The sequence below is a fragment of the Mobula birostris genome, chromosome 2, assembly GCF_030028105.1.
Source record: "Mobula birostris isolate sMobBir1 chromosome 2, sMobBir1.hap1, whole genome shotgun sequence".
Classification (NCBI taxonomy): Eukaryota; Metazoa; Chordata; class Chondrichthyes; order Myliobatiformes; family Myliobatidae; genus Mobula; species Mobula birostris.
In genome coordinates, this window is record NC_092371.1 from 205,809,855 (window position 1) to 205,954,033 (window position 144,179).

General features: G+C 40.4%; 2 protein-coding genes across 2 annotated transcripts; both read right to left on the reverse strand.

Moving 5' to 3' along the window:
• Nucleotides 1-5,489: 5,489 nt before the first annotated feature.
• Nucleotides 5,490-73,526, reverse strand: LOC140211131 (cytosolic 5'-nucleotidase 1A-like). The gene is made up of 7 exons (XM_072280635.1): nucleotides 73,395-73,526; nucleotides 73,060-73,227; nucleotides 64,439-64,568; nucleotides 56,374-56,496; nucleotides 54,170-54,354; nucleotides 32,235-32,267; nucleotides 5,490-5,789 (listed from the first exon to the last, which is right to left on the reverse strand). The coding sequence occupies exons 1-7, from the start codon at nucleotides 73,524-73,526 to the stop codon at nucleotides 5,490-5,492; spliced, it is 1,071 nt and encodes a 356-aa protein (XP_072136736.1).
• A 7,502-nt stretch (nucleotides 73,527-81,028) lies between these two features.
• On the reverse strand, nucleotides 81,029-114,507 carry LOC140194023 (cytosolic 5'-nucleotidase 1A-like). Its single transcript, XM_072251342.1, has 6 exons — nucleotides 114,254-114,507; nucleotides 113,967-114,134; nucleotides 112,348-112,477; nucleotides 107,717-107,839; nucleotides 87,176-87,360; nucleotides 81,029-84,309 (listed from the first exon to the last, which is right to left on the reverse strand). The coding sequence occupies exons 1-6, from the start codon at nucleotides 114,392-114,394 to the stop codon at nucleotides 83,944-83,946; spliced, it is 1,113 nt and encodes a 370-aa protein (XP_072107443.1). The 5' UTR covers nucleotides 114,395-114,507; the 3' UTR covers nucleotides 81,029-83,943.
• Nucleotides 114,508-144,179: the final 29,672 nt, after the last annotated feature.

Consider the following 144,179-nt stretch of genomic DNA (forward strand, 5'->3'; position numbering starts at 1 on the left):
AGAAAATTTAAGCAACGTTTTGAATTGTATTTATCGGCGATTGATGCGGATTGAAAACAGGAACAAAATGAAAGCTGCGCTTCTACTCCACGTAATAGGTGACAACGCAATTGAGGTGTATAATCATTTTATTTTTGAAAATGGAGATAATTTAAAGTTAAAATCGATAATGGATAAATTTGAAGCATTTTGTATACCGAAACGTAATGTGACGTATGAGTGGCATAGATTTTTTACGTGTATGCAGAGAGATTGTGAAACTATTGATCAATATGTTACTAAGTTGAGACATCGGAGTAAAACATGCGAGTTTGGGGAGCTGACAGACTCTCTCATCAAAGACAGAACTGTTTCTGGAATTCTGGATGATGGTCTGAGAGAAAGACTGTTAGGAGAACAAGACTTAGACTTGGAAAAAGCTTTGATGCTCTGCAAACCTTCGGAAACCGTGACATCACAGGCTAAAGGACTTTTCATTGAGAACTGCAACATGTTAGAAAAAGTAATAAAATGATAACAAAACCGACAGAGAGCAAGACGTCATCTCAGAGAAAAAAGTGATGTGATCGCTGTGGGGGGCAGCATCGGCCAAAACAGTGTCCAGCGTATGGGAAAATGTGCAACGACTGTGGTAAGAGTAATCATTTTTCACGCTGTTGCAGAAGTAGAAAGAAAATAAAACAAGTAAATGCAGTGCTTGAAAATGAACTGGAGGAGTTTTATATAGATGTGCTTTGTGAAAACAAACAAAGTAAGAATGGCTGGACTATTCTATTGCAAGTGAACCAAAACAATATTCTATTTAAACTTGATACTGGAGCACAAGTAAATGTTCTTGTGGAATCTCAGTTTAATGCATTAAAACCAAGACCAAAGGAACATAAGGCAAATATGATTGGGTATTCAGGTGCAGACATTCCAGTTAAAGGAACATGTGTGGCAAAAGAATCACACAAAAATATTGTGCACACACTTTCATTTGTGGTGGTGCCAAAGAATGTACAGTCAATACTCGGTTTATCTGCCTGTGAGAGACTGAATTTGGTGAGAAGAGTGTGAGTCCTGGACAGTGACACAGAGTCAGAATACAGTGACTTGATGAAAGAGTATGAGGACTTGTTCAAAGGGCTTGGTTATCTTCCAGGACAGCACACGATTAAAATTGACAACACAATGCCACCCGTAGTACATCCATGTAGAAAAGTGCCTTTTGCATTACGTCATCAACTGAAAACAGAGCTTGACGGAATGGAACAGCTAGGAGTCATAAAAAAAATTGATGAACCGTCTGAATGGGTCAACTCGCTTGCCATTGTTGATAAGAAAAATGAAAAATTGAGGACTTGCTTAGATCCAAGAGACTTGAATCGAGTCATTAAAAGAGAGTGTTTCAAATTGCCTACTTGTGAACAAATTATGCCACAGTTTGATAATGCAAAGTACTTTAGTAAATTAGATGCATCCTCTGGATTCTCGCAACTTAAACTAGATGAACGTTCAAAGTTGTGTACCTTTAACACTCCTTTTGCCAGATACTGTTTTCTTTGACTTCCATTTGGAATTGCATCAGCTCCTGAAGTGTACCATAAAACCATTCACATGCTCTATGAGCACATTGAGGGCGTGGATACTTCCATGGATGATATAATTGTTTGGGGATTATCTAAACAAGAGCATGACGCCAGGCTCAGACAAGTCTTTGAGGCAACACGCAAGGCAAACCTGAAGTTGAATAAAGACAAAATTCAGCTAGGAGTGTCTGAACTTACCTTTGAGGGTGATATCATCAGCAAAGAGGGTGTGCATCCTGATCCATTGAAGGTTTCTGCTATTGAGAACATACCAAGATCGCAATGTAAAAAGGATGTTCAAAGGTTCATGGGAATGGTCAACTACATGGGAAAACTCATACCCAATCTTTTGGAACAGCTTGCTCCATTGAGGCTGCTAACAGAAAAGAGAAACAAATGGAGCTGGAATCATGAACAGGAGAAGGCATGGCAAAATCTCAAGAAAGTGCTCACTAAAGAACCTGTGTTGAAATTCTATGATGTTGAGAGACCCATCAAAATCTCATGTGATGCATCTCAAGCAGGCTTAGGGGCAGTATTACTCCAGAAACATGATCAGCAATGGCTAAAAGTGGCATATGCATCTCGTTCATTATCTGATCCAGAAACAAGGTACAGTATGCCCAGATTGAAAAAGAATTGCTCAACATTATGTCTGCTTGCGAGAGATTTCATCAGTTTGTGTCAGGGCAACCTATTGATGTTGAAACTGATCATAAGCCTCTGATTACATTATTTCACAAACCTTTAAGTGACTGTCCTTTGCGAATTCAGTGAACGATGATCAAATTGCAAGTTATGTATTGAATGTTTCATACACACCTGGAAAATTCATGTACACGGCTGACATACTTTCCAGAGCTGTGGATCCAACAACAAAAGACGTCACAGGGACGCTGCTGATGTTCAGGCTTTTGTTAATATGATCATAGAGACTATAACTGTTGCTCCCGAAAAGTTGGAACTGCTGCGTCTTGAGACAGAGGAGGATAAAATTCTCAGTCATGTAATACAAGTGGTGATGGATGGATGGCCAGATAATAAGCATGACTGTACCTCAGAGGTACATGAATATTGGAACCACAGATCAAAACTTTCTGTTGTGGATGGGATATTGTACAAAGCCAGCAGAATTGTGATTCCTAGAGGTCTCTGGAAAGAAGTGCTTGGGAAAGTTCTTGAAGGCCACCTAGGTATTGAAAAATGTAAAAGAAGGACACGGGAAGTGATGTTTTGGCCCAGGATGAATCAAGAAATTGTGGAATTGGTGTCTTCTTGTCAAATATGCCTTAAATACCAACCTAGCAACCCTAAGGAGCCACTGCATCCACATCCTAGTCCTCAGAGACCTTATCAGAAAGTAGGCATTGATCTTTTTGTAACTGACAACAAAGATTATCTTTTAATAACAGATTACTGCTCATTGTATCCTAAAGTGTGTGGTCTGAGCAGAACAACTGCAGAGAATGTAATTACATGCATGAAATCAGTTTTTTCCAGACATGGTGTACCTGATGAAGTTTTCACAGACAATGGTCCACAGTTCAATGCTGAATGCATGAGACATTTTGCTCATGAATGGGGCTTTGTTCATACAACATCTAGTCCATTTTTCCTTCAATCCAATGGATTAGTTGAGAGATCGGTAGGAATTATGAAGAAACTGATGTACAAAGCAAAAGATAGTGGAGGTGATTTTTATAAAGCTTTGTTAGCCTATTGCAGTACTCCAATTGAATGTGGATTTTCACCTGCTCCGCTCTTGATGGGACACTGTTTGAGATCCAATCTGCCAATAGATGAGAGCCTTCTGAGAACAGAGGGAGGTGAACAAGTGAAAAGATGGAAAGATGAACACAAAGCAAAGCAGAAAACATACTTTGACAGATGTTCTCAATCATTACCTGAACTGCACCAAGGAGATGAAGTAAGGATACAAGACAAAATGAACACATGGACACAGAAAGCTACAGTATTTGAAGAAGTACAACCCACATCATACATGGTCCAAACAGAAGGAGCAGTGTTAAGAAGAAATCGCAAAGACCTCAAGAAAGAGCCAACTTTAGAGTTTCAGTTAACTAATGCAGACGAGACAAAACGTGGAAATAACAACGAAACGCAAGAACTGTGTGAACCGCTTAGAAGGTCTACTCGTGTTCATAAGCACCCAGGGAGGCTGATAGAGACATGTTAAATCATGCATTTGTTACGGTCAATATTGCTAATTGTTTTTCTTTTTAAGGAAAGGAAGATGTGGTGATATGACATGATTGGAGAGAGCTCTGAGCATGCGCAGGAATGATAGAAATTTCGAGAGACATGGTATTGTAAAAACATTGTGGTTGTTGTTAAATAAAAGTTCTATTTCTTCCAGAAGAAAGTTATTTATTAGTAATCCACGGTAGGTATGAATATAAAGAACACAACACCAGCAGTCATTCAAAGCCTTGCTGACAGTGTCCTAACTTGTACCAAATCATGTTCAAGCACTACTAATAAACCACCTGAATTATACTTGCAACTGGTTTAATAATTACCTCAATGTTTCAAATTTTCATCCTGTTTTGAAACTTCATCACCCCTCTCCCCCAACCCTTCATTATAACCTTTTCCATCTTAACTTCCACCAAGGTATCTGGTCCTGCAATTTTAATCTCATCATCATTTGCAAATTTAAAAGCTCCATCATTGGCAAAAGTACCTTTTCCTACCAAGGTCTGCAGATCCAGAATTCCTTTTTAATAAATCTCCACCACTACAGTATCTCTCTCTTTCCTTTTTTTCAAAGGGTTCTTAAAATCTCCCTGTTTGACTAAACCAAACCACCTGAATTCCTTCATATGCTCTTTGGTACCAAATTTTGTTTAATAATGTTCCTTTGAAATATGTTATACATCGAAGTTCCTGTAATAGTAAATCACTGAACATATTTCTGATTCTTCAGTGTGGAATCTGCAGTTCTGAAAGATAGATTAGATGGATCAATATTGCAATATTGATTTTTCACTTTTGTCATGACTTCATTTTAAATTGATAAGTACTTTGTCTTTTTAAAAATAGAGTGGATCGTGAATCATACACTCCCACACTCCCAAGTTAGTTCATAACTTGGTACAGTCTTAATGTATTTTGATATGAAATTGGCTATATAAGTAAAATGCTTCATAATTGCTGTTAAAATTTCACATACTATTCAGATTTGTTGAAATTTATCCAACAAGCATTTTAATAATTATTTTTTGATTTTAGCAAGAAAGAGCTACGTGATGTTTGAGATTCAAACAATGCACAAACGTAAGTTGTATCTTAGGTGCCTGATAAAGTGTTTAGACCATGAATATGGGCTATTGGCTGTGCTGAACTTTTATCCTATTATTCGATATTTAAATCAGATATCCAGTTAGCTTTGGAGAATGACTTTTATGGCATATACTTTAGCAATTTTTCTTAATTGAGCTTTGAAATATGCCAGGTTTAAAGAAATTCTATACTGGGAATCAATATAATCCTATAATTTTAATGAATGTATATTATCTCAGAAGTAATAAAAAGCTTAAGGTGGCCAACACCACAACTTAAACAACACCATTTCTAATTAGGATTTAAGATTAAAAGGACCAATATTTACATACTATAGATGAGTATTTTTTGTAATCATTTTAGAACCCATCAAATCTGCAATTAATGTAACCAGCCAGCAAATGCAAATTCAACAATAAAATTCTATTTTAAAAAGGCAATGATAATACATTTTATTAGCTTTAGTTATTTTTGATCCTAATAGAGCCTGGTTAAAATTAATAATAAAACACACAGCTACAAAATCTTCCAGTATTGTAGCTTTAATTTTCCTTGTTGTATACAGTTGGCATTGTTAAAAAAGACATCAATGATTATGAAGAATTATTCCAGCCCTTAACGGATCTTGCCTTGTGTACCAACTGCTACATTTGATTGGTTGAATGCCTGTTCATCAAAGTAAAGATGTGGGCATATTTTATCTAAAAGTACCGTTGCAGATAGGTCAGATAAGATGAATGCCTCGTCAACTTCCAGCCCCCAGCTACGAATTGTCTTCAAAGCTTTTAATCCAACAGCAGAACCGCCCTTTTTTATGATCATGAATACTCGAATTGGACAATCCTTACGTTCATTTTTGGCATAGAACTTTTTCTGGAGTTTTCCGACTGCTTCCAAAAATCCTACGAGGGGGCCCTATTTGTGAAACAGGTGAATTACAATTTGGAGAAACAACGAGTGCATATTTTCCAAAATTTGATAATTCAACTTGTGCTACAATTATATTCCATTATTTCAACAACTCTTTCTCTTACTCACCAATCCCACCTCCCAGCTAAATATCCAGTCACAATTTCAGAGTTTTTCTGAACTCCAATTAGGTCTAACTTTTAATCAACCTTTACATTTCACAATAAACATATCCTTTTCCTTAGGGACAAAAATTTTGCTTCGATTCAGTCAGAGTCATTTCTGGAAGAACTTCCAGTTCTACAGAAAGTTATGGAAACTTCCTTAAAACCTGCTGCATTGTTGAAATGTTTATCTCTTTTATTTTCATTCTAACATATTTATTTCAATTCTGTAGAACCCATTCTTTTCCAATTACAGTATATTCATAAGGTTTCCAGGCATTTAGGAAAGGTTAAGGTAATATTGTTCTTTTGAAATTCTACCCCTTCAACATTGAAAGATTTCTACAAATAGAAATGTTTCACAAAATCATGTAATTAAACTTTGTGATGATATAATGAGGGTAATGTTCCATTTGCGTCTGTAGCATTTTAAGAGCAAGTCAGGTGTGGGGTTCCAAAAATACACAACAAATATGTGAAGGTCCAAAGGTACCAGATTCTACTTGTAATTTCATTCTGGAATATTGGGGAGTAGGATGGGAAAGAGAAGGCTGAAATTCCATTTGACCCAGGAAATTTGCTGAATGCCAGAGATTGTGGACCAAGAAGAAAGAAGTACACACTTGGATTCTCTTTGCCCCCAGTAATAAGACATGCAGACCACTTGAGGACCCAAAACCTACATCCCTGTCGGAATGAAAAATGATCAATACCTACATTAAAGATATAAGTGGTACAGATAAAAGTTAGCTTAAAAACTATCTAAAGCCAGTTCCATACTCTTCTTGCACCTCAAAAGTCATCTACTTATAGTTACATTAGCACAAACCTTCTCCCAGTGAGAAGGTCCACAAAATCAACACACTAATTTTTTTTTAATGTAGCATGATCCTTTTACCATGAGTTAACATATCTAAATATAAACAAACAAAACAACTTTACTTTTATCTGAATTAACTATAGTGACTGATTATATTTATACAACTTTTCAACAAACTTTTTAGTATAAATTAGGTTATGATATTTCAAATTGAGCACATTACATTCTACTGCTGTTGTTTTCAGTTTTCCAAGGTAATAAGTGGAATTGGGACATTGCCTACTGACGCGAGCAGTGTCATGACACACTAGTTTGCAGCAGTGCAGTGATTCTAATAAACCTTCAGTACCAAGATCTCTCTGCATATACTGATGTACTCCTGGGGATACTTAAGAAATGTTAAGCTGTCCGTCCTGACTTCTGAGAAACAGTCTATTTAAAAGGAATCAAAAATATCCACAGCAAGCACCAATATAAAATTATAACAATATATTGGTTTAAACAAAGTATATTATTTAGGCATTAAGACATTGACACAAGTGTCCAAGTGAGGCACCTTTGTGTTTGTCCATGCAGGCAGGTCTGGAAATGTGCTACATGCTTGTTGAACTGATTGCCTCGCCTAAATATCCTTGAGCCGTAGAAGCATAATCTTGAATCTTGTTATATTAAATTAAGTAATCCGTGATAGCTGAAGAACCCTATGAAGAATTTGTCTTCTTTAGTTGTGTGCTTTCAGTAGGACTACTTCACTTCAAACTTTATTAGACATTCAGACCAAACATGGACAAAAGCATTACATTTCAGTGACAATGAGTGCTCTTGACATCAAGGAGCAGTTAATGAAGCATACCATCATGAAGCCATGAGAAATGAAGAGAACACTCTCCACTAGCAGAAGTCCTACAAAGCAACAAAAGAATGGTTGCTGTTGTTTGAAGTAAACCATCTTTTAAGACCATTAGACTTAGGAGCAGAATTGGGCCATTTGGCATATTGAGTCTGCTCTGCCACTTGATCATAGCTGATTTAACTCTGCCATTTGACCATAGCTGATTTGATCAGCTCTCAACCTCAGTCTCTTGCTTTCTCCATGTAACATTTTATGCCCTTACTAATCAAGAATCTACCAACTTCAGCTTTAAGTATACTCAGTGACATCACCTCCACAGCCATCTGTGGTAATGAATTCCACAGATTCACCATTCTATGGCCAAAGAAATCCTTCATAGAAACATAGAAAATATACAGCACAATACAGGCCCTTCAGTCCACAAAGCTGTGTCGATCATGTCCCTACCTTAGAACTACTGAGGCTTTACCCATCACCCTCTATATTTCTAAGCTCCATGTAGCCATCCAGGAGTCTCTTCAAAGACCCTATCGTTTCCGCCTCCACCACCGCCACCGCCACCAGCAGCCCATTTCATGCACTCACCACTCTCTGCGTAAAAAACTTATCCCTGACATCTCCTCTGTACCTACCTCCAAGCACCTTAAAAATATGCCCTCTCGTGCTAACCATTTCAGCCCTGGGAAAAGGCCTCCGACTATTCACATGATCAATGCCTCTCATTATCTTGTACAACTCTATCAGGTCACATCTCATCCTCCATCATTCCAAGGAGAAAAGGCCGAGTTCAATCAACCTATCATCATAAGGCATGCTCCCCAATCCAGGCAACATCTTTGTAAATCTCCTCTGAACCATTTCTATGGTTTCCACGTCCTTCCTGTAGTGAGGCGACCAGGACTAGGCACGTACTCCAAGTGGGGTCTGACAAGGGTCCTATATAGCTGCAACATTACCTCTCAGCTCTTAAACTCAATCCCGCGATCGATGAAGGCCAGTACACTGTATGCCTTCTTAACCACAGAGTCAACCTGTGCCAAGAGACTTACCATTAATGCTATATTCTGCCATCATATTTGACCTACCAAAATGAACCACCTCACACTTATCTGGGTTGAACTCCATCTGCCACTTCTCAGCCCAAGCCCTTGCATCCTATCGATGTCCCATTGTAACCTCTAACAGCCTTCCACACTATCCACAACACCCCCAACCATTGTGTCATCAACAAGTTTACTAACACAACCATCCACTTCCTCATCCAGGCCATTTATAAAAATCACGAAGAGTACAGGTCCCGAACAGATCCCTGAGGCACACCACTGGTCACCGGCCTCCATGCAGAATATGACACGTCTACAACCACTCTTTGCCTTCTATAGGCAAGCCATTTCTGGATCCACAAAGCAATGTTCCCTTGGATCCCATGTCTCCTTACTTTCTCAATAAGCCTTGCATGGGGTACTTTATCAAATGCCTTGCTAAAATCCATATGCACTACATCTACTGATCTACCTTCATCAATGTGTTTAGTCACATCCTCAAAAAATTCAATTAGGCTCGTGAGGCACGACCTGCCTTTCACAACACCATGCTGAATATTCCTTATCATATTATGCCTCTCCAAATGTTCATAGACCCTGCCTCTCAGGACCTTCCCCGTCAATCTACTAACCACTGAAGTAAGACTCACTGGTCTACAATTTCCTGGGCTACCCCTACTCCCTTTCTTGAATAAGGGAACAACATCTGCAGCCCTCCAATCCTTCGGAACCTCCCCCATCATCATTGATGATGCAAAAATCACAGCCAGAGGCTCAGTAATCTCCTCCCTTGCTTCCCACAGTAGCCTGGGGTACATCACGTCTAGTCCCCGTGACTTATCCAACTTGATGCTTTCCAAAAGCTCCAGCACATCCTCTTCCTTAATATCTACATGCTCAAGCTTTTCAGTCCGCTGTAAGTCATCCTTACAATCGCCAAGATCCTTTTCCGTAGTGAATACTGAAGCAAAGTATTCATTAATTACCTCTGCTATTTCATAGTCATAGTCATAGTCATAGTCATACTTGACTATGTATACTTTCCTCTGGTTCCATACACATTTTTCTACTGTTACACTTGATTGGTCCTATTTTCTCACGTCTTATCGCCTTGCTCTTCATGTACTTGTAGAACGCCTTGGGGTTTTCCTTAATCCTGTCCGCCAATGCCTTCTCATGGCCCCTTCTGGCTCTCCTAATTTCATTCTTAAGCTCCTTCCTGCCAGCCTTATAATCTTCTAGAATCCTATCATGACCTAGTTTTTTGAACCTTTTGTAAGCTCTTCTTTTCTTCCTGACTAGAATTACAACAGTCTTTGCACACCACAGATCGTGCACCCTACCATCCTTTCCCTGTCTCATTGGAATGTACCTACTCAGAACCCCATGCAAATATCCCCTGAACATTTGCTACATTTCTTCCGCATGTTTCCCTGAGAACATCTGTTTCCAATTTATGCTTCCGAGTTCCTGCCGGATAGCCTCATATTTCCCCTTAATCCGATTAAACATTTCCCTAACTTGTCTGTTCCTATCCCTCTCCAATGCTATGGTAAAGGAGATAGAAATGTCATCTCTATTCTAAAGAGACATCTTTGTATTCAGAGGCAGCGCTCTCTAGTCCTAGACTCTCAATATTCGAAAGGTTTCAATGAAATCCCTCCTCATTTTTCTAAACACCTATTAGTGTTTAGAAAGACTAGCCCAGAGCCATCAAGCACTCCTCATATGTTAACCCTTTCATTCATGGGATAATCCTCATGAATCTCTTCTGGATACTTTCCAATGCCAGCACATCATTTCTTAGATAAAGGGTCCATAACTGCTTACAATACTCCAAATGTGGTCTGATCAATGCCTTATAAAGCTTCGTCCAAGGCACCATTGTAGATGTTCCCCCCGGTCAATGGTGTAAGTCAAACTTTCTTTAGCTGCTTCATCAGTGACTTCCATTCCATGTAACTAGAAGTGGTAATGCTCACTAATGATTTGTTACTACTTGTAACTTACCAGAAAATGAAGCTGACTATGCTTCCATCTAGCTAGATTTGGACAATATTCAGGTATACACTGCTATGTGAGAAATAACATACATGTCACACAGATGGTAGATAATGAGTTTGTAACCATCTACTCTTGACAGTCAAAAGTACTGCCTTTGTTGAGTACTGGAGGGAATAGCACTTACTATGTTATTGGTCAACTGGGTAAAACAATTAAATACTGTGGCTACTTAAATATGGGTGACTCATCTCCTGATTCACTAAACCGTTCTACCACCACAAGATGGCAAACATGATGGAATCACCTCTGCTACTTTGGAAGAATGAAGTTCCAATGCTGCTCAAGAAACTCAAAACTAACCAGGGCAATGTGGAGTGCTGACTGTTCACAGAGTCATACAATCATAGAATCACATCCAATACTCAAACATTTATCTCTTCCACAACCAGCATCCACTAACCGTGAACTGTGTATAAAGTGCATTGCATTTATTCACCCAATATACTCCAATGTCACCATCTAACAGCATATCCTGGAACTTCTCCTTCAAACCTATATATGTCACAATCTACAACCCTGAGGTTCCTCTTCTTCAGGCCAATCACAGTAAATACAAGAAGCACAACAGAATCAATGAAAGACCAAAACCAACAGGGCAAACAACAACCAATGTCCAAAATAAAACCCAATAAACTTTGCAAATACAAAAATAAAGAAAAATAATAAATACATATAAGACAAACAAAAAATAAATAAATATATTAAGCACATGAGATGAAGAGTCATGGGAAGTGAGTCCATAGGTTGTAGAAATAGTTCAGTGGTGAGACAAGTGAAGTTATTTCCTCTGGTTCAACAGCCTGATGGTTGGAGGGTGATAACTGTTCCTGAAGTTAGTAGAGTGGGTCAGCAGCCTCCTGTACCTTCTTCCTGATAACAGCAGTGAGAAGAGAGCATGGCCTAGATGATGGTGGGGTGGGGTGGGGTGGGGGGGTGCGATGATGATGGATGCTGCTTCCCTGTGACAGCACTCCATATAGATGTGCTCAATAGGTGGGGAAGGCTTTGCCAGTGATGAACTGGGCCATATCCACTACTTTTGTAGGCTTTTCCATACAAGGCATCAGTGTTCCCTCCCATACCAGGCCATCATAAATCCACTCAATATACTCTCATAGTCAGAGTCATAGTCATACTTTATTGATCCTGGGAGAAATTGGTTTTCGTTACAGTTGCACCATAAATAATATAGTAATAGAACCATAAATAGTTAAATAGTAATACGTAAATTATGCCAGTAAGTTATGAAATAAGTGCAGGACCAGCCTATCAGCTCAGGGTGTCTGACCCTCCAAGGGAGGAGTTGCCACAGGCAGGAATGACTTCCTATGACGCTCTGTGCTGCATCTCGGTGGAATGAGTCTCTGGCTAATTGTACTCCTGTGCCCACCCAGTACATTATGTAGTGGATGGGAGACATTGACCAAGATGGCATGCAACTTAGACAGCATCCTCTTTTCACACACCACCGTGAGAGAGTCCAGTTCCATCCCCACAACATCACTGGCCTTACGAATGAGTTTGTAAGTTCTGTTGGTGTCTGCTACCCTCAGCCTGCTGCCCCAGCACACAACAGCAAACATGATAGCACTGGCCACCACAGACTCGTAAAACATCCTCGGCATCGTCCGGCAGATATTAAAGGACCTCAGTCTCCTCAGGAAATAGAGATGGCTCTGACTCTTCTTGTAGACAGTCTCAGTGTTCTTTGACCAGTCCAGTTTATTGTCAATTCGTATCCCCAGGTACTTGTAATCCTCCACCATGTCCACACTGACCCCCTGGATGGAAACAGGGGTCACCAGTACCTTAGCTCTCCTCAGGTCTACCACCAGCTCCTTAGTCTTTTTCACATTAAGCTGCAGATAATTCTGCTCACACCATGTGACAAAGTTTCCTACCATAGCCCTGTACTCAGCCTCATCTCCCTTGCTGATGCATCCAACTATGGCAGAGTCATCCGAAAACTTCTGAAGATAACAAGACTCCGTGCAGTAGTTCCACAACACACCTATTGAAGTTTGTCAAAATTTTATGTGATATGCCAAATATTTGCAAACTTCTAAGAAAGTAGAGGCACTACTGTGCTTTCTTTGTAATCCAATTATTTACCAAGCAAAACTGAAATGGTTCAAGGAGGATCAACAGCATCTTATTAAGGGCAATTAGGAATAGGAAATAAGTTCAGTATTTTATGCCAACAGCATCATCCTACAGAGGAACAAATAATCAAGTTTCTTGATTATATTGTTAAGATTCTGATGTAAGATTCTTCAGTTTTTTTTGTCTATTAGTTCCATGCCACGACTGACTTGTGAGATTTAAAAGAGCAATCTTTAATTGGTAGTGAACTAACTTTACTTGACTGTTGTAGGTGTTCTAGCAGGCTACGGTTTAGGAATAGAAGCAAAGAAAACTCTAAAAGCAGAAGTAGCTTACACAGCAGTGAGATTCTGCTCAGTAAGTTCTGCAGTTACTAGAAGCACATAACATAGGTTTTCTGTTGGCTGTTCTTCATTCTAGAACATAGAACAGAACAGAACAGGAGCAGGCTATTCAGCCCACAATGTTGTGCCAAACCAGCTAAAAAACAAACCAGTAACACCCAAATTTCTAATCTCTCCCATCTTCACAATGTCCACATCCACCTTCCTTACATCCATGTGCCTATTGAAATGCCTCTTAAAAGCTTCTAATGTATTTGTCTTCACCACCATATCAGGCAGCTCATTCCAGGCATTCACCACTCTTGAGTAAAAAGCTTACCCCTCACATTCCCTTTGAACCTGCCCCCTCTCACCTTCAATGCATGCGCTCTGGTGTTCGACATTTCAAACGTGGGAAACAGATACCCCCTGTCTACTCTATCTATGCCACTCATTATCTTATAAACCTCTATCAGATCTCCCCTCAGCATGCAGCGTTCCAGAGAAAACAACCCAATTCGTCCACACTCTCATGACAGCGCATGCCCTCTAAATCAGGCAGCGTCTTGGTAAACCTCTTCTGCACCCTGTTAAAAGCCTCAACATCCTTCCTATGGGGGGGGGGGCAACTAGAACGATATGCAATACTCCAGATGTGGCCTAACCAGAGTTTTATAAATTTGCAACATAACCTCTTGTTTTTGAAATCAGTGCCTCAACTAATAAAAGCAAGCATTCCATAAGCCTTCTTGACCACCTTATCAACCTGTGTAGACACTTTCGAGGAGCTATGACCTTGGATTCCAAGATCTCTCTGCTCAGCAACATGGTTAAGGACCTTGCCCTTAACAGTGTACTGTTAACTTGCATTTGTCGTACCAAGGGGCAACTCCTCACATTTATCTGGGTTAGACTCTATCTGCCATTTCTCTGCCCAGATCAGTCACTGATCTACATTGCACTGTATTCTTTGCCAGTCTTCTACACTATCCACAACACCACCAACCTTTGTATCATCTGCAAATTTACCAACCTACCCATCTACATTTCCATCCAGGTCATTTACATGCATTACAAACAGCAGAGGTCCCAGCATAGATCCCATATGAACACCACTAATTTCAGACCCCCAGCTCGAATAAGTCCCTTCAACCATTACCCTCTTTCTTCTATGCGAAAGCCAGAATCCAAACAGCTAATTCGCCATAGACCCCATGCATCTTACTGTTCTGGATTAGCCTCCCATGAGTGACTTTGTCAAACACTTTACTAAAATTCATGTAGGCAACATCCACCGCCCTACCCTCAACAATCTCTCTCGCCACCTTTCAAAAAACTCAATTAAGTTGCTAAGGCACGACCTACCACTCACAAAGCCATGCTAACTCTCCCTAATTAGGCTATGAGTTTCCAAATACTCATACATCCTACCCCTAAGAATTTCTCTACAACTGATATGAGACTCACCAGTCTATAGTTCCCAGGATTTTCCCTTGTTCTCTTCTTAAATAGAGGTATAATATTAGCCAGTCACAAGTCTTCCAGGACTTCGCCTACGGCTAGAGAGGACACAAAGATACTGATCAAGGCCCCAACAATCTTGTCTGTTGCCTTCTTCAATAACAAGGGGTAAATCCCACCAGGCCCTGGGGACATCCACCTTAATACTCATTAGGAAGCCTAACACTTCCTCCTCTTTAACATCTAAATGCCCTAACATATTTATACACTCAGCATTGATCTCCTGGTCCTCCAGATCCTTTTCTTTGATAAATACTAAAGCAAACTACTCAACAGGTACCTCCACATCCAAGCAAATGTTCCCAACCTTGAGTGGTCCCATCCTAGTTATCCTCTTGCTCTTGATGTATATATCGAATGCCTTGGGATTCACCTTAATTCTACTTGCCAAGGACTTTTCATGTCCTTTGCTGGCTTTCCTAATTTCCTTCTTTAGTTCTTTTCTGCCTTCTTGACAATCTACATGTGCTTCATTTGATCATAATGTCTGAAGCTTTACATACTTTTCCTTTTTCTTCTTGACTATGTTCATCACATCTCTGGACACTGAAGGTTCTCTTATCGTTCCAACCCCATCCATCCTTCCTGTACTCTGTGTAATTCATCTTTTTAACACACTCCACGTGTCTGATGTGGACTTGCCAAAGAAAGGGTGTTCCCAATTAACTCTAAGATGAGAAAACATGCAGATTCTGGAATCAAAGCAACACCATAAGACCATAAGATGTTGGAGCAAGAAGCAGGCCATATGGCCCATCAAGTCTGCTCTGCTCTGCCATTTCATCATGGCCACTCCAATTTTCCTCTCAGCCCCACTCACCTGCCTTCTCCTCATATCCCTTCATACCCTAACCACTTAAGAACCTATCAACTTCTGCCTTAAATATACACAAAGATTTGGCCTCCACAGCTGCCTGTGGCAAAAACTCCAGATTCACCACTCTCTGGTTAAAAAAATTCATCCACATCTCTGTTCAAAAAGGACACCCCTCTATTCTGAGGCTGTGTCCTGTGGTCCTACACTTTCCCATCATAGGAAACACCCTCTCCACATTTACTCCATCAAGACCTTTCACCATTTGATAGGTTTCAATGAGGTCACCCCTCATTCTTCTGGATTCCAGCGAATACAGGCCCAGAGCAATCAAACACTCTTCATATGAGAGGCCATTCATTCCTGCAATCTTTTTCATGAACCTCCTTTGAACCCTCTTCAGTTTCAGCACATCCTTTCTAAGGTAAGGGCCCCAATACTCCAAGTGAAGCCTCAGCAGTGCTTTATAAAGTCTCAAAATTACATCTTTGCTTTTATATTTTAATCCTCTTGAAATGAATGCCTCAGACTCTACCTGCAAATAAACCTTTGGGAAGTCCTGCACAAGGACTCCCAAGTCCCTTTGCACCTCAGTTTTTTTTTGTATTTTCTTGACATTTAGAAGATAGGCAACCCTTACATCTCTTATACCAATATCCATACTGATATTGCATGACCATACACTTCTCAACACTGTATTCCATCTGCCATTTCACTGCCCATTCTCCTACTCTAAGTCCTTCTGTAGCCTCTCTATTTCCTCAAAACTACCTGCCCCTCCATCTACTCTCACGTTGTCTGTAAACTTTGCAATAAAGCCATCAATTTCATCATCCAAATCACTGACATATAAGATAAAAAGAATCGGTTCCAACACAGACCCCTTTTGGACACCACTAGTCACAGGCAGCCAGCCAGAAAAGGCTCCCTTTATCCCCATTCTTTGCCTCCTGCAAATCAGCCACTGCTTGAGCCATGCTAAAAACTTCCCTGTGATAACACGAGCTTCAGGTGACTTATCTACCTTCAGACCTTTCAGTTTCCCAAGATCATTCTCTCTAGTTATGGTAACTTCACACACTTCATGACCTCTGACACCTGGAATTTCCACCATACTGTTAGTGTCTTCCACAGTGAAGCCTGATGCAAAATACTTATTCAGTGTGTCTGCCACTTCCATTACCATCTCTCCAGCATAGTTTTCCAGTGGTCCAATATCCACCCTCGCCTCTCTTTTACACTTCATGTATCTGAAGAAACTTTTGGTATCCTCTTTAATATTATTGGCTAGCTTACTTTTATATTCCAACTTTACCTTCTTAATGACTTTTTCAGTGACCTTCTGTTGGTTTTTAAAAGATTATCAATCCTCTAACTACCCAATAATTTTTGCTCTATTATATGCCCTCTCATTGGCTTTTATGTTCACTTTGACTTCTCATGTTAGCCACCGTTACGTCATCTTTCCTTCAGAATACTAATTCCTCTTTGTGAAGCATATGTACTGTGCCTTCTGAATTGGTTTCAGAAAATTCAGCCATTGCTGCTCTGCTGTCATCCCTGCAAATGTTCTTTTCCAATCAATTCTGGCCAACTTCTCTCGCATGCCTCTGTAATTCCCTTTATTCTACTGAAATACTGATACAACTGACTTTAATTTCTCTTTCTCATGACTTCAGCTTCTCCTTCTCAGACATTTGGTCCTCCTTCTCAAAGTGCTGGAGGAACTCAGCAGGCCAGACAGCATCAAAAGAAAAGAGTAAATAGTTGATGTTTGGGGCCGAAACGTCAACTGTTTACTCTTTTTTAGAGATGCTGCTTGGCGCAATTGATTCTTCTTAGTTCCTGGCTAATGCCCTCATAATTTGTTCTATTCCAATTTAAAACTATCCCCAAGGACCATCCCTCTCCTTATCTATAGCTATCCTGAAAGTTAAGGAGTGGTGGTCACTGTTTCTTAACTGCTCACCCAGTGAAAGGTCAATCACCTACCAGGCTCATTATCGACCAGCAAGTCTAGTACAGCCCCTCCTTCTGTTGGACGGTCCACATATTGATTTAAGAAACCTTCCTGGATACACTTTATAAATTATGCCGCATCTAAACCTCTTACACTAAGAAGGTCCCACATTAGATTAGGGAAGTTGAAAACCCTCATGACAACAACCCTGTTATTTTAACACATTTCCTTACTCTGATTACATATCTGTACCTCAATGTCCCAGTGGCTATCGGGGGGGGGGGGGGTAGTTTGTAATACAATCCCATCAGTGTGATTGCACCCTTCCTAGTCCTGAGTTCTACCCAAATGAACTAATTGTCTGATCCTCTCCAGTATACCTCTCCCGTGTGCAGCTGCGACTCCCCCCCCCCACCTCCTCCTCTATCTTTTCTAAAACCTCGAAAACCTAGTATGTTAATCACCCATTCCTGCCCCTCTCCCAACCAATTTTCAGGAATAGCCACATCATAGTTCCATGTACTGATCCATGCTGTAAATTCATCACTCTTACCCATAATGCTCCTAGAATTAAAATAAACGCACTTCAAACTATCCGACCCATCATATCTGTTATTCTGATTTTGACTTTGAACACTTTCCCTAACATCTAACTTCTGGTCTGATCCTTCCTTTACTGACCTGGTGCTCTGATTCTCAGTCCCTTGCAAAACTAGTTTAAACTCTCACAAGTCACATTAGCAAACCTCCTGGCCAGGATATTTATTCCCCTCCAGTTCAGATTTAACACCTGCCTCTTGTACAGGTCACCCCCTCCCTAAAAAAGGTTCCAATAACCCAAGAACTTGAAACCCTGTCTGTCCCCTGCACCGTCTCCTCAGCCACTCATTCGTCCATGCTATTATCCCACTCCTACCTGTGGCACCGGGAGTAATCCAAAAATTACCACCTTGGAGATCATTCTCTTTAACCACTTTCCTAACTCTGTTTACTCACTGCATAGGACCTCTTCCGCTTTTCTGCCTATGTCATTTAGCCAATATACCCCACGACCTCTGGCTAAGATTCCATCTTGTCAATGATTGGGCTGCTCTGTCATGGTGTAGCTCATTAGGTACAAAGCATGGCAGCACTGGGTTACAGTTAGTATGCCCTATAAATTTTGTGCAATCTGTAATTCCTGTAGTTTCAATAAAACAAAAACAGCAAGTGCTCAAAATATTGATAAGTACTTCTTTGCCATGACTGTAATCTATTCTCATTTACTTGTTTGTGCCTGCAAGTTGTGTATCCAGATGTTGAGAAGTTATGTGTCTTTCACTCAAGGCACTTCACATGTGGGCACTATCAACATGCCCTGAACCTTGAAGGAATAGCTGTTATCTACAGAATCATGCTGTGTGTCACTGTAGTCTGCCTCAGTAACATAATGGGGTGATGGTGGAGTAGAAGGCACATATCCATCTGGAAGAAGGAATGCATATTCTTTTACCATTGAAGTAATGCTACTCTCTTGGTGATACATTTGAAAAAAAATCTTTGCTTTGAATTAATTTACATATGTTGCTAGACTCATTTGAAATGGCTAGTTGCTCTCACTGGCTGCTTTACAAAAATGTATTCTGAAAGCATACAGTCACAATGATACTTTCAAACAGTTTCACACAATCTAATAAAATAACATCAAAGATGGACTTTAGTTTGGGCATATGTGTATCATTAGGTATGCGCGTGTATATATTACCAGGACTGTTCTGCCTCTACAACAATACCATTATTAATCAATCTTCCTGACACCCATCTGGCAACATTTCTGTGAGCCACACTGGAAACTCTGAATGAATTCAGTGTGAGTGTGATTTCCAAATATTGTTTTATTTAGAGATACAGCACAGTAACAGTCCCTTCTGAACAAACAAGACTGCACTGCCCAATTACACCCATGTGGCCAAATAACCTACTATCCCATATGTCTTTGGAATGTGGGAGGAATTGGGAGCAACTGGAGGAAACGTACATGGTCATGGGGAGAATGTACAAACTCCTTAGAGACAGCAGCACAATTTAACCTGGATTGCTGGTGCAGTATTAGTGTTGCGCTAACTGCGATGTGCCATACTGATTTTATTTGTTTTATTAATACATGGTTTGATGTGATCTATAAAAACAATATGAAGCATGATTGCTGTTGCTGTTTCTCCCTTTTAAAGTTCAAAGTAAATTTTATAATCATATAACCCTGAGATACATCTTCTTGTGGGCATACTCAATAAATCAATAGAATGATAATCATAACAGAACTAATGAAAGACCACCCAAAATGCATTCAACCAGAGTGTAGGAGACAACAACTTGTGCAAATACAAAAAGTAGAAATAATAATAAAAAATAAATAAGCAATAGATAATTAGAACTATCCTTGAAAATGAATCCATTGGTTGTGGGAACATTTCAATGATGGGGCAAGTATCTTTGGAATAATGGAATTTTTATCTGTATTCCACTTGAAAAATTACTGATAATTTAAGAAATAAATATGATACATTTTTGAATGTTTGGCATCCTTATTTACAAAAGATAGGATTGTATATATAGGTGCTCCGATTATAAAGATGTTAGTCCTTTGGGGAAAGAAACAAATACGTATATTAAATTTATCTCAAATCCCATGGAGCATGTGGAGACCTTCCAATATCCAGGCAGCCTTTCTTCCTTTTTTTCTTTTTCTTTCTTTTCTTTTAGGTAGGGGTATGTATCGGGGGAAGGGTTAAGGGGGAGGGGGGAGGGTAGATTTTATTATTCCATGTAATCAAGTTTGAAAATTGAATTAAAAATTATTTTAAAAAATGATGGGGCAAGTGAAGTTTAGTGAAATTATCCCCTCTGGTTCAAGATCCTGATGGTTGAGGGTAATAATTGTTGCTGAACCTGCTGGTCTGAGTCCTTGGGCTCTTGTACACATCACCCCTTTGCAGCAGCAAGAAGAGAGCTCGTCCTGGGTGGTGCAGGCTCCTAATACTGGATGCTGTTCTCCAGCAATGTTTCAAGTGGATGTGCTCAATGCTGGGGAGACCTTCACCCATGATGGACTGGGCTGTATCCACTACTTTTGTAGGATTTTGCATTCAAGGACATTGGTGTTTCCATACCAGGCTGTGTTGCAGCCAATCAAAATACTCTGCACTGCACATCTAAAGAGGTTTGTCTAAGTTTGAGATGTCATGCTGAATCACCACAAACTCCTAAGGAAGTAGGGGCGGTGCTATGCATTCTTTATATTGCACTTATGTGCTGGGCCAGGACATGTCCTCTGAAATAATGATACCTAGGAATTTAAAGATGCTAATCCTCTTCATCTCTGATCCTGCAATGAGGACTGGCTCATGGACCTGAGGTTTTCTTCTCCTGAAGTCTATAATCAGCTCCTTGGTCTTGAGCAAGAGGTTGTTGTTATGAAACCACTCAGCCAGATTTTCAGTCTCACTCCAGTTTGCTGATTCATCACCGTCTTTGATTCAGCATACAATAGTGGTGTCGTCAGCAAACTTGAATATGGCATTGGAGCTGTACTTTAGCCTCACAGTAATAACTGTAAAGCGCATAGAACCAGGGTCTAAGCACACACCCCTGTGATGCACCTGTGCTGATGGAGATTGTGGAGGAGATGTTGTTGCCAATCGGAACTGACTAGCATCAGCAAGTGAGGAATTCCAGGATGCTATTGCACAAGGAGGTATTGATGCCAGGGTCTTAGAGTGTATTGATTAGTTTTGAGGGGATGATGGTATTGAATACCGAGCTATAGTCAATAACGAGCATCCTGATGTATGCACCCTCACTGTCCAGATGTTCCAGGGTTGAGTGAAGAGGTGGCATCTGCTGTGCACCTGTTGCTTCAGTAGGCAAATTGGAGCAGATGTTAGTTACTTCTCAGGCAGGAGTTGATATATTTCATTACTAACCTCTTAAAACACTTCATCTCTGTGAATATAAGTGCTCCTGGGTGATAGTCATTGAGACAGGTCACTACGCTTTTCTTGGGCACTGGTATAAATGAAGCCTGCTTTAAAAAGTTGGGTACCACACACTGCCAAATTGAGAGGTTAAAGATCTCAGTGAACACACTAGCCAGTTGATCAGCACAGGTTTTTAGTACTTGGCCAGCTATCATATCTGGGCCGGATGCATTTCATAGGTTCACCCTCCTGAAGGATGCTCGGTTGTCTGCTTCAGAAATCAAGATCGCAGGATCATCGGGGGAGGTGGGAGTTTGTGATGATTCCTCCATGTTTTCATGGACAACGCAAGCACAGAAGGAAATAATCTGGCATCAAAAAGGAGCAGTTGTAACTTCTGTCAGGCCAGGCTTCATGGGAAGGTTCTGCCGAGTCCTGTCAAACCTGCATCCTACTTTACATATTGGAAATCTGGTACACCAGAAAACAGGGGCTAAGGTCATATTTTATATCTGTATATAGTCTAATTGTGAACTAAAAGTACAGAATGAAACTGTCTTGGGGAAAAAAAAAGATATACTTATGCAACAGTGTATCACCAGAACATATCTAAATTTTTTTACAAATTATTTTCAAGCTCAGCCACTATAATCAGAAAAACAGCATAGATCCTTCAAAAAAGCTGAATGACTAGTTAATCAAGTTGTTCAGTAATGAAGGAATATGAATCGTACAATGAGGAACAATAATATGCTTGATTTTACCGATTTACAAGCTCAAAATATATTGAAGCACATCAGTTTAACCACACACAATCAACCAAGGAGTCAAGGAGATGGTCATGAACTGACAATTTTAGTGTCCTAGGTAATTATGTGATCAATTGTCCTGATTTTATCTGAATAATAGTCATAGAAAGCACAGAAACAGCTCTTTGGCTCATCTAGCGCTTGCCGAAGCATTTAAAATGCCTAATCCCATTGACCTGCACTAGGACCATAGCCGTCAATACCCCTGTCATCCATGTACCAATCTAAACTTCTCTTAAATGTTGAAATTGAGCTCACGTGCAGCTTGTTTCGCACTCTCGTGATCCTCTAAGTGAAGAGATTTCCCGTCATGTTCCCCTTAAACTTTTCACCTTTCACCCATATCCCATGACCTCTAATTGGAGTTCAATCCAACCTCAGTAAAAAAAAAGCCTGCTTACATTTATCCTGTCTATACCCCTCATAATTTTCTACAGCTCTATCAAATGTCCCCTCAATCTTCTACATTCTAAGGAATAAAGTCCTAACGTATTCAATCTTTCCTTATAATTCAGGTCCTCCAGTCCCAGCGACACCCTTGTGAATTTTCTCTGTATGCTTTCGAACTTATTTACATCTTTCCTGCAGGTAGGTGGCCAAAAACTGCATATAATACTCCACGTTAAGCCTTACCAACGTCTTATACAACTTCAACATAACCATAAGACCATAAGACATAGCAGCAAAATTAGGCCACTTGGCCCATCGAACCTGCTCCGCCATTCAATCATGGCTGATCTTTTTCTCCCCTCCTCAACCCCATTTCCCAGCCTTCTCCCCGTAATATTTGATGCCATGTCCAATCAACAACCTATCAAGCTCTGCCTTAAGTACACCCAACAACCTGGCCTCCACAGCTGCCTGTGGTAATAAATTCCACAAATTCACCACTCCTTGGCTAAAGAAATTCCTCCACATCTCTGTTTTGAATGGATGCCCCTCTATCCTGAGGCTGTGCCCTCTAGTCCTAGACTCCCCAACCATGAGAAACATTCTTTCCACATCTACTGTCTAAGTTTTTCAACATTTGAAAGGTTTCAATGAGATCTCCCCTCATCCTTCTAAATTCCTGAGAGTACAGACCCAGAGCTATCAAATGTTCCTCATATGATAACCCTTTCGTTCCCAGAATCTTTGTGAACCTCCTCTAAACCCTCTCCAATGCCAGCACATCATTTTTGATATAAGGAGCCCAAAACTGTTCATAATAGTCAAGGTGAGGCCTCACCAGTGCCTTATCAAGCCTCAGCATCACTTCCCAGCTGCAAGTTAACCTTTAGGGTGTTTGGCAGAAGAATTCCCAAGTCTTTTTGCATCTCAGATTTTTGGATTTTTTCTCCGTTAAGAAAATAGTTTGCACATTCATTTCTACTACCAAAGTGCATGACCATGCATTTTCCAACATTGTATTTTATTTGCCAGTCTCTTGCCCATTCTCCTAATCTGTCGACGTTCTTCTGTATCCTACCTGTTTCCTCAACACTACCTGCCCTTCCACCAGTCTTTATATCATCTGCAAACTTGGCAACAAAGCCATTCTGTAAACAAATATGTAGACCTTGACCCTAATTATGAGCCAAGATTGCCACATTGGCAATGAACAATGGGATTTTCTCTCCACATCACACTTTAGTTTCTGAAATGACATCGATTCAGCTGATTGAAAACTATAAAAAGGGCAAGCATTCGGAGGAAACACCACCATCAACAGTGCATTGACGATGTCTCCTCACATGGTGACAAAATGTTTCCAAGTCAATTGCCAAGATCAGAGAACAACTCAACCCAAAACAACCATTATTTAGATATCCACGGCAGAGTAAATTTTAAATTGTCCCATTAAGGCCAAAAGATTTAATAGCTGAGGAGAATTTCTTATTCTTGTGGGATAATGTCCTTCCTGACCAAGGAGGTGACTCTGCTTGGCAGTTGAGACTAGTGACTGTGATACTATACCAGGTTTTGAGGTCTCCTCTATGTTGGTTGTAGGAATTGACTTTGGGACTGCAGGAAGCGGTGTGACAGCTCTAGACACTTTCTTCTCTAACAATTGACTTTGCTCTCCTCAACTGATTGATGTGTCATCACCAGATGATATCAGATGCAAACTCCATTATGCAGGAGTGGTCCAGTTCTGTCGTTCATTTTTCTCAGTACCCACTATCGATCATGTCTGTAGTCCCTTGCCAGGGCTGCTTGACCCGGAGTGAGACACTGAACATCCTTGTTGGAAGAGCCTTCGATACAACTCCGCTGCTTGTCCTGCATACTCCCTCCGAGATAGAGTTTAAGGAGATCCAAGTGTAGTGCAAGGGATGACCCAGGAACAGCACAGTTGGTGAGATGTTGGTACTGGAGTTTGCTGCACTGCAAAGTGCAAGGAGGAAATTGGTGACCTTCTGATTCAGTGTTAATGTAGTGTCTTTTGCTGAAATTGCTCAAAGTGCCTTCTTTAGATTCTGGCCAAATCTTTCCACCAAGCCATTTTATATATAGGTGGTACCACACAGATGTAACATTTCTTAATCTGTTCATTTTCTGGAATGACTGAAACAGTTCCACAACAAACTGTGATCCATTGTCACTGACTAAATGTTCTGAAACACCAATCCTGTGAAGAGGCTTCTCAATTCTTCAACAGCGTGTGAGGCTACAGTGGAGGGTACTGGGAACACTTCTGGCCACATTGTAGTTGCATCTGCTACTGCCATGAATTCCCTGCCAGGACAATGCAGGCCATTCCCAGAAAGGGAAAGGCACTGCTGTTGGCATCTTCTGGACATTTTGGCTTTCTAAACTGTGCATGGCGAGCTGCTCAATCTGCTGGCTTATCCCAGGCCACCAGACAAAGCTTCCAGCCAACACTTTCATATTACTAGAGAATACTTGAGAACCAGGATGAAGCTCCTCCAACACTTTAGCTCTCAGTTTGGATGGTACAACAACTCCCAATCCCCACATAAGGCAACCCCTATCAAGGGAAAGTTCATTCCACCCCTGGTAAAAATGGGGGAACTGGAATTTTGGGTTGCTATTGTAGACCTGAGACAGTGTGTTTTTTTCTCTCTGGTTTCCCTTTGGATTATCTCTTCCAGAAGACCAGTCTGTGCAGATTGGTGATAACATATCCTCCTCGCTGACGGTCAACACTGGCACACCTCAGGGCTGTGTGCTTAGCCCACTGCTCTGCTCTCTGTACACGCATGACTGTGTGGCTAGGCATAGCTCAAATACCATCTACAAATTTGCTGATGATCCAACCATTTTTGGTAGAATCTCAGATGGTGATGAGAGGGTGTACAGAAGTGAGATATGCTAACTAGTGGAATGGTGCCCCAGCAACAACATGGCACTCAATGTCAGTAAGACGAAAGAGCTGATTGTAGACTTCACGAAGGAACACATACTAATCCTCATAGAGGGATCAGAAGTGGAGAGAGTGAGCAGCTTCAAGTTCCTGAATGTCAAGATCTCTGAGGATCTAACCTGGTCGTAACATATTGATGTAGTCATAAAGAAGGCAAGACAGCGGCTATACTTTATTAGGAGTTTGAAGAGATTTGGCATGTCAACAAATACGCTCAAAAACATCTATAGTTGTACCGTAGAGAGAATTCTGACAGGCTGCATCACTGTCTGGTATGGAGGGGCTACTGCACAGGACTGAACGAAGCTGCAGAAGGTTGTAAATCTAGTTAGCTCCATCTTGGGCACTAGCCTACCAAGTACCCAGGACATCTTCAGGGAGCCGTGTCTCAGAAAGGCAGCGTCCATTATTAAGGACCTCCAGCACCCAGGGCATGCCCTTTTCTCGCTGTTACCATCAGGCAGGAGATACAGAAACCAGAAGGAACACACTCAGCAATTCAAGAACAGCTTCTTCCTCTCTGCCATCCAATTCCTAAATGGACATTGAAGCTTTGGACTACCTCACTTTTTAAATATACAGTATTTCTGTTTTTGCACATTTAAAAGAAATCTATTCAAAATCTATGACTTATTTATTTATTATGTTTTATTTTTTTCTCTCTCTCTGCTAGATTATGTATTGCATTGAAATGCTGCTGTTAAGTTAACAAATTTCACGTCACATGCCGGTGATAATAAACCTGATTCAGATTCTGATTCCATAATAGGGAGATTTTCAATTTGCACTCGGGAGAGTACGTCAAGAGGAGTGCCCTCATTTGTAAATTTTTCAGGTATTTTCCCATCAGCATTTCCATGACTTGATGCCCTCTTGAATTCAATCTCGTATCCTTCAAGAAACAGAGCCCACCTTTGTATTTGTGCTACTGTTGTTAGTGGAACATCCTTCAGTGGATTGAAATTAGACACCAGCGGTTAAGCACAGCAGTGAGGGTAAAGTCCCTCCCATGTGAGTACTGGTTGAAATATTTTACATTCTAATCCAAACTCAAGGCCTCTCTTTCAATCTATGCAAACTTTTCGCTGCGGCAGTAAGGGAATGTGATGCAAAAGCTATGGGGTGTTCACTTCGGTCATTCATAACGTGACATGACTACACCTATACCATAAGGCAGGGTATCACAAGCAAGCTTCATTGCACAATGTGGATCATATGTGTGAGCACATGGTCTGAAATCACCATTTCCTCTGTCTATCGAAAGCCACCTCACACTGCTCTGTCCATTGCCATTTTTTCCTGATCTGCAGTGATGAGTTCAAGGGGTGGGGTACAGTGGGTAGGTTTGGCAGGAAGCTGTTATAGTAACTGGCCAATCCTAAAAATGATTGCAACTGTGACATTCCCTTTGGCCTTGGGGCATCCACCACCGCTTGAATTTTCTCAGTACACTGTGCAAACCTTTGGGGAGGTGTCCAATGCAACCACAGTAGACGATGCTTGGTTTAAAGAATTCACACTTGTGTTGTCATGGTCTGGGCCCATAATCTTCTAATCTTTTGAACGCTGTCTTGAGATTTTGGAAATGTTCCTTGATATTCTCACTGGTAACAGTGATGTCATCCACGTAACACTGAGTGCCTGGGCAGCTTTGCAGCACCTAGTCCATAGCCTGCTATCAGAGTGCAGGTGCAGAGGCTACTCCAAAAATAAGCCTATTATAGTGATAAAGCCTTTTGTGTGTGTTTATGTTGAGAAGTTCTTTGGACTCTTTTTCCATCTCCATCCGCAGGTAGACTTCATCTAAGTCCACCTTGCTAAAGTGTTTTCCTCCAGAATAGTTTGCAAAGATATCCTCTATCCTGGACAGAGGGAATTAATCAACTTTCAGTACTGGGTTGATCACCACAGATCCTAACAGATCCATTCTTCTTGGCTGCTGGGACAACTGGCATTGCCCATGGGTTCCACTCAACCTTGGAAAGAATTCCTTCAGCCTCAATGCTATCTACCTCACTGGCTACTTTATCATAGATGGTATATTGAACCATTTGGGCTTTATAAAACTTGGGTGTGGCATTTTCATTTAACACTATTTTACCCTTGGTATGTTTGGGTTTTCTGATGTCATACTTGAACACTGTTGTAGCATCATACAGTATCTTTCTTAATTTACTTTCAGTTGACTCTTCTACAGGGGATGAGGTATGCAAATAGTGGATGGATCTCCAGTCTAGTAGCAGAAGTCTCAGCCACTCATGACCCTGCTATTTTCAACATATACAAGCCCATTGTGGCTTGTTGGTTGTTGTATTTCACCGTTACAAATGTCATTCGCACAGGAGTCTCTTTCCTCCTGTGTAAGTTCTTAGTTTTATATTTGCAGGCTTCAGTTTGGTATTTTTGAAATGCTGTACAAATTCATTTTCTGGAGTGACCGAAACAGGCAAGCTAGTGTCCAAATCCATTTTAACTATTTTGCTGTTCACTTCTGGTGTAAGCCATATTGAATCTCTCTTGTTTGTCTTCACAATGTAAATCTCAATGTTACCTAGTCCTGTGTCACTCTCAGCAGTATCAGTTATTTCATCAACACCAAGCAGACTCATGCTCTTTTTAACAGTGCAACTTGACTTTTTATCTTTTTCTCTTCCTTTTGTAGACTGTTTATTTTGGTCTGCCTGTTTTGCCTTTAAACCTGCAATGGTCCGGTGTATATGAACCCCTGCCACAATGGTAACCCAGTCAGGCCTCTGTCTAAATGCTGCAATTTTGTTCACGCTGACTTTCATTCCTAACTGCAATTCAATTGCATCTGAATGCTGTTTCCATTGATACAGTGATTTCAACTGCTCTTTTAAATGTGAGTTGTGCTTCAGTAAGGAGCCATTTTTAAATGCTCTATTGTAAGATTCCATAAACTAAACAATCTTTCGGTGCACATTACTAGCCCATCACTGAATTGACAATAGTCAATCTCTTCAATTCAGCTATGTAAGATGAAATGGACTTCCCTTCCTTTTGATTCCACTTATGAAACATAAAGCATCCTGTAATCAAGGTGGTTTCAGTTCTAAATGTTCTAGCATTACCTCCACGATATCAGCAAAGCTCATTTTGGCTAGTTTGGTTGCAGCAGTCAAACTTCTAAGCTAACTGTCTGACTTTCCACCAATTGCACTCAGCAAAACTGGCATTCGTTTCTCGTTAGCTATTCAATTTGCTTCAAAATACTGCTCAATTCATTCAGTATATATCAAACAGTTGTCTCTTGTGCAATTGAACACATTTCTCTTTGCGATGCAGTCAGCCATTTCTGCTTTTTTTATTTATGATTATTATCACTCTGTACTTACTTTTTTGAACCTATGAATTTTGTCCATTTTCTGCCTGTTTTGTTAAAACTTGACCGTATCTCTCCTTTTTGAGAGAGACACACGCTATGCTTTTTTTTTTTAAATTCAACCATCTCTTTTCTCCTGTGAAGAGAAAAACCTACTGCACTTCAAAAGATTGGTAATAATTTTAGGTTCATTTCAAAACTTACTCATCACCACTGTCATTTTTGTAATGCTAAAATATAAAACTAATTCAAAGAAAAGCACAGAGCCTGGGAGATAAATGTGTCCTCTTCACTTTTACTTTTAGTGACCTCGCATATACGACATGGTGGCATAATGATGTACATTCATGTACTTTTACATCTAACCCATTATAGATTATTTAAACAAAGAATGCTTAATCAAATAATATATTTACAAAATTACTCAATTACTGAAATACTAAATACACAACAAAATCCACAATTGTTAAATCTGCTGCACCCCTACATTGACTTCAGAAAATATAATGAGGTTTCTGGCACTACTCTGTAAGCAACACCCAAAACCACAAAGTCAATCAGCAATTACCATGCATATAACTGGTGGTTCCTTTAAACAGCACAGATATAATGACACTTCTTTTCGCTAAAAACTGGATCCTTGTTGCAAGTTGAATATATGATGTAAGCAAGATTAGTGATGTTTTGTTTGGTGACTCAATTGCACAGGAATTGTTATAATCTGCTCACTCCTCATGAAATTGGCACGTATGAGTGCTGTGACTCTTCCCACCTTTTCCAGTAGAAGACTTCATGACAACTGGCACAGAAACCTTATAGCAAATCAGCAACCTACAAATCCAAGCAACTGGTGCTACAGAATTTAATGTTATACCCTACATTGCTGTGAGAAGTGGAAATGGAGGGCACAGGAAGACCAAGTTGAAAGATGTATTGTATGTCAATGTCAGGAGGGGTTCCATTGGAAAATGTTTAAAAATGGGCAATATACTCCATCTCCAATACTGCACTGAGACCAACCATGTGCATTGCAACCTAAAATACTTTAGTTAATATTAATGTACATAATGACACATGTGTAGAGTGTAACTTTCTTGCATTTGAGTGTTCTGCAACACTACTTAAAGGGATGATGATCTGCAACGGAAAACTTTGATTTAATTATCTCATTCATTCATAGATACGAGAGCAGAAAATTTGATAATATGAAAGTGAATGCATCAATAAAATTCCCTTCTTTCCAGCTCTTCAGAAAATAATAATGGATATTAACTAATGAAAATATATCAGATGGCAAATTTCTATCGGTTTCCAAACGGCCAGCAACTAGGAACATAACTGGGCCATTAAGGCTCCAGAGTCCAAGCAATTTGATGATCTATGTCTTAATTCCATTTACCTGCTTTTGATTCATTGATCTCTTCACTTATTCATTAATTGTTTGTAGCATTCATTTATTCCCTGTTATGGTAATTTATTCACTCCTTCATACATATTCCAATTCACTCTTTGTCTCTTGATACCCACATTCAAAAATATAAATCCACTTAAAAAGTAAAAGCAATGCAGTATCCACAAGCTTTATTATGGGGAGTGTTTTAGATTTACACACCATGATTTATACAGGAAATGATCTGTAATTTCACAATAAGTAGCCTAGGAATAATGTTAATATTGGCCATCACAGTCTGAATTCCTTCACTGGAGCAAATAACTTTTGTTTGTCTATTCTGTTAAATCTTTTTATCCATTTGGAAACAAGTCAACTATATTTTTCTTTAATAAGATGCAGTTGCTACTTGTTATGGCAGCATCTATTGGCTCCCCAGCATTTGAACTCAGAGAAAAGCAAGCTAAATTCATACAATTTACAATAGTAATTTAAGTGCTGGAATCATTGTGCTACACCAAAATTCTTCTAATGCAAGTACATAAATTTGACACGATGTTACAGATGGTAATTTAACCAAAGCTCAATACAATTTAAGCATAATTCCTTCCTATTTGTGTAAAGTTTATATTTCAAATGCCTTGAAATTGGGGCTATCATTCCACTAGCTTTTAAAAATTCATTTTACTTACATTCATCTTTTAAGATAGCTGTATAAGCATCTGGCAAAAGTTTTTGTTCTCCTTCTTGATACATACATGGTATCAAATTTTGCTTCATGAGTTTCTTTGAAGCACTCTAGCAAGTTTTATAGTGTGACATATAAATAACAGCTGAATTTGTATACAAAATAACCTTTTTTGCTTCCACAGTTCCCAGTCTTTTATCATTGAGAAACTACTCCTGAATTTTGGACCTAAAATGGATTAAACTTGCCATATTCAATCCTATTCATCACAGCAGCTGTCTTTTTTAATTATATTAAATCCTTATTAAGTTTGACTTCTTGATTTATTTATAAAAACCCCTTAAAGGACTTATGATTTCAGAATCAGTATTACAATTAATATTACTAACATATCCTATGAAAATTGTTGTTTTGCAGCAGCAGTGAATTGCAATATATAATAAAAATTATAAATTACAATAAGAAATATATATTAAATATTCAAAGTAGATAAAAATGAAAAAAAAATGGTGAGATAGTTTACATGGGTTCTTTGTCCATTCAGAAATCTGATGGTGGAGAAAAAAACATAAGACCTTCAAAACAATCTAATTGCAACATTTAACATTTTAGTTGTTTATTTAATCTACACTGTAGTCATACTCACACCTGTCTTTAAAGGTGCACCTGTTCCCTTAAAATATGTTATTTTATTATGTTTCAAAGGGCATTTACTGCTGACTTTGGTACTCCTTGCAGTTTCCTTGCAATTAATTATATCTTTTTACTCATTCAGTCTTTTTCTTTAGTTGCTCCAGACTAAACAAATTCAATTTTTCCGACATTTGGGTAAATCTCCTTTTTTCTGATGCTATCTTGTTTGATTTTATTGATTAAGATTGTTTATTTGTACAAATAGAATTTTTGACTTGGGATATGGAGTGCTTTGTATTTCATCAAATACATATTTAAACATTTCCAACTGTTGACTATAGGTTTACCCATAACAGTTCACAACAGTTTACTACTGTGAATTCATTATTCATTCCTTCAAAGTTCACTTATTGAAATTGAACTGTCATTCTCCTTGTACTAACTCAAATCAAACAGCAAAGTCAAATATGTTACACTGATTAAATGCAAAATGTTCCCTTCCAATAACATTGTTAACAGGAATTGTTCAATAGTTCTACTGCACTGTTTAATTCACTGTATAATGAAAACTGACTCAAATATGTGATGAAAAGTCTTTACCTTTGCTACTTCTGGGGCCCCACTTCTTCCTGTCTATGGAAAAATAAAAATCTCATGTTTTAACCACATTCTTTCTGCAGCACGTTTTTGCTGATATCGACATTTGCACACTTCTGTCACCAGAATACCTTTGTCAGGAAATCAATTCCTGACACAGACATTTCTTGCATTATCTTAAGTTGCCTGATCACCCAAAATGATACGCACAATAGATTCTATAGATGATGGAAATCTTGAGCAACACACACAAAATGCTGGAGGAACTCAGCATCTACACAGTTGATGTTTCAGTCCGAAATGTCCTTAATCAGGACTCACCCAATATGAATTCCTTCTGTTTACTGTTGTAATTGTATTGCAGTTTCAAAACTCCATATTGAAATACTCTGACCTGTCAACAAATCATGTAGTCTGGAATAGTTAACTTGTAATCAGTTCTCTGCAGTATCTTTTAAATTTTCAGTTTTAATTGATCTGTTTTATATCATGTCGATCCTGATGATGTTTTGCAGAAAGTTGACTTATTCAACTTCTTTATAGCTGATGCTCTCTATATTGCTGTACAGATATTTTAAAGCACCATCAATTACTAGCATGACATTTAATGCAGTGAGCAACATTAGATAGGGTTTTCTTCCTTACTCTTAAGATCATTTTACATTTGCACTGAACTGACAACTGTGCGACAAAGACACTGACAATCCCATTTTGCCAAGACCATTAACTAACATACATATTTCAGTAATGATTGAGACATAATAGAAAAATGAATGAGCAATGCAGGAGGGAAGGTCAAGGCTTTGGAGGAGATGCTTTTTGTGGATAGGTACCAAAAATGGGAAACAACAACTGTGTGGACAGAAAAGGAATGTTGCGTTCATTCTCTTCAGAGGGGAAGAGTCTAAGAATAGGTTTGGGATTGTCATCGATTATATTATGTTTAAACTGTAGGTGGGGAGAAACTGCAAGAAGATGGAACATAGAACTGTATAGCACAGTATGGGCCCTTCCATCCACAATGTTGTGTTGATCAATATAAACCTAGTCCACGATCAGTCTAACACTTCCCCCTACCCAGCCCATAACTCTCCATTTTTCTTAATGTCTATGTGCCTTTCTAAGAGTCTCTTATACGTCCCTATTGTATCAGCCTCCATTGTCAATCCCAGCAGTGCATTCCTGATACATACCACTCACTGTGTAAAAACCATACCTCTGACATCTCTCCTAAACTTTCCTGCACTCACTGACACAAAGAATATCCTCTGGTATTGAGCACTGCCACCATGGGAGAAAAGGCACTGGCTATTTACCCTATCAATGCCTCCCATAATCTTATAAACCTCTATCAAGTCACCTCTCATCTTGCTTTGGTCCAAAGCTAGTTCACTCAACATTTTCTCATAAGGCACGTTCCCTAATCCAGGCAGCACCCTGGCAAATCTACTCTGCACCCTCTCTAAAGCTTCCACGTGCTTGCTATATTGAGGTGATCAGAACTGAAAACTATACTTCAAGCTTATGCAGTATATTCAAGGGCATATTGAAAGGACAACAGCATAGCAAGGCAGGGAGGGGAAAGGAAGAGGATTTATGATCAGATTGGGTGGAAGTCATAACACAAAAAAATAGCACAGCTTTGAGATTTGTTTAGTGTCCAGTACATCTTGACTTCAATGACTTCCCTGCACTGTCTGCCTTCATTCTTCAAAAAAATATCTTGCTTCTTTCTGTGAAGATATTTAGCTCAAGCCAAAAAATTCTATCAGTTAAGAAACTTGAGAAAATGTTAAATGATAGAGATGAGAAAGTGTACAAATACTAAGTTACTCAGTACTTGAGGGTTACAGGTTGAAATCTCTTCTCTGACTTGTTTGCAAAACTCTCCAGAAAACAAGGTTAGGTACTGGTGTCAATATTCCCAGAGCACAGTATAAATTGTCATTTTAAAAGGTTGTGAGTATAGGATCAGAAGAAATTGTTAAATTGAGTGAATTAACATGACTTGGAAATGCCAATACCTAGCATCAACTGTATTGCTTTCAATAAAAATTACTTTTCTTATGTTGTGAACATGTAAGTTACTAAAGTTAATTGTATCCATGAGCAACAGAAAGCTCCATGGATGTTTTTTTAAAAAATTGTGAAATATCTGCACCAAATCATATTTTAGTAGACCACAGAGATTCTGGACAAAGGAAGAATAGGGCATAAGACAGTTTGAGGTTCCATCTGTTGGAGCGATAATGACAGAAGCCATAAACACAAGAGATCCTGAAGATGCTTGAAATCTAGAACAACAAACACAAAATGCTAGAAGCTCTCAGGAGGTCAGGCAGCATCTATATGGAGAGGAATTGATGTTTCAGGCTAAGATCCTTCATCAGAAAGATTTTGATATGAGTCTTAAAATTAAAGATTGTCTTTACTAACCAGACAGCTTAAAAATAAGACAAACAGAACAACCAGAAGGCGTTGAAAATGTGAAATAATTGGATAGATTTGCTATCTGAAGAAGTCGCCCAAGGGATCGTTATTTCACTGGCACCATCTTGACCAGTGGACAATCTCCATCAACACAAGAGCACCACAGGGATGTGTGCTTCGCCCTCTGCTCTACTTGCTTTACACCTATGACTGTGTGGCTAAGTACAGCTCCAACACTATATACAAGTTTGCTGATGATACCACTGTAGTGGGCTGTATCAAAGGTGGTGATGAATCAGCATACAGGAGGGAGATTGAAAACTTGGCTGAGTGGTGTAATAACAACAACCTCTCACTCAATGTCAATAAGGCCAAGGAACTGATTGTAGACTTAGGAGAGGGAAACTAGAGGTCCATGAACCAGTAATCATCGGAGGATCAGAGGTGGAGAGGGTCAGTAACTTTAAATTCCTGGGTGTCACTACCTCAGAGGACCTGTCCTGGACCCATCATATAAATATCATTGCAAAGAGAGTGAGGCAGCTTCTCTACTTCCTCAGGGGTCTTGGCAAACTTCTATAGATGTGTGGTGGAAAGTGAGCTGATTGGCTGCATTTCAGCCTGGTATGAGGACTACAATGCCTTTGTGCAGAAAATCATACAAAAGGTAGTGAATTTGGCCCAGTACATCACAGGTAAAGCACATCTACAAACATTTGTACATGAAACTTTGCCGAAGAAAAGCAGCATCCATCATTACTACCCAGGCCATGCTCTTTTCTCACTGCTGCCGTCAGGTAGAAGGTACAAGTGTCTCAGGACTCATACCACCAGGTTCAAGAAGAGTTACTAACCTCAACCATCAGGCTCTTAAACAACAGGGGATAACTACACTTCCTCTATTTCTGGTTTTCCCACAAATGATGTTCTCACTTTAAGAACTCCTTATCTTGTTATTTCATGCTCTCATTATTTATATTTGCAGTTTGTTGTTCATTGATCCTGTTTACAGTTACTGTTCAATAGGTTTACTAAGTAGTCCCGCAGGAAAAAAAGAATCCCAGAGTTGTATGTCGTGACATGTATGTACTCGGATAATAAGTATTACTCTGAACTTTAATTATATGTGCTATATGTGCAGTGTGCATGTGTGACTGTTAGTACTGTGTTTTATACCTTGGCCCTGGAGGAACATTGTTTTGTTTGGCTGTATGGTTGAATGACAATTAAACTTGAATTTGAATGCAATGGTGAATTTTGTCACCAGACCCTAAGACCACAAGTGCATAGGAGCAGAATTAGGTCATTTGGCCTGTCAGTTCTGCAGTGTCATTATACCACGGCTGATTTTTTTATCCATCCTAACCCCATTTTCCAGTCTAGTAATGTTTGATGCCCTTACTAAACAAAAAACTATCAACCTCCGCTTTAAATATACTGAATGAGTTGGCCTTCACAGCTGTCTGCAGCAATGAATTCTGCAGCATCACCACCCTCTGGTTAAAGGAATTCCTCCCCATCTCTGTTCTCTAGGGACGTGCCTTTATTCTGAGGCTGTTGCATCTGTCTTGGATTCCTCCACTATAGAAATCATTCTCTCCACATCCACTCTATTTAAACCTTTCAATATTTGATAGGTTTCAATGAGGTCACCCCTCATTCTTCTAAACTCTAGAGAGTACAGGCCTAGAGCCATCCACCCTCTCCAGCACATCCCTTCTAAGATAAGGGGCCAATACTTCAAGCTGGGCTGACCAATGACCTAAAAAGCATCAGGATTGCATCCTTGCTTTTATACACTAAACCTCTTGAAATGAATGCTAACAATGTGTTTGCCTTCCTTACCACCGACTCAATCTGCAAGTTAACCTTTAGGGAATCCTGTACAAGGACTCCCAAGTCCCTTTGCACATCTGAAATCTGAATTTTCTCCCCATTTAGAAAACAGTCCCACACATTTATTCCTTCTAACAAAGTGCATGACAATACACTTCCCTACACTATATTTCATCTGCCATTTCTTGGCTCATTCTCCTAAACTATCTAAATCCCTCTGCAGACTCCCTGCTTCTTCTGCACTAGCTGCCCCTCCATTTTTCTTTGTACCTGTCATCCAAATCATTAATATCTAACATGAATAGAAGCAGTCCCAACACCAACCCCTGCGGAACATCACTAGTCACTGGCAGTCAACCAGGAAAGTCCCCCTTTATTTCCACTCTTTGCCTCCTGCCAGTCAGCCAATTTTTTATCCATGCTAGTATCTTTCCAGTAATACCACTGTCTCTTATCTTGCTAAGTATTTTGATGTGCAGCACCTTATCAGAGGCCTTCTGAAAACCCAAGTAAACAATATCCATTCACTCTCCTTTGTCTATCCTCTCCATTATTTTCCAGCAGAATTCCAGCAGATTTGTTAGGCAAGATTTCCCCTTATCATGCGCCTCGAAGTACCCCGAACCCTCTTATATATAGACACAGACATCTTCCTAACAACTGAAGTCAGACTAACTGGCCTATAATTTCCTTTCTTTTACCTCCCTCCCGCCTTAAAGAGTGGAGAGACATTTGTAATTGTCCAGTCCTCGAGAAAAATTCCAGAATACTGCATGCGTCCGAGATATAACCCCTTCAGTCCTGTATTCATTATTCATTTTGGTTTTGTTCCCACTTCAACTCATCCCACTGACTACCATTTTGTCCTGTCCTCTGCCTCCCTTTTCTCACAGTCTCACTACACACTGTATACGTGTACACCCACTGCTCCATCCTCAGCTCTATCACTCCAGTTCCTATCCCTACGCCAAGTTAGTTTAAAAGCTCGAGCAAACCTGACTGCAAGGATTTTGGTCTCCCTTGAGTTCAGTTGTAACCTGTCTTTTTTTCCTTCCTCAGAAGAGATCCTAATGATCCAGAAATCTGAAACATTGCCCCCACTAATTACTCAGCCACGTATTGATCAGCCAAATAATCTTATTCTTATCCTCACTGGCACATGGCACAGGCAGCAATTCAGAGGTTACCACCCTTGAGATCCGCTTTTCAGCTTTCTACTTAACTCCCTATATTCTCTCTTCAAACTTCAACCCTTTTCTTACCTATGTCATTAGTATCAATAATAACACAACATATAGCTGTTCACTCTTCCCCTTTAAAATGCTGTGGATCCGATCTGAGACATCCCTGACCCTGGCACCTGGAAGGGTTCATATCACCCAACTGTCTCCTTACGTCCACAGAATCTCCTGTCTGATCCTCTAACTATGAAATCTCCTGTAACAACTGTACTCCTCTTCTTCCCCGTTCCCTCTGAGCCACTGAGCCAGGCTCAGTGCTAGAGACCCTGTTGCTGTGGCTTCATCCTGGTTGATCTCCCCTCCCCAAAATAGTAAACATATTATTGAGGGGAATGGCCACAGGGGTGCTCTGCATAACCACCTAGCTTCCTCCTTCCTTCAGCTTTAACATACAATTAACCCTGGACCCATTGTCACCACAATGATCCAATGAGACATGATCGCTGTGACATAGGAAGTCATCCATACTTGTGAGAATCTCACTGTGAAGTTTTAATATCAAAGATTGGTATTGTATATGATCCTGGTATGGTGAATTTTGAATGCAAAGACTATCTTTTAGTCTGCTTCAATGAATGAGTCATAGATGGCTTACAGCTCGCTCTCAGAGCCCAAGCAGACACGGGCATTGTCGTCTAAACAACAGAGCCTGGACCACCCTTGATGCTGGTTGTCATCGGCATGGCGATAATGGTTTCCTACTTGTTCTGAACTTCTCAGGTAAGGTACAGCATTTTGGAGGGAAAGACTGAAAATAGTATCGAGCCTTGCTACTTCTGACTTAAACACCTAATAAAGCATATCGTAAGCCCTATGACACGATTGCCTGAAATACACCATTGTTATAGGTAGCAAACTATAATCTCCTCAACTGCATCATGCCCCAATCTCCTGCCTCCCCCTGTGTCCCTTCATGCCCTGGCCAATCAAGAATCTATAAATTCTGTCTTAACTATACATAAAAACTTGGCTTCCACAGCTACCTGTGGCAATGAATTCCACAGATTCACCACTCTCTGGCTAAGGAAATTCCATCTTATCTCCATTCTAAATGGACGACCCTCTATTTAGAAGTTGTGTCCTGTGGTGTTAGACACTCACACCACAGGAAACATCCTCTCTACATCTACTGTATCTAGGCCTTTCACCATTCGATAGGTTTCAATGAGGTCACCCTTCATTCTTCTAAATTCCAGTGAATATACGCCCAGTGCCATCAAGCGCTATTCATATGACAAGCCATTCAACTCTGGAATCATTTTCGTGAACCTCCTTTGAACCCTCTCCAGTTTCAGCACATCCTTTCTAAGATAAGGGGTCCAAAACTGCTCTGAATACTCCAAGTGAGGCCTCACTGGTCTTTATAAAGCCTCAACATTACATCCTTGCTCTTATATTCCAGTCCTCTTGAAATGAATGCTAACATTGCATGTGCCTTTGTCAGCATATACTCAACATGCAAATTAACCTTTAGGAAATCCTGCACAAGGACTCCCAAATCCATTTGCGCCTCAGATTTTTATATTTTCTCTCCATTTAGAAAATAGTCAACCCTTTCATTTCTTCCATGAAAGTGCATGATCATACACTTCCCATTACTGTATTCCACCTGCCACTTCTTTGCTCATTCTCCTAATTCTTCTAAGTTCTTCTGAGGCCTCTTTAAAACTACCTGCCCCTCCACATATTTTCGTATCATCTGCCAACTTTGCAAGAAAGCCATCAATTCCATCATCCAAATCGTTGACATATGGTGTAAAAAGAATCAGTCCCAATGCAGACATCTGTGGAACACCAATAGTCACCAGCAGCCAACCAGAAAAGGCTCCTTTTATTCCACACCTTTTCCTCCTGCCACTCAGCCACTACTTTATCCATGCTAGAATATCTCCTAAAATACCATGGGCTTGTACTTTGTGAAGCAGCCTCATGCATGGCACCTTGTCAAAGGCCTTCTAAAAATCCAAGTACATAACATCAAACGATTCTCCTTCATCTTATCCTGCTTGTTATTTCTTCAAAGAATTCCAACAGATTTGTCAGGCAAGATTTTCCCTTGAGGAAACCATACTGACTACAACATACTGTATCATTTGCCTCCAAGTACCCCAAAACAACATCCTTAACAACCTAGTGATTCTTGAAAGATCATTATTAGTGCTGAAATAATCTCCCTAGCTCCCTCTTTCAGAATCCTTGGGTGTACACTATCTAGTCCAGGTGACTTACCTACCTTCGGACCTTTCGGTTTCCCAGGAACCTTCTCTCTAATAACGATAACTTCACACACTTCACGACCCATGACACCTGGAATTCCCACCATTACTACCTCTCCAGCATCGTTTTCCAGCGGTCCAATATCCATTCTTACCTCCCTTTTACAATTTATGTATCTGCAGAGATGTTCAGATGTTCATGGGGTGTTAGCTATCATAAGTCGAGGGATAGAGTTTAAGAGTCGCGATGTAATGATGCAGCTCTAAAAAACTCTGGTTAGGCCACATTTGGAGTACTGTGTCCAGTTCTGGTCACCTCACTATAGGAAGGATGTGGAAGCATTGGAAAGGGTACAGAGGAGATTTACCAGGATGCTGCCTGGTTTAGAAAGTATGTATTATGATCAGAGATTAAGGGAGCTAGGGCTTTACTCTTTGGAGAGAAGGAGGATGAGAGGAGACATGATAGAAGTATACAAGATAATAAGAGGAATAGTTAGAGTGGATAGCCAGCGCCTCTTCCCCAGGGCACCACTGCTCAATACAAGAGGACATGGCTTTAAGGTAAGGGGTGGGAAGTTCAAGGGGGATATTAGAGGAAGGTTTTTTACTCAGAGAGTGGTTCATGCGTGGAATGCACTGCCTAAGTCAATGGTGGAGGCAGATACACTAGTGAAGTTTAAGAGACTACTAGACAGGTATATGGAGGAATTTAAGGTGGGGGCTTATATGGGAGGCAGGGTTTGAGGGTCGGCACAACATAGTGGGCTGAAGGGCCTGTACTGTGCTGTACTATTCTATGTTCTATGTTCTATAAGACACAGTTGGTGTCCTCTTTAATATTATTAGCTAGCTTACTTTTGTATTCCATCTTTACCTTCTTGACTTTTTAGTTGCCTTCCATTGGGTATTTAAAAGCTTTCCAATCTCCTAACTTCCTACTAGTTTTTGCTCTACTATATGCCGAATCTTTGGCTTTTATGTTAGCTATGATTTCGCTCGTTAGTCATGGTTGTGTCATCTTGCCTTTAGAATACTTCTTCCTCTGTGGGATGTATCTATCCTGTTCCTTTCAAATTGCTTCCAGAAATTCCAGCCAGTGCTGCTCTGCCATCATCCCTGCCAGAGTACTTTTCTAATCCATTCTGGCCAACTCCACTCTCATGCCTCCACTCTTCCTTTACTCCACTGAAATAGTGATACGACTGACTTAAGCTTCTCCTTCTCAAATTTCAACTTTCACTGTAACATAGCATTTGTTTATCTTTTGCACTGTACTGCTGCCACAAAAACAACAAATTTCATGACATACTGAATGAGTGATAATAAATCCGATTCTGATTCATGAGCACTATTCAAACACCAGTGAATGATCATTGCTTCTCACTTCCCTGCCAACAAACAAAGCCACTGCAAACTTAGAGCAGGATTCAACTCCTCAGCCGCCAAGCCTGGCCTATCATACAAAAAGATTGTAGCTAATTTTTGAAGACTCATTATCATCAGCAACAAGTGTTGATGAATTTCTAAAAAAAAATTAAGTATTTGGATTTATTTGTCTGAAATTCTTCCAACATTTTACATTGAAACTGTTTTTTGTTTTATAAGTTTTCACTTAATAAGAGCTGTTAGTCACATGAAGTAATTCTTAAAAGGGGACGCATCCAGCAGTAACACATAGGTGACAGAAATCACCATATCTCTCACAACAATGATTTTCAAAGCGCATGTTATGCTGAATTCAAAGACATAGTCCTATCACCTGACATTGCCGCTGGTGGTGCAATAACAATTTTCTAATGTTATTTGCTAACATTAGTGCCACCTCTTGAAATTTCTTCAGTTCAGAAGTGAAAGTGACCTTCAGCGTAAGGATTGGCATTTCACACTTGGATTCAAACTCAGTGGAAGTTTCACTTGAATTGTTAAGTGCGGTTATGTGATTGTGTGTTTTCCCCACACAATCCCTCACCAATGCTGCTAGTATTCAGGTTTTTTTTTGATCAGGCAATGGCTGTTGGACTATCTTCTGAGTCCCTGTTGATAATTGCCTTCAACACTCTAAGCTGAAAAACTGTTACAAATATTTCTTTGCTGGGCTGTGCCCGCTAATCAGCCCCCAAGCAACTCCAGAGATTTGGTGATTTTTTTCTGTAACTATTCCCATTCTGTTCCAGAATCATCAACACGACACTTCTTCAGATCCTTGCACTCAATTGACACATGTACTGAGGCCCCTCCGAACAGTTAAAACCAACACCCTTCCCCCAACCGATTCACCCAACAGGTTGCAGGACCACCAGAGCAGCATGTAGCTAGAGTGTGGTAAACCTGCATAGACAGTTTACATTATAAATGTAGACATAGACATTTATAAGGAAAAAATAAAAAAGCAGAATATGTGACCTTAACACAGGACTTCAATTACTTAATCTCCTCCTCTCACTCTTCGCTTCACCTGAAGACTAAAATTGATTCCTTGTGTTTTGTTCTGACTTTGTGCAATAATATTTTAACACTTATCCATTTTCTTACTTCCTTTGAAATTAATCAGTATAAAAAACCAAGAGAGATGTTAAAAGGTCATTCTTGATTCAGTGTCGAAAATTATTGAGAAAATTAAGATTTTTACTTGTGTTGCTTGTCAAAGGAAAGCAAGTGACATGATTGTATTTTTAACATAAGCCTTTCAACAGGCTTTTAACTTTGAATGTAAAGCATTGCAAATAAACTAGGCTAATAAAGACATATATCACTTTTATAAATTAATGTAATGTTTATCCATTTGTAGCTATTCAATAAATTCAAATTGAATTAGTTTATGTAGAATAAAATACTGATTTAACAGATAACTATCATTAAAATTCATTCAATGGAAAGCTTACTCATACAGAATCAGATGCAGCCCTTCCAATGACCCCAATAACTAGTTTAGCATAGCAAAACTCAGTTTACTAATTGGTCTTCAAGGGATGTTTTTAACAAGAAAAAGCTGGTCGCTTCTCCCTGAATCCAAAGCACAGCAAACAGGCCAGACCACCCACGCACTAAAAATATCAACTATAGCAAAAAGTAACATATCTTAGAAAATCAATCTCTATTATAGCCATACAGTCAATCCAAAATTTTAAGGTGGTTTCAAACGAAAAGACTGACAAAAAGAGTTTGTTTACATCATTGGGAACAGAATTACACAATGCCTGGACCACCCACAGTTGAGAAAAGGAATTGTAAAGTGTCACTTCTATTTATGTAGTTTTCTTGTCACTGGCTATTTGCTCTACCATAATTTCTTTATTAAAGAAAAAACACATTCGCATAACATAGATGTTTTTGGCTGGGATGTCATTTATTGCCCATCACTGGTTACCTCCAACTTGATAGCTTGCCTGTTCCATGTTAGAGAGCAGTCAAGACTGAACAATACTGTGGGTCTGAAGTCACAGACGGACCAGACTGGATAAGGATGGCAGATTCCATTCTCTGCAGAATTAGTGAGGACAAGAAAGGTGAAAAGACCATCTAGAAGTTTCTTCTGAGTCCTGAAGAAGGGTCTTGGCCCAACATGTTGACTACTTATTCCTCTCCATTGATGTTGCCTGACTTGCTGAGTTCCTCTAGCATTTTGTGTGTTGCTCATGATTTCCAGCATTTGCAGAATCTCTTGTGCTTCGAAGATTCTTCCTTGATCACTTCCCCATTTTTAAGTAGGATCGAAGAGCCCAATTGATAGCCTTTTCACTAATGTAAGACATACTCTCTAGCCAAAGGTAAAATTTCACAAGCCTGCCTGGAGATTATTACTACTGTATTAACCTCCATGAATACAACTTCTAAAATAATTATTTACTTTATGTATCAACAGTAACATAATGCATCTCAAAATCACAAGACAAATACCAAACAGCTGGAAAAGGCAGTGCAATTACAGGCTATTCATCTCCTTATGTCTGCTCTGCTGTTCAATAAGGTGTAGCTGAGTTCTTTTTCATCACTGTACTACACTAATATAATGTCTTTGGATACTTTAATATTCAACGAGACTTAAATATATTCAGCAACAGAGCTTCTATGATCCAGTTTGGCAGATGAATTCTTAAGATTCACAACCCTCTAAGTGGAGAAGTTCCTCAACACCTCACCTCAGAATGGTTGATCGATTGTTTTAGAACTGTAAAGCCTCATTCTGAATATTTCAATCAGGGGAATGATCACACCCTTGTCTAACCTGTCAAGACTCAAAAACCTCAAGAATTTTTTATGCTACAACAAGATCAACTCTTACTCGTCTAAATTCAAGTGACAGTACACCTTTAAAGATTGAAAATGATCGGAAATACCAGCAGATCAGACAGCATCTGTGGAAAGTAATCCATCTGGAAAGTAGACCCCACCTGTTCAATCTCTTCTCAAAAGGATATACTACCCCATTTCTGAATCAATCTGATGAACCTCTGTTGCACTTCCCCTATCACAAAGATCTCCTTCTTTCCTTAGGTAGGGAGACTAGACCTGGAAATTCATGGTGTGGCATCACCATGGCTGTGGTAAACCATATATATGTTGTAACTGGGTTAACCGTCTGGACACGCCCCTCTGCTGACTGCCCCTGTGGCTCCTCCCACAGAGTCCTGTATAAAGGTGTTTTGCCTTGCCCCTCCCCCTCAGTCTGGGGGCAAACACTCACCATGGAGGTCATATTGTACAGCCAATAAAAGCCTTTCAGTATTTTACCCAACTTCAGTCTTTTGGAGTTATTGAAGGTATGCTTCAATGGCCACAAACAACTGTTGTAGTATTTGATGTGCCTCTATGTTAACTATCAAGGATTCATGTACATAGAACACCAAAGTTCCCTTAAATACCAATGCTTCACTCTATCACCTTTGAAATAACAGATATTTTTCTATTCTTTTCTGCACATCATAACCACTACCCAAACACAAACACGCATAAATATTATCAAGCTTGCCTGTCATAAACTGACATTTTTAACAGTTTAAAGATTTTAAAGAAGGGGAGGAATGGTTAGAGTTCAATAAAGAAGCAGGTGCTGCCACAGAAGTGGATGGGGCAGAATTTTATAATGTAAAGAAAATTATCTCTAATTATTGCCACTGTGCCTTTAAAATATTACCAAGATTTTCTGCATTACTGAGGTTTTGAGTGAATTTGTAAGAATGGGAGCAAGGGCTGGAGACTGAAATTGATAAGGAAGAGAACAGGAAGAATAGATTGAAGAAACAATCTGAATGAAAGATGGGAAATGCCAAGGACTAAAAAAGTGATACGGGCCTCACTGTCACCTAGGCAGCTTGGATAAAAAGGTGTAAAATGCCAGTAATTGGGGAGGTTTTGATGAAGGACAAATAACTTCTCTTATTATCTGTGAAAATTAAAACCAATATGTCAGGTCAACAACCTATAAATGAAATACGGGTCTTGTTCACAAACAACAAAGTGGCTAGTGGTGATGTAATTAAAGAAAGAAGGGGCATAACAAAGAATGGACATTATAATTTCTCTCTAAAGAATTGTTTTCCTGGTTAAGATATAAAAATGTACATTTTATTTTAATATACAGAAAGCATCAGTAGGGTAAATTTAAAATTGCTTCCTTTGCATGGAACTTGCAACCTGATTAACTCTTTTGCTTTAGAACACAGATATTTCAGACCATTTGGTGAGGTTCACCTTTGCAACCACAGAAACAGAAAATCTACTCTTAAATTTAAGGCTGCTTCCAACCAGTTTTTGGTGAAATAGGATGATACAGGAATGTTGGGACTGCACAGCAACCAGGCAGGAGGCCTGGCTGCCAACACAGGAGATTTCCAAATCTTCCTATCTTTGTGAGTTTATGAAGCCTACTAAAATGCCAAGCAATCATTGATATTTTGTTTATTTATTATTTTATTTAGAGACACAGCACACAACATGCTCCTTTGACCCAACAAGCCTATTTATGCCAAGACTCATCACAGGCAATTTACAATGAACAATTAACCTACCAACCCCCTCGTATTTGGAATGAGGAAGGAAACCCATGCACTTACGGGAAGGATGTACAAACTTCTTACAGATGGCAGCACAATTGAACTCCAAATTCTGAAACACTGAGCCGCAATAGCATTGTGCAACTGGTGCCAGTTTATCATTTTCACACTATTTGTGCGAACAATGTACTGTTCAAAAGTTCAAAGTTCAAAGAAAATTTATTACCAAAGTATGTATATGTCACAAAATATTACCCTGAGATCCACTTTCTTGCAGGCATTCACAATAGAATACAATAAAATCAGTGAAAACTGCACACAAAGACTGACTAGAAACCAATGTGTAAAAGCCAAAACTCTGTAAAAATAGAAAAGAAAAAGTAATAAGCAACTAGATAGATAGATAAATAAATAAACAGCTGTGAACATTGAATTGTAGAGTCCTTGAAAGTGAATCCTATAGGTATAGGTTGTGTTCAATGATCAGTTCAGAGTTGTGGTGAGTGAAGATGTCATAGTCATAGAAAAGTACAGCACAGAAATAGACTCTCCAGCCTACCTAGTCCACGTTGAACAATTAATCTGTCTAGTCCCAATGACCTGCACCCAGACCATAGACCTCCAAACCTCTCCCATCCCTTCCCATCCCTTCCCACCCATATACCTATCCAAATGTCTCTTAAATGTTGAAGTTAACCCTGCATCGACGACTTGCACTGGCAGCTTATTCCACATTCACACCACCCAAGTGAAGGAGATCCCCTTCATGTTTCCCTTAAACATTCCATCTCTCACCCTTAACCCATGACCTCTGGTTCTAGTCTCACCCAAACTCAATGGAAAAAGCCTGCTTGCATTTACTCTATCTTACACCCATAATTTTGTATACTTCTGTCAAATTTTCTAGCAACTAAAGTCCTAACCCATTCAATCTTTCCCTATAACTCAGGTCCACAAGTCTCGGCAACATCCTTGTAAATTCTCTTCGCACACTTTCAATCTTATTTACATTTTTCCTGTTCATAAGTAACACCTCACAGCTGTCTGCATTAAATCCCATCAGTCATTTTTCAGTCAATTTCAACAGGTGGCCCAGATCCATCAGCAAGCTTTTATAGTCATCCTCACTGTCCACTACACCCCCAATCTTGGTGTCATCTGCAAATCTGCTGATCCAGTTTACCACATTATCATCCAGATCATTGATATAGATGGCAAACAACAGGGGCCCAGTACCAATCTCTTTGGCGCACCAGTAGTCTCAAGTTTCCATTCAGAGGGACAACCATCTACAACCACTCTCTGGCTTATTCAATGAACCCAATCAATTTACTGCTTTATCTTAAATGGCAAGTGACTGAACCTTCTTGACCAAGGCAGGACCTTGTCAAAAGCATTGGTAAAGTCCATGCAGACAGCATCCACTACCTTGTCTTCATAAACTTTCCTAGTAACTTCTTCAAAATACTCTATAAGATTGGTTAGATTTGTCTTACTACGCACAAAACCATGTTGACTATCCCTAATCAGTCCCTGAATATCTAAATAGTCCAAATTATTATATATCCGCTCCCTTGTGATCTCCAGAAACCCTTAGGATTCTCCTTCATCTTGTCTGTTACAGCAACACCATGTCTTGTTTTAACAAATGTTTCCCAAATGTTCTCTTACATTACTTATACTCAAGTACCTCATTTGTTCCTACCTGCCTATACTTACTATGCACCTCCTTCTTTTTCATAACCAGGGCCACAGTATCTCTTGAAAATCACGAATTCCTAAACTTGTTATCCTTGCCTTTCATTCTAACAGACACATACAAATTCTGTACTCTCAAAATTCCACCTTTGAAGGCCTCCCACTTACCAAGTACACCTTTGCCAGAAAACAACCTGTCCCAATCCACACTTGCAAAATCCTTTCTTATATCATCAAAATTGGCCTTGCTCCAAGTTAGAATCTCAACCCAAAGACCAGACCTATCTTTTCCATAATTATCTTGAAATTAGTGGCATTATGATTACTGGATGCAAAGTGTTCTCCAACACAAACTTCTGTCACCTGCCCTATCTTACTCCTCAATAGAAGATCCAGTATCACAACTCTCTCTAGCTGGGACTTCTGTGTACTGATTAAGGAAACTTCCTGAACACATTTGACAAACTCTATCCCATCCAGCCCTTTTACAGTATTTGAGTCCCAGTCAATATATGGAAAGTTAAAATCATCTAGTTGTGAGAGATCACAACTTTGTTTCTTGTAAGTCTAGGATTTCTCTTCAGATTTGCTTCTCTAAATCCCGTGGACTGTTCGGCATTGGTGTTTTCTTACAGGCTATTATGCAACTAGTCAGGATGGTTGCTCTCCATTGTGCATCAATATAAGTTTTAGATGACATGCTAAATCTACGCAAACTTCTAAGAAAGTGGAGACACTACTGTGCTTTATTTGAAATGGTATTGTGTGCTGGTTCCAAGGCAGATCCTCAAATATGATAACACCCAAAAATCTTAAGTTACTGATCCTCTCCACCTCCGATCTCCTAATGAGCACTGGCTCATGGACCCACAGTTCCTTCCTCCTGCAGTCAGTAATCAGCGTTTTGGTTATGCTTATGTTGAGTGAAAGGCTGTTGTTGTGACACTACTCAGCCAGATTTTCAGTCTCTCTCCTAATTGCTGACTCAACACCACATTTGATTCGGCCAACAACAGCAATGTCGTCAGCAAACGCAAATATGGCATTGGAGCTAAATTAATGTTACAGTCATAAAAACAAAACAGAGTAAAAAACCAAAACTTTTAAAAGCTCATCATGTACACATACTGTAAATTCATTAATCACACCACACTACAATTGAACAATGGTAAACATGTAATTACACGAACAAGAGAAAGTAATGGAAATATTCAACAAATCAGGCAACATGTGGTGAAATACTGCAAAAGTTTCCAAATAAAGGTGTATTTTTCCAGTACTCTCTTCGCAGCTAACGTTTGTCCTTAGTGAATATTTCCTGTTTTTTCAGCTTTCATTTTACATCTCCAGAATATGCAGACTTTTTCTTTTGTTCATCATCACAAAACTTTGATATTAACTTCAACATTTGTTTTTTGCAAATTGGGCTTGCCCCAGCAGGACAGAATTCTCAGTAATTGATACTACCAAGCACCAGGTCCGGAACTACCACCATGAGAGCTGTGGAAGATATATGCAACCTCTTTCACAAGTGGAGATACCTGGGTCAAGTAAACTACACTACTGGATTGGGAAACTAGTAAGCAACAATCCAGAGGGCTTCCAGTATGTAAAGCTGAACAATTGGAAAGCCTGCAGTGGTTGAAATCCTTGATACACTTACCTGCCAAGCATACCAATAAGCAGAGGAAATATCATCTCCAACCTCTCAGAGGACTTTCCTAAATGGACATCTTTTCCAATCAGGGACTGGTATGCAGATCCCAAGGTACAACAGCAATGGAGCAGATTTCTGCTTTTGTCAAACAAACTATGATTAGATTTTTCTCAACTCAGTGAAATTTTGTTCTACTCTAACAAAGCTATTTCCCTTTTGTTTTTATAAGTACTGAAAGTCCTTCTTCATGAGGAAATGAAGACTATTACAGGGCCCACCACTGAAGGAATTGCCATTCAATGGAAACTGACTGATCTCCTGAAGGATTCAGAGAACTTGACTCTCAAGTTTGCAGCACTATGCCACCAGGTTTGGGAGCAGTATTTGCCCTGTAGACATTGAGCTCCTGGACCGGCTTCACTCAACACAGAGCTGCCCTGACTCCACAGCCTGTGAACTCACTTTCAAAGACTCTGGAGTCATGCTCTATGCATTATTTGAGTACTGATTTTATTATTTGCAAAATTTGTCCTCTTTTGCACATTGGACATTTGTCATTCTTCCTTGTTTGTGTTTTTTGTGGGTTCTACTGTATTTCTTTGATTTCCTGTGAGTGCCTGCAAGACATTGATTCTCAGGGTTGTGTACGGTATACATACATAGATAGTAAATTTACTTTGAAATTTGACCATTGTTTGCCTGATTTTTGGGAAGCCTGTTGCAACTCTGATAGTACAAATTAATCATGGCTTACAGAATCAATCTGTAATGAAGTCTATCACTGCTGAAGTGTGCAGTCTAATACATACATTTGGCTAAATTACATCATAGCCCAGAATCAGACACGTGACAGAACCTGTCATTTCTCGAGTTTTGTACCTCAAGGCTTGTGCATAGAGCTAGTGAACTGGAATCTTCAAAGATTTCTCTGGACTAACAGCTCATTCAAAATGTCCACCCCTTGTTGCCATCTACTGCTATCTTCCTCTCTCCAACTCCCAAATGTGATCCTTCATTTTGCTGCCATCTGACTCTCTATTTGGCCTTTATGGAGAATGTGACATACATATCAACAAAATATCCACTGTTTTCTCCAGACTACCAGAAGAGAACTTCAATTTAAAAGGTCTCAATGTCACTCTCTATTAACAATAAAACAACCTGCTGGAGAAACACAGCAGACAGCACCTGTGAAGACAGAGTGACAGTTGACAATTTAGGTAGAGATGCAGCATATGGTCTGAGAGTGTAGACGAGAGATGGTCAGCTGATTGGGAGGGGAAAGACAGGGGCTGGCAAGCAATAGGTGCACCTAGGTTAGAAGGGAGATGATGAGCAGATAAAGCTAGGTGGGGGAGGAATGGAGTTGGGTGCCAGAGACTAGTGGATGATAGGTAGAGTGCATGAATAATATAGGAAAATCGATCTTTATCAAAGCTTGTGGAAATTGTCCAAGCAGTTTTCTCTTTTATCATAAACAGGCCAAAGAAGTTTTTCAAATTAGCTGGCTGACTTGCCATCAATTCCATTACTAATCTTCTTTTAAAATCATACAGATGGAACTTTACCCTACCGCCGTTATCTACCTCTCAACAACGCTCATTACCTACCACCTCAACAACTTATTAACTACCTCCTCAACATTAATTATCTACCACCTCAACAACACCCATTATCTACCACCTCAACAACACTCTTCAGTGATTTATCCACAATGTACTGGAACTGCATTAGTCTTTAAATTCTGCCACAAAATATGTGAATAAAAATTAAGTCTTCAGCCATTTTAATTGAATATTATTTAACACAGCCTCCACTAAAACAGTACAGTTTCAAATTCAGATGTATAAAACATTCAGTTTTGAATTATAATTCAGTATATGTTATAAATGTTATAACGTATTTTATAAAAGCGGATGAGCTTAGAGCGTGGATCAGTACTTGGAGCTATGATGTTGTGGCCATTATAGAGATTTGGATGGCTCAGGGGCAGGAATGGTTATTTCAAGTGCCAGGCTTTAGATGCTTCAGAAAGGACAGGGAGGGAAGCAAAAGAGGTGGGGCGTGGCACTGTTGATCAGAGATAGTGTCACAGCTGCAGAAAAGGAGGAAGTCATGGAGGAATTGTCTACTGAGTCTCTGTGACTGGAAGTTAGGAACAGGAAGGGGTCAATAACTCTACTGGGTGGTTTTTATAGACACAATTCACAATTCTCTCTCATTTACCATAGCACTGGAGGGGGATAATTACAGACAAGTTAGGAAAGTGTTTAATTGGAATAAGGGCAAAAATGAAGCTATCAAGCAGGAACTTGGAAGCATAAATTGGGGTCAGATGTTCACAGGGAAATATATGGCAGAAATGTGGTAAATATTCAGAGGATATTTGTGTGGCATTTTGCATAAGTACGCTCCAATGAGACAGGGAAAGGGTGGTAGGGTACAGGAACTGTGGTGTACAAAGGCTGCTGAAAATCTAGTCAAGAAGAAAAGAAAAAGTTATGAAAGGTTCAAAAAACTAGGCAATAATAGAGATCCAGAAAATTGTAAAGCTAGCAGGAAGGAGCTTAAGAATGAAATTAGGAGAGCCAGAAGAGGCCATGAGAAGGCCTTGGTGAACAGGATTAAGGAAAACCCTAACGCATTCCATAGGTATGTGAAGAGCAAGAGGGTAAGATATGAGAGAATAGGACCAATCAAGTGTGACAGTGGAAAAGTGTGTATGGAACTGGAGGAAATAGCGGAGGTACTTAATGAATACTTTGCTTCAGTATTCACTACAGAAAAGGACCTTGGCAATTGTAGGGATGACTTACAGCAGATTGAAAAGCTTGAGCATATAGACATTAAGAAAGAGGATGTACTGGAGCTTTTGGAAAGCATCAAGTTGGATAAGTCACCGGGACCAGATGAGATATACCCCAGCCTACTGTGAGAAGTGAGGGAGGAGATTACTGATCCTCTGGCAATGATTTTGCATCATCAATGGGGATGGGAGACGTTCTGGAGGATTGGAGGGTTGCAGATGTTGTTTCCTTATTCAAGAAAGGGAATAGAGATAGCCCAGGAAATGATAGACCAGTGAGTCTTACTTCAGTGGTTGGTAAGTTGATGGATAAGATCCTGAGAGGCAGGATTTATGAACATTCGGAGAGGCATAATATGATTAGGAATAGTCAGCATGGCTTTGTCAAAGGCAGGTTGTGTCTGAAGAGCCTGACTGAATTTTTTTGAGGATGTGACTAAACACATTGATGAAGGTATAGTAGTAGATGTAGTGTATATGAATTTCAGCAAGGCATTTGATAAGGTACCCCATGCAAGGCTTATTGAGAAAGTAAAGAGGCATGGGATTCAAGGGAACCTTGCTTTGTGGATCCAGAATTGGCTTGCTTAAAGAAGGCAAAGAGTGGTTGTAGATGGGTCATATTCTGCATGGAGGTCGGTGACCAGTGGTGTGCCTCAGGGATCTGTTCTGGGACCCCTTCTATTTGTGATTTTTATAAGTGACCTGGATGAGGAAGTGGAGGGATGCGTTAGTAAATTTGCTGATGACACAAAGGTTAGGGGTGTTGTGGATAGTATGGAGAGCTGTCAGAGGTTACAGCAGGACATTGATAGGGTGCAGAACTGGGCTGAGAAGTGGCAGATGGAGATCAACCCAGATAAGTGTGAGGTGGTTCATTTTGGTAGATCATTCCTAATGGCAGAATATAGTATTAATGATAAGATTTCTGGCTGTGTGGAGGATCAGAGGGATCTTGGGTCTGAGTCCATAGGACACTCAAAGCTTCTGTGCAGATTGACTGTGTGGTTAAGAAGGCATACGGTACAACGGCCTTCATCAACCGTGGGATTGAGTTTAAGAGCCGAGAGGTAATATTACAGCTTTATAGGACCCTGGTCAGACCCCATTTGGAATACTGTGCTCAGTTCTGGTCACCTCACTACAGGAGGGATGTGGAAACCATAGAAAGGGTGCAGAGGAGATTTACAAAGATGTTGCCTGGATTGGGGAGCATGCCCTACGAGAATAGGTTGTGTGAACTTGGCCTTTTCTCCTTGGAGTGTCACGGATGAGTGGTGACCTGATAGAGGTAAATAAGATGATGAGAGGCATTGATCATGTGGATAGTCAGCAGCTTTTTCTCAGGGCTGAAATAGCTAACACAAGAGGGCACAGTTTTAAACTGCTTGGAAGTAGGTTCAGAGGAGATGTGAAAGTTCTTTATGCAGAGGGTGGTAAGCGCATGGAATGGGCTGCCGGCGACCGTGGTGGAGGTAGATACGATAGGGTCTATTAAGAGACTCCTGTATAGGCACATGGAGCTCAGAAAAATAGAGGGCTATGGGTAACCCTAGGTAATTTCCAAAGTAAGTACATTTTTGGTACAACATCGTGGGCTGAAGGGCCTGTATTGTGCTGTAGCTTTTCTATGTTTTAAATAAAAAGCTATACATTAATGGCATAGTAGAATATAAGAGAAATTCTTGAATAAAGATTTCCCATCATCTTGTTATATTGTTAATAAATTATTGCAGACCTAAGTTATGTCTGGCTTTGTTAGTCATGTCAGAAAACAGAAATATACTGTTATATTCCTTGGAATCCAAGAGCAGGAAGCACTGCACAATTATAAAGATTAAGTTTCTTTGTTTAGTTCTAGAACACTGTTTAGTGGTTACGTTTCTAATGGGAGCCTGTGACATTTATATATCAGAAGATCACGCACAGCCTGTAATTCCTGTCATTCTTGCTAACAATTATAAATTTAAACTTGAAAAAAATTGAATTCAATGCTAACTAATGCTAAACCTTTAACTAACACCAAATGTTAGAGCGGCTAAAAGTTTCAGGCGGTACCTGCTGCACCAGTGACATTGACTTGGGCTCATATTCACAGACTGATTCAGACTGCATATAACCCTTCGAAGGTTTCTCGTTCGCTTCTTGATTCACAAAGGAATCTCCATCAAAAGCCACTCTAAGCTGCTGCTCACAGAGCTGTGCATCTTTGTCAAGATGACACAGGGTTGCTGCTGCGATTCCTGAAATCAGAGAAACAAACTATTACAAAACATTACATATCATAGCTCTGTCCTACAAATCCTACAACGTGGGCATGCGGAACAATTTTTCTTTTAAATGACCTGAAGTTGCCTCTCCCAAACTTTACCAAGCACATGACTTGGCTGCCCTTGCTTAATTATCCAAGAATTGTGTTCCCACCTTTACTGCCCTTGCTTTTTACTAGAATATACTTTACTGAGCACTGTGAACATCCTCTTTGGAAGCTTTCCACTGTTTCTTAACTGCTCCACTATATAGCCTAGATTCCCAGTCTACATTCTGCCAGTTGGTCACCCAGTCCCTGTCTTAGGCCCTCAAACTGGTGTGACTAACTCACCACATGAGTTATCCACAATATGCCAATGCATTTTGCCAGGAGCTGCAGCTAGACACACTTCCCACACGTACTCTGGGACTCTGGCCACCTCCCTCATTTCTGATCTGGTGCAGGATGAAAATGACAGGAATCTGAGCTCACTGATCATGGCTTAAAACTTTGATGGAGACCATTGAAAGAGCAAAAATGCAATTACACGTGGAATTAGAATCAACTGGATGTACAACACCTGTGCAGGGTTTACATGCTATTACTCCCTACACGGTGAAACTTAACCTCATAAATGGCTGTGCTCTTCACTCCCCAGTGAGCTCAACGCCATTTGTGCATGTTTAGGAAGAGAGAATAAAACTACACCTCCGCACAGCCCCACAGCATCTGGTGACCCTATGATCTCTGTCTCTGAGGCCAACATCAGAACATCCTTCAAGACAGTGAACTCTCGCAAGGCGTTGGCCCCAACGATATACCTGGCAGGATACTGCAAGCCTATGCCAAACCAACAGGCTGAGGTGCTCAGGGACATCTTCAATCTCTCAGTGCTGCAGTAAGAAGATCCAAACTGCTTCAAAAGGACATCAATCATAGCACTGTCCAGGAAAAGCAAGGTGGACTGTCTCTAACATCCGTTAATGCCCCTCTTCCCCTTCACATCCCACTTCTGAACAGTCTGCGCTTCTCAAGTAAGATCTGTTTATATGCATCATGCCTCGATCAGAACAACTTACAGAGGACCTTAGAAGAATTGTAGAGCTGCATGAAGCTGGAAAAGTCTACAAAAGCATTTCTAAAGACCTGAGTGTTCATCAGTGCACAGCAAGGGAAATTGTCTACAAACAGAGGAAACTCAGTACTGTTGCTACTCTCCCTAGGAGTGAGTATTCTGCAAAGATCACACCAAGAGCACAATGCGGAATGCTGAAGGAGGTGAAAAAGAACCCAAGGGTAACAGCAAAAAATCTGCAGAAATCTCTACAACTTGCTGAAGTTTCTGTTCATGTATCCACCATAAGAAAAACACTGAACAAGAATGGTGTTCATGGAAAGACACCACAGAGGAAACCGCTACTCTCCAAAAAAAACATTGCTGCATGTCTCAGGTTTGCAAATGACTACCTGGATGGTCTACAATGCTTCTGGAACAATGTTCTGTGGACAGATGAGACAAAAGTTGAACTTTTTGGTAAAAAATGCACATTGCTATGTTTAGAGGAAGAAAGGCACTGCACACCAAAACCAAAACCTCATCACAACTGATGGAAGGAGCATCATGGATTGGGGCTGCTTTGTTGCCTCAGGGCCTGGACATTTTGCAATCGTTGAGAGAACGATGAATTTAAAATTGTATCAAGACATTGTACAGGAGAATACAAGCTGGATAATGCAACAAGAGAATGGTCCAAAAGACAAGAGTAGGTCATATTTGTGCAGAAATGGAAAGAATACTACAGGGTTCTCAAACTTTCTAGCACCACCATGTCTGCTTTTACTTTTCAAATTAAATATCTTCTGATTTCATGAACAACCTATTGTGCATAACTGCAGGCCATAGCATGAGTAAACAATTTCTATTGCCAAGAGGTAATAATGATTGTAGTTTTTTAAATGCTTTTAAATAACTTTTTCATTTCTGCTGTGGATTACATTTCTTTTCTCTTACCTTCACTGAGAGCTTTTGCTACTTTAATTGGATCTGATGAGAGGTACAGGTTGGTGTTATATGCTTTCAGATAATTAATAGGACTTGTTCCCCCTGTCAAACAAAACCTTTCAATTGACAAACCTATGAAAAAGATAAAAATAACAGTTTATATCTATAACGTAATTTTAGATTGTTTAGTTAAAAATGTTAAGATAAATACAGAAAGCAATATTGTCATTTTCCATATAAAATCTTGCATATTAAAATAAATGACACCAATTATGAATATATGAATATCACAAAGTACGCTATTAAACTGCAACATCTGAGTGAGCCATGATTCATTGTACAGTTGATGTCAATTATTTCTGTCCCCCACAATAATTGTTGAAATGCTTCCATGAGTGGGAGAGTTTCAAACAAGAGGATATTATTATGTGGTAAAGGAAAGGTCATCCAAAACTGAAACCCATGGGAATTTTTTTTCTATAGTGTGGTGACTCTCTGGAATTCTCTACCCCAGAGGGTTGTGGAGGCTGGATCATTGGAAGTATTTAAAAAGGGGGTAGATAATTATTTTAAATATTGGGAAATTTAGGACTTTGAGCCAAGGCCTGGGAAAGATCAACCTGAACATATTGAATGGCAGATAAAGGATGAGGGGTCAGCTGATCTGCTCTTGCCCTTATTGTTGTGTGTTCTTGTGTTCTCTGCTGTATAACCATTTTTCAAAATTATACTCCTTAACCAGAGCCGAAATCATCTACGTACAGTGACACACATTAGACCCACTTATCTCCTGTCACAGAACAATATTCACTCATTATCTGTAGTTTCCAGTCTGTTCATTGAGGTCAACCTATACTGTTGCATTTTCTTTCTCCACACCCACCACGTCCACAAATCTGAAGTTATCTTGTGACAAATCTTAAATCATTTTCTAAAAATCTAAATGGAATACTGTATATTTAAAGCACTTATCAACTTTTTATCAAAAAATCTACTAAATATGTGGTAATATATCAAATGTAAGGCTTGGAATTTTCAAAGTCACAGTAGTTTTCTTTGTTGAATACATACAAACTTAAAAGCTTCATTTCTTTAAACTTGAATAATAAACTTAAAGAGCACATGCACAACCATCATCAGAACATGTTTTATGTTTAATTTTGCACTACAAACTTTTCGAAATGGTAATGTGACAATCTCGAATTAGCTGAATGAAAGTTAATTACTTTGTGCATGTTTGTGTGAATATTAAGCTATCTTTCTTACTGTTTCACGGTTCTGGTTCCTTAGTTGCAAGAACAGCAATTCCACAGTTGGACCAAACAGGATCCAGAAAATTTAATGTTTTTACTATGAAGCCATCTACATCAGTTCCACAGTCATCCATTGCTGGAATCAATTTGTGCAAGCAGCTTTCTAAAACATTTATGTTTGCATATGTGGAAGTGAGCAGTGACCGAAGGTAGTTTCTGACTCAATTTCTGACCATGTGCTGCTAGGCTGCTCATAATGAGGACTTATTATGGGGAATAGGCACCCTTGCGATCTAGTAGCTTCCATCTCTCAGGAAGACAATCAAAAAGCTTCTTGGATTTTCTGATACTTGACAATTTCACAGATATATCTCATAGTTGCCACTTAATAGAATTATGACTAATTAAGTATCATAATGTTGCATTTCCATAAGAGGATAAAACGTATGAGCAGAATTAGGCCACTCAGCCCATCAAGTCTGTTCTGCTATTCCATCATGGCTGATTTATTATCCCTCTCAACCCCATTCTCCTGGCTTCTCTGCATAGTTTTTTACCTTGATTAATCAGGAACCTATCAACCTCCACTTTAAGTATACCAAATGACTTGGCTTCCACAGTCATTGTGGCAATGAATTCCACAAATTTATACCCTCCGACTAAAGAAATTCCTCTTCACCTTTGTTCTAAATAGATCTCTTTCAATTCTGAGGTTGTATCCTCTGGTCCTGGACTCATCACTATAGGATACATCCTCTCCAGATCCATTCTATCTAGGTCTTTCAAAAATTCATGGGTTTCAATGAGATGCAGCCTCAATCTTCTAAACTCTAGCGAGTACAGGCCCAGAACCATGAAACGCTCCCCATAGGTAAACTCTTTCATTCCCACGAACATTCCTGTGAACCTCCACTGAACACTCTCCAATGCCAGTGCATCTTTTCTTAGATGAGGGAACTAAAAATGCTCTCAATACTCCAAGTGAAGTCTGACCAATGACTTATAAAGCCTCAGCATTACATTGAGTCCTCTCAAAGTGAATGCTCACATTGTTTTTACTTTACTTACCACTGACTCAACCTGCAAGTTAATCTTTAGGGAATCCGGAACAAGGACTCCCAAGTCCCTTTCCACCTCCGGTTTTTGAATTTTATCCACACTTGGAAAATAATCTATGCCTTTATTTCTTCTACCAAAGTGCATGACCATGCACTTTCCTACACTGCATTCAACTTTTTGCCCATTCTCCCAATCCGTCTAAGTCCTTCTGTGGACTCCCTGCTTCTGCTGTAGTTTGTGTCCACATCATGGCTACTGTTTGGAGGCCTGTATATGACTCCCATCCTTTTGCACTTGCAGTTTCCTAACTCTACACGCAAGGATTCAACATTTTCCGATCCGACAGTATGTCACCTTTTTCTTAGGATTTGATTTAGTCTTTTACCAACAGAACCACCCCACCCCTATATGCTCACCTGCTTGTCTTTCCTGTACAATATGTGTCCTTGGATGTTGAGTTTTCAACAATGATCTCAGCATGACTCAGTGATGCCCACAATGTCATACCTGCCAATCTCTAACTGCACCACAATATCATCTACTTTATTTTGTATACTGTGTGCATTCAAAAATACCACCATCACCCCTGTATTCTTCACCCTTTTCAACTTTGCCCCCATGTTATACTTCAACTCATCCCACTGACTGCAATTCTGCTTTATTATCTGCCTGTCCTTCCTCACAGTCTCACCACACACTACATCTAATTGTATACCAACTGGCCCATTCCTCATCCCTATCACTCTGGTTCCCATCCTCCTGTCAAATTAGTTTAAACACTCCCCTACAACTCCAGCAGACCTGCCTGGTCCCCCTCGGGTTCAAGTGTAACTCATCCTTTTTGTAAATGCCATACATTTCCCAGAAGAGATCCAACAATCCAGAAATCTGAAATCCTGTCCCTTGTACCAATTCTTGAGCCAGGCATTCACCTACTAAATCATCCTATTCTTCCCCTCTCTGACATATAGTACAGGCAGCAATCCAGAGATTACTACCCTGGAGGTCTTGCTTTTCAGCTTTCTACCTAACTCCCTATATTCTCTCTTCAGGACCTCCTCCTTTTTCCTACCTATGTTGTTGGTACCAATATGTCCTACAACTTCTGGCTGCGTTCCCCCTTTGGAACATTCTGGGCCCAATATGAGACATCTCTGACTGCAGCACCTAGGAGGCAAAATACCATACAGGTTGCTTTTCCACGTCCACAGAACCCCTCACCTGCTCCTCTAACTATGGAATCCTCTATCACTACCTCACTCTTCTTCTCCCCCCCCCCCCCCACCTTCTGAACTACAGAGACATACACAGTGCCAGAGACAGGCTCCTGCCCCTTCCCCTGATAGTTCATCTCCCTAAACAGTATCCAAGTGATATATGTATTACTGATGGGAATGACCACAGAGGTATTCTGCACTGGTTGTCTATTCCCTTTCCCTCTTTTGACAGTCACCCAGGTACCTGCCTCTTTCAAGTTAGTGGTGACTACCTCCCTGTAGCTCCTATCCATCGCCTCCTTAGTCTCCCAGATAGGCCAAAGGTCATCCAGCTGCAACTCCAGTTCCTTAACACAGTCGCGAGGAATCTGCAGCTTGATGCACTTCGTCCAGATGCAGGCATCAGGGAGACTGAAATTTCCACACATGCCACTAATTCTGGAGTCATTGAAGGTAGAAGGTAAAACCCCAGCTACTACAAGTAACCAAATGGATTTACCAAAAGCTTATCATCTAAACAACCATGAAGACAGAAGGCAGCCTTCAGATGCTGGAAATTCAGGGCAACACCCAAAAATTGCTGGAGGAATTCAGCAGATCAGGCAGCATTTATGCAGGGTAATGGACAGTAAAACATCATAACATTTCAGCTCAGGTTCTTTATGGCAAGTTAAATTCATGCCATGCAGATGATAGATCAGGGCCATCTCAAATCAACTGAATTGAATCCACCTCCCTTGGTTAATTATTATAGCATTCTCAAATGCAACAGTAGCATCATCCTCCAGAAGACTGTTCACCACAAGTTTACTTGGACCATAAATATTCTGTCTGTGTGGTCAAAAGTAACGGCCCACCTGATTCCCTAAAGCCTCTTCACCATCTGTAAGGACAAAGTCAAGAGTGCAATGGAGATCTATCCACTGGCAGAGTGGGTGCTAGTCTATGATGAACACACATAAAGCTGAACATTATCCAAGACAAAGTATCAAACTTGATTCGCATTCCAGCTTCCATGTAAAGATTTAATCCTCCCCTCACCACTAAAACACTGAGTGCTATCAAGTACAGCAAAAACAAACCTTCAGCAGCCCCTCCCAAGAAAATAATTTTCATTACTTTAAATGGGAAAGGAGCACAGATTCAAGTGACTTTCACCGATGTCTATTTCCAAGCCATTACCCTCCTGATTTAAAAATATGACTGTATTTACATTCCAAACTCCTTGAACTTTTCAATAAATATTACTGCGGGACTATTTTCAACACAGAAACTATAGAGGTTCGAGAATGAAAGTCCACCACTTATTCACGGGGCAATAACTGTGAGTCTTGCCAGCAAAGTTCAATTTCCTTGAATGAATTTAAAAGATACTAAATATGGAAATGAATGTGTGCTACGCTCTTCAGTTCTAATCAAAAGATCCATGAATGGCTTAGAAAGGTTTCAAAACTAAACTTAGCAGCCAGTGTGCTTCACATCCTTTGAAAGGTAAAGAGAAAAGGCATGTAGTTGGTGCAGCAGTCAAACAGCATGGATGGGAATTGGATAAGAAACAGTTCTATTGGTTAAAGTTGTGGAAAGATTATTGGTTTGTTCTTCTTGCTTAATGCAATCACGGAAGGTAAATATCTACATAGCTTATGAAAAGCTTGCAATAGCTTTGGCAGGAGGAGAAGATGGCAGCGCGCTGCGCGTGCACAGCTCTCCGGTGAAAAATGATGTCATATCTGTTAAATAGTAGACAATTCTGATTTGATGGAGAATGGACGTCAAAGCACAGAGGAACATCTGGAGAAATTTCTGAAACGCCCGTCCGCTGCTGTCGTTACTGTGTGGTCGGGAATCTTTCGGAGGGTAGGCCTCAAAATCCCCGGCCTTGCCTGCTTCTGGCAACCGAGAAGGAGGTCGAATCGTTCAGCAGAAATGCCGCTCAGTACTCGGTGTCGGAGAGCTGATCAGAGCTTGAAGTTTTCGGATGACTCAGAGTCGGATTGTGGTCGGCATGGCAGGGAGAGTTTTTCTTCCTTCTCCCGTCTGTGTGAGATGTGGGACATTCGAGAAACTTTGAACTTTACGGTGCTCACGGACTTTCTTCATCAAGTTATGGTATTGTTACATTGTTTGTAACTATATGTATAATTATATGGTTTTTTCAGTCTTGGTTTGTCCTGTGTTTTGTGATATCACACCGGAGGAAATAATGTATCATTTCTTAATGCATGCATTACTAAATGACAATAAAAGGGGACTACATGTCTTCATAATCTAAAAAGCATCAGAAAATTTTACCTGATGGCAGTCAATTCTGATAATGGTGATCTCTCTAAGTGTGTCGCAATGAAGTTCTGAACTCATGTACATGCCATCAAATGGGCCAAACTAAAATGACATCATTCCAATTTTCACTTAACTTCTGCAATCTAATAGGGAGCTCTTACCGTGATCTTAGGTTATAAGTGTCCTATCTATTTTATGTTAGAGATAATATTTGATTGCAATTTTCCAAAAGAATTTCCATCAGCAAATGGGCAGTGAATATATTGGTATGTGATATACCAACATGTGAAATTGATCTCTAAGTTAAAAGTAATCAACACAATCAGAATCACATAACTTTTTTTTTGAAAAGAGAAATGTAGAATGGAGTACAAGTCAAAACGGCTGCTGAATTGCAATGATAAAGAAACCCTCTCTTATATTTGGCCCAATATGAATAAGCAAAAGGCAATTTAATCTTAGTTTACAAAAAAATGTAAAAACAAGTCAATGAAAGAGCATTGTCAAGCAGTACTGTATTCTAAAATAGATTAAAGCATGCAACACCAACTAACCATGCCAGCTGGGTCACTAGTCCACTCCTTTTATCAATACTGATCATCAGCATTTAGAACCTCATCTACAGTATACCCTTTGGCTTTACAGAGTATTGCCTCTGCTGTCACTATTGGACTTTACTTGTTCTCTTATTATCTCTGAATGCCTTTAGATTTACCTTAATCCTATCTGTTAGTGACTTTCATGAGCCTTCATTGCCTTCCTAATTACTTTTTAATCATGTCCCAACAGTTTATATGCTCTTGAAGGATCCACCCACCTCTTTAGATCTCTTCATCTACCACATATGTTCTTTTATCTCGTTATCCCTCTTAGTATCTCTAAACCTGCAGAATTCACTGTGCTTGTTACCCTTGGTTTTGTCTCTTACAGCAATATGTCGGCCCTGAACTCTTTCCATTTTGCCTTTGAATGCTTCCCTCTTTGCCAATGTAAACTTATCTGCAAATCAATACTCCCAGTTTACTTTTACGAAGTTCTGTCTTATTTTAATGAAATTAGCCTTCCCCCAATTTGAAAACTTCATTGCTGGCCCACCTTTATCTTTTTCCATAACCACTTTGAAATATGAAGTTATGGTTACTCTCTCCAAAATGTCTCCCGACTAATATGTCATTCACATTCCCAATGATAAGTTCCAGGAATGCTCCTTCCCTCTTTATCTATCTACAGATTGTGTCAAAAGTTTTCCTGGACACATCTCAAAAACTCCACCCTCTCTGAGCTTTACATGCTAAGGAACTCTCACTTAGTATTGAGGAAATTGAAATCTTGTTGTACTATAATGCTACTTTTATTACATCTCACTGCAATTTGCCTTTTTTTTAACTGCCCGTTACACCACTGGCGTACAGGGCACAAAGATGATGTTCACGGCTTCCTTCATCATGTCAGTAGCTTCCTCTCGGATTTCACTACTGTCAGTCACGCAAGTCCTGGGTGGATACTCAGGAATACCGATACACTCAGATGTAGATGGACTCTTCACTGCTGTTTCCATAACAATTTTGTTTTAACAGTCAGGGTTGTTAGTTCCTGAATCTCCTGAATCTAGATGACCAGTGAACCACTCTTAGTTTGTCCTCTACTCTTTGACCTGTTTGGCACGAGTGACCCTACCAAGTGCCAACACCCTATTCCAGCCAGCATAGCTCTCTGGGTCATCTGGGCCTCCAAACCATGACAAGGTTGTGGCTCTCTTGGAGGTGCAATATGCTTACAAATCTCTTAATATGTTGGTGACAGTCTAGTTTTTCTTTGCTACAATATATGCTCATTCATTACTTACTCGGTGTTGTTTTCACAGTTTAAACATCTCACTGCCTTACTCCATCATACTGCGCACTAACAGTTGAAACCGTTTGTCATTGCAAATGTCTGACATTTTTTCTAAAGCAGCCTGCCTCATGACAACAATAATAAGGTTTGCAAGGTGCCTGCCAATGACATCACCTGCCTGTCAACTGGTAAAGAGTAATTATTATATTTATATTGATAACTGGTAGATTTATTGAGATTGTTAGCAATTTGATTGCTCCCAGAATGTTATTTACAAGTTGAGTTTTCTTTGTCAGCTGCATAAGATAAGAAATAAAACAGCCTTTTCTTCAACCTGAAATTTTTATAAAAGTTCTCTGTACAGCTCATCAGCTTGGCATGTTTTGATATAAAAATTCCATATTGTCACTGTTGTCTTTCTGTACATACCATAATGATTGATGCTGTTTATCAGCCGTACTCCTACTTGTGCATGGTTATTGGTCATTAGAACCACATCAAATATTTCATCAGACCCAGGATAAAGTTCATGTAGGCGTGAATTAACTGCTTCCAGTGCCTAGGCAAAATAAAGAATTCTGGTTACACAAGTATACATTAAATATGCATATGATATGATATAATATTTTTGTTACTACATAGTAGACAAAATTTTATACCAATGTTTCTAGTTGTCAGTTCCAACATCCACATTTTCAATTGGTTTTAGTTCATCAACTGATCTTGGTCATTAAGTACTTCTTGGTCACCCCTGATAATCTGGAGGATTGTCAGAGGTTACAGCGGGACATTGATAGGATGCAGAACTGGGCTGAGAAGTGGCAGATGGAATTCAACCCAGATAAGTGTGAAGTGGTTCATTTTGGTAGGTCAAATTTGATGACAGAATATAATATTAATGGTGAGACTCTTGGCAGTGTGGAGGATCAGAGAGATCTTGGGGTCCGAGTCCATAGGACACTCAAAGCTGCTGCGCTGTTTGACAGTGCTGTTAGGAAGGCGTATGGTGTGTTGACCTTCATCAAACATGTGATTGAGTTCAAGAGCCGTGAGGTAATGTTACTGTTATATAAGAACTTAGTTAGACCCCACTAGGAGTACTATGTTCAGTTCTGGTCACCTCACTACAGGAAAGATGGAGATACTATAGATGGAGTCCAGAGGAGATTTACAAGAATGTTTCTTGGATTGAAGAGCATGTCTTATGAGAATAGGTTGGGTGAACTTGGCCTTTTCTCCTTGGAGCAACAGTAGATGAGAGGTGACCTGATCGAGGTGTTATAAAATGACGAGAGGCATTGATCATGTGGATAACAAGACACTTTTTCCGAGGGCTAAAATGGCTAACACAAGGGGGCATAGTTTTAAGGTGCTTCGAAGTGCATAGGGTGGGATGTCAGAGGTAATTTTTTCACACAGAGAGTGGTGGGTGCGTGGAATGCACTGCCAGCAACGGTGGTAGAGGCGGATACAATAAGCTCTTTTAAGATGCTCTTAGATAGGTTCATGGAGCTTAGAAAAGTAGAGGGTTATGCGGTAGGGAAATTCTAGGCAGTTTCTAGAATTAGGTTACATGGTTGGCACAGCATTGTGGGCTTGTAATATGCTGTAGATTTCTATGTTCCATGTTCCATGTACTACTTTCTTTAACTGCTTGCAGTCATCATTTTATTCATTCAATTAGCTTTTACCTATTCTAATAAAGTATGGAATAAGTAATTCAAAAACCACAGCTTCTTACCCCAAAAAAATCTTTGATCTGAGTCTTAAACTGAATTCACAAAACTTGGTCTAAACATTTCCAGTTTATTCATTTCCTAGGGAAGCTCCCACTGAGAATCACCTGAATTCAGCTTTATTTCTTCTCTGTTCCTTGAGAGCATAACAGTGTTCATAACTCTCAGCAGTGCTGAAATCTGCACCCTTACATTTTTCCAGAATGGGAGTGCCACTCATGAGTTTACACTTACTGCTAACTCCAGTAGTCCTCAAAGGGTATTGGTACAAAAACTGCAAATTGCATTGCTAATTCAATGCTCCCACAGTAGCTTTATCTTAAAATATTTATAAACGCGTACCTGCTTATTGCAAGTATAAAAGCTGGGGAAGGGGAGGTGTTGGAGTGGAGACATTCAATTTTACCAATTTCTGCTATAAAAAGGGCAGGCAATCAGTACATTTATTGGAAGACATCAGTCAAAATTGGGCCCCAGCCTTTCTCTGGAATAAAGCAGGAAAACACTGATGTCAGTTGTTTACTTGCTGCTCATTATGCCGCTGGCATTTAGAGCAGCAGTGAAGGTCCTCCATCTCTGGTGCTGCTCAGGGCTTCCTTCATCATGGCAGTAAGCTTCCTCTCGGTTTTCACTAAACCTACAAGTCATGCAAGACCCGAGCGGAGAATCAGAAATACTGTCACATTCACATGTAGAAGGATTCCTCATTGCTGTTTCCGTAATAATTTTGTTTTACCAGTCAAGGTTGTTAGCCCTGAGCTGAACCCCTGAACCTGCAGGACTGGTGGACTACTCTTAGTCTGGCCTCTACCCCTGGACCTCTTTGGCATGGGTGACCCTACCAAGAGCCAAAGCAAAAAGCCCTGACTCCAGCCAACATAGCTCTCCACACAAGCCTCCAAAATATGACAAAGTTAAGGTCCTCTTGGATGTCAATTAACTAATCTAATCAGTCCAAGATACACAATGAGTACAGTTCCAAAGTTGAGAGAATGGGGAGGGGCAGGAAAGAGCTGTTGATTTTTGGTGTACACATCAGAATCTGAATCAGAATCAGGTTTATTATCACCGACATGTGACGTGAAATTTGTTAACTGATCAGTATTTGGACAATAAACTGTTACAGTATTAGTAGCCTAGAAATGATTTTATATTTCAAATGTCTTAAGATTATTAATAATTTTGAGCAGGTTTTCTAAAATGCTTCATTTATTTAAATCTGTCCATTATGATTTTATTAGTAGCGAAACAATGAATACACTAAATAAGCAATAAGACTCATTCTTTTCCTTAAAAAGAAAGTTCATAATTACTGTTACTAACATTAATCAATGATAATTTTTGCTCAAAATTACCATAGCATGTGAGTTTTTTTTAGAAGATTATTGCCAAATTGGGCACATGCTCTCTGAAAGGTTCGCCACATCTGGCCTGTTCTCTCAAGTTTAGAAAGATGGGAGATTATCTCATGAATAGGTACAAAATTTTTATCATGTTTCAAAGGATAGATGCAGGGATGTTGCTCCCCCTGCAAGCTGAGTCTGGAAATTCTTTACCCAAAACAAATTCTGTGGAGGCTCAGTCACTAAATTCAAGACAAAAATTGACAGATTATGGGATAGTAACAAAATTGAGCAATGCAGGAAAGTGATACTTGGGTAAAGAATTAGTCATGATCTTATAGAAGGAAAGTGAGTGAGCTGGGGACTGAGCGGTCTGCTTCTGCTTTGACTTTTCATGTTCAAGACTTCTGTGAGTCTGTTCTAGTTTCCTTTTATTTCATTGATCATTAATTACTTCTGCCTTTTCTATCCAGTGTGCCTCTACCTCTTAACAATACTTGTAGTTTTATTTTTGTCTTTATACCTGACCATTAAGAGTGGAAAGGAAAGTCAAGGGAACAATATAAGAACAGACCAATAAAATACAGTTACTATATTTGGTCTGGGGAGATCATTAAATCAATGCAATTGAGGTGGTATTTTACAAATTACAACCTCTCCCTAAGTTACAGAAACGGACATACAAACAGGCGTTTGAGACTGAACTGCCTTCTCTCCCCACACCACCCCTCTAAAGGCAGAGCTTTGTGGCCATTTAGTGTCATTCCAGCATCCCGTTCAGTGGTTGGAGCAGTGCAGAGAGAAGTAAATAAAAGTACAGAGGGGACATGCGGAGCGGCCATTGTTGGGAGTGGGCCAGTGGTGAGATGGGAGTGTCGGGCTTTAGCTTGGAAGAGGCGTTGACTCTGGGTAAGTTGTCCAGGTAAGCTTCCCTTTTTTCTTACTGTGTCAGGAGTACTTACTGTAGCTTAAATGACCATTGTGTGTTCTTCATGCCGGGATGTTGGAATCCTGGGAGACCCAGAGTCTCCTGGGGAACAACATCTGCATGAATTCCATCCAGTTGCAGCTCCTTGGAGACCATTTTAGGGTTCTGGTGCAGCAGCTGGATGACATTCAGCTTGTACGAGAGAGTGAGGAGATCATCAATCGGAGTTATAGGAAAGTGTTCACCCCAAAGTTGCAGAAGGGAGGTAGCTGGGTGACTGTCAGGAGAAGACAGGAACAGTGAATAGGCAGTTAGTGCAGAGCACCCCGTGGGCATTCCTCTCAATAATAAAAATACCGTTTTGGATACCATTGTGGGAGATTACCTCCCAGGGGAATGCCACAGAGACCAGGTTACTGGCACTGAGCATGGGTCCGTGGTGCAAAAGGGAAAGAGGGAGAAGAGGGGAGTGGTAGTGATAGGGCACTCAGTAGTCAGGGGAACAGAGAGGAGATTCTGTGGACATGAACGGGACACTGGATAGTATGTTGCCTCACAGGTACTAGGATCAGGGACGTCTTGGATTGCATTCACAATATTTTGGGGAGGGAAGAGGAGCAGCCAGATGTCTTGGTACGTATTGGTACCAATGATATAGGAAGGAAAAGCAAAGAGGTTCTGAAAAGAGATTTTAAAGAGCTAGGTAGAAAGCTGAGAAGCAGGACTTGCCGGGTAGTAATTTCTGGATTGCTGCCTGTGCCATGCACCAGTGAGGGTAGAAACAGGATGACATGGCAGATAAATGTGTGGCTGAGAAGATGGTACAGAGGGAAGGGCTTCAGGTTCTTGGATCATTGGGTTCTCTTCTGAGGGTCCTGTACAAAAAGGACAGGCCGCACGTAAACCAAAGGAGGAACAATATTCTTGCGGGCAGATTTGCTAGAGCCTTTGGGAAGGGTTTAAACTAATTCGGCAGGGGACGGGAACGGGAGTGAAGGGCCTCAGTATAGGACTGATGGTAACGAAGCAAAGAAAGCGTGCAATCAGACTGTCAGGAAGGGCAGGCAGATGATATGACAAAATTGCAGCTAGCATGGTGAATATCAGTGCATTAGGGATGCAGGATCAAAAGAGTAGCACAATACAGTATTCAAAGTATTATATCTCAATGCATGGAATACAAGAAATGAGGTAGATGATCTTGTTACGTTTTTACAGACTATCGGGTACGACGTTGTGGCCATCGTTGGATTGTGGCTGAAGGATGATTGTAGTTGGGAGCTGAATGTCCAAGGTTACATATTGTTTCAGGGATAGGAAGGTAGGCAGAGAGGACAGTATGACTGCTGGTAAAGAATCATTAGAAAGATGTGACATAGGATCAGAAGATGTTGAATCCTTGTGGGTTGAGTTAAGAAACTGCAAGGGAAAAGGACCATGATGGCAGTTACATACAGGCCTCCAAACAGTAGCTGGGATTACAACGGGAAATAGAAAAGGTATGTCAAAAGGGCAAAGTTATAATAGTCATGGGAGATTTTAACATTTTTTTTTATTTATTCATTTACGGGATGTGAGCATTGCCAGCTAAGACCGCATTTATTGCCTGTCTCTAGATGTCATTTAGAAGGTGGTGATGATCTGCTTTCTTGAACCGCGCAGTCCCTGATGTGTAGGTACACCCACAGTGCTGTTAGGGTAGATGCAGGTAGATTGGGAAAATCAGGATCTCAGAGTGAATTTTTTTGAATGCCTATGAGATTTTTTTTTTAGAGCAGCCTGTCATTAAGCCTCCTAGGGGATCAGCTGTACTGGATTGGGTGTTATGTAAGGAACTGGAGGTGATTAGGAAGCTTAAGGTAAAGAAACCCTTAGCAGACAGTGATCACAATATCACCCAGTTCAACTTGAAATTTGCTAAGGAGAAAGTAGAGTCTGATTTAGCAGTATTTTAGTGGAGTAAATAAAATTAGAGGGAAGAGAGAGACATTTACCAAAGTAATTTGGAAGGAGATGCTAGCAGAGATGACAGCAGAGCAGCAATGGCTTGAGTTTCTGGGGAAAATGAGGAAGGTGCAGGACAGATGTACTGCAAGAACAAAAAAAATACTCAGATGGCAAAATAGTACAATTGTGGCTGACCAGGGAGGTCAAAGCTAATGTAAAAGCAATAGAGAGGACATACAACAAAGCAAAAATTAGCAGGAAGATAGAGGATTGGAAAGTTTTTAAAAACCTCTAGAACTAAAAGAATCATTAGGAGGGAGAAGCTGAGATATGAAAGTAAGCTGGCAAGCAACATCAAGGTGGATAGAAAAAAACTTTTTCAAGTATATTGAAATGAAAGCTGAGAGTGGATGTAGGACCACTAGAAAATGAGGCTGGAGAAATAATAACAGGGGCAAGGAGATGGCAGGTGAATTAAATAAGTATTTTGTATCAGAGTTCAATATGAAAGACAGTCACAGTGTGTCAGGTGTTGAAAGGTGTGAGGGAAGAAAAGTTAGTGAACTTATTACAAGGGACAAGCTGCTCAAAAAGCTGAAAGACCTTAAGGTGCATGTCATCCAGACCAGAAGAACTGCACCCTAGGGGTCTGAAGGACGCAGCGGTAGAGATCGTGGTAGCATTATAACGATCTTTCAAGAATCATTGGACTCTGGTATGGTTCTGGAGGATTGGAAAATTTCAAGTATCTCTCCACTCTTTAAGAAAATAGGGAGGCAACAGAATTAATAGACCAGGTAGCCTGACCTCAATGCTTGGGAAGATAGTGGAGTCAATTTTTAAGGATGAGGTTATGAAGTACTTGGTGACACAAGACAAGACAAAGGTCTAGTGGTTCCCCTCAGGGAAAATCTTGCCTGACGACTCTGTTGGAACTCTTTGAGGAGATTACAAGTTGGACAGATAAAGGGGATGCAGTGGAATGTTTGGATTTTCAGAAGGTGCCACTCATGAGGCTGTTTACCAAGTTAAGAGCCCACGGTGTTGCAGAAAAATTACTGGCATGGTTAGAGCATTGGCTGATTGGTAGAAGGAGGGAGCAAGTGGGAATAAAAGGATTCTTTTCTGGTTGGCTGCCAGCGACTAGTGGTATTCCACAGTGGCTGGTGTTGGGAATGCTTCTTTTTATGATTATATAGGATTTAGATGATGGAATAGATGGCTTTGTTGCCATATTCATTGATGATACAAAGATTCAAGGAAGAGTAGGTAGTATTGGGGAAACAGGTGGGCTGCAGAAGGACTGCAGATTAGGAGAATGGCAAGAAAGTGGCAAATGAAATATAATGTTGGAAAATGCTTGGTCATGCACTTTGGTAGTAGAAGTAAATGTGCAAACTATTTTCTAAATGGGGAGAAAATCCAAAAATCTGAGATGCAAAGGGACTTGTGCAAAACACCCTAAAGGATAACTTGCAGGTTGAGTTGGTGGTGAGGAAGGTAAATGCCATGTTAGCATTCATTTTAAGAGGTCTAGAATACAAGAGCAGGGATTTGATGCTGAGGCTTTATAAGGCACTGGTGAGGCCTCAGCTTGAGTATTGTGAACAGTTTTGGGCTCCTCAGCTAAGAAAAGATGTGCTGGCATTGGAGAGGGTCCAGAGGAGGTTCACAAGGATGATTCTGGGAATAAAAGGGTTATCATATGAGGAATGTTTGAAGGCTCTAGGCCTGTACTCACTGGAATTTAGAAGGACTATTTACAGTTGGATCTCATTGAAACCTTTCAAATGTTGAAAGACAGACAGAGTAGACATGGAAAGGATATTTCTCATGGTGGCGAGTCTTGGATAAGAGGGCACAGCCATAGGATAGAGGGGCATCCATGTAAAACAGAGATGCAGAGAAATTTCTTTAGCCAGAGGGTGGTGAATTTGTGGAATTTGTACCACAGGCAGCTGTGGAGGCCAAGTTGTTGGGTGTATTCAAGGCGGAGATTTATAGGTTGTTGATTGGCCACAGCATCAAAGGTTACAGGGAGAAGGCCAGGGAGTGGTGTTGAGGAGGGGAAAAGAAGGATCAACAACAGGCCAAATGGCCTAATCCTGCTCCTATGTCTTATGGTCTCTAACAGCTGCCACCCACTTCCCACTAACTGCTTCAGGGAGGGTCAGGATCAAACCAAGCAGAGCTAGAAGCACTGAACAGACAGACTTATTCACTGAGCCAATGAGGTTCACTTTCCTGTCACAACTGAATGTTTTCCCACACACTAATTTAGGAACTGTTTATGTAAAGTTTCTAGGTTTGGAATTCTGCGGTACCCTAACGACTTCCCACAATATGTTGTTATAAATTCTGAAAACCATCTTTATGACAGAGATTTTAATTTTGTCACATTTTCATTAAATATTGACAGAGTTTCCTAGAGTTCCCATATTTCATGTTGTGATTGGATTACTATAATCCATTATCAACTTTGTTACTATTATCATAAAGTCACACTGCGATAAAAAGGCCTCTTGGCTCATCAATGCCTGATATGACCACGTGATATGGGTTAACCTATGGAATCACAGACCACTTTGCTTAAAAATCCTAATGTTTTCCTAATTCTAAAATTGATGTTTTATTCATTGTAACAACTCATAGGAATCACCAAGAATCGTTTAATCAACTCACAGGCTCTTGCGTTTAATACACTCACCCCGTGTAAATCCAACCAAATAGATAATGCCACACTGTATCTCTACCTGTTTCTAAAGAGCATCACTGAGCGCTTGCAGACACCAATGTTAAGGGCAATCTATTTGTTTCTATTTATCAACGCCATACTTAAAGCTAGAGCACAAAGCACACTTGTTGGTATGGGTGTTGGAGCAAGATTTTAGCACCATTTGACTTAGCTGGTAGTGTCCGGAGATCTGTATTTGGGCTACGGGCCTTGACCTTTGCTCTTTGAGCGGGTGGGGGTAGTTGTAGTCCTAGCTTGGGTGGGGTTGGGGAGGGAAGGTGCCGCTTCTCCGGCGGGGTGGCGGGCGTCTCAAACACAGCTTGTTGTTGCAAGCCTTTCAGAGGCTGCACCCTGGGTCCTACCTTCATCAAGGAGAAGGCCAATCCTTTTTTGAGAGGTTCGTTCTCGTGGTCCTGCTGGTACTTAACATATGACTCCAAGCCGTCAGTTTCATAGATAGCCCGTTCCTCGGCCATGTTGAAGAGTGTCCGAGAGGAGACGGCGATGGTGATAGCATGTGGATTCTTGCTCTGCAAAACAGGTTTGCCCATATTGACATATATGATATATATGTATGTATATGTACATAGTCTTTACTGATATGTAGATTTTGGGGTTATTTCTTGCCCTTGCCCTTCCCCTCCCCCCGACCACTTTAAATTGAATCCATGACAAGTTTGTAAGCAAGTTGTTTTACCCCTGTGGAGTTCTTGATGGATCCACCAGATCCTCGGCCTCTCCTGGGTGTCGAAGACCTTTCTTGCGGCGCGGGAATAGGCACACTGCAAAGGTCCATGTCGTCCAGCGAGTAGAGTTCAGAATCACTCATCTTTACCCAATTTCTCCCTACAGCAGAAGTGAAGCAGAGGGTCGGAGGGAATATGCCTGAGCCACTTGTGTCCGGGCTTTGGTCTTTCAAGGGAAAAGATGATTGTATCGATAGTTTGTTGGGAGGTTGGCCAGGGGCGGTGCTGCTGCTCTGGCAGGCAGCGGGCGCGTCACAAAGACAGCCTGGGAGTTGTCACAAGTAGCGGTGGCACACGTGTCCCCAGCCAGAGAGTCCTGGACTCCGACAGGATACCCCAGTTCCGGCCGCCTTTTTCCTTGAGCTAGGTGGGGTGGTGGTTAACTGCGATGTCCCCACCACTCCAGAACTAAGCATTAACCCATTTAACACTCCGGCGCCGTGTCGTACTGTCGCACGACCCAGTTCTAACCATTTTCACAGGTGGACGGAAAACATTCCCAGGATCGGTTCGGAGACCAGTATTCACACCCCTTTCGTCCCCATCAACATTTTTAAGTCATGTTCCTTTTCTCGTTGCTTGGGAGAGCTTGGTGAACGTAGTTCAGACATGACCAGGGTGATGATGCGTCAAAAGTGTTTCATGACCTTGATTGTGCCTTGGGATGTCCTAAGCGACTGCACCCGTTATTCAGCCAGACTGAACAGCCGACAAATTTGACAGAAAACGGCTTTCTAACTACAGAAGTAGACGATGTGCAAACGGCGGATGCACCCGAAATGTAAAAAGGTCCCTAATTACGAACCAAATGTAAATATACACAAACAGGAAATATTGTCAATTTTATTCACTAGCTGGGGATCATATCAGGAAGTTCTCATTACATGGTCCCTAGTCCATAGTTGTAGGTAAAAATAATACATTAAAAAAAACACCTAGGAAAGAGGTAATTCTCCAAATTTCATTATAGTTTGAACACTGACTTATTAACAAAACCAATCGAAATGTTACATTCGCCCCTAACAGTAATATTTTGTAGGCTAACGAAAAGGTGATCTGAAACAGTCACTGGGAGAGTCGGCAAAGGCTGAGTGCAGACTCTGGCAGCTGCCTCACAATGGCTTGATTGCTAAATTTTTATTATTGTCACGTGGACAGAGGTACAGCGAAAACCTTGTCTTCCACATTGTTCGTACTGATCAATTCGTCACAGCAGTGCACTGAGGTAGTACAAAGTAAAACAGTAACAGAGTGCAGAATAGAATTTTACAGAGGAGGTGTAGTACAGATAGGGAATAATGATGACTGAGATCAAGAGTGTATTTTATAGTACTCGGGAACTGTTCAATAGCCTTATCACAGCTGGATAAAAGATGTTCTTGAGCCTGGTTGTGCATGTTTTCCAGCTTGTACCTTCTATTGTCGTGGTTTCTCGTTTCTCACAAACGACAAGGAGACACAGAAAACTCGTCAAGACGTTTTAAACTTTAATTTGAAAATCAAAGCTGAGACAATCAGAAAACTAGTAGCTGACTGCCCGTCGAGGCTTGTATACAGCATTTTTATAGCAATTTTCTTATCTTAGCTACATTATCATATCCAGTCGGCCTGTGATTACATATCATCAATATATCCGCTCTCGACTTTCCACTATTGTTGTACTCCCCAACTTAATTATGTCCTAGTTTACATTTTAGACCATATGTCCTCTCATCCCTAACCAGAGTTATTTCTTAATTAGTCTTGTGTTGACATACTGCCACATATTTCATCACCTTACTCGCCACCGTTACCTTTCTACTTGGTTTCATTCTAGTTCTCTTCATGAATTAATAGTGAACAGGTCAAAAGTCATGGCTACATAGTGAATACCTTCTATTGAGCTAGCAGTGGTACATAGTAAATATAGAAAATACAATGTGTACATTTGAGTAAATACTGTAATACATAGAAAATACAATGCATGCGTTTGCATTTTCCAATACTACCTGATGGAAGGAGATAGGAGATTGCAGAGAGGATGTCTAGGGTGGGTGGGAGGGTGGGATCTTTAATCGTTTTAGCTGCTTTACTAAGGCAGCGAGAGTGTCGACAGAATGCATGTTATGGAGAATTGGCTTACGTGATGTGCTGAGCTGCTTCCAGTTTTTTGCAATCAATGGCAGAGCAGTTTCCCATGAAGTGCCTGGATAGAATAGGATGTTTACTGTGCAGCATCGATAAATAGTGAGGGTCAAAGGGGAGATGCAAAATTTCTTTTAGTAGAGACACCGGTGAACGTGCATGGAAATAGTTGAAGTAATATATACAGAGGTAAGAGATTTGAATAGGTACAATGTAAAATCTGGTAAAATTCAGTTTTATACAATTGAAGATAGATTAACCGGAAGACCACAATCTGTGTGGATTGGATATAACATCTCCTCACTGACAATCAACACTCACAATCTACAGGGACTTGTGCTTAGCCCACTGCTCTACTATTTCTACACGCATGACTGTGCGGCTAGGCATAGCTCAAATGACATTTATAAATTTGCTGTTGATATAACCATTGTTGACAGGATTTCAACTGGTGACGAGAAGGCATGCAGGAGCGAGATATACCAGTTAGTTGAGTGGTGTCACAACAAAAACCTTGCACTCAGCGTCAGCAAGACCAAAGAGCAAATTGTGGACTTCAGGAAGGGTAAAATGAGGAAACACAAACCAATCCTCATAGAGGCGTCAGAAGTTGGAGAGAGTGATCAATTTCAAGTTCCTGGGTGTCAATATCTCTGAGGACCTAACCTGGACCCAACAAATTGGTGCAGCTATAGAGGAGACAAGACAGCAGCTATATTTTATTGGAAGTTTGAGGAGATTTGGTTCATCAAATAAAACACTCGAAAACTTCTGCAAAGGTACCGTGGAGAGCATTCTGACTGACTGCATAACAGTCTCTTATGGGGGTGGGGGGTGGGGGGTGGGGGAGGCTACTGCACAAGATTGAAATAAGTTATAGAAACTTGTAAAATTAGTCAGCTCTATCATGGGTACCAGTCTCCATAGTATCTAAGGCATATTCATGGAACGGTGCTTTAGGAGGGTGGTGTCCGTCATCACGACCCAGGATATGCCCTCTTCACACTGTTACTGTCAGGAATGAGGTACAGAAGACTGAAGGCACATACTTTGGATTCAGGAGCAGTTTCTTCCCTCTGCCATCCAATTTCTAAATGGTCATTGACTCCGTGAACACTACCTCACTACTTTTGTATTTCTGCTATTTTGCACTACTTAAACTATTTAATAGACACATATATAAAGTAACTCAGTTTTTTCCTCTATACTTATATTTCATTGTACTGATGCCATAAAGTTAACAAATTTCATATCCTACGAGGTGATATTAAATCTGATTCTCAATCTGAAAGCACATACAACAAGTCTCAAGGACATCTTCTATCCTGCTTTTATAAGACCCTTGAATGGTTCTGTAGTATAAGGTGGCCTCCTGCCCTCACAATCGACCTCATTATAGCCTTGCACCTTATTATTTACCTGCACTGCACTTTTTCTGTAACTTTATTCTGCACTCTTATTGTTTTATCTTGTACTATCTCAAGATAGTGTTATAATGAATTGATCTGTATGAACAGTATGCCAGACGTGCTTTACCTCTGTATGTGTGATGATAATAAACCAATCTATCAAATTTGGTTAGGCCACGGAGTACTGAAAAAAAAAAGGGAAACTTGATTTGTACTTCAATAGCTTGGATTAAGTTTGTGCCCAAGTTTTGTCCCTATAAGCATTATTACACATAGTTCTAAAGCCACATCCAGAGCACCTCAAACAATTGCAGTACTGGTCAAAGACAACTTTGCCAAGTGGCTGGCAGTTCTTGCTTGGGCAGAGAGATACTAGTCATGAATAGATCACAATTCTCACTGAGCAACAAGATGCCTCTTATGAGGAAATCATTGGTTCCAGCCAGTGGAAGAATGGAACCCAAAAGGATTTTGCTTAACGAGGTGCAGAGTGATGATTCATGTGTCCAACAATTTATGTCTATGCTCAGAAAGATGCTGAACATGAGCAGACTCCTTTCTTGTATGAGCAGGGTGATAACACATTTTAGCAGATCACCGTTCTTCTTGTGGAGGTATAGCATGACACATTTGAACTCGTGTCTCTTCGGCAAGAACATGTACCCCACCCAACCGCTCTCCCAGACCCACTCAGATACTTTTTCTCCATCAAGAACAGATTTCTTCACAGGTTGCTTTGAGAGACGACTGAGGAGAATAAGAACTATGAAGGGCTTCTGGTGAGCTATGCTGTGGAGTCTTATCACCTGCATCAGCTCTGACACTGGTGACTGTAACAATTATATTGCAATCTAAATTATAACAGACCATTATATAGTTACCATCCAGAACCCTGACAGTTCACTGAAGTCCCACTGCCGACCATCCCGTCTACTCTTTAAATTGACTGGGCCAGTAGTCCTTTGAATTTAGGCTTAAGGAATGATTTGATTGAGATTTAGTACTATAGACACAATTAATAGAACACAAAGAAATAAAACAAGAATTTTTGAAGCTCAACTATAAGAATAGATGAGAATGAATCAGTTGAAATGGCATACTTGGACGTTCAGAGACATTAAATGAGGTGCCACATAAGACACTGTTAAAACACAATTAAAGAATGTGGTATTGGAAGTAACATATTGGTGGAGATTAAGAATTATTTAACAGTCAGAAAACAGAACAAGAATAAGAGAGTTGTTTTTAATTTGGAAAGTTGTATGAGTGGTTAATCAAAGTTACATGCCAAGCCCCAGTTCTACAATATCCAAGGAATTGATTTGAATCAGGGTATCAAGTAAAATATAGCAAAGTCAGTTTATGATACAAAGCTGAATGGGTTTGTTGCTGGTGAAAACAATGCAGACTGGTTACAATAGTATATGACAGGCTAAATGAATAGGCAAGTAAACTATTAATGGAGCATAAGATGAAAAAGTACAGAGTAATTCATTTGGGTAGAGAAAATAAACATTGTGTACATTTATTTAATGGCAGGACATTGAAATGTTTTTGTGTTCAGCAGGACTTTGATATATGAATTCTGAGAGCTGACCAGCAAACAGTTAGAAAGGGAAATAATACATTGGTCTTTATGACAAGTGTATAAGTGTAGAACTATCTTACTTCAATTAGATTGTCCTTTAACAGCATTAAAGGAGTTCATGTATGGTTCTTTAGACTGATTTCTGAGATGATGGGTTTGCAGTACTAGAAGAGGGTGAGCACCCTGGGCCTATGTATAGCTGATACCATTGAAACATATTGAATTCACAAATGCTTCTTGAGATATATTCAGAGATTATGTTCCTCTGAGCTGGACCACCTATGACCAAAGGTCTCCAACTCAAAACATGGGTATAGAAATCTTGGACAGAGAAGAAATGTGACCCTGAGAGAAGTCACAATGATTATTGATTGGTTGGACAGGCATGATATTGTGAATGGCCTACTTCTGCTTTAATATCTTTATTCTGCTATTCTTATGTATACCTGTCTTCAAAATCTTAGAACATGCAATGTCAGGGAAATTACTTGATTTCCTTGGTAAAGAAGGCATATGCATGGTACCATTCATTTCAATGGGAATAGAATATAAAAACAGACATGATGCTGAGGCTTTATAGGACATTAGTCAGGCCACACTTGGAGTATTGTCAACAGTTTTGGGCCCAATATCTCAGGAAGGATGTGTGTCATTGGAGAGAGTCCAGAGGAGGTTCATGAGAATGATTCCAGGAATGAAAGGGTTAACAGGTGAGGAGTGTTTAGCAGCTTTGGGCCTGTACTCTGTGGAATTTAGAAGAATATGGGGGATCTCATTGAAACCTACTGAATGTTGAAAGGACTGGGTAAGGTGGATGTGGAAATGCTGTTTTCTATGGTGGGGGTGTCGAAAACTAGAGTTCACAGCCTCAGAATTGAGGAGCGACCTTTTAGCGCAGAGGTAAGGAGGTTTTTTTTAAGCCAGAGAGTGGTGAATCTGTGGAATGCTCTGCCACAGACAGCTGTGGAGGCCAAGTCTGTGATATATTTGAAGCAAAATTTAATAGTTTCCTGATTAGTCAGAGCATGAAGGGATATGGCGAGAAGGCAGGTCTATGAGGTTGAGTGGGATCCGGGATCAGCCATGAAGCAATGGCAGAGCAGACTCGAAGGGCTGAATGACCCAATTCTGCTCTTCTGTCTTCTGGTCTCAGGGGTTCAGCATGGTAAAGGAGAAAGCCAAAAAGGTGGAAACAACAGCTACCTACATAGGACACAGCACAGTAAAATGTCACTATATGCTTCACAGGAGTATTATGAAGCACAGAGTGGCTTTATCAAACAAAATTTGATGACGAGCTCTTAATAAGGAATTAGAGCATATAAATGAAAGTTTAGGCAAAAGGATAGATTTTGGTAAGTGTTAGGGGGAGACAGAGGTATTTAGGGAGGGAAACGCAGACATGGTCTTGGCAGGTTATAGGCAGAATAGTTCACATTGGGAACATGGAAAACACTTTACCAAAGAGGTGGTGAGCAAGGAAATCTCTCACCAAAAAACATGCTGCATCAAGTTACAATTTCAAGTTTTGAGATTATTGTAAACCCACCATTTCTACACGTTTTTGATCACAGGACTTCTGTCTCTTCAGCTGTACGTCTGAGATTGTTGTGTCTGTAAATGACTGTAGTTGCATTAATTCCTGTTGTAGATACAGCCACTTAATACCTGCATTTCTATTCCTCCATTTCCTTGATCATTAACAAATCATTCTGTGGTTTATTTCCATGCGAAGGGTAACTGATGCTATTCCCCTGGACAACAGAACGCAGCAGTTCTAGGATCAACAGTGGTTGCATGCTTCTCCCAAGACTTACCCAAGCAAGCCGCTGTCATTATGAATAGTCATACTTTATTGATCCTGAGGGAATCATTGTGGTTCCTTCTGGCTTTCCTATAACTGCTATGATTAAGTTCTTTTTTTGGTTTTTCTCCATCTGCAAAGTTTTTGCTCCACACAGTGAGAGTGAAGCAGACAATGAAGCACAATTCTAGTTAGGAACACATGCTTTATGGAAAAATGCTTATCAGAACTTCATTTGACTGATGCTATAACAAAAGACTGAATTTTCAAAATATGGTTTTGCTGCCAGATCTGATTTGTTCTTCCACCACAGCTCACAGGAAATGCTTCATATAATAATGGCATGCTGTTTGTAGCACAGTATCAGTGTAATGAGAAGGAGCACAAATGCATCTGTTGTTCTCTAAACAACAGGCATATTCTCCTTCACTTTAAGGTCCTTAATTTGGGACCAGGTCTAAGTTGCTTAGTGAAGGCCTATCTATCACTGTATTTCCAGAGAGCAGATCCTGCTGTTAAGACTTCTGCAAGTTACAAACATTTCTGTTTCTCAAATTTTCAGCATTCAAAGTATTCCTTTAATCTCTTAAGAAATACATTTAAAGCAAAATAATTATCACGTAAATAATATTTTCAATAAGCTTTCTTTATTGAAATTAAAGAAACAATATAGTATTGTTTTGTAAAAATGCACAAAGAAAATTGCAGGTAAGAAAACGTGCAAAATGCAAAGGCACTACAATTCAACCACTGTAATCAAATAATAATCAATTTGAACTGAGGCAACCTTATTTCACTCTGTTGCAATTTTTAAAAAAATTGTAAGCATTAAGACCTTATCTTAATTACAATGTGTAAACAGGGGACATCAGTGCCATCTTCTGCCCCATTCACTTCCTCTCACATGATTGCTTTGCACCAACAGTCCAGGACCAGGAGTGAAGGACAGTCAACAAGAAGAAAAATGGTGAGCCTGTTACATTACCTGAAGAGATTTCAGAGTTAGCTTGCCCTGACTAGAAATTGTTGGATCTGTTTCCCCAATTTAAACACAAGGCTAAGCAAAGCAGCCCAATCTTCACTGAAGGGTGATAATTGATAACAGGGGCTTTTTATTGCTAATAAAATATAGTTTTTTAAAACAATTGTCTAACTTGTCTACAACTGCTGAAGCTCATCCAATAATTAGGTCCTTTGTAAGGAGCTCACTAAATGTTTACCTAATGCAACTTGTTTTAAAAAATAAGTGCCTTTAGCATGGCAGATGCCAAATTAACAACACACAAACAAAATGAAGACAATTAAATAGTTCGATACGGAGAACTGGAAAATGCTGAAAAACTTTCCAAGATTCACCATCCTTGGATACTTTCTAAACATTTTTATTCTGCTACTCATTCCATTCAAAATAGTGCCCTGCACTGCAGGCCCTTACATTCAAGGCTTTGCAAAAAATATTTCTGAATGTAAATGTTCTTATAAATAAAAACCTAAAATCTGATCTACTTTTGCAAAAACAAGTCAAAGCAGTAACTGTTTGCAAATAAATAGCATATTGTTATGACCAGAGAAATATAGTAAGGATCATATAATCATTTAGCTTTTACAAATACTGTAAATAGGCATAATTCCAATATATCAAAATGAAAAGAGTAGACAACATTAGTTGATATCAGTGACTAGAAACTTAATTGAATTATAACCTGTATTCTTGTATCATAAAACTACATTCCAGTGATTCTGTAACCTTGACATATATATATTAAAGAAATAAACACCATTATACTGGCGGAGGAGGTAGTATCAAACCTAATTTAAATACAGATGTTTAAAGAAACAAAAATAGGAATAAGAGGCTCTAGTCATATGTTTTGTTGAGGCATCTTCCTTTAAACAGAAATGGCCAAGGTGATCCAATGGTTATTTCAGTGCAAAAGTGCATTTTCTGATGGGAAATAGACTACTCAAACATTTGTTCATCCATGTCGTATGATGTGGGAGATCATGGTCTTCCAAGAGCATGACTGCTCTTGGCAAATTTTCTACAGAAGTGGTTTGCCATTGCCTTCTTCTGGGTAGTGTCTTTATAAGATGGGTGACCCAAACCTCTATCAATACTCTTCATAGATTGTCTGCTTGGCGTCAATGGTTGCATAACCAGGAATTGTGATATACACCAGCTGCTCATACAACCATCCACCCACCATATGCTCCCATGGCTTCACGTGATCCTGATCAGGGGGCTAAACAGTTGCTACACCTTGCCCAATGGTGACTTTCAGCCTAGTGGAGGGAAGGAGTGCCTTAAATATCCTTTAGTAGAAACAGATCTTCATCCCGCCACCCAACTCAAAAATTACCAGTACTATAATACATTACATAACACAGAAGAGTAGGTGTTTCTTGGTAACCCCCAATTTCACTTATTGTATATTCTCACATGAGTGGGTTCAGCTGGCAGCTTGGGGTGATGCTGTAGGAAACATGCACTTAATTCTGATCAAGAGTGACCTCAGTCAAACTGGAAAAGACCAAAAAGAGACAGTCTTTACCAATGCAAGATGCAAACATTATGGTCTTTGCATTGGTGAATATTTGAAATTCCTAAAGCATTGACTGAACAGAAGAAGATAGTGCTCATCACACTTAGAAACCTTATCAGTGCTTCTTTCATCTTCCGATCAATTACCAACCAAAATCTTGACTCCATCTATCTTTGAATCCAAATTGCAGCTCGTAATCCTGATTCATTTTATTAAGAGTTTAACCACAATTCTGTGGCCCAAACCTGCCTGAATCCCCAGCACTACTGTTATTGTGAAGCTTGAAACTGAATATTAACTCGAGTGAGGGAATGATAATATATTTCCCCCACCCCAGAATTATAAATAATAAACTGCTGTTGTGCAAGTTTAACAAAACGGAAGCAGGGGCATTATTTGCAAAAAAAAAACGGAGAGTCCATTAGGATGGGCTTTCAGAGAGCTAGCACAAAATGATAATGATCTCATTTTGCTTTGAGGTTCTAATTTCAGGGGATTCCTTGGATAATTTTATATGCATCTGGAGGTAATTTAATTTCCAGTCCAAGCTAACAATTTCTATTACATAATATGCCAAGAGAAATGTCTGCCATTTTAATTATTGTTAACACCCAACAAACTGTATCATTCAGGCATAATCTTTTATAGTACAGTATCTATTAAGCAATTTTAAAAGTAATGATACCCTCAATTAAAGTACTGCAGCTTTGAAGAGAAAATCAAGTCTAATGTGCCTCTTACATTACTAAAATTGTTACAAGGCTATTGTGGTCAGAATTAAAAATGGTATGAAAATATAAGCTGATTACTTCATCCTCTTTAGCCCTCAAGCTTGAACGTATTAAGATAAATGCATTGTAATAAATTCTGGAAGAAACAAATAAGCAAATCCTATGTAGAAAAGGCCCCTCCATTAAATTCCAATTTTCTCATTCTGCTAACACATTTGATTTTAGTATATTTCAACTGAAGCTACAGAGTAAACAGTCTGACTTGGTTTTTTTTATCTGAATATGGTCTACCATTTGTCATTTAACTTTTATCAGCATTTTCAGTTATGGAAGTGCTCTTATTGTACTTTTGTCCAATGCCGTATGGCACATGTGCTGCAATGGTTCCCATCTCCTGTGCTCCTTTCACGTGGAACATTTGATCATCAAAGAAGATATGAGGGCGAATTTTTTCTAACATCGGTCCTTTTGGTGCCCCTGCTAGAAAGAGGGCTTCATCAACTTCTAGCCCCCAACTCCGAAGTGTCTTCAAAGCTCTTGCTCCAGAACTTGCAGCACTTCTTGCTGTGACAAGATAGGTCCTGATTGGGCAGATACAGCGCAAGTCTTTAGCATGGAACTTCTTCTGCAGCTTTCCTAATACTTCCAAAAATCCCTTGAGAGGACCCTGTATGGAAAATAAATGAGCATATTATACTTTACAGGGCATCATTTCAAAGTCACAGTGCCTATCCTTCAATATGCAAGTTGCACAAATGCTTTGAATTTCTTATAGCCACACTCAGCCTGTCAAAATCCTGCTTATCAGGATATTGATTCAAGCAGTCTTGGGCAAGATTTTGGTAATTCTGCAATGGCCTCATTTCTTCATCATAATTCATGCATATAATGATTTAAAGAATGAAACTAGCTCAAAAGTTCGCAATGTAAATTTCTTGCCATTTGCCTCCAGTCAGATAAAGTAGTACTTCACAAAGAAATTCATGAATTGGATTCAATTTAAATGTTCCCCATTCGGGCAGTAGTTTTGATTTCAGTGACTCCCCATTTTGAACTTGTAAGTGCCAACACTTCAGAGAGAGATAATACTGACAAAGGTTGTTGTATCTATGTACTTGATTCTATAATCTGTGGCTCGGATTGTTGCTGTAGCAGCTCCATTATGACTCGAGGACTGATCTGACTGCTCCATAGTATGCAGTGCCCACTAAAGTGTAGCTTAACTTGTCCCTACCCCATTTTCCCTCTCAAATTCCTTCCTCCTGTTTCCTACCTTCATCTGAATTTAATGCTTTCCTCCTCCCAGAACTAGTTTCCTTGACCTTCATGACAGATTGTGTGATTGTCATACTAAGAACTCTTTAATAACCTGCTTTCCAGTGCAATGGCAATTGTGAACTCAGGCAGCATCCTCTACCTGTGATTGCTCAAGTCAACATCTAACACTTTAATAGAAAAAAAAATACACAATATTAATTTCACAGAACTGAATGATATGATTTCTTTTACTGATATCCATCTGTGTATTAGGGAAAATATGCTATTTCACTCAAATAGTTGGTACCTATATTTTAGATTTCTAGCTCTATCTTTTTTAACCTAAAACTAATTTCTCACCCAATCACCAGCATTTGAGATAGTTACTGGCACTATTGCAAGTTATTATTTAAAAGGACTCCTCTCTCTCCCATACAACCATATAGATTCAAATCAACAAAAATTTGAGTCAAAACCAAATGATATGTCTGCTTGCATTCCCAAGGCATAATTAAGAAAAAAAAACTTGTTTTCATTTTGTATAGAATTGCATTCGTGCATTAGCAAGTATATTATGGCTTCATTTTGTCTTGCAAGCCAAACTCAATTAAGTATGTCTGGAGTGAGAATAACTACCTGATTTAAAATAAAATTAGTTAAGTGCAGTAACCTCTTTGTCAATTAACAAAACCCAGAATTAAGTTTCACTTCAATGATCATTATTGATTAGCATCTTTCCTATTCTGACTCCGTTTGGAATGTGAAAATAGATTTCTTTAAAAGATTCTACAGAATAGGCAGAATAGGGATGGGGGGGTTGGTAGAGGGTAATTTTTCATGTGATATGATGGTGGGAGGTCAATTTATAACCCAAGTAAAAAAAAAAAGGAACCCTTCATGTATCCTTTCCTTAAAAAAAAAATAAAGAAATACTCAGCAAGCCATGCATTATCGGCACCCAACTGCCCACCAGTGAGAACATCTACCATAAATGCTGCCTGGGCAAGGCAAAAAGCATTATCAGGGATGCATCTCACCCTAACCATGGACTTTTTACTCTCCTCCCATCCGGCAGGCGCTACAGGAGCCTCCGCTCCCACACCAGCAGGCACAGGAAGAGTTTCTTCCCTGAGGCTGTGACACTGCTGAACCTCTCATCACAGCGCTAAGCAGTATTGCATCCATATTGTACTGTCTTAGTACTTTTATATTTGTGTGCTGTAGCATTTTTTTTTGGCAGTTATTTTGTAAATAACACTATTCTTTACACTTCTGGTCAGATGCTAAATGCATTTCATTGGCTTTGTATCTGTACTCGGCACAATGACAATAAAGTTGAATCTAATCTAATCTAATTATTCTGGGGAGCGAGGGAGGGAGAGAGAGAGAATGAGAATGAATGACCAGGCTATTGACTCTTTCCTCAGCCGCTTTTCCGCTTTTTAAATTTTCAATGTTTCTTTTCCTGCTGCTCTCTCACTATATCAAATCGAAATCGATTTTTCATGAATTCTAGAGTGTAACATCATGCACTGGAAAATGCACAGATGTTAAAGCACAGCTAGTAAAGAGAAGGAACTTAAACAGAAGTCGGTTTTGTTCTATTCTATTGACCAGCTATGCTTCATAAAAAATGTAGAAATTCCAATCTTGCTTTCTTCTCATTATTTATCTCAAAAGGTTATATTTTTATGTTAATTTCTTAAGTTGAATCAGCAATTTTTATACAAGGTTAGCATTCGTTTATAGTCAGGCATTTGATGAAACCATTGAATGCCTGCTAATTGTTGAAATACTTCCTAAGCTCAATAAAAAGCTTTGTTTCCACCTCAACCCCATTTTACCTTGCTAATGAGACTCCTCTGACAGTTCTGATTCCCAAAAGCTATGTATCAACCTTTCTCCCCAAGACCGTTCTGAGTATGCACCAAGTACTCTGTATAACTGAAAGCTATTTGCACAGGACTTTTCAGGTTATAATTGCAGAACTGGCATGGAGCAAATGAAAACCAAACAGCTCCTTTGTGAACAGACACACAAAAGTGTGCAGATACTGAAATCTTGAGCAACAAAAACAAAACTGCTGTTACTCAATACGTGAAGCAGCAGCTGTGGAGGTAAAGGATGGTCAATGATTCAGGTCAAGACCCTGCTTCAAGACTCCTCCCTCTGCCTTCACATCTTCAGTTTGACCCACTGAGATCTTACAATGCTTTTTTTTCAGCTCCTCTGTGAAACTGTTAGCAAAGTGGAAGTGATTTTTGCATCAAACTTACTTTTGCAAGAGGATTGTTTTCATATTTCTTCTCGTGTTCAAAAAAGGTATCTAATCCATGAAGCTTTACAATTTTCTCTGACTCATCAGAGAAGAGAACAGCATCACCATCAAATGCAACCCTCAGCTGTTTATCTGAAAGGTTTAGTTCCTTCGTCGTCTGAAACATGGTGGCAGCTGCAATTCCTGAAATCACATAAAAGGACAAACCAGGGTTTATCAAAGTTCACATTTATGCGAAAACATAAAAGCATACTTGAATCCAACATAAATTAAAACCAAAAAATGATTTAACCCTTGACTCTTACAAGCAGATCAATTCCAAAAATTACTTTAGCCATGTAGATTAGATAGATCATTACACAGTATCTATTCTAGTGCTCATACTCCCCACCCTGCTTTTCCTTAATATTATATTTCTAGTAAAAACAGCCCAGCTCCTCACACTATGGATGGTGGCAGAGGTAAGACAAAGGTTGGATGATATTAAAAGATGCAAACTCAAAAAAATTAGGAACATGTTTCTGTGAATCTACTTAATCAAACTAAAGCCCAATTTCAACTACACTGTTTCATGGCATGTTGTGAACATGAAATTTGTCAAATATTGGTGCTCCATAGAAAAGGAATAGAAATTGAAAAGCCAATGTGGTAAGGCTGTCTTCTCTTCAGTAACACATTAATGTGGTAAGACTGTCTTCACTTCAGTGACACATTACGTCATTTACTGTGAGTGTAAGGATCTGCTCTGTTGAAAGTATGTACTGAACGTATATTGATATTCATTTGTACCCAGCCTTCACATATGTACTTCACTTTAGATACTAGCCCAGTAGAACCATTTTACTGACAAGATAAGGGGCAAAGGTGGGTTACTGGTACCTTAAAACCAGTCGCTTTGGCCAGGTGGGGCTCATAGGCTGTGGTTGCCAGCTGATCTAGGAGAAGGAAAACTCTTACCTCAAACCTTTGCTGCCTAGCGGCTGTACCAACTCATGAGGAAGGTCTTGGGAATAAACCCCAAGGAAATGTCCTCAGGCAGTCCTACACTGAATTCAATACTGACTGGCAACCCCTGCGATGCCACTGGTGCCAAACTACATCAGTCTCCGCCATTCCTTTGGAGTCATCAGCTGCACGGAGAGGGGAAGCCTGCTACACAGCAACAGCTTGCCCTCCATATTGTACCGCCCTGCCTTGAATACTGGCTTACATATCACGTAGAAGGCTGAGATACAACATCCACAGTCAACTGGTTAAGATAGCGAGTATCCAGTTAGGATGGTCCTACCGAATGTGTGCAACAGCTTCTGGTAGTCAAAAAGATTAGAAATCCAACAACAACAACACTAAAAATTCCTTTCCTGTGGTAAATTATGTTAAATTATTGCTGCTAACAGTGAAGAGGTGAGCTCAGATGATGAGCCAAGATGATGTGTTGCAGAATCGTTTAGTTCTGGGCGCTGAAAGAAATCAGGGCCGGGGCAGAGAAGTTCCGATTCTCGTCCAACTGGCCCATGTACCACATTGAGACGGAGACGTAACGTAAAGATTTTTACTCCTTGTGTATGTGAAGGATATAAGAAATAAAGTCAATTCAATTAGAAGTATGAACATTATATTTTTAAGTGTCGTGTGCCTAGTTATTGGGAGTTGATGATCGAGATGTCATTCTTTTTTGTACGGGGGGGGTGCATTGAAGTTTATCTGAATGACCTTCAAGTTCTTTGTTTCATAGCTATATGGAAAAATACAAATTTCAGAGTAGTATATGATTACAGGCTTTGATAATAAATCAACCTTTGCACATTTGAATGACATTGATGTTGAGACCAATGTGAATGTTCATCGAGCCCTGTGTGTTCAAGTACTAAATATTTTGTACACATAACTGCATTCCTTTGGTGAGTTTGCTTTCAAAGTAGTGAACCAAGTTACACTGACAGCATTTACCCAAAATGTGATAAAGTAAATGTACATTGGACAAAATTTACACATAACATTAGTGAAATGTAGCAATAGCAAAAAAAAAACATTGTATCGGAAGGACAGACAGGTAGGCAGAGTGGATGGAGTGTCTCTGTTGGTAAAAAAAATTAAATCAGATCATTAGAAAGTGACATAGGATTGGAAAATGTAGAATCGTTGTGGGTAGAACTAAGAAACTGCAAGGGTAAAAAGTCCACGATGGAAGTTATATACACACCTACAAACAACAGCAAAGATCTGATCTACAAATTACAATGGGACAGAGAAAACATATCTTAAAAGGGAAATATTACAATAGTCATGGGGGATTTCAATAGGCAGGCAGATTGGGAAAATCAATTTGGTTTTGGATCCCAAGAGTGGAAATTTGTAGAATGCCTACAAGATTTTTTTTTCTTTTAGAGCAGCTGTCCCCCCCCACCCCCACCACCACCATCCTCACCACATTCCACAGAGGTTGTATTGAGAGCATCCTGAGCAGCTGCATCACTGCCTGGTTCAGAAATTGCACCATCTCGGATCACAAGACCCTGCAGCAGATAGTGAGGTCAGCTGAGAAGATCATCGGGGTCTCTCTTCCCACCATCTCAGACATTTACACCACACACTGCATCCGCAAAGCAAACAGTATTATGAAGGACTCCACGCACCCCTCATACAAACTCTTCTCCTTCCTATCATCTGGCAAAAGGCACCAAAGCATTCAGGCTCTCACTACCAGACTATGTAACAGTTTCTTCCCCCAAGCTATCAGACTCCTCAATACCCAGAGCCTGGACTGACACCACCCTCCTGCCCTCTACTGTGCCTATTGTGTTGTTTATTATTTATTGCAATGCCTGCACTGTTTTGTGCACTTTATGCAGTCCTGGGTAGGTCTGTAGTCTAGTGTAGTTTCTGTGTTGTTTTACGTAGTTTACTGTAGTTTTTGTATTGTTTCATGTAGCACCATGGTCCTGAAAAACGTCTCATTTTTACTGTGTACTGTACCAGCAGTTACAGTCAAAATGACAATAAAAAGTGACTTGACTTGATTGAGCCCACTAGGATATTAGCTATTCTGGATTTGGTGTTGTGCAATGAATTGGAATTGATTGGATAGCCTAAGGTAAAGGAATCCTTAGGGGTCAGTGATCATAATATGGTAGCATTCACCCTTCAATCTAAGAAGAAGCTAAAGTCATATGCATCAGCATTACAGAGATTACAGAGACTTCCAATTTAAGATGGTGCCACTGAAGTTGGGCAACAGCTTACTGGTAGTTCAAAAGCCAAGAGATATAACTAAAAACATTAATAACACCTTTTCTGAGGTAAATTGTAGTAAACTATCACCACAAACAAGGAAGAGGTGAACAAAGGTGAAGCTGACTCGAGGGATGAGCCATGCTGGTGTGTTTCAAAGAGCCTAACGTGTTCGAGTCAGTGTTGGAAATGGAGATGGTGTCAATGTCAGAGATGGAGTTGGAGTGAACAATTCAGAAGAAGTTTGATGCTCATCCACTTGAACTGGATGCGAGGTTAGATTGCTCTAAGCGCCCAGCCGATTTGGAAAGGTGAAGAGAAGCTTTGAGCTGGGCAGCAGGGTCTAGGCCCAGAGCATATCTCCACAGCGGGGTCTAGGTCCTAGTGCATGTCACCATCCAGTGTCTTGATGATTTAAACGCCGACTAGAGAGACTGGAAAGGCAGGGTGTCAGCACCGGAAGTGAGGGTCAGGCGGATTTTGCTTGCTCTCACTTGATGATCACTCACTCCTCTCTGAGAGACTGCTCCGGTTGCTACACATTTTGTGAATGCGAACTTTGTGGCAATTTGCTGCACTACATGATGAACTGAGAGTGAGGTTCAGGCTTCAGGCCTATTCAGGCTGTTGTGGGAATGGGTCTATGGACTCATTCTGGTTTAGAATGCCGTTGCTTGCTTTTTTTTAAAACATGATTTGTTTTTATTTTCCTTTTTTCTCTGAGCTTTGAGTATTGGTCTTTCTTTTTTAATTGGGTTCTTTTGAGCTTCTTGCTTTGTAAGAAACAGACAAAGCAGATGAATCACAAGGTTGCAAAAGTTACCATACTTTGATAATAAATGTACTTTGAATAAGAGAAAAGTTGGCCAAAATTGTTTGGAAGGGAACACTAGCAGGGATGACAGCACAGCAGCAATGGCTGGACTTCTGGAAGCAACTCAGAAGCCACGGGATAAATACATCCCAAAGAATTAGTAGTATTCTAAAGGCAGGATGATGCAACCATAGATGACAAGAGAAGTCAAAGTCAACATAAAACCCAAAGGGAGGGCATATAATAGAGCAAAAATTAGTGGGAAGTTAAGAGGATTGAAAAGATTTTAAAAACCAATAGAAGGCAACTAAAAATGACATGAAGAAAGAAAAGATGGAATACCAAAAGTAAGCTAGCCAATAATATTAAAGGGGTACCAAAAGTTTCTTCAAATATATTAAGTGTAAAAGAGGTGAAAGTAGATATGGGACTGCTGGAAAATAATGCTAGAGAGGTAGCAATGAGAGGCATTTTACACCATTATTCACTGAGGAAGACACTTGCAGTATGCCGGAAATTTGAGTGACAGTGGGCAGAAGTGTGTGAAGTTGATATTACTAGGGAGAAGGTGCATGGGAAACTGAAAGTTCTGAAAGCAGGTAAGTTACCTGGACCAGATGGTGTACATCCCAGGGTTCTGAAAGATGTGGCTGAAGAGATTGTGGAAGCATTAGTAATGATCTTTCAAGAATCAGCAGAATCTGGAAATATTCAGAAGGACTGGAAAATTGCAAATGTCACTCCACTCTTCAAGAAGGGAGAGAAGGCAGAAGAAAGGAAAATATAGCCCAATTAGTCTAACCTCAGTGGTTGGGAAATTGTTGGAGTCAATTGTGAAGGATATAGCTTCGAGATACTTGCAGGCACATGATAAAATAGGCTGAAGCTGGCATGGTTTTCTCAAGGGAAAAATCTTGCCTGCCATACTTGTTTAAATTTTTTGAAGAAATAACAGGCAGAATAGACAAAAACTGAGAATTGGTGGACATTGTGAATTTGGATTTTCCGAAGGCCTCTGATAGGGTGCCACACGAGGCTGCTTAACAAGAGCTGATGGTATTATAGGAAAGATACTAGCATGGAAAGAGCATTTTCAGATAGGCAGTGTGACTAAAGAGTGTGATTTAGGGGGCCTTTTCTGGCTGGCTGCCAGTAATGGTGATGTTCAACAGGGGTCTGTGTTGAGACTGCTATTTTTTACATTATATATCAGTGATTTGAATGGCGGAATTGATGGCTTTGTGGCCAAGTTTGCGGATGATACGCAGATAGGTGGAGGGGCAGGATGTGCTTATATTGAAGAGGGTTCAAAGGAGGTTCATGAAAATGATCCGGGATTGAAAGGCTTGTCATATGAGGAGTGTTTGATGTCTATGGGCTTGTACTCACTGGAATTCTAAAGAACGAGGGGGGGGGGGATCTCATTGAAACCGATCGAATGTTGAAAGGCTTCAATAGAGATGTAGAGCAGATGTTTTTTAAGGTAAGTAAGTCTAAAACCAGAGGGGACAACCTCAGAATAGAGGGACATCCATCTAGAATGGAGATGAGGAGTAATTTCTTGAGCCAGTGGTGAATCTGCGGAATTTGTTGCTACAGGCTGTTGTGGAGGCCAAGTCTCTTGGTATATTTAAGGGTGAGGTCTGATAGATTCTTGATTAGTCAGGGCATGAAGGGATAGGGGAGAAGGCAGAAGATGGGGACTGGGAGGAAAATAGATCAGCCATGAAGAAATGTCAAAACAGACTATATGGGCCAAATAGCCTAATTCTTCTCCTATATCAGATGGTCTCTGATCACACAGGGAGGTTGCCAGAATATTTCATGGCATCACTTCTATATCTAACAGAAAAATGTCCTCATTTGTAATGTACACCTTTGTAATCAAATATGTTGTGCCAGAGTACCAATTCAACATGCAGATGCAACACATTCAGAGTAAAACAATATGATCAATTCGGCTAAATATAATGGCTTCTTACTATTTACTATCACACTTAGAGATGATGTTTGCACTTAATGGCCTGCAGTTTTCTCAACATCTCACACTGGTCACATCAGTTGACTGACTGACTTATTGCAAAACAAGCATTTTCTCATGACCTTTGACAACTATTCAGTTTTTTTCCCAGTTCTGCAGTGACTTCTAGAGAAGAATGATAAAAGGAAGTGGTGTTTTAATCACACTTCTCCTTCTAGCATCGAAAGTATCAAACCAAGCTCGCCCTTCTCTATTGTTGGCCCAGCTGAAATTCTATACATCTTCACAGCAACATATTCACTTATTAAAAATGTTGCTCATTCTTACTTTGACAATCTTTTAAATTGGACATGGGGATTACAATGTATAACCAACTTTCACCTGATGATTACAATGTCAGCACTACACTGAACTATTTTAACAATTCAGTTATAACAATTATTTTAGCAACATCATCAGGCCATCCTTCCCTTTCATTCACAGATTTTGTGGTTAATTTGTGATCAAGTTCATTTGAATTGCCTTTGCTCCAAAAACATTTGGTTAACAAAAGTCCATATACTTCCACATTCAAAATAACAAGTGATTTAACCACAATGTCCATTTGTAGAAGACAGCTTAAAATTTCCTCCAGCTTTTCAAATGGAATTGTTTCTTAACTTTGGACCTGTAGGACTGGCTCTACAATCCCAAACAGCAGTAGTTGTCATTTCTCCTGAAAGTTTTCTTCAATCTTTTGAAAATTATGTTTAAATCACAACTTACCCTTTTAAGTTCCAAACTCCATTGCTCATTGGAACTTAACCCTTGATTCATAGTTTCATTAAGTTTTATTCTGGTAAATCTATGCTGAATTCCCACCATGGGCAAAATATCTTTCCCTCAGAGAAAGCAGCCATAAAATGTTTGTTGTGTAGAGTAACAGCACAACCTCTCCAGCTTCCACCACATTCTGGACCTCTAGATGTAAAGGTTCACATTCCATTTTTCTTTGATTGTTTCCTGTATTTGTCCGTTACATTATAAAGATCTATATTTATAGACACAGTCATTCTCTTCAAACTAGTTCTAATTTTACGTTGCTGCTTTAGAAGTACTGTTTCATTCTCCTCTGATCCACATTTACACCCATTGAAATTGATCTATCACAATTTTGCTCATTTAATTAATCTGTTAATTACATTCTTGTTATTCAATGCTCTCTTCTGCATAAAAGTTTTGCCTTTCTTCAGGGGCTCAGCAAACATCTGTATGTGACTTTCTGTCCAGTTTCTAAGCCATCAATGAATACACTGAATATTCATAGCCCCCATCATTTTTAGCAGCATTATAGTTCATGTCCCGACAATTAGAGTTGATGTTATCCTTAAGCTCTGTTTCCTGCTGCTTAACGGATTTATAGGCAAGGTGAATAACTCTGTAGTCCAACTAATATAGCCTCACCAATGACTGTCCGTACGAGTCAATGAGGTCTATAATGCAGTTCACTATGTTTCAATGTACATGGGACAAATAAAGCTAATTTCTAATCCTGAAGCAACCATAAATGGTTAAAGAAACCCCACATTTATTAACTGCACCTTTTGACTGCAACAAGTATTGGCAGTCAAGAAAAATGGTTCTGGCCACAATAGAAAATGTTCAATTCAGGTCCCCTCATTATTGAAAGGATGCAGAAGCTTTAGAGAGGGTACCGAGGAGATTTATCACAATACTACCTAGATTAGAGAGCATGTCTTGTGAGGGAAAGGTTGAATAAACTATGAATTTTCTCTTTGGAGCGAAGGAGGATGAAAGGTGATTTGATCATTAGGTTAAAATATTGGCACAACACTATAGGCCAAACGGTCTGGACTGTGCTGTACTGTTCCTTTTTCTAATCATTATCATTATGTGCCATGTAGTATGACGGAGGCTATCATGGCTTTGGACTATGATTGTTCTTGGCAGATTTTTCTGCGGAAGTGTTTTGACACTGCCTTCTTCTAGCCATTGTCATTACAAGACGTGACCCCAACCATTATCAACGCTCTTCAGAGATTGTCCGTCTGGCATCAGTGGACGCACAACCAGGATTTGTGATATGCACCAACTGCTCATATGACTAACCACCCCTTGCTCCCATAGCTTCACGAGACTCTGATCAGGGGACTAAGCAGGCGCCATACCTTACCCACGGGCGATCCACAGGCTAGCGGAGTGAATAAGCACTTTAAACCCCCTTTGATAGATGCATCTTCACCGCTCCACACTCATTGTTCTAATATAAATGGAAAATAGGCTTCAACATTTGTAGTGAAGCTTCATAGTAAAAGATATGACTTGCGTGTGGAAGAAGCTAAGAAAGCTTTAACATGTGCATTCATCCATGCCTTGCAGACCAGCATGCAGTGCTGTCTCAAAAATCTTACGCAACTAGTCAAGATCAATTAACGCATAAAAAGTCACATACTGTTAACTGCCTGAAGGACTCACAAACAGCTTAATCTTTTTTCCATTCACCTACCAACTGTCTTAGTGAAGGACTCAAACCAACATCCGCATGTTCAGGCTTAACTTACTTATTTGGCACACCTAACACTTATCACATTCACACACCCATACCTCACAATCTGTATTCTCTGAAAAACTGGACTTGCATTTCTCTTTATTTATACAGGACAGGATTACACACAGTCAGGGTTCCAGAAGCTTACTGGGAGGAAGCAGGTGTGGCTGTATGGCCCAATACACAGAGGAGACTGTGTTGACCATTTCTGGGATAGTCCTCACAGTGGTTATTGCCAAGATAGCCCTGAAACAAAAGATTAGAGACTCCTCCCACCTAAATCATTCTACTCTCAGATCCTAGCTTCTGATTTATTGCAGCTGTAAGTGGCAAAAATTCCTTTTCACCTTCCCAGTAATTTTATCTCTGCCACTTTCCAGTGGATAAACAGAAACAACAAAGATGCACCACTCACTCATCTTTGCAATCATTCATCATCATCATAGCTTGTCACACCACCAGACAGCCAGCCACTCTAGTGTTGTTTGGTTAATGTTGAGCAGGTCAGTGTCAGCTAAATCAGGTGAGAGTGGGCAGTTGCACACTCACTGCCAGCAACTTAAATAGTGATGCAATATGTATCTGAAGAAGATAGCACAGAAATGTGGCAAGGCATAGGGCCCAATAACTTGACATCAAGGTGCATGATAACGATAGCCCAAACGTCAAAATCCAGAAGGATTGCCTGAAATTTCTATTTATAGCAATTGGATTAAGACTTCCATGGAAAACACCCAACTATTATCAGGAACAAGAGAAAACCTGCAGATGCTGGAAATCCAAACAACACACACACAAAATGCTGGAGAAAAAAAAAGCTGAGGAGTAGATTTTAAGGTTGGGGGAACGGGAGAGAGAAACACAACGTGATAAGTTAAACGTGAAGGAGGAGGGATGAAGTAAAGAGCTGGGAAGTTGATTGGTGAAAGAGACAGAAGGCCATGGAAGAAGGAAAAAGGGGGAGGAGCACTAGAGGGAAGTGATGGGCGGGCAAGGAGATAAGGTGAGAGAGGGAAAAGGGGATGGAAAATGGTGAGGGGGGGGTTCTCTGTCCCCTCCCCCCAACTTTTAAATCTACTCCTCAGCTTTTTTTTTTCTTTCCAGTCCCGCCAAAGGCTTTCGGTCTGAAACGTCGACTGTGTTCTTTAACGTAGGTGCTGCCTGGCCTGCTAATTTCCTCCATCATTTTGTGTAACTATTATCAGGATCTGCATGGTCTGTGTAGATCGCATTCACTGCACATACAATGATTCAAGTCATTTTTAAGACACCATGCATAACATGCTTCACAAGTGTGTCTTCCACATCTGGAATTCCATCTGCTTCCAACAATCGGAGTTTCACAAAATACAGGTTTCAATTTGTGTAATGCAAGTTACTACTGGTACAATGAAGATCTGCAATGTCAAATATCAGACTGCAAAAATGTCAAGATTCAGCATGTTAAACAACAGATTAAATTACCACTCCTACATTTTTAAGGGTACATTTAACATACACAAAAGCATTCAATAAGATGCAGTGCTGTATGAGATTCAAAACACAGCATGGATGGTTAAGGCAGACTTTGGCTGCAACTATTGAACTTAACATATAGACTATTTAAAATTTCTTTCAAACCAGATAATTTATTGTTTAAAGATTCAATGCACAGCCAGTTTAAGAATAATTATATATAAAATAACTAGGCCATGTACATTTATTTTAAGCAAAACTACTTTAGTGTATCTCAGTAATTGCTCTAAACCGGTATTCCAGGAGAGCAGCAATCACACTTAAAGGCCCTGGGTTCAGTTGAACAGATATTGCACATTTTCGTTGCGGTACGAATAATTCTGACTACGCCAAGGTCAACTGAGGATCGCAAGCAAGAACTGGGATGGGGTCAGGTGATTTTGTGAGTGACAGAGTGAGATTTAACACAGACATGTCTATCAAGCACAAAGTTGGGAGATCACGAGGTAGGAAGGATTCAAGGAAGCTTGAGTGTCAGATTGACCAGAAGAACAAGGGCAGGAGAGGGTGGTGTAGGAAGATAAAGGATGAAAGGTAATTAAGGGATATAATTTGCAGGGCTATACACTCTGTGACGTCACTCCCATAGATGTTGCCTGACCTGCTGAGTTCCTCCAGAATGTTGTGTGTGTTGCTGCAGTGTGAAGACCAAATAGTTCCAAAGAGTGCCCAGCAGTTATCTCAGCATAGACAACTGATCCAGGAAGAGCCTTCCATGAGGGAACACTTCATTCTATGCACATTGACAAAAAGGTAATGCTGAGGTCACAAGGCCAAGCTGCACTAGGAAATGTCTGGTTGTATCTCTACAGTGATGTGAAATGACCAGAAATGGTCATGTATGTTATTTATAACTCAAGGAACAAAACTTTAAGAAGGAGCATATACTGGAATCTGACAGAAACTGAGGTATGGAAAATTGGTGTAGGGCCATATAAGAGCAGTAATGACGTGTTTGGACAGCACTGAAATAAGAACTTTACAGTAAAGTGACCTGGCGGCTATATACTAGTGGTTGGTCAAATCTGTATCTGGATATAGACCCAAGAAATAGAAACCAGAAAGTTTAGCAAAGGGACTAAAGAGAGAAAAAGATAGGGAGGATCCTTGATCATCAGGGGCTACCAAAATATAGAAAACTCCATTGCAATTAACAGTTGAGGTAGCATCTAAAACTTATAATTCAGTGGGATTTTTCACAACAAAAATGCAGACAAATTTGTGGTGAGTGGACAGCAATGGAGTTACAGCAGAGATCAACAGATTCAGACATCAAAGGCACCGTTTCCTGTGGCATAATTTATGTTCATGCCTTATTTTATTGAGTCTGAGCTCAGGGAATAATTTGAAGTATTGATGATGCTGATTTTAGGCAATATACTGAACTAGGTGTCAAACACTGGCTGACTGGTATTTACGCAAGCAACACACATCAAAGTTGCTGGTGGACGCAGCAGGCCAGGCAGCATCTCTAGGAAGAGGTACAGTCGACGTTTCAGGCCGAGACCCTTCGTCAGGACTAACTGAAGAAAGAGCTAGTAAGAGATTTAAAAGTGGGAGGGGGAGGGGGAGATCCAAAGTGATAGGAGAAGACAGGAGGGGGAGGGATGGAGCCAAGAGCTGGACAGGTGATTGGCAAAAGGGATATGAGAGGAACATGGGACAGGAGGCCCAGGAAGAAGTAAAAGGGGGAGGGGGGGAAAAGCCCAGAGGAGGGGCAAGGAGTATAGTCAGAGGGACAGAGGGAGAAAAAGGAGAGAGAGAGAAAGAATGTGTGTATATAAATAAATAACGGATGGGGTACGAGGGGGAGGTGGGGCATTGATGGCATGAACATTGACTTCTCAAACTTCCGCTAATGCCCCACCTCCCCCTCGTACCCCATCCGTTATTTATATACACACATTCTTTCTCTCTCTCTCCTTTTTCTCCCTCTGTCCCTCTGACAATACCCCTTGCCCACCCTCTGGGCTTTTACCCCCCTTCCCCCTTTTCCTTCTCCCTGGGCCTCCTATCCCATGATCCTCTCGTATCCCTTTTGCCAATCACCTGTCCAGCTCTTGGCTCCATCCCTCCCCCTCCTGTCTTCTCCTATCATTTTGGATCTCCCCCTCCCCCTCCCACTTTCAAATCTCTTACTAGCTCTTCTTTCAGTTAGTCCCGACGAAGGGTCTCGGCCTGAAACGTCGACTGTACCTCTTCCTAGAGATGCTGCCTGGCCTGCTGCGTCCACCAGCAACTTTGATGTGTGTTACTTAAATTTCCAGCATCTGCAGAATTCCTCGTGTTTGGTATTTACGCAATCTCTCATTATTAAGATTTGGTGTGTGTCCCCCTGTACCAATGAGTAAAGTGCAAGAGCTCTCACCAAGGTTCACAACTCTGAAAACTCTCACCTTTATGGTCACTTACTGGAGTGAATGTTAGCAGATTATAGGATTACTTCTGGTCACAAGTAAGGAATTGAGGCTTCAAATCTATTACTACCAGTCAAATTTAGACTATCAATGCATTATTAACATTAACTGTTGTCAAACATTACCAATGCAACAGCAATATCAGAGCGTTAACATTAGTGAATGTTGTTTTATCTCAAATACTAACATTTCTTGAAAGCTGCAGCCAGGGAGTATCATTTAAAAATTCTAGTTCATTTCATGCAGTTAAGTACATTGAAATAAAAACAAATTAAAGTAAGGCAGCGACAAGCGGAACAGCCACTATTGGAGAGGACCAGTGTTAGAGTGGGGAGGCTGTGGCTCATCAAGCTTCAGTGAGAACAGGCTTGGCCAAGCTAAGTTCCTCCTTCTTCATTCTTTATCTGTTAGTGCATAGTTAAGGCAGTGAGAATGGCTCCAGCGGCTGTGGTGTGTTCTTTGTGTGAGATGTGCGAATTCTGCCTTCCGGATAACCACACTTGCACCAGATGCACCGAGCCATAGCTCCCCAGAGACCGTGACGCTAGAGCTGCAGCTTGATGATGTTCGTTTCATATGAGAAACTGAGCCATACAGTAGGGATAGGAGCCACAGGGAAGTACAAGGCAGGTACCTTGGAGACTGTCAAGAGAGGGAAATGAAATGGACAGCTAGTATAGAGTATCCCTGTGGCTGTTCCCCTCAATAATAAGCATAGCATTTTGCATACTGTTAAGGGGGTCAACCTACTGAGGGCAGAAGAGAACTGGAGTAGAGATAGGGGATTCCATAGTTAAGGAAGTAGACTTGAGATTTTATGGACCAAATAGGGACACTCAGATGGTATTATGCCTCCCAGGTGCTGGGGTCAGAGTTGTTTTGAATCAAGTGGACAGAATCCTAAAGGGGGAGGGTGAGCAGCCAGAAGTCTTGACACGTATCAGCACCAATGGTATAATTGTGACTGGCAAGAGAAGTCAAAAGAGAGGAAATATAATTAAGCAACATTGGTGGGAAGTTACAGGATTGGGAAACTTTTCATGACCAATTGAATTTATTTCTTACATCCTTCACATACATGAGTAAAAATCTTTACGTTACGTCTCCATCTAAAAAGTGTGTAATCATAGTAATTTATAATAATGTATAATAAATAGAGCAGTCAATGTAATATAGAGTACACTCAAGTCAGCGTAAGTTTGATGGCCTGGTGGAAGAAGCTGTCCCAGAGCCTGTTGGTCCTGGCTTTTATGCTGCAGTACCACTTCCTGGATGGTAGCAACTAGAATAGATTGTGGTTGGGATGGCTTGGGTCCCCAGTGATCCTATGGGCCCTTTTTACACACCTGTCCTTGTAAATGTCCTGAATCATGGGAACTTCACAACTACAGATGCGCTGGGCTGTTCGCACCACTCTCTGCAGAATCCAGCGATTAAGGGAGGTACAGTTCCTATACCAGGCAGTGATGCAAGCAGTCTGGATGCTCTCAATTGTGCCCCTGTAGAAAGTTCTCAGGATTTGGGGGCCCATACCTAACTTCCTTAAGCATCTGAGGTGAAAGAGGCCCTGTTGTGCCTTTTTCACCACACAGCCAGTATGTACAGACCACGTGACGTCCTCTGTGATGTGGACGCCGCGGAAATTGAAGCTGTTTACCCTCTCAACCCCAGATCCATTGATGTCAATAGGGATTAGCATGTCTCCATTTCTCCTGTAATCCACAACCAGCTCCTTTGTTATTTCGACATTGAGGGAGAGGTTGTTTTCTTGACACCACTGTGTCAGAGAGATGACTTCTTCCCTGCAGGCCACCTCGTTATTGTTTGAGATAAGAAATGAGTGCAGTTGCTATAAATAGGGTGACGGTGCTTGGGAAGATGAAAGGTCTGAAATTAGATAAATCACCTGGACCAGACATACTACACCCCAAAGTTCTGAAAGAGGTAACTGAAGAGATTGTGGAGGCATTAGTAATGAATTTTCAAGAATCAGTGGATTCTAGCATGTTTCTGGATGACTAGAAAATTGCAGCGGTCACCCCACTCTTCAAGGGGGAGGCAAAAGAAAGGAAATTATAGCACAGTTAGCCTAACCTCTGCAGCTGCGAAGATGTTGAAGTCGATTGTTAAGGATGAGGTTTGAGGGTACTTGGAAATACAAGGTAAAATAGGCCAAAGTCAGCATGGTTTTCTTAAGGGGAAAATCTTGCCTGATTAACCTGTTTGAAGTCTTTGAGGAAACAACAAGCAGGATACACAAAAGAGAATTGGTGGATGTTGTATACTTGGATTTTCCAAAGGTCTTTGCCAAGGTGCTGCACATGAGGCTATTAAACAAGATGAGAGCCGATGGTATTACAGGAAAGACACTAGCATGGATAGTGCATTGGATTACTGGCAAGTAGCAAAGAGTGTGTTGCTTTAGGTTTCCAGTATCTGCACATTTTCTCATGTTTATGATAAAGGGAAACATTTCTGATTGGCTGGCGGTAACTAGTGGTGCTCCACGGGGGTCTGTGTTAGGACTACGTCTTTTTACCTTGTATGCCAATGATTTGGATGAAGAAATTGATAGTTTTGTGACCAGGTTTGTGGACAATACGTAGATGGGTGGAAGGGCAGGTACTGTTGTGGAAGCAGAGAGGCTCCAGAAAGACTCAAACAGACTAAAAGAATAGGCAAAAAAGTGGCATATGGAATACTGTGTCAGGAAGTGTATGGTCATGCATTTTGGTAGAAGGAATAAAAAGTAGAATATGTTCGACATGGTGAGAAAATTCAAAAATTTGAGGTGCAAAAGGACTTGGGAAACCTTTTGCAGGATTCCCTAAAGGTTAACTTACAGGTTGAGTCAGTGGTGTGGAAGGCAAATGCGATGTTATCTTGAGAGAACGAGAATATAAAAACAGGGATGTAATGTTGAGGCTTTATAAAGCACTGGTGAGACCTCACTTGGAGTATTGTGAGCATGTTTGGGCACCTTATCTTGGAAAGGATGGGAGGACAATGGAGATTTCACCAGATTGATTCCTGGGATGGCAGGACTTTCATATGATGAAAGACTGGATCAACTAGGCTTATACTCGTTGGAATTTAGAAGATTGAGGGGGGATCTTATTGAAACGTATAAAATCCTAAAGGGATTGGACAGGCTAGATGCAGGAAGATTGTTCCCGATGTTGGGGAAGTCCAGAACGAGGGGTCACAGTTTGAGGATAAAGGGGAAGCCTTTTAGGACCGAGATGAGGAAAAATTTCTTCACACAGAAAGTGGTGAATCTGTGGAACTCTCTGCCACTGGAAACAGTTGAGGCTCGTTCATTGGCTATATTTAAGAGGGAGTTAGATATGGCCCTTGTGGCTAAAGGGATCGGTGGGTATGGAGAGAAGGCTGGTACAGGGTTCTGAGTTGGATGATCAGCCATGATCATACTGAATGGTGGTGCAGGCTCGAAGGGCCGAATGGCCTACTCCTGCACCTATTTTCTATGTTTCTATGAGAGGATTCAGAGGAGGTTCATATAAAATGATTCCGGGAAAGAAAGGCTTATTATATGAGGAGCATTTTTTCAAAAATCTATTCATCTATGGGATGTGGGCATCGCCAGCTAAAACAGCATGTATTGCTCACCACTAGTTCCCCTTGAGAAAGTGATAATGAGCTGCCTTCTTGAACTGCTGCAGTTCCTGAGGTGTAGGTACAGCCATATGCTGGCGGAGGTTGATAGATTCTTGATTAGTCGGACAGTAACAAGTTATGGGGAGAAGGCAGGAGAACTGGGTTGAGGGGGAAATGCATCAGACATAATAAAATGGCAGAGCAGATATAATGGGCCAAGTGGCCTAATTCCCTTCCTGTGTCTTTACAGTCTTATGAAGTGGTATGTAATCATACTATCATAATGGCTTGCATCTTAGGACTGTCAATGCAGCTGAAAATATTTCTTGAGTATTTGACCAGGCAACATTCTAACCATAGCAAGACCATAAGATGTAGGAGCAGAATTAGGCCAATTGGCCCATTGAGACTGCTTCGCCATTTCATCATGGCTGATTCTACATGGGCAGACAATGGATGGAAAGGATGGGCGGACAATGGAGAGGATTCAGAGGAGGCTCATATAAGGTTCAGAAAAACCAGGTAATGATAGAGAAGTAGAAAATTATGAGGCTAGCAGGAAGGAAATAAGGAATGAAATTAGGAGAGCCAGAAGGGGCCATGAGAAGGCCTTGGCAAGCAGGATTACGGAAAACCCCAAGGCATTCTACAAGTATTTGAAGAGCAAGAAGGTAAGACATGAGAGAATAGGACCAATCAAGTGTAACAGTGGAAAAGTGTGTATGGAACTGGAGGAGGTAGCAGAGGTATTTAATGAATACTTTGCTTCAGTATTCACTACGGAAGAGGACCTTGGTGATTGTAGGGATGGCTTACAGCGGACTGAAAAACTCTAGCATACAGACATTAAGAAATATGGATAAGTTGGATAAGTCACCGAGACCGGATGAGATATACCCCAGGCTACTGTGGGAGGTGAGAGAGGAGATAGTTGAGCCTCTGGCAATGATCTTTGCATTGTCAATGGGGACGGGAGAGGTTCCGGAGGATTGAAGGGTTGCAAATGTTTTCCCTTATTCAAGAAAGGGAGTAGAGATAGCCCAGGAAATTATAGACCAGCGAGTCTTACTTCAGTGGTTGGTAAGTTGATGGAGAAGATCCTGAGAGGCAGGATCTATTAACACTTGGAGAGGCAAAATATGATTAGGAATAGTCAGCATGTCTTTGTCAAAGGCAGGTCATGCCTTATGAGCCTGATTGAATTTCATGAGGATATATCTACACACATTGATGAAGGTAGAGCAGTAGATGTAGTGTATATGGATTTCAGCAAGGCATTTGATCAGGTACCCCATGCCAGGCTTATTGAGAAAGTAAGGGGGCATGGGATCCAAGGGAACCTTGCTTTATGGATCCAGAACTGGCTTGCTTACAGAAGGCAAAGAGTGGTTGTAGATGGGTCATATTCTGCATGGAGGTTGGTGACAAGTGGTGTGCCTCAGGAATCGGTTCTGGGACCTCTTCTCTTCGTGATTTTTACAAATGACCTGGATGAGGAAGTGGAGGGTGGGTTAGTAAATTTGCTGATGACACAAAGGTCGGGGGTGTTGTGGATAGTATGGACGGCTGTCAGAGGTTACAGCAGGACATCGATAGGATGCAAAATTGGGCTGAGAAGTGGCAGATTGAGTTCAACCCAGATAAATGTAAGGCGGTTCATTCTGGTAGGTCAAATATGATGGTGGAATAGGCTGCCGATGACAATAGTGACGACAATGGTGGAGGTGGATATCATAGGGTCTTTTAAGAGGCTCCTGGACAGGTACATGGAGCTTAGAAAAATAGAGGGCTATGGGTATCCGTTGGTAATTTCTAAAGTAAGTACATGTTCGGTACAGCATTGTGGGCTGAATGACCTGTATTGTGCTATATGTTTTCTATGTTTCTATAATCCATTTTTCCTCTCAGCCCGAACGAACCTCCTGCATTCTTTCCATAACCCTTCATACCCAAACCAATCCACCAACCTCTGCCTTAAATTTACATAAAAACTTGACTTCCACAGCTGCCTGTGGCAAAGAATTCCACAGATTTACCACTCTCTGTCTAAAGAAATTCCTCCTCATCTCCATTATAAAAGAGCATCCCTCTATTTTGAGGCTGTGTCCCCTAATCTTAGATTCTCCCACCATCCTCTTCATATCCACTCTATCGAGGCCTTTCACCATTAGGTAGGTTTCAATGAGGTTACCCCTCGTTCTTCTGAATTCTAGTGAGTACAGACCCAGAGCCATGCAATGTTCTTCATATGACACCCCATTCAATCCTGGAATCATTTTTGTGAATCTCCTTTGAACCCTCTCCAGTTTCTGCACATCCTTTCCAAGAAAAGGGGCCCCAAACCTGCTCACAATACTCCAATTGAGGCCTCACCAGTGCTTTATAAAGTCTCCACTTTACATCCTTGTTTTTATAGTTTAGTCGTCCTAAAAATGAATGCTAATTTTACATTTGCTTTCCTCACCACAGACTCAACATGCAAATTAACCTTTAGGAAATCAGTCACAAGGACCCCCAAGTCTCTTTGTGCCTCAGTTTTTTGTATTTTCTCTCCATTTAGAAAATTGTCAACCCTTTCATTTCTTCTACCAAAGTGGATGACCATACACTTCCCGACACTGTATTCCATCTGCCATTTCTTTGCCCATTCTCCTGATCAGTCAAAGTCCTTCTGTAGCCCCTCTATGTCGTCAAATCTACCTGCCTCTCCACCTCTCTTCATATCATCTGTGTACTTTTCAGCAAAGCCATCAATTCCATCATCAGAATGTGTCTCAACAAATATTGTAAGCTAATTTTGTGCCCCTTCTTTCCAAGACCACGTTTAAAAAACTAACTCTCCACTCACACCCCAAATTTTCCCTCTTACCACTTCACAGCTCTGATTCCATATGTTTACCCACTCTTGATTTTTTTCCTCCCTTCCTGCAGTTTCTTCTCCACTTCTCAGCTCTCAGTTTAAAAGTTCAAGGTACATGTATTATCAAGGTACATATATGTCACAGTATACTAACCTGAGATTTATTTTCTTATAGGCATTCATAGCAGAACAAAGAATTACAAAAGAATCAATTAAAAACTGCACACAAAGATAAACAACCAATGTGCAGAAGACAACAATCTGTGCAAATACAAAACAAATAATAATAAATAAATAATTCCTCTTCTTTTTACCCACATTCCATGTCCCTCATCTTTCCTGCCAACCCTCATTCCTATACCCTTTATTTCTTCCACCCGAGTTCCCCACTTAACCATTATTATATGGGCTTACTATCCAGAAGAGTGAACAGGCCATTGAATCTCTCAAACTAAATGTATCAATATTATACAAGTCACATAATCCAATGTCATCTGACCAGACAACATTAATAAAAATCATATTTGTAGATATATTTAAGACAAGGTTGGATAATTTTTTGCGTAGTAGGGGAATTAAGGGTTATGGGGAAAACGCAGGTAAGTGGAGATGAGTCCATGGCCGGATCAGCCACGATCTTATTGAATGGTGGAGCAGGGTCGGGGGGCCAGATAGTCTACTCCTGCTCCAATTTCTTATTTTCTTATGTACATGCACACAGTATCACGATCAAAGCTTCAAAATGCATGGAACGTACTGACACAGTACAGGCCCTTCAGTCAATGATGTTGTGCCCACCCTTTAAGCTATTCTAATATTAAAGAGCAACCTGGACTGAATACGATATTCCAATTGTGATACTACCAATATCAATAATGTGAAAATAGAAGTTTTATTATTTGAAACAGAATGCAATCTCAATCTATTTCAATCTAGGTAACCACTCATCCAGTAATGTAAAAAGAAAACTCCAGATTTGATAAACCTTGAAAACTAAATGGACACACCCAAAGGCTGTTTGCCTGCAGTGACAGGAATGTTAGCTAAATCTAATGATTTGTAAAATCTAGTGACTTTACTTCAACAAATCATATTTCAATTACACAATCCACACCTCTCTGCAAACACTGGGCAGCTGTGACAGCCACAGAATTGAGAGTGCAGCTCCAAAAAAATTTTCCACACCATCCTATCCACCAAAGTTACAATAAGCAGCTGGCACAGCTCCAGAGAAAATTCTGTCCAATAAACGAGCTGCAATTTCTTTTTAGTACGAAGATTTTATTAGCATATTAATAATATACCACAGAACCAGTATTTCTTTGGGTAAGTAAATGTGAATTTTCCTTTTTATATAGTCCAAATAAACTTCCAAATTCAACAGGAGTAAAGGTTGATTCAATATTCTTTTGAAATAATTCCTTCAGAAATATACCTTCAACAGATCAGATGATCCCTTCAGCAAAATAAACATTGATGAGTAAAAGACCCTTTGGTTGTTAGAACCTTGTAAAACTAATATATCCTGTTGTGGATCACTTTGTTTAGTCCTTACCTGCTTCAATTGCCTCACCCACTTTCTCAGGATTTGCTGATAAGTACAGATTGGTAAGATAGGCTTTCAGGTACCCAATTGGACTTTTCCCGCCTGTCATACAGAATCTTTCAATTGCCAGACCTATTTGAAGAAAAAATTAAATTAAATGCAAATTAAAGTACAAGTTCCTCTTTAGGTAGTTCGATTAAATTCATTTTCAGTATGGAATTATAAAATAATCAAAAAGCAATAACTACACCCATTAAAATATGTGATTTGATTCCATTAAAATTACACCCTTACCGCATGAATATTTTCATTCAAACAAGTTTTAACAAGCTGAAAACATTGAATATGAATGCATGTATTCAGCAGCCCCTTTCATTGTTTATACAGGACCATGTCTATGGTAAAGGCAAGTGTACTGAATTGTTAAGACTCAGATTTCTTAATGTCTGAGAATTCTAAAAAAAAATAAGATTTCTACAAGAATTGTAAAATATGCATGTCGTGAATTGATAGTAAGGGCTCCATACAGAATATTAGGAAGAAATATTATAACAAGACCACTCAGTTACATTTTCAAAAGATGACATATTATGGAATACAGAATTAACAATCTTATTCCTTGTTTACCATTAGTGTTCCTGGGTGGGGAGAAGAACACAAATTGAACACAAAAAGAAGTGCAAGAAAATACTTAAGAAAGAAATCAGGAGGGCTAAAAGAAGACATGAGGTTGCCTTGGCAGTCAAAGTGAAGGATAATCCAAAGAGCTTTTACAAGTATATTAAGAGCAAAAGGATAGTAAGGGATAAAATTGGTCCTCTTGAAGATCACAGTGGTCGGCTTTGTGCGGAACAAAAGGAAATGGGGGAGATCTTAAATAGGTTTTTAGCGTCTGTATTTACTAAGGAAGTTGGCATGAAATCTATGGAATTGAGGGAATCAAGTAGTGAGACCATGGAAACTGTACAGATTGAAAAGGAGGAGGTGCTTGCTGTCTTGAGGAAAATTAAAGTGGATAAATCACCGGGACCTGACAGAGTGTTCCCTCGGACCTTGAAGGAGACTAGTGTTGAAATTGCAGGGGCCCTGGCAGAAATATTTAAAATGTCGCTGTCTACGGGTGAAGTGCCGGAGGATTGGAGAGTGGCTCATGTTGTTCCGTTCTTTAAAAAAGGATCGAAAAGTAATCTGGGAAATTATAGGCCAGTGAGTTTAACATCAGTAGTAGGTAAGTTATTGGAGGGAGTACTAAGAGACAGAATCTACAAGCATTTGGATAGACAGGGGCTTATTAGGGAGAGTCAATATGGCTTTGTGCGTGGTAGTGTCATGTTTGACCAATCTGTTGGAGTTTTTCGAGGAGGTTACCAGGAAAGTGGATGAAGGGAAGGCAGTGGATATTGTCTACATGGACTTCAGTAAGGCCTTTGACAAGGTCCCGCATGGGAGGTTAGTTAGGAAAATTCAGTCGCTAGGTATACATGGAGAGGTGGTAAATTGGATTAGACATTGGCTCGATGGAAGAAGCCAGAGAGTGGTGGTAGAGAATTGCTTCTCTGAGTGGAGGCCTGTGACTAGTGGTGTGCCACAGGGATCAGTGCTGGGTCCATTGTTATTTGTCATCTATATCAATGATCTGGATGATAATGCGGTAAATTGGATCAGCAAGTTTGCTGATGATACAAAGATTGGAGGTGTAGTAGACTGTGAGGAAGGTTTTCAGAGCCTGCAGAAGGACTTGGACCAGCTGGAAAAATGGGCTGAAAAATGGCAGATGGAGTTTAATCCAGACAAGTGTGAGGTATTGCACGTTGGAAGGACAAACCAACGTAGAACATACAAGGTTAATGGTAAGGCACTGAGGAGTGCAGTGGAACAGAGGGATCTGGGAATACAGATACAAAATTCCCTAAAAGTGTCATCACAGGTAGATAGGGTCGTAAAGAGAGCTTTTGGTACATTGGCCTTTATTAATCGAAGTATTGAGTATAAGAGCTGGAATGTTATGATGAGGTTGTATAAGGCATTGGTGAGGCCGAATCTGGAGTATTGTGTTCAGTTTTGGTCACCAAATTACAGGAAGGATATAAATAAGGTTGAAAGAGTGCAGAGAAGGCTTACAAGGATGTTGCCGGGACTTGAGAAACTCAGTTACAGAGGAAGGTTGAATAGGTTAGGACTTTATTCCCTGGAGCGTAGAAGAATGAGGGGAGATTTGATAGAGGTATATAAAATTATGATGAGTATAGACGGAATGAATGCAAGCAGGCTTTTTCCACTGAGGCAAGGGGAGAAAAAAAACAGAGGACATGGGTTAAGGGTGAGGGGGGAAAAGTTTAAAGGGAACATTAGGGGGGGCTTCTTCACACAGAGAGTGGTGGGAGTATGGGATGAGCTGCCAGACGAGGTGGTAAATGCGGGTTCTTTTTTAACATTTAAGAATAAATTGGACAGATACATGGATGGGCGGTGCATGGAGGGATATGGTCCGTGTGCAGGTCAGTGGGACTAGGCAGAAAATGGTTCAGCACAGCCAAGAAGGGCCAAAAGGCCTGATTCTGTGCTGTAGTGTCTATGGTTCTATGGTTTCTATGATGATTCAGTAAGTTATACTGATCACTGTGAGGGAGACAGAAGCCCCAATTTTAACTAAACCCAAGTACAGCATCAAGAATACTCAAGTATCTCTACTATCAGGTCAAACAGTGCACTTAGTCACTATCCACCTCAACAGATATTTCCTCCCTCATTAAATCAGTACATCATTGCTCAAACTCACTGAGAATTGTGCAACAGTGTAACAGTGTCTTTCAAACCTGCAACATCTGCCACTTAACAGTTCAAGGGCAGATTGGGAATGACACTTCCTCTCCATCTTCACCACACACACATACTCAACAGTGATTCAGAAGGGATCATCAGTACTTTCTTAAGACCGGTTAGGGATAGACATTACATGCTGCCTTGCTAACAATGCCCACAATCCACATATGACTAAATTGAGCAAGTGTTCAACCTCTCGATTATTCATTATCTCTGCTTGAGTTTAAAGTTATTTAATGTATAGCATTTCACAAAAACTTTCAAATTAAAATATTTTAATGAATTATTAATTTTCAATACTCTTACTTAAAGCTTTCCATACTTAACAGTGATTCAATTTTATATGGCCATTAAAATGCAGAAGATGTACTGTATGTGATGTACATTTGTACATTTGTGATGTACAGATGTACATTTGTGACCCATGGTGAAGACAACATTATTAAAAGCTTTTCAAATAGAGCGGGTTTATCAACATTATTGATATCAAATCATATACATCGTTCTTAGACTAATTTGTTTAACTTTCTATTAGCTAACATCATAGCCGGTTTTATAGATTTAACTGTTCCTCTGTCTATCGATGCTGCTTGACCTTCTAGGTACTTCTAGCAATTTTATTTATCTTGATTCAATACTGTCTGCAATTGTGAAGATGGCATGTAACCTACAAAAATTAATGCTCCATTTAAGATAAAATTGATTTTAATAATAGTGCTTATAGTGCATGAACTAAGTCATATACAATATGATAAAGAGAACTGGCAAAAAAGTGCAGAAAGTAACCAAACATGTCGATCTGCAAAGTGAATACCCTTTTATTGAAAGTGCAATAATAAATCCAAATAGCTGAGTTATATCTAAGTAAGATTTCAATTTATCTCTGCCCAAGGAATTATACAGATTATACGTGTTGCATTACTTCTTTGTTGCAACACTTAATTTTTTTGCTTGCTTTCTTCAGCTGTAGTCTATCAAGAGTACACAATCACTATTTATTCACGTCTTCAATGGACAAAACTGGTGTTTCACTTAAGTGCAATATAGGTAAGTCAGCCCATCACCCACACAATGAATGGGCCAAAAGTAATTCAACCACATTAACTAGTTAACTTTCCTTAGTTCTTTCTTATTACAAGGAACTGGGGAACCATTTGCAATATTGGAGTGGCCATGTAAAATTGTTGAGACCCAATAAAGTGTTTGTCTCTCCTCTGCATTCCACAGTTATTGTTGATTTTACAGTATTCCAAATGGATATAGGTTGATTAATAGCCTGCAAATAAAATTTAGTTATTTTAAATTCACATGATTGATTATACATTTCCCAGTGGCTTATGTCACTGTTAATTGACAATCAGTGTGGTAGATATTAAAATTTCTAAAGTACAGTAGGCATTAACTGTCTAAATTTAGTTAGATTTCTTACACTTAAAATAGTTCAGGTATAATATGTTCCTACGCTCTATATTCTTACAATCCTTCACAAACATCCATCAATTGATTGGTTAAAATATGTAATGACATACCACTTATCTATATAATGATAAAATCTTAAAAAATCTTTTGTTGCTTAGTAGCTGGTTTTACTAGAATATTGTGCAGGTAAATACTGTCATTGCTTAAGAAGAATGCAAGGCTACAATCAGTCACATCACGCAGCAATAAGCTCCAAGTGAACGGACAGATGCTTCACAAAATCAGTTTTCTTTTCAAGTGGAATCAGAAGAGCAAACCTGCACTAGAACCACAATCCAAATGAAAAGAGAAAAAGCATTAATTCTGGTAAATACATAGAAGAGCTTAGGTGAACTTACCATAGTGATTGATGCTGTTTATCAGCCGTACTCCTACTTGTGCATGGTTGTCGGTCATCAGAACTACATCAAATATTTCATCACTGTCAGGGTACAGGTCACGAAGTTGTAAATTAACTCTTTCCAGTGCCTGGAATAAACAACTTCATTACATTGCAATAAAGAATATTTCACTGTTTGAAAGCACAAGTACACAATTGTTCTTTAAGATATTGAATGCTGCTTTGAATTTCAGACTGCTGATTATAATCCACTCCAATTCCAACTGTACTATGTTGAACTAAGCTTGCAACTGACCTTTCCAGTATCCTTTAACTTTGTTGCCTTTTAAACATCTTTCCACTTCTCTTCTAAGTAATATAATGTCGATGCAATTTGCCAACTTGTGAATCTGCAAGGCATCTTTCATTATTTTATTAGGTTTGAATTCTATTAGTATGTTAATGAAGGTCCACAATCAGGGGAGGCAACATTTAAACATCAGAACTTAACTGCTTTGAGTGAGGTCAGATACAATTTCATCATATACATGGTATTGTATAACCATTTAAAATACTGCTGTGTTGCAATCAAGTTATTCAGAATTATGAATTTTGAATTAGAAGGGTGTAAATTAGTGATTATGAAACTGTATTATGCAGTAGCTCTATTGTAGCATGACTAGGAGCTTATAAATTCAGTAATACTTTACTGTTGTGTTCACAGTCCTTCCTTGAATAACTCCAGGATATTGTTTGATTGTTGATAGATTGCCACATACTTTCATATTTTATCATTTTCAAAGATCCATTTCTACTTGCTTAGGTCTGCCCTCTCTCTTCCTCCTCTACTCAATAATCTCACTAAATAATGGTCTGCAAATCCTCAGGGTGGGCAGATGTTATCAAATCTTTGAGAAAGGTACAGAATGTAAAAGTCTATAATACTGAAACTGAGTTTCAAATGCTTTCCTGTCTTCAAGTTTTTCTTGGAAAAGTTCAACATTTTCCAAGGCATAACCCACCCTTTTACTTTTTTGCCTAAGTTTATTAAAGGGTTGGAAAATTCAACATGAACTATTTCTCTTAACCCACTGTAAACCACTGTCAGTCTAACTTTGCCAAAACTATCTCAGCTTTTGCCTGGAATGGCAATGACCTCTTATGCATTTAATATTAAACAAAATCAAGTCTATACTTAGACTATCTTCTCTGTGGGTAGTTTTGTTACAACTGGGTTGGGCAGCACAGCTGAAACCCTCCCAGTACAGACCTCCAGTAGGATCAAAGTGCCTCAACGTTAATGCAAGTGTAATTCCACAAACATCGGTCAGCTTTTCTCTACCTCCGAAGTTCCACGTTGTGCCCTTCTGACAAAATTCTCGCAGAAACCTTCGCTCAGGCTTCAATTAAGTTAAACTTGGGGGACGGGGAAACAGAAGAAATAACCCATTACATTAAAAATTTTGAGCGAATCTCCCTCTTAGGGCTGAGTTTTTCCAGAAGAGGTGTACAATACAATGTATATAGCCCGAAGAACTTTGAAATACATTACAAGCGTCAAAGTATCTAATGTTTGGCTTGGTTCCAAACATCTTGTATAAAGGGGAAGGAAAGAAATTGGTAGAGAGAATGCAATGCCTTGATTAAGGGGAAAGCAGGTCCCTTCTGCAAAGGTTCCTCTTCATGTTCCTGCTGATATTTAACGTATTTCTCCAGCCCGTGCTCCTCGTAGATTTTTCTTTCCTCTACCATGTTAAAGAGGCAGCGAGAAGACACAGCGATAGTGATGGCATACTGAGACTTTGGCTGTAGAAAATACAAAGGCAACCCGATTACACTCTTAAAAAGAAGTTCGAGTGCATACACCTTTTGCTATAATTGCGTAAACAGACGTAAAACTCAATTTCCGGTCCCTTTGTACTCACAGTCCGGAGCTTCTTTGTGGAGGCTAGGCTTTCAAATTTCTCCGCTGCAGCCTTCCAGTCGGCCTCTGTGTTCTCTGTACCAGCTTTAACCTGCCCTTCGCTTTGATTCAAAGCACCGTCCTGCATTTCCCCTTCGCTCATTTTTAAAGGAAATATAGAAAAGCTATATGAGAATACAGGCCAGAATCACCGACTCAGGAAGACACAGCGAGTTCGTGAAATGAAATACTAGGAAGCATTGGGTGTCGGCGCTGGGCGTTGCTGTAGCTGTGATGCTGAGCCTGAGGCGGGCCGCTCAACACAGTCTGGCGGAAGCAGCACAGGAACAAACGCGATGGCATTTTTCTGTAATTTTTAGATTTCCAGTAACTATAATGAGTTGTTTCTCCATGTCTTTTCAATTAAAAGTGCACAATCGGAGTGTAATTTTCTTCAAAAGGCAAAGAAGGGGGGATAAGGCAAACGCTAAATATGTTTGAACAAATTCTTGCGCTGATTTCTGTGCTTAAGTTTGTGGGAGAATTAATGAAATGGGTGTAAAATGTGCTGATGGCCCCCAACCCAAGTGCAAGTCTGCATACAGGACAGATCGACGATATTATAGTGAAGACGCTGAATGGCGTTTGGACAATCACTTATCCATATTTGGTCCTAGATAGAGGCCTCTATAATGGAGACAGACCCTTTGCTCAACCAAAATTTTGTGTCATTCCTATGCCACACGCATTCCAGCTGCCACTTTGATCCATGGCAGCAATGGTAACAGAGCCCTAGAGAAACCATCTCCAGTCATCTCTCATTGTTGGCAACAATCTGGGAAGGGTGGTATTTGTCTGTGTGATATATCAAAATGTTCAAGGAGTGCGGGGTGAGTGGATGAACTGAGGGAGGTGAAGAAGCAATGTATTACACAAAGCTGGGACATTTGCAGCTGAAACTATAATTTTTTGCCTGGGAATCTTTAAAGTGGGCAAAAGATCTGAAAGAAGGAAGTAGAGAAAATTCTGTCCTTGTCGATTTAGATTAGTCCTAAACTACGAAGATACAACTTAGTAGAAGATACAACATTTGAGTTCTTGTGTAAATGATCGTGGGGAAGGAATGAGGACTGAGGCTGCAGGGGGTTGGTGAATGGAGTGGTTAATGAGGAGCATGGGAGGAGGCAGTGGGAAGAAACAGAGCTAGAAGTAGCAGCAATGGCCACAGAATCTAACCAGGGCCGGATTAAGCTAGTGCGGGACCTGTAGCATATGTTATAAAGGGGCCCTAAATTTTTAAAATGCACATATGTATTAAAACATAAATTATTTACTTGCATAGTAAAGTAATTCAATTTTTTCATTTGCTATACAGTCAGATAATATGACAAATGTTTGACACTTCAGTAATAGTATTACTTACATGTAGGTATCAATTTCAAATGTCAGAAGTAACAAAACTACAACAAAAGTTACATTTTCTAGATTTAGCATGAGCAAATTTGTTGATGATACTAGAAATGTCTATTTCACTCAGAAGTTCATGTTCAATGCTCATTAGACTGAGATTGTTCAATCTGTTTTGACCCATGGTTCTCCTTAGTTCATTTTTAATCCTTTTCAGTTTTGAAAACGTGCGTTCTCCACTGCAGTTGGTAACCATGAGTGACAAATAGATGCACAAGGCATTTTCTACATTTGGAAAACATGACTCCAAAGAATTGTCAGTTATCGAAAGGTACAACTGTAACTCTACAAGGTCTTGTTTGGCGCCAATATGAGAAGCAAGGTCAGTTTTCAACAGTTCAGTAAACTGCACAAATTCTTCATTAAGACTTTCTTCCAGATATGATTTAATAAGATTTGATGACCTCTTTACGATCTCTTCAGGTGTAAACGACTGTAACTGATGAAGGAATCTAAAAACACCATTCACCTTCAGATAAGCTTTCTGCCTCGTTGACAGGGCAGAAAGCAAGATGTCAATAATGGCAAGAAATGTTCGGCTTTTAAACTTCTGAGAAGGCGTTTGAGATTCAACAAGTGGATCAAGAGTGCTGGAACCGCTGAAATCATCATACATGCGATTTTGCTTGTGTTTTCTTCGAGTTTGCTGTTGATAATCTTTACACTTAGTCAGATCCTTGGCTTTTTGCTCAATGTCTGAAAAAGTAGACCACATAGCTTGAATATATCCATGCAAGGGTTCATAGAGTGCACAAGCTGTGTTCAAGTCTTGACCAGAAGATTGCAAAGAAGCACTGATCATTTGAAAACACTGTAATACTTGATCCCACAATATGAACATTATTCCTGTTTCCAAATTCATCATGGTTGAAAGTAGTCCACGAGCCTGTTGTCGACATATGCCTTCTGACCATTGTTATTCGAAATGTCATCCAAGACTTGTTTTATTGCAGAAAAGCTGTGTAAAAGTGCTTTTGTTGCATCTGCACGAGCTGACCACCTGGTATCTGACATTCTTTTCACAATGGGCAAATGAGCACAACCGTCAGATAATGCAGCAGAAAGGAGATCCCACCAATAAGTAGAAGCAGAAAAAAATGTGTACAGGCTTTCTACAAATTGAAAGAAAATTAATGCTTCTTGACAACACTCAGCAGCACATTTTCCAACTGAATTTAGTGGATGTGCAAAACATGGAATGTAATCCGCAAACTCATTCAGCTCTTTAATTCATGCTTGTAAGCCACCATACTTGCCACTCATGTTGCTGGCATTGTCATAACTTTGACCACAGCAGTCTTTTATATCAATGTCATTTTTCTTTAAAAAGTCAGGTAAACTTTGAGCGAGCTGTTCAGCACTATGACCTTCCATATCCAAGAACTTCACAAATCTTTCAACTGGTCCAGATGGCAAAACATAGTGCACAGTCAAAGTCAGCTGGTCCACATTAGATGTATCTGGAGTAGAATCCAATGAACCAGAATAATACTTGTATTTCTTCACTTCGCTGATAATGTGATCCACTATGCTAGATCCAATCAGATTGATGAATTCCTCACATGTTGTTTTAGATAGATATGATTTATGTCCCCTTCCTTGGTTTGCATAAGCATTTATACCACGATACAGCAAGGAGCCAACACACATCTGCACACATATGCTGTGCCATGCAGCATGCAGCTCCCCCAACATGAAAACAACAGTGTTGCCAGATCATTGTTGTGGCATGGATGAAATCAGAGCATTGCGTTACCAGTAGGTACAAGGCAGCTTCTTTATTCAACAAAACAAGGTTACAGCAGGCAGAAACCAACTTGTGATTGAAGCTCGATATTTATTTGCTAAATACAAAGGACAGTTCATAGTTACAAGTGTAGACAATTCTTTGAAGTTTTCACATCGTTTGATTAAATTCATTTCACCGGTGCCAGTATGCCTAAACTGGCATTCATGGCCTTTAGGAATGCAAATTGACATCTATAATACATTATTTGGTATGTTACGTGCTAACATAGAGGACAATTCATATTCGAAAAGCATAGATATGGTGTCTTCGCAACTACCTGTAAACTTAGCATTTGTGTCTCAGAAGTGCCAGAGATGCGTTGTTACAAATGAAACTGGGTTCACAGCTTTTAGGAAATGCATTGTTATGAACTCAATCCACAGTACTTTGTCAAAGAACAGAAGACTGATGGCTGAAGTCATTTATTTAAGTGTAAATGAATCATCTACCCAAAACTCACTCTAACAGTTGTGAGAATACGGTGAGATGCCGATTTCACCAGACCGCAGCTTGCAAGCATTTAGTGCGGGTAGTGCCCATAGCATATGCTACTTTTGCTACTAGGTTAATCCAGCCCTGAATCCACCATCTGCCCTGCCTGAACCTGAGCTCTCTTCTTAGAGTGAACTGGCAGAAGAAGAGTGGGCCGAGATCTTCCTACTGTTACATACTTCATGGATGTTTGTCATCTTCTTCACAGTCATGCTGAAGCACGCCTTTGGAACATCAACTGATGGTGTCTACCTCCACACCAGATCAGACAGGAGGCTGTTCAGTCTGTCCCAGCTGAGGGCAAAAACCAAGGTTTGTGAAGTACTCATCAGGGACATGTTGTTTGCAGATGATGCAGCACTGGCAACACACTCTGAAGAGCAACTGCAGTGCCTCATGGATAGCTTCTCAAGAGCTTGCCGTCAGCCTGAAGAAAACCAACATGTTGTGCCAAGGCATTGAGCACCCCCTTGCCATTACCATCAATAACTATGAGCTGGAGGTAGTTATGAGTTTACATACTTTGGCTCCACCATCACGGACAGCCTCTCCCTAGACCCCAAGATCAACAGAGGGATCGGACGAGCAGCCTCAACATTCGCCAGGCTGACAAAGAGAGTCTGGGAGAACAGAAAGCTGACAATGCACACCAAAGTTGCAGTCTACAGGGCCTGCGTCCTCAGCACACTGCTTTATAGCAGCAAGACCTGGAGCTTCTACTACAGACAAGAGCGGTGTCTCAACACCTTCCACCTTCGCAGCCTGAGACGCATCCTGGACATTACGTGGACTGAACAAGTCACCAACAATGAGGTCCTGGCCCGTGCCCAGATACTCAGCCTCTTCACCCTGCTCCAACAATGCCGTCTCCACTGGCTGGGCCACGTACACCACATATAAGATGGGAGGATCCCGAAAGACTTGCTGTACGGGGAACCGGGCTCCAGCAAGAGAGCACAAGGGCAGCCCCATCTTCGTTTCAAAGACGTTTGAAAGAGAGACATGAAGTCACTGAAAATGAACGTCGAGAGGTGGGAGGACATCGCAAGCGATCGCTCTCACTGGAGGCTGGAACTAAAAAGTGGAGAAGAGAAGCTGAGGCTTGCTGCTGAAGAAAAGCACACTCGTCAGAAAAACAACACTAAGACAACACTGGAGGACAGTGCCCTCAAGTGCAGTCGCTGCAGCTGAGACTGTCACTCCCGTGTGGGCCTCTACAGCCACAATAGACGCTGCTCTAACACAGACTGAAGCAAAACTTTCCAGGGGCAGATCCATGGTCTCGCGAGACTAACGGATGCCACCAATCTTGTGATTGTCTTATGGGGATGATGTAATGGTCTTGCGGAGGTCACATGATGTAATTTTCCCGCCGATGTGAGGTCGTGATAACCTGTTCTCACCAGGTATATAAGTGTAGACCCCTGGTGACGCAGTTAGTGTTCAGATAGCTCGTCAGTCAAATACTCTGCCACGCTGCTTATTAATCTCATGCAGTATTGTTTTAAAACGGAGTTTTACATTCTATTGTAAGGTACAAAACTGTTGGGACGGCAGTTTTACCAATAGCTGCCAGATTTGTTGATGTACCTTTTCAGTAGTATTGAAGAGTGAAGATGGGAACCTGAAGGAGTCGTTCGACGGTTGAAAGGATCGACCATTATTGAATTCGTTCAAGAAAGAGTGACCTGCATGAGATAGCCTCTGCTAAAAGCAGCAGAAAAGACTGTGCAGTATCTAGTATCCAGACGGAAAGGTCAGTGCCTTTAAACCGTTTTATTTCCGTCGTCGTGAATTCTGCAGACAAGGCAGGATCCGGCTGGGATTGGCAGTGACATTGAGTCTTCGAGGAAATCTTTACTTCAGGAAAGTCTCTCCTAATTGACTGTATAAATCTCTTGGACTTTCGAATTTACCATTCTAAGAACTGTGTTTGAATTTACCACCTTAAGAACTGTTTTCGCATTTATTGCTTTAAGAACTAGTACTGAGTGGCGGTTTGTTACACGGCCGCATAGCAGTTTACTTCCGGTTAAGATTTTCGTTTGTTTGTTTTTTTTATATTGAGCAGAGTTTAATAAATGTTTATTTGTTTATAAAACCTGACTCAATTATACAAACATTCGTATATTCATTGTTGCCGATCATGTGACACTACTGTTTGACAAAAGCTCACTCATAATCAGGAAATCTGATCATATCAGGGCATGTATATCTATTCCTGTGCTGCTGGTTTTAAACACCACTGACAGCTGCTTGTGACAGAAATGCTATTTACAGGAAAAATATTAGGACAATCCAGAATCTAGCCACTCCTTGGCAATGCTCTGCCAGTGAATATGGATGCCCATGTTGTAAAACTATCGTAAACATGTTGCCAAAGAAACCCATGTCCATTCATATTGTGAAGTTCCCTATAACTGGCAAGTGTCCGCCTCATCATTTTAAAAAGGTGATCAACCTATATGAGATACTTTACTTCATTGGCTTTAACATAAAATGCATGAACAGGTAGCATGTAAAATCTATATAAAATATCTGATAGGTCATAATGTAAGTAATGAATATATATTTGACCACTACAGTATGTAAAAATAGCTAGAAGTGTAGAGAAGATTAATAATCATGTTACAATGGCTGAGGAATTTGTCTGGTTTGGTTATTTTCATTTGAACAGGCAGGGTGGAGGAGATTTAATTGAGATATATCGAATTACAAAATGCCTTGATACAATAAATAGGAAGAAATGGATACACTAACTTAGTTACTGAGCAGAGAGCTCAGTAACTAAGGGGTACAGATTGCAGATACAGGTTTCCCCCGCCATCCGAAGGTAGAGCTATGAAGTGGTTCGTAAGCTGGAATGTCGTAAAGCGAAGAAGCAATTACCATTTACCTATATGGGAAAACTCTGTGCGCATTCGCAGACCCAAAAATAGATTAGATTAGATTATGAAGACATGTGGTCCTCCCTTATTGTCATTTAGTAATGCATGCATTAAGAAATGATGCATTATTTCCTCCGGTGTGATATCACAAACCACAGGACAGACCAAGACTGAAAAAACTAACAAAACCACTTAATTATAACATATAGTTACAACCGTGCAACAATACCATAACTTGATGAAGAAGTCCATGAGCACAGTAAAGTTCAAAGTTTCTCAAATGTCCCACATCTCACGCAGACGGGAGAAGGAAGAAAAACTCTCCCTGCCATACTGACCACAATCCGACTCTGAATCATCGGAAAATTTTGAGCTCTGATCAGCTCTCCAACACCGAGTACTGAGCGCCATCTCTGTCCGAACCTACCAAATCATGCTAAATAACACATAAAACCTAAAATAACAGTAACATATAGTAAAAGCAGGAATGATATGATAAATACACAGCCTATATGAAGTAGAAATACTTTTCCACAATCATTGCCGGCACTGTTCTCTGTAGCGAAAATCTCACGCAAGCACTCTCGGCAAAAACACAGTGCAAGCGCTCTCCAGTAACCTTTAAGCTATGAAGCTGCCAAATCATACCAAATAACACATAAAAATACACAGCCTATATAAAGTAGAAATAATGTATGTACAGTGTAGTATCACTTACGGGAATCGGGGAGACAGCGCAGAGCACACTGATGATGGTGTGTTAGGCTGAGTCGTCAGAGTTTGGGTGGTGCAATGGCCCCCACCCTCCAGGCAGTGACCCGATACCGATCTGCAAAGTGTGCAGGGGTCCAGCAGTAGCTGGGACGCACTCAGCATATCTTTAAGAAAAAAGCCGAAATAAACATGCTAATTAATTAGGTGCCGCCCGGCACGTAAATGTCGGCCCAGATCAAAGGCGATGCAATCGGCAATCACCAGTTGCCTCTGATCTGGGTCGACAGTTACGTGCTCGGCGGCACCTAATTAATTAGCATGTTTATTTCGGCTTTTTTCTTAAAGATGTGCTGTGTGCCTCCCGGCTACCGCTTCATTCTCCGCGAATCGGTATCTGTCTGCGGCCTGGGGATTGGGGTGGTGGGACACTGGGGTGTCATCTCATCGTCGATCAGGGCAGGCAGCTTATCTTCTCCTATCTCTGCCTGCCTCGATGTCGAAGGTTGAGGTTTGTCGTCTGCTGTGGCTGATGTGGAAGGCTTGCTTGAGGGCTGAGCCTCGCGCATATTTAGATCATACAGTTCTTTGTAAGGACTCAAACCATCTTGCAAATATGCTCTAAACCGACATACCCTTTCGAAACTAAAGTCGTACTTTATCATTACTCATTCGGTTTTGATTGTTATCCTTTCCTCTTCCTATTGCATCAGCTCTTCATCTATCAGTTCTTGGTCATGTGATGCCAAAACCTCTTCAACATCACCTTCGTCAACTTCCACAAGCCAAACTCACTTTGTCCTTATTTCATTCACCAGGATCAAAATGCTTAATTATGTCTAGTTTTATGCTAAGTGTAACTCCCTTATGAGCTCTTTTAGGCTTTTCCAATACCTTAGAACTCACCTTGCAAATGGCTGCTCACAGGCATGTGCTTCAGCAATGCCGGCGAGAATGCTGTTCCAAATACGGGGGAGAGCGGCTGCTGGGGGCGTGCGCTGCCTTTTATCACGTGCTGATTTTTTTCGCGCTGATTTTTTCGCGTGCTGCTTTTTTCGTAACAATGGAAACACCTTCTGTTAACGAAAACAGGTAACTAATGTAGGTCTTTCATAACAGTGAGGTTTCGTAAAGCCAACGTTCGAAAAGTGGGGGACACCTGTACTTGGTGGGATAGATTAGAGTGAAGTTGAGGTTTTTGAGAAGTGATGGAGATCTGAAACTCACAATGGTGGAAAAGGGAGTTAGCACTAAACAAAAAGTACCCCAATGAGGAATTAAAGTGTTGCAAAATGTGTAATGGGTTTAGGCAGGCTCATTCTGATGAAGGGTCAATGATCTGAAATGTTAACATCTGTTTCTATCTCCACATATGCTGTCTACCCTGGTCAGTATTTCCAGCATCTGCATTTAAAAAAAAAATAGGCTGGGTAGCCCTTTTTGTGTGGCATGACATCTTTCTATACTATAAATTTCAATAATTTTATAGTTTTGATAATGTAATTGACATTAAAATTATGGCTTCAATGTCATAGCGTCCATATTCATAAGCTTCCAAGTGTCAGTAACACTGGAAGAGTATCCATTGAACTGGACTGATGCTCTGGAGGTATAAGACCAACTATGGCAATGAATCATTTAAATTAAGTAAAACATAGCAGATTTGGTGATCATGAAACATTTGGATTATTATCAAACTGGTTGAAGGCTGTCTCACAGCTGCAGGAACCTGGGTTCAATCCTGACTTCTGGAGCTGTTTGTATGGAGTTTGCATGTTTGCCCTGTGATCACCCAGGTATCCCTCAGTTGCTCTGGGTTCTTCCTACGTCCCAAAGATGTGAAAGTTGGCAACTTAAAGTTGGTCATTCTCACTTACCCATAATATGTAGGTGAGTGATAGGATCTTAGGCAATTGGTAGGAATCTGGGGAAAGGAAAATAACATAAAGTTCTCCTCAGCAGAAGACATGGGAGCACAGTTAAGCCATTCAACATGGAATAGATTAGCTGATAGACCCATTTCTATGTTAAACAACTTTGAGACAAAATACTGAAATCATGATAAAAGGCTACCTACACATGATGGATATGAAAATTCCCAACAAAATTTCACAAAGCTCAACTTCAACTAGGTCAAAGAGGTCTAATACTCAGTCCAACACCATGAGCCTTAATTTCCACATACCATGGTTGCAATGTGTACCATCTACAAGTAAAAGTGCATTAACTCATCATGTCCCATGTTAGACCTCTGTGCCAGGATAGACAATAACCACGGGCCCATAGGAACACCATCACTTGCAGGGTACTTTTGTAAGAAATACATTAACTTGAACAAGGCAGGCAAGGTTATACACTGACCACTTCCCTTTCACTTCTTTGTGCACTTGTCCTCACTCTCTGACAGTATAATTTGCACAAATACCCCCTCCTGTCCAAGACCGGAAGAAGCTGCAGAAGATCAGGAACACAGCGCAGCACATCGCACAAACCAATCTTCTGTCCTTGGACTCACTTTGCATCGCATGCTGTCGGAGCAGTGCTGCCAGGGTAATCAAGGACATGATCCACCCAGCCAACATACTTTTTGTCCCTCTTCCCTCTGGGAGAAGGCTCAGGAGCTTGAAGACTTGTATGACCAGATTTGGGAACAGCTTCTTTCCAAGTGTGATAAGACTGCTGAATGGATCCTGACCTGGATCTGGGCCGTACCCTTCAAATATCTGGACCTGCATCTAGGTTTTTTTGCACTACCTTACTTTCCATTTTTCTATTTTCTATTTATGATATATAATTTAAATTTTTAATATTTACTATCGACTTGTAATCCAGGGAGCGGGAAGCGCAGAATCAAGTATCGCTATGATGATTGTACATTCTAGTATCAATTGTTTGGCGACAATAAAGTATAAAGTATAACAATGCACCTGAATTAAAGAGAATAGTAATGCATAATGTGACTGCGTTATTTCTCATCAAGTACACTGTGGTTTATTCATAAAATGCTATACATTCAGATAAATATCTTAACAGAGTTAACCCCTCATATTTTACACATCATTTTCAACTATTAACTTTCATCAAGAAAAGCTGTCTTTCTTATAACTGGACACATTGCACAAGAGATCAGTCTTTCTCTTGACCTGAGAATTAAAGGATTGAAGAATACACCCAGTGAGCACTTTATTAGATACCTCCTCTACCTAATAAAGTGGCCACTCAGTGTATGTTCATGGTCTTCTGCCGCTGTAGCCCATCCACTACAAGGCTCAGCATGTGCGTTCAGATATGCTCTTCTGCACACCATTGTAATGTGTGGTTGTTTTAGCTACTGTTGTCTTCATGCCAGTTTGATCCAGGCCAGCCATTCTTCTCTGACCTGTCTCATTAACAAGGCATTTTCACCCACAGAACTTCCACTCAATGGATGTCATTTTTTTTGTTTTTCACACCATTCTCTGTATGTAAACTCTGGAGATTCTTGTGTGTGAAAGTCCCAGAAGATCAGCGGTTTCTAAGATACTCAAACCACCCCATCTAGCACCAACAATCATTCCAATGTCAATGTTGATTTAGATCACATTTCTTCCCCGTTCTTACGTTTGGTTGGAACAGCAGCTGAACCTGCTGTATGCTTTTATGCATTGAGTTGCTGCCACATGATTGGCTAATTAGATATTTGCTTTAACGAGCAGATGTACAGGTATGCCTAATGAAGTGGCCACTGAATGTATCTCAGTATCTAGGAAATGTATCCTTGCTGGTGAGTCCAGTTCCTTATGGGGAACAATTAAATTCAACTGGAACACCTGCAGTCTGTAATTCCTTAGAGCAGAAATAATTGCTGTCATTTCAAATAGGAATATTGAAAGATTGGCAAATTTCACACACATGTAGGAGATTTTTTTTACTATTCATTCACCTGTAGGTCTCACTGTAACAGTCCATCCATCATTATTTCACTAATCTGTGTGACTTTCTAGGATATTTTAAAAGACAATTAAGAGTCTAACACATAGTTAGATAGTTTTGAGTCTGGACCAAGGGCAGCAGTTTCCCTCACTAAAGGAAGTTAATAAACCATTGGAATTTTTGGACCATCTGGCAGATTCATCACCAGCATTACTGTTTTTAACATTTCAAAACACGCAGATGATTTTAATCAACACATTTAAATTTCCCAATGCCACATTAGGATTTAATCAAATGTTTCTGCATCACTAGTTTATATTTTTGGATTACAAGAGTAGTATAATACCCAATATATCTCCATTTCCTGCGTATTCTTGTTCACTTATATACAGTTTATGATATCAGTTGTTCTCTATGTTCTCAGTATTACTTATAAGGTTAATTTTCAGCTGCTACCATCTGGGAAACGGTACCACAGCCTGAAAGCCAGGACCAACAGACTGTGGGACAGCTTCTTCCACCAGGCCATCAGACTGATTAACTCATGCTGATTTGAGTGTATTTCTCTGTACATCGATTGTTCTATTGATTATAAATTATTATAAGTTTCTAGGATTGCACATTGAACATTGAGATGGAGACGTAACGTGAAGATTTTTACTCCTCATGTATGTGAAGGATGTAAGAAATAAAGTCAATTCAATTCAATTCAATTTAATTTTATCTCTTTGCTTGTTGCAAGAAGTGAGGGTGGATGTTCTACTGGAGATGATGCAGAGGAGATTCATCATTAAATTGCGTGGGACAGAATAGTTCTGTTTAGAGATTTGCTTTTCTTGTAAAGAAGGGTTTATTTTTCTTGGAGCAGAAGAGTCTGAGGGTGGACTTGATGAAAATATACAAAATTATGAGAGGGATAGATAGGGGCAATAGTGGGAACTAGACGTGTATGTCAACCATCTGTGTCAAAGGGGATCTAAATATATAAAATTTACCAAGGCAAGTCATTCATCTGCATGAGCTCTGCCAGTGTTTGTATTAACTGCCACCCTATATCATCTGATTCTATCATAAGACCACAGGACCATAAGACAAAGGAGCAGAAGTAGGCCAATCGGCCCATCGAGTCTGCTCCGCCATTTTATCATCTGATCCATTCTCCTATTTAGTCCCACTCCCCCGCCTTCTCACCATAACCTTTGATGCCCTGGCTACTCAGATACCTATGAATCTCTGCCTTAAATACACCCAATGACTTGGCCTCCACTGCTGCCCGTGGCAACAAATTCCATAGATTCACCACCCTCTGACTAAAAAAAATTCTTCGCATTTCTGTTCTGAATGGGCGCCCTTCAATCCTTAAGTCATGCCCTCTCGTACTAGACTCCCCCATCATGGGAAACAACTTTGCCACATCCACGCTGTCCATGCCTTTTAACATTCGAAATGTTTCTAGGAGGTCCCCGCTCATTCTGCTAAACTCCAAGGAATACAGTCCAAAAGCGGACAAACATTCCTCATATGCTAACCTTCTCACTCCGGGAATCATTCTAGTGAATCTTCTCTGTACCCTCTCCAACGTCAGCACATCCTTTCATAAATAGGGAGACCAAAACTGTCCACAGTACTCCAAGTGAGGTCTCACCAGTGCCTTATAGAGCCTCAACATCACATTCCTGCTCCTATACTCTATTTCTCCAGAAATGAATGCCAACATTGCATTTACCTTCTTCACTACTGACTCAACCTGGAGGTTAACTTTAAGCGTATCCTGTACGAGAACTCCCAAGTCCTGTTGAATCTCAGAACTTTGAATTCTTTCCCCATTTAGATAATAGTCTGCCCATTTATTTTTTCTGCCAAAGTGCATAACCATACACTTTCCAACATTGTACTTCATTTGCCACTTCTCTGCCCATTCTTCCAATCTATCCAAGTCTCTCTGCAGACTCTCCGTTTCCTCAGCACTACCGGCCCCTCCACCTATCTTCGTATTGTCAGCAAACTTAGCCACAAAGCCATCTATTCCATAATCCAAATCGTTGATGTACAATGTAAAAAGAAGCGGCCCCAACACTGACCCCTGTGGAACACCACTGGTAACCGGCAGCCAACCAGAATAGGATCCCTTTATTCCCACTCTCTGTTTCCTGCCAATCAGCCAACGCTCTATCCACGTATGTAACTTTCCTGTAATTCCATGGGCTCTTATCTTGTTAAGTAGCCTCATGTGTGGCACCTTGTCAAAGGCCTTCTGAAAATCCAAATATACAACATCCACTACATCTCCCTTGTCTAGCCTACTGGTAATTTCCTCAAAAAATTGTAATAGGTTTGTCAGGCAGGATTTTCCTTTAAGGAGTCCATGCTGAGTTCTGCCTATCTTGTCATATGCCTCCAGGTACTCTGTAACCACATCCTTGACAATCGACTCCAACAACTTCCCAACCACCGATGTTAAGCTAACAGGTCTATAATTTACTTTTTGCTTCTTTGCCCCCTTCTTAAATAGTGAAGTGACATTTGCAATCTTCCAGTCTTCCGGAACCATGCCAGAATCTATCGACTTTTGAAAGATCATCGCTAATGCCTCCGCAATCTCCACAGCTACTTCCTTCAGAACATGAGGGTGCATTCCATCTGGTCCAGGAGATTTATCTACCTTTAGACTATTCAGCTTCCTGAGTACTTTCTCTGTCATAATTCTGACTGCGCACACTTCTCTTCCCTGCCACCCTTGAGTGTCCGGTGTACTGCTGATGTCTTCCTCAGTGAAGACTGATGCAAAATACTCGTTGAGTTCCTCTGCCATCTCCTTATCTCCCATTACAATTTCTCCAGCATCATTTTCTATCGGTCCTATATCTACTCTCACCTGTTTTTTACTCTTTATATACTTGAAAAAGGTTTTAGTATCCACTTTGATATTATTTGCTAGCTTCGTTTCATAGTTAATCTTTTCTCTCTGAATGACCTTCTTGGTTACCTTTTGTAAGGTTTTAAAAACTTCCCAATCCTCTGTCTTACCACTAATTTTTGCTTCCTTGTATGCCCTCTCTTTTGCTTTAACTTTGGCTTTGACTTCTCTTGTCAACCACGGTTGCATCCTTTTTCCGCTCGAAAATTTCTTCTTCTTTGGAATATACCTGTCTTGCACCTTCCTCATTTTTCGCATAAACTCCAGCCACTGCTGCTCTGCTGTCTTTCCCGCCAGTGTCCCTTTCCAGTCAACTTTGGCCAGTTCCTCTCTCATGCCACTATAATTTCCTTTACTCCACTGAAATACCGACACATCAGATTTCGGCTTCTCTTTTTCTAATTTCACAGTGAACTCAATCATGTTATGATCACTGCCTCCTAAGGGTTCCTTCACCTCAATCCCTCTAATCACCCCGGTTCATTACACAATACCCAATCCAGTACAGCCAATCCCCTAGTGGACTCAACAACAAGCTGTTCTAAAAAGCCATTTTGCAGACATTCTACAAATTGTCTCTCTTGAGATCCAGTGCTGACCTGATTTTCCCAATCTACTCACATGTTAAAATCCCCCACAATTATCATAACACTGCCCTTCTGACAAGCCTTTTCTATTTCCAGTTGTAATTTGTAGTCCACATCCCTGCAGCTGTTTGGAGGCCTATAAGTAACTGCTATCAGGGTCCTTTTACCCCTGCTATTTCTTAGCTCAACCCATAAAGATTCTGCACCTTCCGATCCTATATCACCTCTTTCTACGCCACGCTTCCCCCTCTGCCTACCTTCCTATCCTTCCGATACAATGTGTATCCTTGGACGTTCAGCTCCCAGAGACATGCATTCTTTAGCCAGGTCTCAGTGATGGCCACAATATCATACCTGCCAATGTGTAGCTGTACAACAAGATCATCCACCTTATTCCTTATGCTGCGTGCATTTAAGTACAACACCTTAAGACCAGTATTTGATATTTTTTGCTTTGATTTCACTGCAATTTTATTGCATTGCAACTCATCCCAATGGCTACAAATTTGCCCCATCACCTGCCTATCTTTCCTGACATCTTTACTGCTCACTATCTTAGATTTATTTCTGTTTTTCCCTTCCTCTGCTCTATCATTCCGGTTCCCATCCCCCTGCCAAATTAGCTTAAACCCTCCCTAACAGCTCTATTAAACTTTCCCGCCAGGATATTGGTCCCTTTCGGGTTCAGGTGTATCCTGTCCTTTTTGAACAGGTCATACTTCCCCCAGAAGAGATCCCAATTATCCAAGAATCTGAAGCCCTGCCCCCTACACCAGTCTCTCAGCCATGCATTCATCTGCCTGATCCGACTATTCTTGCCCTCGCTAGCACGTGGCACAGGTAGCAGTCCCGAGATTACTACCCTGGAGGTCCTGCTTCTCAGCTTCCTTTCTAACTCCTGGAAATCTCTCTTCAGGACCTCCTCCTTTGTCCTATCTATGTCATTGGTACCAACATGTACCAAGACAACTGGCTGCTCACCCTCCCCCTTTAGAATATTCAGGACCCGATCCGAGACATCCCGTACCCTGGCACCTGGGAGGCAACACACCATGCGGCTATCTCTGTCAGGCTCACAGAATCTCCTGTCTGTTCCCCTGACTATGGAATCCCCTACGATTTCCGCATTTCTCTTCTCCCTCCTTCTCTCCTGCACAACAGCGCCGGGCTCAGTGCCAGAGACCCGGACACCGTGGGCGTCCCCTGTCAGGTCATCCCCCTCAACTGCATCCAGAACAAGATATTTGTTGCTGAGAGGGACAGCCACAGGTGTGCTCTCCACACCTTTCATTTCCCTTCCCTCTCTTGACAGTGACCCAGTTTTCTGACTCCTGTAGCCTAGGGATGACTACCTCCCTGTAGCTCCTGTCTATCACCTCTTCACTTTCCCTAACAAGCAGTAGGTCATCAAGCTGCAGCTCCAGATCCCTAACACGGTCTCTGAGGAGCTGCATCTCGGTGCACCTGGCGCAGATGTGGCCATCAGGGAGGCTGGAGGTCTCCCAGGATTCCCACATCTGACACCCTGAACAAAGCACTAACCCTGCAGGCATGCTATCTAATTCTACAGGAATGAAACAGGAAAAATAAGTCTACTCACCCACTTACCTCGCCAAACAGATGAACTTTTTAAACCGTTAGCTCGTACCATTAGCTGTGAGAGCCCTGCTGTTCCTGTCTGTCCGGGCCGATTCATGTTGTTGTTGTGTTTCTTTCTCCTCTATCTAATTTTCTATTTGTTTTCTTTTCTGTATCAATAGTTGCAATTAGGAGTGGGTCACGTGGCCTTTTGAGCCTGCATTGCCATTCAATATGTTCATGGCTGATCAACCAAGTACATGAGGACAAGTAGGGCTGCCTCCCCTTTTCCAATCCATTGCCAAACAGGTAATAATCCTCCTCAAAAATAACAGGTTTTATATACTAGCAACTTTCCAGCTGTAACAGTCTGACTTTTTTATTGGGCATTAATGGCTATTTTATATTATTATCATTAGTTTTAGGTTGCCTAACAAATGTAATTATCGCCCCAGGATTCATTCTCTCAAATCTAATGATATTCAGAAAAAAAAACCTGATGTTTCATTAATCCCTGATCTTCTGATGTCTCAAGAAAGGAGCCCCAGATTTTTCAGATTTCTGTGAAAAGTTGAACAATGAATTACTCTGCACATGTATATTAACTTTATTTGTGCAGTTTTAAATGACTGCTTCTTAGAATTTCAGCGCTCCATTGTGTGTATGGCATTCCTATAGCAGCTGTGCAAAGCTGCCAGTGAAAGGTCCAAAGCAGGCTTACATTGTCTTTTTGTTGTAGACAGATGCCTAAAGTTCAGACCAGGTGCTCCTGACTCCAACAACTTCTCTTTCTTAGCTTCACTATTTTGGAAAAATTGATTAAGAGAACCAAAAGTAAAAGAAAAAAACTAGAAAGTTTATCAAGGCAGAGTTAGGCATAGATGAGATTTTGGCCTCTCAGGATAATCCTACAAAAAGAGCTTCCTGCCATCCAGCAGCAACGAAAGGTTATGCCTCCAACAATGAACGGGACTGAGACAAGTTCATACTCGAATAATACACCTAAGGGTGGAACTTATATGTAGTCCAATAGTACAGGAAAGCTGAAGTGCAATTGAGTCCTATAATGCTATTGATTTGAAGGAGACACTAGCAGGGGTGATGGCAGAGCAGCAATGTCTGCAGTTTCTGGGAGCAATTCAGAAAGAGCAGGATAGATACATCCAAAAGAAGAAGTATTCTAAAGGAAGGATGATGCAACTGTGGCTCATAAAGGAAGTTAAAGACAATTAAAAAAAAGCAGAAGAGAGGGCAGACATAGAGCAAAAATTAGAAGATTTGAAAGCTTTAAAAAACCTTCAGAAGGCAATTTAAAAGCCATAAGGAGGGAAAGAATTAAATATAAAGGTAAGCCAGCCAATATAGTAAAGAGGATGCCAAACTTTTTTCAGATATATAGAGAGAGTAAAAGAGAAATGAGAGTGGTTATTGGATCCCCTAGAAAATGACACTGGAGAGGAAGTAATCGGGGATGTGGAAATACTGACGAACTGAATAAATATTTTGCATTAGTCTTCTCTGTGGAAAACACCAGCAGTATGCCAGAGATTTGAAAGTGTCAGGGGCCAGAAGTGAGTAAGTTGCTATTACTAGGGCGAAGGTAATTGGGAAGCTGGAAGGTGTGGAGGTAGATAAGTTATCTGGATCAGATGGACTACGCCCCAGGTTTCTGAAAGAGGTAGCTGAAGATATCGTAGAGGCATTAGTCATAATTTTTCAATAATCAATAGATTCTGGCGTGGCCCAGAGGACTGCAAAATCACAAATGTCACTATGCTCCTCAAGAAGGGAGGGAGGCAGAGGAAAGGAAATTACAGGACAATTAGCCTGACAATGATTGGGAAGCTGTTGGAGTCAATTAAAGATGAATTCTCAGAGTACTTGGAGGCAAATGATAAGATAGGCCAAAGTCACCATGGTATCCTGAAGGGAAAATCTTGCCTGATAAATCTGTTGGAATTCTTCGGGGAAATAACAAGCACAAAAGACAAAGGTAAATCAGTCCTGCCGAAGGGTTTTGGCCCGTAACGGCAACTGTACTCTTTTCCATAGATGCTTCCTGGCCTGCTGAGTTCCTTCAGTATTTTGTGTGTATTGTGTCAATCAGTGGATGTTGCGTACTTGGATGTTCAGAAGGCCTTTGACAAGGTGCCACATATGAGGCTGCTTGGCAAGATAAGAGCCCATGATAATACAGGAAATATATGGGTATGGTTAGAGCATTGGCTGACTAGCAGGAAGCAAACAGTGGGAATGAAGGGAGCCTTCTCTGACTGGCTGCCAGTGACCACTGGTATTCCACAGGGTTCGGTGTCGCGACCTTTTCGTTTCAAGTTGGATGTCAGTGACTTGGATGACAGAATTAATGGCTTTGCAGCCATGTTTCTGGACAATACGAAAATATGTGGAGGGGCAGTTATTGTTTAGGAAGCAGGCAAGCTACTGAAGGGCTCAGACAGATAAGGAGAATGGGCAAAGAAAGGACAGATGGAATACGGTGTCAGGAAGTGTATGACCATGCACTTTGGTAGACAGAATAAAAGCATAAACTATTTTCTAAATGAGGAGAAACCCCAAAAATTTGGGATGCAAAAGGACTTGGAAGTCCTTGTGCAGGATTCCCTTAAGGCTAATTTGCAGCTTGAGTTGGTAGTGAGGAAGGAAAATGCAATGTTAGTATTCATTTGAAGAGGACCGTAATACTAATACAAAGGGGTGATGCTAAGGTCTTAGAAGGCGTTGGTGAGGCCTCACTTGTATTGTGCATAGTTTTGAGCCCCTTATCTAAGAAAAGGTGTGCTGACATTACAGACGGTTCAAAAGAGGTTCACAAAAATAATTCCGGGAATGAAAGGCATCTTTTGAGAAGCGTTTGATGGTTCTGGGTCTGTACTCACTGAAATTTAGAAGAATGAGGGCAGATCTCATTGAAACCTATCAAATGTTGAAAGGCCTAAATAGAATGGATATGGAAAGGATGGTTCCAATAGTGGGAGAGTCCAGGACAAGAGGGCACAACCTCAGAATAATGGGACATCCATTTAGAACAGAGATAAGGATGAAGTTTTTTAGTAAGATGGACAAATGGTCTATTTCTGCTCTTATGTCTCCTGGTCTTCTGGTCTAATGTTTTCATTAGCATCCTCTACTGAGCTACATTTATTGATTTATTGACAAAACACATGTTGATAGTTCCTGCAATTATTAAAGCAAACACTGAGTTAAAAATTAGATTAGATTAGATTGGATTCAACTTTATTGTCATTGTGCCGAATACAGATACAAAGCTAATGAAATACAGTTAGCATCTGACCAGAAATGCAAAAAACAGTGTTATTTACAAAATAACTACGAATAAAAAGTAAGTGATACAGCACACAAATATAAAAGTACTGAGACAGTACAATATGGGTGCAATACTGCTTAGCGCTGGGATGTGAGGTTCAGCAGGGTCACAGCCTCAGGGAAGAAGCTCTTCCTGTGCCTGAATGTCAACCAAATTGGCAAGTATGGCAATTCTTTGATTATTTGAAGGCTCCATTCCTGAGAATACTCCATAAGCCGATTTCTCTGTAAGCCAGAAATATCCTTTTTCTCTTGTAACCCATATCATATTGCTCTACATACATACATAGAACATAGAATAGTGTAGCACAGTACAAGCCCTTTGGCCCACATTGTTGTGCCGACCCTCAAGTCCTGCCTCCCATATAACCCCCCACCTTAAATTCCTCCATATACCTGTCCAGTAGTGTCTTAAATTTCACTAGTGTATCACCACCACTGACACAGGCAGTGTATTCCACGCACCAACCACTCTCTGAGTAAAAAACCTTCCTCTACTATCCCTCTTGAACTTCCCATCCCTTACCTCAAAGCCATGTCCTCTTGTATTGAGCAGTGGTGCCCTGGGGAAGAGGCGCTCGCTATCCACTCTATCTATTCCTCTTAATATCTTGTATACCTCTATCATGTCTCCTCTGATCCTCCTTCTCTCCAAAGAGTAAAGCCCTAGCTCCCTTAATCTCTGATCGTAATCCATACTCTCTAAACCAGGCAGCATCCTGGTAAGTCTCCTCTGTACCCTTTCCAATGCTTCCACATCTTTCCTACAGTGAGGCAACCAGAACTGGACACAGTACTCCAAGTGTGGCCTAACCAGAGTTTTATAAAACTGCATCATTACCTCACGACTCTTAAACTCTATCCCTCGACTTATGAAAGCTAATACCCCATAAGCTTTCTTAACTACCCTATCTACCTATTAGGCAACTTTCAGGGGTCTGTGGACATGTACCCCCAGATCCTTCTGCTCCTCCACACTACCAAGTATCCTGCCATTTACTTTGTACTCTGCTTTGGAGTTTGTCCTTCCAAGGTGTACCACCTCACACTTCTCTGGGTTGAACTCCATATACCTTGTTATAATTATTACATTTCATTGAATTATCACCTTAGTACGAAACAAAATTAAACTAATATACAATATCTAGTCACTAATGAATAACATGAAACATATTGTTACTATTATCACTTGCTTAAAAATGTTTCAAAAAGTTATAGGAGAACTTATATTAAGTCAGAGTTCTGTAAGGTAATCCATTTGTATCCTGAGCAACCCTCGTAATTATACTCTTTCAAATTTGCTCTCCTTTCCACAATACCCTAGGGCTTTTCTTGATGCAATACATACATTAGTTATGAAAGGATTGGTTGATTTAGCAGTGAGGCTAATGTTGATCAGTCTACATCTGACATTATTTTGGCAATTTGTTGGTGGACAGTGCATGCATGGAACGTGTGACCTTTTTCTAAAAGCCTTGTCAAGGAGATCCTAAGCTTCAAATCTTAATGTAAAAATGAATCCACATGGCTCCTACTTAAAAATCTTATACTGCAGACAATGTTTAGACCAGTGATTGTTGGAAATTAAAGCTGGATCGATCACAGATAATGCTTATGATGCATTTGAGCAGCAGGTGTTTCTACAATTTTTAGCCCATCTTCATATCTGGGTAGCTCACCCAAACTCTGTTTCTAACAATATACCTTGAGTTCCCTGCTGGGCATTCACCAAGTTGAATTTGTTTCTCTCCACCCCCCCCCCCATTAGTAAGTAAAGGTGTTGCATTTGTTGTTGTTTTTTTTTGAGATGCTGCACAGTGTCGGCCCTTCCAGCCCTTCAAGCCACGCCACCCAACAACTCCCAATTTTACCTGAACCTAATCATGGGACAATTCACAATGACCAATTAAACAACCAACCATTACATCCTTGGACTGTGGGAGGAAACTGGAGCATCAGGAGATGACCCATGTGGTTACAGGGAGAACGTAGAAAGAATAAAGGCACTTACATGCAGTGGCTGGTATTGAACCTGGGTCATATAACTGTAAAGTGTAGTACTAACCGCTATGCTACCATACCACCCCATTTATATAATACCTTACATAATATCAGGATGTTCCAAGCTAATAAGATACACTTTATAGTCTAGCTATCACTGATGTATTTGACTGTCACTGCAGTATTAAAAACTATCTGTACAGATGTTTTAACTTTTGATTTATTGTTATACTCTTCACTGAGATTTTTATTGATAGGTTTATGCTTCTTAGTTGGCTTGAGGAACAGCAATGCTTAAGTATTGCGGGAGCATCAGGCAATCAAACTTAGGGTGATGGAAAACTGGAGTGGCAATGGACTGGGCATATTTGTAGATGAAATTGAGAAATATGGGCGATCTCAGGCATTTATTCTGTGCCTGTAAGAAGTGAAAATATTTCTGAGAACAGATTGCATTGCTAAGGTCAAAAGGAGAAGGCAGGACAGAGATATATCGCTATCTGTGAAAAGAAAAAAAAGTGATATTGTCTCTGGGAATATGGCCTGAGATATCTGAAATGTTAGTAAGTTTACTAGCGTCACCAATCACCTATGAAGACAATGTAAGGTCTGACAGGGATGTTTCAACTTAATACCTTCAGAGATATTTGGGAATTCCAAGTTTGGCATGTGCAACTGGGAACCAGTGAAAATGTTCGGGGAATATGCAGTTGGGCTAAAGATAATGGCTAAAAGGTGCAACTTTCATACCTTTCTGGATTGGTCTATGCACTGATGAATGAGAAAATTCTATTTGACAAAGTAAGGTTTGATCAGCCCAAGTTTTGATGGAGCGTACAGAATAAAATATCCCAGGAAAAGATATTGAAAATTAATTCAGGGCATGATTCTCAAGCACAGGCAGGAAACTAGTTGACAGAAATGATAATAGCCATGGTCTTCATTTCCATGGTTGCATCACCTGGACACTATAAGTCAGTTTGACAGGAAACTAAAAGGTCATGGTATGGTAAATTTTGGAAGACTGCAAGCCATAAGAAGGTAAAAGAAGAGAAGCATTTTTTAAGATTTTTTAATGTGTGTGTATATCTATATCTATATATATATATATATATATATAGATATATATATACACACACACATAGAGAGAGAGAGAGAGAGAGAGACAGAGAGAGAGAGAAAGAAAGAGAGTGATGTGAATGTGAGATAAAGGGCATTCACAGTCGGATGTTGTGCTGGCAGACCAGTGAGAATGAGGGCTGGTTGGACCATCCCTCTCTCCAAGTCAGTGGACCAATGAGGGGGCGGGGTGCAGCTTCGGGATTGGAGTTCTGTGTGAGCAAGAGGCAAGAAGACCAGACATCCCCTAAGTATGCGGGTTGGCGAGGTCAAAGCTTAAGGCCTAGTGTTTGGCGTCCCGTCATTGGTGAATCTAGAGTTTGAGATTTGGTGTTTGGCATCCTTATCCAGCGTCCATATTTGTCATCATCAGCATCTCTTAGAGTCAATACTGAAGACTGAAGCCAGAAGGTCAAACAGAAGTCTGGAAGTCAAGGCCCAATAGCTGGAATGCTGAATCTGTGAATTCCTATGGGTATGCCGGGGAACTTGAAGGCCCAGTGTCTGTGACCCAGAGTCCACTGGAGGCTGAAGATGGCTTGTCCTGGGGCTAGAGGACTGTGCACATGCATAGAAGTGAGGGTGGGATGGAGGAATGGGGCTTGTTTTACTTTTGTTATTTCATCACTTGTGTTCTGCGTTATTCTGCTAAGCACGATGGACGTGATATGTTGGCATCAGAATGTGTGATGACACTTGCAGGCTGTCACCAACATATCCTTGGGCATGTTGGTTGTTAATGCAAATGATGCATTACACTGAATCTATATGCTACATGACATATATGTATTTATTAAAATAGAAAATGCCAAGTAAGTCAATAATTATGTATGTCCAGCATTTTCTATTTTAATTTCAGAGTTAATCAAACAAGGGATGGGGAAAACAAAAGAAATATATTTGATAGATTGGAGACCAAGATTGAACAAGTGACTTCGATGCTATAGGTGGCTTCCTAAAGAGATACATTTTGATCAGTGATAGCTTATTTGTCTGGAAGAATGTAAATGAGATAAATGGGGGTAGTGGAGGGAAGAAGTAATCATTGCTGAACTGTGAGATGTGCTAATGTGGTGACTGTGGGTTCCCCTTCATGTTTATTGACGAGGTTCTCAACCATGCTTTTTCGGTTCAAAGTTCAAAGTAAAATTTAGTATCTGAGTACATACATGTCACCACATACAATCTTGAAATTCTTTTTCCTGTAGGCATACTTAGCAAATCTCTGGAACAGTATCTGTTAATGGGATCAATGGACAACAAACTCCAAATGCAAATATAAATAAATAGCAATAATTAATGACAGCATGAAATAACATGATATAAGAGTCCTTAAATGAGTGTGGTTATCCCCATTTGCTCAAGAGACTGTTGGCTGAGATGTAGTAACTGTTCTTGAACCTGGTGGTACGAGTCCCGAGACACCTGTACCTTCTACCTGATGGCAGCAGCAAGAAGAGAGCATGGCCTGGGTGATAAGGATCTTTGATGACGGATGCACTTTTCTCCGTCAATGTTTCATGTAGATGTGCTCAATGGTTGTGCATGCCTCACACATCTGCTTGTGTAAAACAGGTGCTGGTAAAACAGGATGTATTAGCCCAGTGATTGTGAATGAGACAGTAATTCCATTCAAGCTTGGCAGTGGATCAGGTTAATCTGTTGCGTCTAGATGATTACGAGACTCGCTCGGTTAAGAGCGTGATTTACCCTGTGAAATTAAAAGTGACAGGCTATACAGGAGGGAACACTCCAGTAAAAGGGGGCTGTGTAGTGAACCTCAAGCATAATGGGCAGCACCTAAAGACACAGCTACTGATTATAGAAAAGAGAATACAGCTAATATTAGGTCTAAGTGCATGTGAAAAGATTGACCTGGTGAAAAGAGTTTTCGTGGTGGCTTCACAGACCAAAGACACTTCACTCATGGAAGGGAACGCAGATGTCTTTGAGGGGTTCAGATGCTTCACTGGTGTACACAAAATTCATATCGATGAGACAGTGGCTCCTGTTGTCCATGCATGCAGAAAAGTTCCAACTGCACTCAGAGATAAACTGAAATAAGAACTAGTCATGGAATGGATAAATGTCATACAGAAAATTGAACTGGATGAGCTCCCTGGTCACTGTGCAAAAACAAAAATGGTGATTTGTGGATATGTCTAAACCCAAGAGATCTCAATAAAGCCATCAGAGAGAAAGCATTTTAAATCGCCAGCATGGGAAAAGGTGATGACCTGCTGGGGATGGTGACTTACCTGGCCTAAATTCATCCCAACAACTGTCTACTGTGTCAGTACCACTTATAGTAGGTCACCCTTTGAACAGTGAAATGAGTGGATTTGGTCTCATGAGGAGACAACTGTTTCCAAAGGCTGAAAAGAATCTGAACTGAAGAGTTCATACTGAAGTTTCATGATCTGGAAAGGTGTACTAGGATCTCGGCTGATGCATCCCAATATGGCTTAGGACCAGTGCTACTGCAGCAGCATGAGGACACGTGTCAACCTGCGGCCTATGCATTAAGAGTTTTAACAATTGTGGAAGCCAACCAAGCACAGATAGAGAAAGAGCTTCTTGTCAGCACATATACATGCAAAAGGTTCTATCACTGTATCTATGGACAAGCTTTTGAAGTGGAGACAGACCATAAACCACTGGTCTCAATTATGTCCAAACCACTGAATGACAATCCCATGAGGATACAGCACGTGTTGATAAGGCTGCAGAAATATGATGTGAAGATGATCCGTAGACTGGGAAAATATATTTTTGCTGCTGATGCATTGTCTCAAGCAGTTGATAAGAAAGAAAAGAGTGTCCAAGAGACTAACACCAATATACAGGCCTATGATGACATGATTGTCACCCCCCATTCCAGTATCTCCCGATGGAACAAAGAAAATTAGGACAGTATCGGGGACAGATGAATCAATGAAAATACTCAAAGAGACAATATAGAAGAATGACCATCAACTAAGAATAACTGTCCAATGTCTATTTAGGATTATTGGGCATGTGTTGAACTGTCAGTACTGGAAGATATTGTCTTCAAAGGGAACAGATTTTTGATTCCAGCTCCTCTAGCAAAGAATTCCTCCAGAAGATACTTGAAGGGCATCTTGGCGAGAAAAAAATGTAAACTAAGAGCTCATGAAGTGATGTACTGGCCAAGAATGAACTGAGGCATCAGACAGACTGTTGCCTCATGTGAAATTTGCCTTACCTACAGCCAGACCAAAGCAGAAACCAGAACCGCTTACACCACAACCAAACAGGCTGTACTTCAAAGTTGGAGTGGATTTGTTTGATTGTAATGGGAAGAGTCATATTGTTGTAACAGGCTACTTTTCAAATTACCCGGAGGCTGAAACACTGCAATCAATTTCCAGCCAAGTGGTCATGACCTTCCTGGGACCTGTGTTTGCGAGGCATGGAGTTCCACATGAGTTGGTATCAGACAATGATCCACAATTTTCGAGCTGTACGACTTCAACATAACATCTCATCTCTTGTACTCAGTACTTAGATTTATGAAGACCAATGTGCTAAAAGCTTTCTTTATGATTCTAACATCAATTTCAATGAATCATGGCCGTGTATTCCCAGATCCATTTGTTCTACAGCACTCCTCAGTGCCTTACCATTCACTGTGTAAGACCTATCCTGGTTGGTCCTACCGAGGTGCAAAACTTTGTACTTGTCTGCATTAAATTCCATCTGCAATTTTTCAGTCCATTTTTCTAACTGGTCCAGATCCCACTGCAAGCCACGATAGCCTTCCTCACTGTCTACTATACCCCCAATCTTAGTTTCATCCGCAAATTTGTTGATCCAGTTAACAACATCACCATCTAGATCATTGACATAGATGACAAACAACAATGGACTCAGCAACGATCCTTGCTGCACACCACTAGTTACAGGTCTCCAGTCAGAGAGGCAACCATCTACTACCACTCTCTGGCTTCTTTCACAAAGCAAATGTCTAATCCAATTTACTACCTCATCCTGAATGTTGAATGACTGATCCTTCTTGATTAACATCCCATGTAGGTTCTTGACAAATGCTTTGCTAAAGTCTATGTAATAACATCCACTGTTTTCCTTCATCCGCTCTCCTGGTAATTTCCTCGAAAAACTCTATAAGAGTGGTTAGACATGACCTACCACGCATGCAGCCATACTGACTATCCGTAATCAGTCCACGTCTACCTGAATACTTATATATCTGGTCCCTTAAAATACTTTCCAATAATTTTCCCACTACTGATGTCAGACTCACTGACTATAACTTACTAGTTTATTTTTAGAGCCTTTGTTAAACAACGGAACAACATTGGCTAGCCTCCAATCCTCAGGTACTTCACCTGTCATGAAGCATGATTTAAATATCTCTGCTAGGGCCTTGGCAATTTCTGCACCTGCCTCCCACAGGGTCCAAAGGAACACCTTGCCTGGCCCTGGGGATTTACCTACCCCAATTTGCCTCAGAACAGCAAATACCTTCTTCTCCTCTGTAATCTGTATAGGGTAATGAAGTCAATGCCACTTCGCCTCATTTCTATCTCCTGATTAAATACAGATGCAAAAGAATCATTTAAGATCTCCCACATCTCCTTTGGCTCCACACATGGATTACAATTCTGACCTTCCAGAGGACCAATTTTGTCCCTTTCAATCCTTTTGCTCTTAATATATCTGTAGAATCCCTTGGGATTTTCCTTCACTTTTTTCTGCTAGGGCAACCTCATGCTTTCTTTTAGCCTTCCTGATTTCTTTCTTAAGTGTCCTCTTGTATTTCTTATATTCCATAAGCACCCCATTTGTTCCTACCTGCCTACAGCTGCTATGCACCTACTTTGTTTTCTTAACCACGGCTTCAATATCTCTTGAAAATCAAGGTTCCCTATTTTTGTTACTGTTACCTTTTATTCTGGGTCTGGTAAGCATATACAAACTTTGTACTCTCAAAATGTCATTTTTGAAGGCCTTCCACTTACCAAGTACACCATTGCCAGAAAACAGCCTGTCCCAATCCACACTTGCCAGATCATTTCTGATGCCATCAAAATTGGCCTTTCTCTAATTTAGAATCTCAATCCATGGGTCAGACCTATCCTTTTGCATATGTTTGAAACAAATGGCATTGTGATCACTGGATACAAAGTGTTCACCTACACAAACTTCTGTCACCTGCCCTGTCTCATTCCCTAGTAACAGATCCAGTATTGCACACTCTCTCATTGGCAGTTTTACGTACTGATTAAGGAAACTTCCCTGAACACATTTGACAACTCTATCCCACCTAGTCCTTTTACAGTATGGGATTCCCAGTCAATATGTGAAAAGTTAAAACCACCTACTATAACAACCTTTTGTTTCTTACAACAGGCTATGATTTCCCTGCAAATTTGTTCCTCTAAGTCCCTTGGACTGTTGGATTGGTCTGTAATCTAGCCCCACTAACATGGTCATACGTTTCTATTTCTCAGTTTCACCCATAAAGCTTCACTAGACAAGTTCTCCCGTCTGTCCTCACTGAGGACTGCTGTGACATTTACCCTGACTAGAAATGTCACCCCTCCTCCTCCAATCCCTCCCACTCTGCCACTTTTAAAACAATGGAACCCCAGAATATTGAGCTGCCAGTCTTGATCCTCCTGCAACCAAATCTCAGTAATGGCTACAAAATCATAATCCCAGTGTTGATATATGCCCTGAGCTCCTCTTCTTATATGAAAGCGGCCAGTGAGCGAGTAGGCCAGTGAAGAAGTGGAGCTTTGAGGCTTTGACTCGAGAGATTCTGACAGTTTTGGCAGTTAGATTGTGCAATCAAGTCAATCAAGATTTGAATAGTTCAGCAGAAAGCCGTTGATCAGACAATCAAGATTTGAACTGCTCAGTTTTAGCGGAAAGCAGCTGATTGGGCAACCGAGGTCAGGTGACCAAGCAGTTTGAACAACTCAAACAAATAAATAGAGGGTTAGCTCAAGCAGAGTGGCCTGTGGAAAGCAGCCAGTGAGTGAGTGGAATTAGGCAGAAGGCTGAAGAACAGGACCTCAAGGGTGATGTTCTCAGGATTGTTGCCAGTGCTACGTGACAGAGTTGGTAAGGATTGGAGCAGATGGCAGTTGAATGCGTGGCTGAGGAGTTGGTGCAGGGGGGCAGGGTTTTAGATTTTTGGATCATTGGGATCTCTTCTGGGGAAGGTGGGACCTGTGCAGATTGGATGGGTTGCACCTGAACTCGAGTGGGAGCAATATCCTTGCAGGTAGGTTGCTACCATGGTTTGGGAGGGTTTAAACTAATTTGCAAGGTGGATGGGATCCAGTGCTGCAGAGCAGTGAAAGAAGTGCATGGAGTAAAGCCAGATCTAACATGTAGAGAGGCTTTGAGGAAAGAGAAGCAGAATAAAGGGTGTAAAGGTAGTAAGGTAGAAGGGCTAAAGTGTGTGTACTTCAATGCAAGGAGCATCAGGAACAAAGGTGATGAACTGAGAGCTTGGATACATACATGGAATTATGATGTAGTGGCCATTACAGAAACTTGGCTGGCATGAGGGCAGGAATGGATTCTCAATATTCCTGGGTTTCAGTGCTTTAAAAGGGATAGAGAGGGGGGGAAAAGGGAACAGGGGTGGCATTACTGGTCAGGGATACTATTACAACTACAGAAAGGGTGGGTAATGTAGCAGGATCCTCTTTTGAGTCAGTATGGGTGGAAGTCAGGAACAGGAAGGGAGCAGTTACTGTATTGGGAGTATTCTATAGGCCCCCTGGTAGCAGCAGAGTTATCAAGGAGCGGATTGGGAGGCAGATTTTGGAAAGGTGCAAAAAAATAACAGGGTTGTTATCATGGGTGACTTTAACTTCCCTAAAATTGAATGGCACCTGATTAGTTCCAAGGGTTTGGATAGGGCAGAGTTTGTTAAGTGTGTCCAGGATGAATTCCTGTCACAGTATGTTAACAGGCCAAAAGTGGATTGGGAAAGTCAGGAAGGTAATGCATCTCAGGAGAGGGAGTTTGTGGAATGCCTACAGGATGGCTTTTTGGAGCAGCTTGTCCAGAAGCCCACCAGGGGACCGGCTGTTTTGGATTGGGTGCTGTGTAACGAACCTGAGGCGATTAGGGAGCTAGAG

Coding starts and splice junctions, on each gene's coding strand:
- LOC140211131 (XM_072280635.1), bottom strand. CDS start 73,526: ATGAGTGATTCTGAACTCTACTCGCTGGACGACATGGACCTTTGCAGT. Junction 73,228..73,394: donor CCATCAAGAACTCCACAGGG/GTAAAACAACTT, acceptor CCTGTTTTGCAG/AGCAAGAATCCACATGCTAT. Junction 5,790..32,234: donor GGGCCCCAGAAGTAGCAAAG/GTAAAGACTTTT, acceptor TTTCACAAATAG/GGCCCCCTCGTAGGATTTTT.
- LOC140194023 (XM_072251342.1), bottom strand. CDS start 114,394: ATGAGCGAAGGGGAAATGCAGGACGGTGCTTTGAATCAAAGCGAAGGG. Junction 114,135..114,253: donor CCACAAAGAAGCTCCGGACT/GTGAGTACAAAG, acceptor TATTTTCTACAG/CCAAAGTCTCAGTATGCCAT. Junction 87,361..107,716: donor GGGTGAGGCAATTGAAGCAG/GTAAGGACTAAA, acceptor ATGTGATTTCAG/GAATTGCAGCTGCCACCATG.